At 50.7% G+C, this 141,266-nt stretch overlaps 6 protein-coding genes across 6 annotated transcripts in view; 4 read left to right on the forward strand and 2 right to left on the reverse strand.

Annotated features, from left to right (window-relative positions):
• Positions 1–600, forward strand: part of BCL6 (BCL6 transcription repressor) — a 17,689-nt gene extending 17,089 nt beyond the window's left edge. The window contains exon 10 of the mRNA XM_065639997.1: positions 374–600. Within this exon, the coding sequence (XP_065496069.1) occupies positions 374–517 (144 nt within the window). The 3' untranslated portion in view covers positions 518–600. The remainder of the gene's footprint in view (positions 1–373) is intronic.
• A 9,224-nt stretch (positions 601–9,824) lies between these two features.
• Positions 9,825–11,167, forward strand: SST (somatostatin). Its single transcript, XM_065640511.1, has 2 exons — positions 9,825–9,962; positions 10,955–11,167. Exons 1-2 carry the CDS (start codon positions 9,825–9,827, stop codon positions 11,165–11,167), a joined length of 351 nt encoding a protein of 116 aa, XP_065496583.1.
• Positions 11,168–17,358: 6,191 nt separating this feature from the next.
• On the forward strand, positions 17,359–21,554 carry LOC135991744 (cytoskeleton-associated protein 5-like). The gene is made up of 2 exons (XM_065640558.1): positions 17,359–21,085; positions 21,502–21,554. The coding sequence occupies exons 1-2, from the start codon at positions 17,359–17,361 to the stop codon at positions 21,552–21,554; spliced, it is 3,780 nt and encodes a 1,259-aa protein (XP_065496630.1).
• A 5,761-nt stretch (positions 21,555–27,315) lies between these two features.
• LOC135991745 (mannan-binding lectin serine protease 1-like) lies at positions 27,316–119,124 on the forward strand. Its single transcript, XM_065640559.1, is given in 13 exon segments — positions 27,316–27,452; positions 96,449–96,620; positions 96,623–96,759; positions 98,724–98,949; positions 106,200–106,377; positions 106,636–106,767; positions 107,260–107,456; positions 107,761–107,908; positions 108,417–108,535; positions 109,382–109,460; positions 113,976–114,113; positions 115,181–115,255; positions 118,229–119,124. Coding segments are annotated over 13 exon segments (2,634 nt in total).
• A 5,147-nt stretch (positions 119,125–124,271) lies between these two features.
• Positions 124,272–126,075, reverse strand: LOC135991746 (receptor-transporting protein 3-like). Its single transcript, XM_065640560.1, has 2 exons — positions 125,930–126,075; positions 124,272–124,833 (listed from the first exon to the last, which is right to left on the reverse strand). The coding sequence occupies exons 1-2, from the start codon at positions 126,073–126,075 to the stop codon at positions 124,272–124,274; spliced, it is 708 nt and encodes a 235-aa protein (XP_065496632.1).
• An 8,713-nt stretch (positions 126,076–134,788) lies between these two features.
• Positions 134,789–140,580, reverse strand: PDCD1 (programmed cell death 1). The gene is made up of 5 exons (XM_065640462.1): positions 140,472–140,580; positions 137,907–138,239; positions 136,755–136,910; positions 136,210–136,244; positions 134,789–135,408 (listed from the first exon to the last, which is right to left on the reverse strand). Exons 1-5 carry the CDS (start codon positions 140,578–140,580, stop codon positions 135,190–135,192), a joined length of 852 nt encoding a protein of 283 aa, XP_065496534.1. The 3' UTR covers positions 134,789–135,189.
• Between the last annotated feature and the right edge of the window lie 686 nt (positions 140,581–141,266).

The following is a 141,266-nucleotide window of genomic DNA, read 5'->3' on the forward strand; positions in this document are numbered from 1 at the left end:
TCTAGATAAGGAGCTTGGCATAGATCCATCAGAGCCAAGGTCCCCTCCTAAGGGACCTCACCTTTTGTGCATCCCACAAACCAAAATGTGCTGCTGAGAGCCTGGGATGGGGTTCCTGACCCCAGGAGAGATGCCCATGCTGTGGGGACAGCAACAGGACATGGAAACAAGGTTTAGGGGCTCAAAGAAGGGCAGCTCAGGACCCCTGGGTGTTGCTTCAGCTTCCCCACCGCGTCCTCACCATCCTCCATCTACCAGCAAAACGGGTGCAGCATCCTGGGGTTGCTGGATGTGGGGACCTCTGCCGCGAAGGGACGGACGTGTTCTCTCGCGTTGTGTTTAACACCCTCGGCTTTTGCCTCTCGCCCCGCAGTGTGAGAAGTGCAACCTGCATTTCCGCCACAAGAGCCAGCTGCGGCTTCACCTGCGGCAGAAGCACGGGGCCATCACCAACACCAAGGTGCAGTACCGCATCTCCGCGAGCGAGGTGCCTCCGGAGCTCCCCAAGGCCTGCTGAGCGCAGAGGGTTTCCCAGGAGGAGGTCAGCTTGGGAGAGGGAGCAGCTGTCCAAAGGATACTTGCAACACTTTAAAAGAAAAAGTGGGGGGGGGGGGAAGAAAAAAAAGAAAGAAAAAAATTCATCACATGATGGAGTGCCTCTAAACCCATAGTGCAGATAGGTGGAAAAACATTACAAATTAAAAAAAAAAAAATTACAAATACACGGGTTTTATTTTTCCCAGTTATGTGAAATGAAAAGAAAAAGACAATTATTCAGATCTTACTGTATATAAAACATAAAAATAGTCATTTTAAATGTCTGTGCAGTGGAGTGTTGATAAACTCTGGAGTCTGACCTTCACAGCCTTTGCCGTTCAAAGATGAGGAATGTAATGTTGATTTATGGGAACAGATTTTTTTCTTTTGTATGCAAAATGTGTGTTCTTTTAAAGAGAAAGTATGCTATTAAAGAGAGGGCTTTAACTTTTTTAACCAAAGGTGAAGGAATCTATGGCAGAGTTGTAAATATATATAGATATAAATATATAAATATATATATAAAATAAATATATATAGACCTTTAAAAAAAAGCTATATTAAAAATATATAAAATGCATTAAAGGCTCAGTTGGACTCTGCAGGCAGAAGCCACTCTGAGAATCTTTATTATGATAGAGCACTTAACAAGATATTTTAAAGTATTGCATCTGTACAAGTAAGAAAATATTTTGTCTAAATGCATCAGTGTATTTGTATTTTTTTGCAAGTGAAGGTTTACAATTTACAAAAAAGTGTGTATTAAACCAACAAAGCTGCAGAAGGAATTTAAAATAATAATAAAGTGTAATTTTTTTTTTGTTCTAGTTCTCAGTCTGTATATATGTAAAATGTGGTTTCGCACGGTGCCTTTCTTTTCAATGGAAGTTTTCAATGTATGGACTATATTGAGCTCAGTTTCTTCAAGGTACAGCCTGATGTTGCAAAAGGAGTTTTGGTGGAACTCTATTGGGAAATGTTTTATTTTTGTTTTTGGTTGGTTTTTGGTTCTTTGCGTTTTGTTTTTATTTTTTTTTGGTCTTATTTTACATGCTTGTGTTATAAACAATCTCGGGAGACAGGGTTTGGGCTGTGTCTAAACTGCATTAATGCGTTCTGTAAAATATAGCTGTACAAATAAAAGAATAAAACGAAGAAAAGTGAAGTATGATGGAGTGAGGGGTGTGTTCTTGCCTGTCCTTCTCCTTAAGCACCTTGAAGGCCAGTCAGTGCCCGGGGAAGGAGCTGAGCATCCCCAGCCCCGGCACAGCTCCGGGTTTGGTGCATCCCTTGCCCTGCGTGGCAGGCAGGTCTGGCTGATGCGGCCTTTTCCAGGGTTGAGTGGAGATTGTCTCTGGGATGAGGTCAGAGCAAGACTCGGGCTTGCTGCTCTGCATCCTGGCAGGGACTGTCCCACTGTGTCACCTCCTCAGTGCTGTCTGCATTTGCATCAAGTAGCTGGAAGAAATAGGGCAGAGCCTGGGAGAGACCTTTTGCTGACCAGCCCAGGGCTGGTTCCAGATGGCTGGGTAGTTATTTATATTTCCTGGAAACCGATGCCATTGCCAGACTTGCTCAGGGAAGAAGGCTGCCTGCTGCTCCTGTTGCTTTCCAGCGCCTGGGGCAGGGAGGGAAGAGCTGCTGCTTCAGCTGCCTTGTGCAATGGTTCAGTGCAGCCGGGTCTGTAACCCCCTCCAGGAACTCCCTGGCCAATATAATCTCTGGGCTTCCAGCCATTGCGCTCTGGCTGCCAGCCACAGCAGAGAAAGCCCAGCTTGAGGGAATCCCCCTGCTCCCCCCCAGCTGGGAGAGGAGATGCTTTGGTCCATTTGGATGGCTGTGCAGAGGTGGGGGGGTGAAACCATGGAGTGACAAGGCCCTCGGACAGTGAGGATGCCTGGGGTGCATTCAAGTGCCTTGTGCTCTTCTGCAAGCAACCCAGCAGCTCTTCGGTGGTGAGGACTCACTAGTTGCAGAAAATCAAGGAGCGTCATGCTAAAAGCTTCTCTGAGTTACACTGACAGGACTGGCTGCAACCAGTGCTGCTGCATGAGCCAGGGCAGGGTCTGAGCTGCACGGGGCTTGTTTCATTTTTAGTTTAGTTAATTCATAGATAATTTTGGAGCAGGGCTTGTTGGGGGGCATGATTCACAATGGGGGGACTTGCAAACACCAGCTGGGAGGGAAGAGCCTGGCCATTTGCAGCGTCAGGAGAGGCTGCAGTAAGGGGGAGCTGCAGGTGAAGAGAGGATGGGCTTTTCAACACGCCATGGGACGGACATGAGACAACCAAGGCAGCCCTGCATGGGAGGGAAATGCCAAGAAGGTGGGGAGCCAATTTGCAGTGCTGCTTTGCAGGACCCCCAGCTCCTCTGGCTTATCTCCCAGCAGACCAGATCTGGTGGCATGTGAAGAAGGCCCCCCCAAAAACGAGGGCTGAGCACTGAGCTGGAACCAGCCTCTCCCCCCTCCTGCTGTGGGATTTGGCCAGGCAGGACGGTAGTGCAGGCTTTTTGGGGCATAAAGTCCTCACAGCCACAAAAACCTCGCTCTGTGTGCCTCCTCCTGGGGCAGGAGCCTATTTCTTACCCCAGAGGCTGGGAGCACCCCGCTGACTGTTTGGCAGGGCTGAATCGAGCACAAATCCACACCAGCTTACTTGTGGTAGGCACAGGGCGGTGGAAAAATTACAATGAATGGGGCATTGCCTGAATATTTGGAATAGAAAAAAACTTGCTTTCCTACCTTGTTCCCTCCCTTCCCCACAGCACCTCTCCCAGGTAGGTTTTTGAAGTTTTGTAGAGCTGGTTGTCCTCATGACAGGCTTTTGACACACATCCTGTCCTCATTTGACACACATACTTATGTTTCTCCCCTCTCTGTCCGGACCTGCCTGTCTTTGAGCTCTGTACCTCTCTGATTACTGCAGTTGTCGCTTTTGGAAGTGGCTGGTTGGGCTGACAGCCCCGCTTGCCCCGGATGACCAGGCTGTGTAACCACAACCTCTATTTCCCATTGACTTACTCAGCTGCAGTTGCAAAATAAACACTGTATTTTCCTGGATCATGGCTGCATTTCCTTCTCCTGACAGATTGATTTTTTTTAATATATATATATATATATTTTTAAACCAATGATGTCACGGATTTCCAGGCAGCTCAGCTGGACCAATAGCTATTGTTCCCTTACAATTGGCAGGGCAGAGGTCTGCAGGCATCTGGCACTGCCAGCCCATGCCAGCAAGCTTTGCTCAGCATGGACGGTGTTTGCAGAGGTGAGGGAGCAGTGGCACGCAGGGCTGCCCCACGTTTTGTGGCTGCAGAGCCCACAAACATTGAACTGGTCAGACCTGCCTCGATCAGTACCACTGGGTTATTTGCCGTTTGAAAACCCAGGATTCAGGTACAGGGTCTGACTCTTGCCAAGCCTCAGAAGAAAGGACAATACAAAACTGATAAACTGCCTGGTTTCCAGGAAACTTCCCAGAATGCTTTTGAGCAGCCCCTTTGGTACCCATCTCCCCCTCCTCCCACATAAAGACCTGCCTAAGAGATGGAGACGTGGTCCAGTTTTCCTTTTCTTCAGATTTCTTCTGCACTGAAAAACAAACAAACAACAAACAAAAAAAAAACCCCAAACTCGCCACACTGCAAACTGCTTCCCATTTTACTTTTCCTCACAGACTTCAGGAAGGCCCAGCAGATAAATGCGGATTCAAATTACCTGGGGCTGAGCAGGGCTCGGGCTTGCCCACAGTGGTGCTGTGAACCGCTGCGACCCAGCCCTTGCTGCGCTCAGCAATTTACTCTCTGGTCCTCGGGCCGGCCCGGTTTTGATGCTGAAAAACCTGTGCTGAGTGTAAACGACACTAAAACGTGGACGGCTTGAATGCAAGAACCAAGGCTGTGACTTTCCAAAATGCGGAAGATCCAGCGGCGCCTGGCTGGACTCAACGACACCAGCGGTGCTTTCCCTTGCGCACCCCGCTGCCCCCGCCCGGCACGGCGGGCCCCGGCCCCGCTCCGCTGTATTCTGCCGGCTCCCCACGAGAGGGCAGGCGAAGACAAAGTTTAAGCGAGGAGTCCCTGAGCAAAGACGTCCGTCCAAAAAAAAAAAAAAAAAAAAATTGAAGCCCGACAGATGACATCCGTTGCTGCCGGGGAAAATCTTACAGCCCCGGGTGGGTGGGAGGTTTGCAGGCAGAAAGCAGGTGCTCGCCTGCCGCTCATCCCCCGCAGGTGTGGATCTGCTGTGGGGAATGACCAGCTGCAGCCCAAGCTGGCCGGGAGAGCTGCTGTGAACCCGTGGGCAGGATCCCGCGTCCCTGGGACACGCGCTGTCTAGTTGTGGGTTGGACCCAAGTGCCCATGGCCACCTGGAGCCTCCTGGCTTGACCTGAGGAGCTGTGGAGCTGGTGTTTGTAGAGGAGACTTATACAGAGAGAAAGCAGAGCTCTGAATTATTTCATGTGCTCACCTATCTGTATCCATCATCTCTTGCCTTACACTAGTAAATCCTCACAGCACAGGCCAGCATCTGTTTGTATAGTCCCTAACACAGCCCCATCCGTGGCTCCCAGTAGTAACTGCAGTAGTACAGGTAAACACCTTGGTGCTGCTCTTAGCTCATCCTGTTCACCTTTGCTTCTGCACAGGTTTGTGCTGATCTTTCCCTTGTCTGACTTCAAGGGGGCTGCCCTCAGCCCTACAGATGCCATGGCAGCATCCTAGGAGGCTGAGACTGGGAATCAATCTCAGGTAGCAGCAAGAGAAGTCCTGAACGCAGCTCGGGTTCTTAGATGGAGACATTGCAAAAATAAGATAGCAGGATCCCTCCTCTCTGAACCTCCGCATCCTGCCTTCTCTCTCTCTTTGCTACCTGGAGCAGAAATCCTAGAGGCCTGTAATTAATGAAGAGTCCAAATATTTTGGATTTGTGCCTAAGTTTACTACAGAAACAGAGTTTTGTCCAGAAACCTTGCAGAGCTATTGCAAGTCAATGTACGGTCCCAACACCACTACTCTCTACATGGCCCATCCCAGGGACACATGGTACCATTCAGCAGGAGTTTTCTTCCCTTATTGAGCTCTTCGTTTTCATTATCACTAAGGCACGAACAACTGCTCTCCCTCCACTCACCTGTGTCTCCTGGGGCAGCATCACCCCTCTACAAGCAGGAACCTGCTCTATTAGGTTTTTAGAAAACTGCAAGAGCTGCAGGGCTGTGGCAGCTTCCTCACTGCCCCGCAACACCGGCTGCGTGTCCAGAGCCAGGATGAGGAATTTCATGACCCCAGCTCCCAGATCACAGCTCAGCCCTACCAGGTTGAGTACTAGAATGTAAGAAAAAGGGGTTTTCACTGCTGGCAAGGTAGTGATAAATGACAAAACTGTTCTGCTCATCAAAGCAGAGCTGAGAGAGTCTGGAGAGCTTTTTGTAGGTGATAGCCAAGGAGGTGAGGTGTAATGAGAGCTGATCTTGCGGCTGTAGTGACAGCAGAGGGCACGCTTTGCTGGTACAACGCTGAGCGTGCAGCCTGTGCACACAGTTCTGGGCATTGCTGGGCTGCTCTGGATCTGTGGAGCAAGTGGGGATAAGGAAGCAGTCACAGGAATTCAGTGCAATTCAATCATCTGCAAAGCCACATGCCCTGCAGTGCTGCAGCAGAAAGAAAGGAATAGAGTCGCCTTCACCGCAGATGATGGATTTATCTGGTTGGGGAATGAGTGTTAAAAATTCAGACCACACTGACTATATAGAGGAGCTGCAGAAGGGGGAACTGGTAAATCAATCTGCAACTTATTCGTCGCTCCATGCCTGTGCCAGAGTCGTAAGTACATCTGGAGGTCGGCCCTTACCCCTTCCCAGGAGTCCTCAGTAGGAGACAGTCTAAAGATAATCAGAGCAGAAGGACTCCCTCCCTTTCTCCACTCCCTCATTGCTGGTGCCTTAAGCTCAGCACAAGGTAATTTTCTGACAAAGCACATGTTTGCATCTTGGTTTAAATGCTGTTTTTCCTCTAGATTTTCCTTTAAATGAAACGTCAAAACTTTTCAGATGGAGAATATCAGAGTGATTCTCCCAAATACTAGCTGAGATCACAAAGAACTTTGGTCCATTCAACATTTTATCTACCAACAAGGCTCAGATTTGATGGGAACTCAGTTTCTCTCCTTTAAACAGGCTGAGATGTTTCTAGAGGAACATTTCCACTGAAACTCTGTCTCTTGTCCTGCCTCCAACAGCCTCACAACCTCAGCCCAAGAGAGAAAAAGCAGTCAAGGTGGATGTCAGAGCTTTCCTGAGGCTGCTCTGGCTCAGGAGCCAAATCATCTCCTGATGGGGAGCAGGACAAGAAAGCGGAAAGCATGCACACCCTTGTTTTCCTCAGGTGTCTGAAATTCAGTGGGACAAATCCAATACATTTACCTGCAGTAATATTTTTCCTGTTGCTAGAGGACACCAGTGTAATTCCTCCAGCCTGCCCTGCACTACCAGATGGCCAGATGGCGTGGGTAGATGTTAAAATGAAAAAACAAAGGGTGGGTGAAGAAAGGGGCTAGAAAGGAACAGCTCTGGGCTGAAAGTCTTTAGTAAGGCTGGACTCATGCACACAGAGGTGCTGCAGGTGGCTGGAGAAGAGTGGGGTGCTGAGCAGTCTGGGTTTGGGCAGGACATCATGAATGGCCTCTCAAAACCCCTTAAGGACTCCAGTCTGATATCTTCCCCCATTTATACCAGCATGACCATACCACCTTCCTAAAACCAGCCCCGCTGGCCTGCCCAGAACCCAGCCATCTCAGACTGAGCGCTTGCACCTCTGCAAAATCCTGTAAAGTGTGTATGCGTCCTGCTGGCCCAACACAAAGTCAGCAGGAAACAAGAAAAATGGGGAACTCATCAAGGAAGTTGTTCGTGCACCGTGTCAACCACTACAGCTCCCATATCCATGTTGATGTACACATGGGTCCTAATGGTGCCGAAACGTAGAAGTTTTTCCATCCCATGCTACACTCCAACGCTCTAGCCCATTACTATAGCCTGTGAAATACAGACACTGAACTGATGCCTGGGGCACACCAGTGCAGATCCATAGCTGTGGCAGCTCAAGGGGCTGGTAGCCATTCCTCCCCACCCAGGAGTGATGGGGGTTCCCAGTGTCCCCTTCCCTTTGGGGTGACAAGCTGAATGGCAAAAGGGAGCCAAGCTGGACAGTTGCCTGCTGTGTGAAGTGACAGGGGACATTAGGTAACAGCTTCCAGTAGCCACAGGGGAGCCTGAAATAACCCTGTGCTGCCTCCCATTTCCTTCTCTGTTGCTCCTTGACACAGCACCCAAGCAGGCTGCTCTGCCCTGGGCTGTGGGAGCTCAGACAAGCTGTTGGGGTGTTGGGGACGTTTGCAAAGCTGGTCACAGCTGGCACAGCAGCGTGGCATAGCTGGGTGGTGCTGTGCTAAGGATAAGAATCTGGGGACTACAAAAGCAGTCTGTTCCCAATGCAAGAAAACTGGGAGAACTCAGCTTGCTGCTACTGGCACAGTTGGTAGAAGTTGGGAAATTACTGTTGCTGGGAGAAACCGTCCCTAGGGAATCTCTTTTGAAGGCAGGTAAGAGAGCCAGGATAGCTTTGATGCCCTGGTGTCTGCTGCCTTGGCCATTTGGCATGCCCAGGACTGGCTCTGCTTCTCTGACCAGGTGAGAGACATGCTGGTCCAGCTGCTAGCACAGTGTTCGAGAAAGAAGCTCTGGGACTTTTTACTCTTTTTGAGTCCAAATTTCTCCTGTTGGCCTTGGCAGGAGGCTGCGTCCTGTGCCTGAAACAAGGCAATGTGTCTTAACTAGAGTAAGGGCTGACTCTCTACCAGGTTCCACAGAGCAACACCAGTGCTAGAAGACAGACAGGGTCCTGGGAGTGCAGGGCTTGGCCTCATTCAGGTCAGGCAGCTGGGGAAAGGCTGGCTGTAAAAACAGCGCAAGTCAACTCAACCCATAGGGTCTCCTGGGCTACAAAAGAAGGCTTCTTCTCTTATGGATGTCATTCGTTTTGTGCCATTATTTGGGGAGAATGCAGGGGATGAAGGCTATGGCTGGCTGCAGATGTCTGCACAAAGGAAGAGATGCTCCATGCAGGTAGGGCAGTCCCAGTTCAGCCCTGAAGTCTTCCTGGTCTTGAACCAGTGACCGGCACCAATTCCTCTTGCTGGGCTGTAAAGCAGAGCAGAAACACCTTGGTTCACGGTCCTTGCATCCAGGTCAGCCTCAGCAAACCCAGCCAGCAGTCCCAGGGTTGAAGCAGGTGTAGGCACATTAATTCAACATGAAATAAAGTCCCCTTTTGGAAATTTCTGGAGATGTTTGTGCAATACTTGGGTCCTCCTTGTCCCCACAAGCCCTTGACTTTCCACAGGTGGAAACTGAGTGGGAAGAAAGCTCCTGATAACCCTTTTCTGGGAGGTAGCAGAGCCCCTTTCTTGTGCGCCCTCCACTGTTCCTGCCAGCTGGCACACAGCTGAAGAGCCCTGTCCTCTGGGGGAACAGGGGCTTGCCCAGTGTGGTCCCGACAGCCACGGGCTGCCAGTGGAGCTGCCCTGATGGAGTGGAAGGAGCTGCTCAGGGACATGGCGGGGAAAGGTCCAGGCAAGGACCGATGCCCGAGAGCCCCACAGAGGCCACTGAAGGCAGAAAGGACCCCCGGGTGCAGCTCAGCATCCCCCACTCCCTGCTGGCACCGGATGCAAATCCAGCCTTAGGGGCACCCTTTCCAGCTCCCCAGACCCTGCAGCCGGTTCTTAACCGATGGGGCGGGAAGCTGTGCTAGGGCGAGGGGCTTCAGCACCGGTGTTGTGGAGGGGCTTAGGCCTCTGGCATGGGGGTCAGATCGCGGGCTGGCTGGTGCACAGCCAGGACTCCCCACCGCTGTGCCGGGGAGCTTGTGGCTGGGGAGGAGGGAGTAGACATGCAGGGTCGGGGGCTCCGGAGGGGTGGTGATTTGGGCAGAAAAAGCGCCGGGGGGCAGCCGGAGGAGGTTGCTCGGGGGGCACTGCGGACGCTTGGCCAGCCCCGAGCTGAGCGGAGCATCCCCGGTCCCGGCCCCCTCGCTCGGTCCCGGGCAGGGACCCACCCCCGGCGGCGTGGGGCGAGGGGGGCGCCCCCGCCTTGACGTCAGGAGAAGGGTTTATAAAGGCGACGGGAGGCGAGGAGATCCCCAACGCCGGAGCCGAGCCGCAGCGGAGCCGCCAGCGCCGACCCGCCGCCGCTGCCTCTCCGCGCCCGACCCGCCGGCGAGATGCTGTCGTGCCGCCTCCAGTGCGCCCTGGCCCTGATCTCCATCGCCCTGGCCCTCGGCACCGTCTCGGCCGCCCCGTCGGACCCGCGGCTCCGGCAGTTCCTGCAGAAGTCCTTGGCTGCTGCCGCCGGGAAGCAGGTGAGAGCCCCGCGACGGGGCGGCCACCGCTCGGGCACCCCGACGGCCCTGCTGCAGACCCCCACTTCTCTCCTGCAGTCCCACACTTCTCCTCCAGAGATCCCCCCTGATTCCCCGTTGCAGACCCTCCGTTTCCCTAGCAGAGCCCTTGGCACCTCCATTGCATGCCCCCAGCTTCACTGCTGCAGAGCCCTCCAGTTCCCCACTGGACACCCCAGGGCCCTCAGTGTAGTTTCTCACCAGACCTTTGCTCTGTCCCCATTTCAGACCCCCAGTTGCTTGGTGCAGACCCCAGTTCCCTGACAGATGCTGTAGTTCCCTGACAGATGCCATAGTTCCCTGCGGAAGCTGAGCCAGTGACAGGCTAGGCAGCTGGGGGTGGGAAGGGGAGACACCCCCCAGCCCAGCCCAGCTGGGTGCTGATGGAGAATTAGGAGCAGCTGCTGCTGGGGCAGAGCCCCTGGTGAAGCTCTTCAGGGTTTCTCCAGGGTGCAGAACCAAGGCAGCTGCCCTGATGCAGCAGGAGGTTGTCCTTATCTGTGCAAGGGGCCAGCCAAGGCTCGGAGGAAAAATAATTCCCAGTGAGAGGGTGACCCAAATCAGCCTCCCCTGAAAGCTCCCCCAAAGACCTTTCCCATGTCACTTTAGCCACAGCCTCGTAGCATCCTTGCTGAGTCCGGTACAGTGTGCTGGAGCAGTGGGAGGGGAAGGTAATGTGGTGCTTAGATGGGTTCATTCCCTGTCGTGGACAGGACGGTGGTCACTTCTCCACACCAGGTAGATGTCAGCCCTCTTCTGCTCTGCTTTTTTTTGTAGGCACAGCTGCTGCGTAGCAGCTGTCAGGCTGGGCTCTTTGGAAAACCAGGGTTCCCTTTCTCCTCCAGAGTCCTGCATGTCTCTAATCTGCACACAAAGGTGTCTTAGATGGACAGAGTGGTGAGTCCCCAAAAGCCAAGGAGTAATTGTTGTCTCTTTCTCTCTTTTCCCCCAAGGAGCTGGCCAAGTACTTTTTGGCAGAACTGCTCTCAGAGCCAAGCCAGACAGAAAATGAAGCCCTGGAGTCTGAGGACTTGTCCCGAGGGGCTGAGCAGGATGAAGTGAGACTGGAGCTGGAGCGCTCGGCTAACTCAAACCCCGCTCTGGCACCCCGGGAACGCAAAGCGGGCTGCAAGAACTTCTTCTGGAAAACTTTCACATCCTGTTAGCTTTTGAAACCCACCTCTTCTCCCCATCCATCCCTGCCTTCTTCCTAGCCCCAGCCCTGAGCAGAACCTTCACCATAAAAGGCGAAGACTGTAAATACACAATCCACGGTTATGGTGAAATTAAACAAGGAAAAATTGAGTTTGATTTCCAGTTGTTTTAATAAAACTTTCTGTTCCAATTGTACATGATTCGCTTGAGTTGTGATTTCTGACTAGTCCTTTAATGACATGCACTCTGCAGCTCTTTCAGATGTACTATTTTTAATTCTTTGTTGCAATAAAGTTTATGTTTCAAACGGTGATGTAGAGACTTGGTGGTCAATGAGAAAACCTAAGTCACCTCTCAGGCTGCTTGTTTTCAAAATGCTGCCCATCTTGGGGCAGCAGCAGCAAACAGCATCCACACATATGCACACACATACATTATCTGTTAAAGCGATTTCTTTTTGTTGTTTGTTTGCTGTGGTCTTTCTAAGGGACCCAGAGACACAGTGGTATTTTGAACGTCAAATCACTGTAATTGTGACTGAGTCAAATCCACAGCACCGGCACTTCAATCAGTCTAGAGGATTTACACCCATCACCAGAAGCATCACTATAAATCACAGGTGTGTATTCCAGGTGATGGGGGTTAGGAAAGTAGTTCACAGTACAAATTTACTCCACACATACCTTATTCTGTTCTCAGCCACAAAGACTAAAAGGTTTTCTTACCTGGTATATTTTACTCCTTACAATATCCCTGATAAACACTGCTTCTGAGATTCCTTCGTAAAGTTTTCCTTTGTTCTGCTGCACGGGAGGAGGTTTTGCATCCCTGTAAAACTAAGATGTTAACCCTATGCCACCATTTCTTCGTCATCTAAAGGAACTGGTTACTGCAGCTTTTTTACCCACTGCATCATCGTTAAAGACAATATTAAAAGGTTCAGTGTGGCAGGAGAGAGCATCAGGAAAAAGACAGGTTTCTCTCAATGGAAGATAAATTCTTTGTGCTTTTGCAGAGCCTCTTCACTTTCTGGCCATGCTGGTTTGTGATGTGCAACCGTGGGTGAGTTGGAGCCACAGAATACACATCCTGCAAGGGGGACAGATATCACTTCTATGAGAAAGTCACCATTCAGGATTAAAGGTAACAAACATTTCGTAACCATCGTATGTGAAGGAAAGGTGGAAAATGGGAGATCTTAGAGATGTTCACGGCTGAAGGGCTGAGCACGACGCTGGTGGAGGTGGATTCCCCATCTGAGGGCATGTTAAGTCGCTTCTGATCTGTGCTTAGCGTAGCTCTCTGTGGGGGTTGTTGCTTTTATTCTTGGTCTGCGCCTCCTTTCCCTGTGGGCAGGAATCTCCTTAGATTTGAGTTGGAGGCAGGTTAATCCTTTGTCCTTGGGAACTATAGCAGTGAAACGTGAAATCCCAGCCCTGCCATGCTCACTCACCACAGGGCTGGGCCACTCCACCACCGACCGGCAAGAGGCCAAGGCAGCGGGGGACGTGTGGGGTGGGGAGCCGCTGGCATCGCCCCCCCCCGAGCCCAGCGGCAGGACTGGATGCTGCTCTCCCTTCCTGGAGCAGGGCAGCTGCGGCTGCTGCCGGTGCTGCAGGCAGGTTAAGGGCTGCCTGCTCCCTGCCTGGCTGCTGGGAAGCTGAATCCTGCACCCACTGGAGAAGACTTGCCGTGATGTGATCTTGAGTCTCACCAGCTCCTGGGAGCCTCCTCTCCTCCTCCCTCATATGAGGAGTAGGTTTTGCAGTACGGTGGGGTTGAGGGCTCCGTCCTCTTTACTGGAGCTGGGTGTGTTGCAGAATGGGCAGGGAATGGTGATCCCCGCAGTGTTTCAGGGGGGCAGGGGGAGAGCACTGGCAGGGAACTCTTTTTCACCCCCTGGATTTCTGTGGCTGGTACAGCTGTGGAGAGTGCAGGATTAACTCACCTTTGGGAGAGGGGCAGGGCTGGCATCGTTGGGGGCAAAGCCTCCAAAAAGACATTTGAGAAGCACAGGTAATGTAGATCGTTTCTCAGCCCTAAAAGCAGACAGGGTGAGAAGATTATCCCATTTGAAAGAGTGGAGGCAGACTCTCTAAGGAGACAACAATAGTCCTAGCTCATGTCTGATACCTTTTTTGCTGTGCATCATCAAGGGAGCAGATTTTCGGGGATTCAGTAAAGCAGACACCTCCCCATCCCTGGCTGCTCACTCCTGTCTTGACTGAGGTTCCACTTAGCTTTCAAAAAGCAGCTAATTCTTCAGTGCTGAGACAGCTTCAAGACAGCGACTACAGGAACAGAAAGGGGGTGGAAGTGCCAGGGGCTTGAATATTCTTATGCACTGAGTCCATATTTCATGGGATATAAATAGACCACTCCTCGCCTGAGGTTTTTCTTCATGGTCCCTATGTTCAGCCAGTGCTTCTGAAGGGAGTTTAATCCTGGCAATTGCTGGAGTGAAAGTCATTGCAAATAAGGATGTGGATGATCCTCAAGCACAAGCAGGAATTAAAGACAGTGATTCACATGTTACACCAGCCTGTTTCAGCAATACGGCTGGCGTCACATCACGGCAGCTTCTGCGAAGCTAAATGAAGATATGCTGGTGGAATCACGTGCGAATGTCCTCAGTTCAGAGGCAGAAAGACAAACCCTCTCCTTCCATCAACTCGGGAGCTCCTGGGGTTTGGGGAAGCGGCTCCCAGGGTATTAAATATGGTATCACCATGTGTAATTACACTGCAGCAGCTCCAGCAATCCCAGGTGCTGGGAGTCGTACAAACAGAACGCAAAAGACAGTCTTGGCCTGCTGAGGTAAAAAGACTAGAAAGACAAAGGAAGATTTATTGTTTCTCTTTGATAGGTGGGAAAAATGGGATAAAGAGATTAAATGACTGTGTTTAATCCCTGGCCACACAGCCACGAAACAGTGTTCCAGGCTGGGAAGACTCTTGCTGGGCAAGGCTGAGTGTGGGATGAGCACATAGATATGGTCATCTCCCATGGGCCAGAGCTGCCAAAGGGGAGAGCAGTTTTTGTGAGAGGTTTTTCAAGTGATGTTCTCTGGAGTTCAATGGAGCAGCAGCCTCAGCACGGGCCAGAGGGAGGTGAGGGGCTGTGATGATCCGTATGTGGCTGATTCATCTCCCCTTTTGCACTCGGTGTCACGGGCAGACCCAGAGCAATCCCCATTCCAGCAGGTATCTTCAACCCGATGATTCATCTGAGTGAGGCAGTGCAGGGAAATGTCCATGGGGAACCAAATAAAAGGGCTCAAAATTGCTGTCTGAAAAGTTACTTTTAACGAAAATGAGAAAAGCTTGTATGAGGCCTGGAAACACACATCCCTCGATGGGAAGTCAGTGAGGAGCTGCTCAGCCATCCCCAGCAGCAAACTCTCTGACTAACGATGCCAGGGGGTCATTCACTCTAGGAAGCAGGTCAGGGTCTTTTTAAAGTGCATTCCAAATTGGTAAAAAAGGCAAGTCTTCCTTGGCCTGAAAGGCTCATTGGTGACAGATAGATTGAAACGATCCTAGCTGTGGTGCAGAGCGAATACTTGTGGGATCCAGATTTCACAACCTGTGTCCACTCTGGCACCAGATCGCTCCTTTTGGTTCTGCAGAAAAGACCAAGAACGCGGACCCATGAGCACAGCTACCCTTCACTCAGAACAGCCTGTAAGATGCTCTGTGCTGCTTTTGCATTTGTGCTCTGCCTGTGTACCTCCGAGCAAGCGTTACACTGTCACTCTGATCTGCAGCCACAAGGAGCATCTCAGATTCCCAGACCTCTGCTCTCCCCACAGGAATCTTCTTCCCTTTCATCCTGCCCAACTCCAGCACCTCTGGGGAGCACCAGAACACGCCCCAGCCCCCTTATGGGTCAGCACCGGGTTTTGAGAAGAAGTACTTGCTGTTGCGAGTCCTAGTTCTCTGAATGCGAAGCAGCAGGATGTTTATAGACCAAGGTGAGAAAAGCTATACCTGGGCAATAAAAGTTATTATGATAAAGGAACAAACTGTACTCCCTGCTTTCTGAACACCTTCTGACTCTTTGACAGCTTCTCACCAGAACAGTGCAATAAAACTCACTTACACTCTGCATTTTCTTTTCCTTTGTTTTATTAGGGAATTATTTGTTACTTTTTGTCAGCACCTAATTGCACTTCTGAGAACAGCCATTTGGCCAGATACTGTGAATACTTCAGAAGACTTTTTGGATCCCAGTCTTAGGAGATTTACCCCATAAACAACTTGTAGAACACAAACAAAAAATAACAAGGTCACAAAAGAACTACCAAGTTCAGTTTTTCTCAAATGTATAGTACAAATGCCAGTTTGTCCCATGAACTAAAATTTCTACCATCATCTGAAAAAGAAACCCACCTGGTCATTCAATTAACAAAATTAATTTAATGAAGGTCCCCAGTGTTTCAAATCAAGAGATTCCCTGAGAAAGCATAAAATGATGCACTCAAATCCAGACTTTGTTCATCACCTGAGTTGGCTGCTGGACCAGAGGGAGAGTGGCCTGGTCCTGCACACAATACCAGAGCATCCCTCACAATGCTCTCCACTGCATTCCCCTCCCGCACAGCTGGCTCTTGCAACCACAGCCCGCCATGCTCCGTGGTGGGAGGGAGGAAGCTCTCCTTGCGTCCAGCCCTGGCAAAGCATCCCCAGGAGGTGAGCCTAGAGACGGTCCCAGGTCCTCTCTTGCTTTTCCCTCAATCATTGTTAGGAGAGTCCCCCAGGCATGGAGCAGAAGCTGGTGAATCTCCCAAAGACCAGCAATAAACCCAGCACTGCTGTGTCCTGAGGTAGAGTGTTTGCTCCCTTACATAGCTCTGTGTTCTGCCTTCAAGGAAAATCTCTCCTTCTGCTCAGGACTGAGATTTAAGGAAGGAAAAGATTCCTCCTGGTGACTGGCTGCCACATCTTCAAGGCTCTTTTGTAAAACTTTGGTGCTGCCTCTTTTCTTCCCTATATTACTTCTTGTGTTTGTCAAGGTTTGTGGTTCTTCCCAGAGGCTGCTCTGCTCCCCATGCCAGCCCCTTCCCCAAAGGGTGCAATGTGGGGAGACATCGCTGAGCAGAAGCCAAGGAATGGGGTGCACTGCAGCCAGCAGAGAGAGCCAAAGAGCACAGATTGTCCTATTTATGGTCTACATCTGCAAGACCAGATGCTTAGGATGGCTGCCTTCTGTGCCAGGGGCTGTCCAAGCTCACTAGAGGGAGATGGGCTGGAGACAAGGGTCCCGCAAAGGGGCTTTCCATGGAGCGGCACTTGCAGAGGCCAGAGCTGTGTGAGGATGCAGGCAATGCTGCTGCGACGACGATTTTTCCCCCAAACTATGTGCCTGCTTTTCATTTCTAAGGGGCATTTCTCGTGTCAGTGTTGCCAAGTTTTAATGGATTGGAAGAAAGATAAATAACATGAAAGTAAGTCAACTAGTGTTAAACGCAGTGGAGTTTGTTCTAATGGCAACCTGTAAGAAATCGCTTTCATGCAAATCTTCTTCCCTTAGAATGTTTTTGTTGTTGTTTTTCAGCATCCAAAACAATTCCTTATTCACTCAGCCATTCTGAAACTTCACAGCTTAAGCAGCATTGGCAAAGGCAGAGGGAGGAAAGGTTACATCCAGTTAAAGGCTCAGGGGACCAGATGGCCCGTGGTGGTGGCACTTTGGCACAATGTGTGGCAGTCACCGTTTCCCAGACGTGAGAGCTCCAGGCTGCAGGAGACTGTATCTTCCATAGCTTGAATAAACAGCCCCCAGAGGCAATGGGGGCTGGAGGTTATGTTACCTGTACTGATGTCTTCTCCTCCCAATTGCAAGAAGTGGTCCTGGACCTGGGGGTCTCAGACCTTGCTGTGCGAAGAATGGTAGCTTCTTGTGGCAATAAGACACCACCACACCGGTGTGGATCCCCACGGGCTGTCCCCCCAGCACAGTTGGGATCACACCAACCTCACAATGGCTGGTGCTCTCCAGGGCTGTTCCGTGGGTTCCATGCACTCTACCAAGGGGGACTCAAAGCTGCTACCCTAACATCTCCATTCCCCTTGATACGACCTAGTAGCAGGAACACCCAGTAATACTTTCTCGCTCCTGATCTGAGGTCCTTGGAAGGAAACCCCATCATCCTTGAAAGGACAGAGGCCAACAGCAAACAGGAAAATTGGTCTCAAGTAACATGTTTGAACCAGAGCTCTCAGCAGAAGAGTGTAGGAAAAAGGCATTGGCTGTTCTCCCTGAAACCTGCATACAGAATTTGGAAAGCAACGACTGGAAAGAGAGGCTTTCCAGTATGGATACCCTTCAGAAAACTGTTGGGGAGATGAAGAAAAGTGAAATACCATGCCAAGCCCTGGTGAGACTGCTGTCACAAAGACACAAGGAAACAAAGCTCCAGGTGATGCAGAAGAAACTTCACACCATCACCTTGCTAGCCCAGAAAGGGAACTTCTCCAGAACATCTGCCCAAATTGTCCTGGAAAGTGTGGTAGAAATGGTGGGAGATGTGTTATGCAGCAACAATGCTCAAGGAGCCCTGACAGCTATAGCGGAGGCATGTTCATTGCCTTGGACTGCAAAGATAGCCATGTTGTTGGCCTTCTCACAGAATAACTGCAGGATCCATTCCAAGATCTTGGACTGGCTGTCAAATGCAATTTTGGAGTTTGGCTTTGCAGGGATGCAGGCCAAGGCACTGGTCAATACCCTGAAGATCGCTCTTGCTTCTGTTCACTCAGGTGTGCAGAGATCAGCCATCACTTTGCTGGGGGTTATTTACCTGTACATGGGAGACTCATTGAGAGCACTGATTGAGAGTGAAGAGCTGCCGCTTCTTCCCCAGATAGATGCTGAGCTGGAGAAGTTGCATGGACAGGTCCCACCAATTCCCAGTCGTGCCAAGCCCAAGCCACACCTAGATGACAGGGCCCAGGAGGAGCCAGGGGATCACAGAAGGACTGAAGCCATAGACATTGGTGACAGGATCACACCAGAGCTGGTGTCAAAGCTGCAGGAGAAGAACTGGACCATCCAGAGGGAGGGCCTGGAGGAGGTTGCAGGCATCCTTCAGGATGCCAGACTGATCCAGCCAAACATAGGAGAGCTCCCAAGAGCCCTGAGGGCTTGTCTCTGCAACCCAAACCCCACCCTGGTACAGATGGCTCTGAGGGTTCTCCAGCAACTGTCCACAGCCATGGGTTCAAACATCAAACAGCATATGAAGGACTTGGGCTTTCCCCTCATTGCTCTGTTTAGGGAAAGCAAGAGCAACACAAGAGCTGCTGCCCTGGCCGCTGTGAATGCCTGGGCTGCACAGATCAACATATTGGAGTGGCTGGAAGGGCAAGACATTTCAGAAGGTCCAGGTGAAGGAGTGCCTTCACAGAAGCAAGTGCTGGTGCAGTGGTTGGCTGAACAGCTGCCAACCCTCAAGTCAGCTCCCTTGGACCTGCTTCGGTGTGTGCCTCACCTCTACTCTTCCCTGCAGGACAGCAACAGGGACGTGCGGACAGCCTCACAGGCAGCCCTGCCTTTCTTCATAATGCACCTTGGCTTTGAGAAGATGATTGAGGCCACCAGTCAGCTGAAGGCAGCTGCAAAGGACCATGTACTTGCGATACTAGAGAATGCCAATGACAGTCCATCAGCCCAGTCCACTGCTTCTGCTAGGTCACTTTGCAGACATCCTAGAGTCACCACCACAACTGCTTTCCCCTCTGTTCTAACCACACCACCTGTAGCAACAGCCTTGTCTTCACATGCATCAGCTAAAGGGCCAGCACACAAAACCAGAGGAGAGGGTAAGGAGGGTCCCAAGGCACCCAAGTCAAGAGAAACAATACTGATGGACACAGGTGCAGCCAAGGGAAAAGCACAAATGAATTTGACTCTGAAGGATGGGGTCAGCAAACTGGGACCTATCTTCATCATTGTTCCCAAGGGGAAAGAGCAGAGAATGAGGGACGAGAAAGGCAGCAAGGTGCTGCAGTGGAACTTCACTGCTCCCAGTGACAGGTATGTCAAGCAGCTGAAAGCTCAGATGAGCGGCTGTGTGTCCAGCAGTTTCCAGGCAGAAATGTTCCACTCCAGCTTCACACACCACATCAAAGCCTTGGCCATCATGGCCAAGCACTTAGAGACAGAGAAGGAAGGAGTTATCAGCTGCCTGGACCTGATCCTGAAGTGGCTCACCCTGCGTTTCTTTGACACCAACACATGGGTACTTATCAAGAGCCTAGATTACCTCAATCTGCTGCTAACCTTGCTGATCCAAGAAAAGTACCAGCTGATGGACAATGAGGCATTTTCCTTACTCCCATACCTGGTCCTGAAGATGGGGGAGCCAAGGCAAACTGTTCTTAAATTGCTGCATGCCACCCTGAAGAGGATTTGCCTGGTGTACCCAGCTAGGAAGGTGTTTGGCTTCCTCATGGAAGGTATCAAGTCCAATAACACTAAGCAGCAGGAAGGCTGCCTGGTGGAGATGGGTTATCTCCTTGAAACGTACGGCCTGGGAGTATGTGGGCCAAGCCCTAGCAAAGCCTTGAAGAGGATAGCTGCCTTCCTTGGAGACCAAGACAGTGCTATTCATCATGCTGCTCTAAACATTATGGTCACAGCTTGCAAAACTCATGGGGAAGCCCTGTTCAAAATGGTTGGGCATCTTCCTGAAGAACATATGAGGATGCTGGGAGAAATTGCTAAACAGCAGCCTGGTAGGTCAAGAATTTCTTCAGCAAAGCATTATAGTGAGAAAACTCAGCATGGTTCAAATGCAAGATCTGAAGTCACCTGTCAGCATGCAGGAGATGCACCCTCTAAGCTAGATTCCACCAGCTCTGAAGGAGGGAATTTCAACACAGTGAGTGTGGCTCCTCAAACATTGCCTCCACCTGTAGGTGAGCAAGCGAGCAGGCTGGTCTCCAGAAAATACAATCTGTTTAGACTGAAGGATATCATTCAGTTGGAAACGATCCCTGAATTCCAAACCCTACCTATCTCCATAGACACTGATGACACATGTCATAACATCACCTCCACCATTAATTCCCTTATTTGTCGCATTAGCAGTGGCGATACTGACACCAGCGTCCAGGCAATGAAAGAAACTGAGGAGATCCTGAGACAGAAGAACAAAGTAGGAGCCATGTCTGGGCACATTAATGAGTTCCTTGTAGCCAGCTTTCAATCACTCAAGTTTATCAACCAGCAAAAGGAAGCAGATAAGAAATGGCAGAAGGAACAACTCATTCTGCGATGCAAATGCGTTATCCAGGTCTGTAACTGTGTCTTCCAGGAGATAAAACTGGCTCAGGAGGTCTCAGTGGAAGTGCTTAAGGCTATAATGCACAACCTCTTTACCTTAATGCTAGACTTCCTGGATGGAGACCTAGAGGAAGATCAGAAGCTCATACAGTCCATTAATGTCCTCACAAAGAGGGTGTTGGAAAAATCTGACCAGACAAGGATTTTTCGTGCCTTGCTGAAACTGCTCCAAGACAGCCTGCTGGGTGAGGGCAGCCCAGACAAGTTTTCTGACCTGCTGGCCAAGTGCCTGTGGAGGGCCACATGGCTTCTCCCAGCCACCATCAGCACCATCAACCTGGATGAAATCCTGCTGGATGCCCACATGCTCATGAAGGCTCTCTCAAAGGAAAAACTGAAGCAGAGCACAAACAAACACACACTGTGGCCACTGAAAACTCTGCTGCATAACCTGTGCAAGCTGAAAGGAGCAAGGATCCTGGACCATCTCACTCTGATTGAGGATGCAGCTGGCTCTGAGGTGGAAGTTTACCTCCGAAAGACAGTCAGTCCTACTGCCAAGCATGGAGCAAAGGAAACCACTGTAGGAGCAGGGGAGGAGGATCCCTGGGCAGCTTGCAGGCTTGCAAAGGACAAAGCAGGTGATGTTTTAGAGAGCATCTTCTAGAAGATTTGTGGGAGGGTCTAGGGGAGTTAAATTAATGTAAGAAAAAATGGCCCAGGGGAAAGTTGGAGTCTTTTCTAGAAAACCTCTGCCTCCTCTTGCAGAGCTATGTGAAGCAAAGCCTGGCCATCATCTGCACAGAACAGGACACCAGAGAGCATCTTCCTCCTCCTTTGGGGACGTAACATGAGGGGAAGCATCTCCCTTTAGATCAACAGGGATCCCTGGAGGGACTATAAAGGGGAAGGCTGTCACACCATCCCACCACCTGGAAAACCTGCCATTCACCCGCGGCAGCAACACTGCCTTGAGAGCGAGACAGCCCATGGCAGGTTCCCTGCGAGTCAGCTCCCCTCGAAGGGCACTAAAGTCATGCTTCTCCCTCCTTTCCAGGGCTGTACAACAGTAATGTCCCTGGGGGCATGGAGAACCACGACCAAAGATAGCATCGGGACCTCACAACTAGCCAGCCCTCCTTCACACATGCATCAAGGGGCAGATGGGTGAACCACGAACCAATAAAAAAAGAACTCCAGCATGAATATTGGGTGAGTTACCTGTGTGCGGGAGCCCAGGGGTGCAACCTCTAGGAAGTAGCCCCAGTTTCTGGTTGATGTCTCTGTTGCTGTTGTTCAGAAGAGCGAAGAGTGGGGTTGGTAGTGCTGGGGCACAGGTACTCAGCTAGGGAGAATTAAAAGAGGGCATGTACCTACGGAGATGTCACTCCAGCTCAGGCTGGGCTCCGCGGGTGAGCATGTGGAGGCTGATCCCTTCCCCAAGGGGTGTGGGTAAATAGAAAGAAGAGTGAAGTGCTGCTCTTTCCAAAGCCGAAGAGGAGATAGGTCTTAAGACCAGGAGAGACGCAACCCAGACAAAGTGAAGAGGGTCTCCCAGGTTTCCTGGGTGCTGCAAGGAACAGCTATAAGGTTTGCTTGTTTCCAGAGCTCAGAGTCTTCATGTTTCCATGTCACAGGACAACTTTTTAGCCTTTAAAAAAATAAAGTGAGTGAGACCAAAGCCTTGGGACAAAACCGAACTGGGAATACACAAATCTGGCCAGAGCACAGGGCAGCAAGCCATTGGGGTGCTGACCCTGCCCAGAGGACTTCCACAGGAGTCCTTCCAACTCAGGATTTTCTAGCAGTCAAAACATTCACAGTCAGTGAAGCTTCAGATCAACAGTGCCCTTGTTCCTAGCTGGGAGCTGCCTGAAGAGATCGGGGCTTTCAAGCAGCATTTCTGCCTTTCTGCACTATGGCCACCAGTTGCACAATGAGCCTACCAAAGGCACAGGTTGCAATAGGAAATTCATCAGGTAAAGCGATTCATACAAGTTTCTGTTTTGTCTCAGGTAAAATCAGTAAGACACAGACTTTCTAACCTGCTTCCACGTGTCAAACTGAAAGAGTTCAAGAAAGCAGACTTGCTATGGGACAACTGCAGAATGCCAGTGCCTGATCCCAGCCCATCCCTTCCAGGGTGCCCAAGGAGCACTCTGCTATTCTCATGTAAAACCACCTTGATTTGTGTTTAACACCCCTCTTGCCTGTAAGTTCCCGAAGGCAGGACTCCTCTAGCTTTGTGTCATGTGTAACTGTAAGCACTTCAAGGATGCTCTCTAAATTACAAGGCCTGTTTACTAAGACACAATTCAGCCAATTACAAAATGCTGTTAAGCATTTGTACTCAGACAGAGCAAGCCAGCCGCCTGGTGAACATGGCAAATCTATATTTTTAATTAAAATACAGAAAAAAGAATACACAGCCTGAATACTGGCCAATAAGAAAAATACACCCCAGAGATCTCAAAGTGTAATTACCCTTTCTGAATGGCCAAAATGACTTGTTTGCTGCAGACTATAACTCTCTCTAATGCCGCTACAAAGTCATGGCCACCCCTTCACCTATCCCATTCATCCAGTGCTGTACCTGCCCAGGGGCTGTGCCAGTATCTATGAAATCAGGCTGTGATACATCCATATCTACTTTCTGCTTTATTTTCTGGCTGGTTAGCTGAAGGATTCCAAATAAGAACGTGACTGAAGCCTCTACAGTTTTTATTCTTTGATTCCTTCCTGTTCTGTCCTTGGGATGCCCTCTCTTTTTGTGCTAACGGACATAAACTTCTTTAAGGCCGGAGTGGAGCTGTGTAGCTCACATGCAACGCAAAATGGTGCCCTTTATGTGGCTTTCCAAAAGTAAATTCATACCCATGTTGAGCTGTGAGGTCAGGCGACTGGACATGCTGTTCCAGGTTTCCTTCAGTGCTGTGCTCCCTTTTTGCTGGTAATCAGTGCCCCACAAGCAGCTGTTTTTATAGCTTCGTCTCCACTAGCTCCTGGAAATGCTTTGTATGGATGCATGAGCATCATTCCAGCACAGTTACCAGGGGGTGCTGTCTAGCTACTGCCCTGCCACTCAGGCCACACTGAAACTGGCCCAGGAATAGTGTTTCCCTTGCAAAAGCCTCTCTGGCAACATGTTATCATCAAGCTGTCCTCCCGATCCCTGCTGCAGCTGTGGTGCTGCATCTGGCACACCGCTGGAGGAAAAGCCATTACCCAGCAGACAGCACCGATGTGCTGAGGCCATACACTATGTTGTAGCCAGGGGACACAGGCAGACTCCTCTTCTACAATGCTGAAGACCTGATTCATTCCTTAAGGTTTCCAGAGACTGTATAAAACGAGGCAAAGTGAAATGTTTGGGAGGCTGGCAGTACTTGCCAGCCAGGCAGACTATTCATCACATTCTGATGTGTCAGCAGTCAGAAACCTGCTGTAGTGGGTGCAGCATGAATTCAAAAAAGAGAAGGTCCCTGCCCTGCAGATATTACATGCGATAGGAGATAAGTGCATCAGCAGAGATGCCCTGGAGTCCCGCAGCAGCAAGCAGCCTCTTGAATACTCCCAGTGTGTTCTCACGTGTGCCCCTCAGCACAGCACCTGAAAAGCAATCGGGAGTGCCCTGAATATCAGGATGATGATCTACAAGTTATTCTTCCTTGCACCTCCTTGTTGCTGGCAGAGAACACCTTGCCATGGAGTATCACGGTCCAGCATGAGTCTAACTGCTTATTCTGGGTTTTACCCAACAGTCACATTCGGGTGGTGCTATGAGAGAAAGCAAGGCTTAGAAATACGCTTTGCACTCAGATCTGGACAGTGGAGGCTTCTGTCCTGAAAGAGCTATTTCCAACATGGGTAACCCAGCCTGCCAGGAAATCATGCCTTCTGCCAGGGAAATTTTACATTTTTAGAGTCCCTCAGAAACAGGGGAGTGAGTTCCTGCCTGTGAAACAATGGTTAAGGAATGGACCCTAAGACACAGGATGAAACCTCAGGGTCCTGGGCTGCTCCTGCCAGCACCACATCCTGAGGTTTGCTGGAGAGCAATTCAATTTTCCCCCATCACGGACAGACAGTCCTCCAGGCTGTTCATCCTCCCCCACAGCTCTGGGGAAGAGCAAAGAGCAAAAGAGCACCTGGGTCGGGAGGCGAAGAAGGAGAGATGCAAAGAGCTCATAAGGGAGAGCTGACCTCATACCTTTTGCTCTTTCCTGGTTTGTCTCTCTTCCATTTGCTGGAATCATGACCAAACTGCGTGCTCAGGAGATAGCAGGGTCAGGGAGATCAATGAATTATAAATAAATACAGTAAAAACAAATCAATCAGAGGGATAAAAACATTCGACAGAGCCACGCTAATTAAAAATGTAATAATCCAGATAGCGGACATTTATTTAAAATTCTGCAACTACAGCTTTTAATCATCTAGGTTTAAATTAACAGCAGCAGTGAAGTGGCTGTGCAAATGCTTTTTCTGTAATGAACTGATATTAGAAAGCCAGCTCGGTGATCTCTCCCTGCCTCTCTCAGGCTAATTCTCACTCCTCTCGTTGTAAAATAACCTTTTGGTGTCATTTTCTTGTAGAATCTTGAAGCTGAAGACACAATATTGGAGCTAAATTAAATCCCCTTCACATATTTCTCTTCTTTCAAGCTGTAAAAATTGCTGGTATCAGTCATTCAGTCTAGTGCTGACGCAACCACACTTGAGGAGAACATCTGGGGGCCCCAAGAGTCATTATAGGGAAAATAAAATCTTATGTTACAATCAGTCAGCAATTAAAAGGCAGGATGCAGGAGGGTCAATCCTGCAAGCTGCTGAGCAGGCTTGGTGAGGAAATCAAATGGCAGACTTGTGATTGTCTGGGGCTCTTTTCATCTTCACTGGGTCAACTGAGAGGAGGCAAGAAAATTTCTAAGTCTGTTGCTGCCCAGCACGAATGGTCTTGGAAGTAGCTCGTGTTAATTTGGGTCGGTGCCGATCCAGAGGTCTCAGGTTTAGTACCTGCTCACCACCAGCTAACCTGGTTTGCAGGGCTGCAGGCAAATCTTGCCTTGTCTTGGCAGGTCCCAGCCAGGCTCGACATTCGAACAGACATGGTGTGGCTGAAGGCAGCGCTCAGCTTGCCACATGAAGCCCCCATGGTTAGAGTGGGCTTGACACAGGCACAGGAAAATCAGAGATGTGAAATCTCTCTGCACCTGGCATGGTTCTGATTTAGCAAAGTGATGGGTCTTATCTGCCCTGGGCAATTGTCACGATTTTTCTCCCACATATGTATCTACAGCTGCCCTGTAAAAGCATCTTTCCTACAGAACAGCCCAGTGTCTACCAGCCAAGATGTTGACAGGCATGCAATGCAGTGATGGAAGTGAGCAGATTTACAGACACCTGGCAAGTAAAACTGTTGAAGGCAAAGCCTTCCAGTCGCTTCTGTCCCGAGTGGGTTTGGACCAGCAGCCAATTCTCCATGGGCTGCAAAATCTCTCCAGGTCTGCAGCGCTGCCAGCCAGCACACCCAGGTCTGCTCTACCCTGCCTTTGCTCTGTCCCCTTGTCATGCTCTGCACAGGGAGCATCACAGCAGGGCAGAAACAGCCCCAAAAGTTCCTGAGCTCAAGACTCAGCTTCCAGCAATGCCCAGCATGTCTGTCCCACAGCTCATGCAGGTGACACTGCGGTGGTGGTCCTGCTCACAGCATTGGGATGCTCTATGCCTCAGCTGGATTGCAAGGAAAGGGACAAGAAGAAAAAAATATGGGGCAAAAATCATTTCAGACGTGTGAAAGATTACTGTGTGGGAAATAAACAACACAGGGAGAACATGAATGTGACTGTGTGTGCATGCCTACACGTGGGCTTCTGCATGTCTAAGTCACAGCTCCTTCCGGACCTGCTCACCCACTCCTGTTTTTTGGCCACTGTCACCAAACACAATTACCTACCTGCAGCCATAGTCCTCAGCACACGATTAAGGAGACCTTTGGAAAGAGAATTTCATCTCTCTAATTAGCACCAAACCCTCCTCTTTTTCCTGTTTACCCAAAGAGTGTGTAAATATACAGCGAGAGAGCAACTGAGAGTCACGCCGTCCTCACTGCCGCAATGGGCAAAGTAATTACCTGGCCTGCACATTAAGATTAATAAATATTAACTTTACTTGTGTTTTTACTGTCCACCTAAGATGGAAACAATGAGCTTTACTACTTAATCAAATTAGAGCGATAAAATTATTTCCCTTTTAGAAGGTCCATTTCTGTTTTGCTGGCAATTAATGTTGATGACTTGAGTCCCATCTTTAAAACATTTTGAAATATGGAAAATGGCAGAAGTGCCACAGTGCATTAATGGAGCCATAATACACATCAGGTAATAAAGCATGAAGAGCCTGTTTACTTTGAATACTCTAATTATTTGAGAGCTTTTTAAAAAAAGAACAAATGCAACATGTGAAAACTTCCATTTCATTTAAATATTTTTTTAAAAAACAAACAGAAAAAAAAAAAAGAACATTAAAAAAACCCCACCCTTTTTGAAGTGTTAGGGTTTTGAAATCCCCTGCAGCCAGGCCAGGTTCCAGGCAGACACTGAGGAGCAAATTTTTCTTTTTGTTTTTCTCTAGCTATTCTCTCTGTAGGGTGTGCAGGGCAGGGGCTTCAACTGCACCCTGGATTCTCATATAGCTGCCCCTGTACCATCCGTAAATGCCTCAAGGAATAAATGTGCCATCGCGTAGGAGACACTCCCCTCACTGGGCTGCAGGGGACAGAGTCACTGTCACTCCACCATTCAGCTACAGCCACAGAGAAGACAAAATTACATGGAAAAAGACTGAATGGCTGATACCGGAGAGAGGAAACATGGCCAAATACTTGCAGTCCACCTCCATGCGGCTCAGTAATGCGAGCGGGTTGGCTAGGACCAACCTCTTCCTTACTGCACCTATGCTGCTGTTTGTGTCCAAACACAGCTTCCCTGACCTGTTGCCTGCAGCTTAGTGAGTTCTCCTCCCTGGCCTGGGACATCTTAGCCTGTCCCAGCCCAAAACACACAGGTTAGCTTGCGCACTCTCACCCTGGTTTGATCAGGTAGCACCAAACAGCTGGTTGACGTGGGATTAGCTCAAGACCTTTGCAGCTGCACAAAGAACAAGGAGGTGCAGTATCTGACCCCAGATCTGATGGCCTGGTTTTTCTAAAGCACGGCTGTTCTCCCTGTTGCAGAGCATGGATTGCTTCACCAGTCAAGTGTATTTGCAAGGCTACACAAGCCAAGATAAATTTGCCCCCGAAGTAATAACTTTTCAATTACCTTCATTATTCCTTGCTCCATACAAGAACAGCACAACACCTCTTGAGGGAGCAGCGGAGTATTTTTCTCCAGGGTGCACATTTATTATTTTAAGAATCATTTAATTTTCCATCTGAACAAAAGGGGCGAATGTAGGTCCTGAATGGCTCCAGGGCCCCATTCAATACCTTGCCGCATTATCCATCATGACAATTACACATGGTAATTAATCTCTGAGAAACTTCAATACACGGATCTGAGAGCATTTGAGGTACCTGGCTCACGACTCTAGGAGCCCATGGAAAGAAGGCATCACGACTGGGAAGCATGCCACTATGCCAAAGAAACTCAGACAAAGTCTTTCGTACTGGAACTTTCAGCATACCGGTAACCTGCAGCCTGGCTTTCCAATGCCTCTCCCAAGCTCTGCTCCATCCCTGCAAGTCCCATTGCTAGGGCCAATGGGATTTACAGCATTTACGCAGTGATGCTCTGCACAACAGGTTCCCTATCGGGTCAGGCTGAAGGTGCTGCCAGTGTGAGAAATGTGACTAAATGCCACCACAGCAAATAGACCAGTAGATAAACAATTTACTCTCCAGGGTCTGCAGAGCAGGACTATCTCTCCATCAAAGTGACCTGCAGGGCTTGAACCAAAACCCACGGAGGGAGGAGGAGAAAGGTTTAATTACAGTTTCCATACCTAGAGGAAATACCAAGACAGCTCTGATCTTGTAGCTGAGGTCCTTCCCCGCCTCCAGCTGCTCTCTGCCACCCTTATTTGCCTTCCAGCATCCATTTAGAAAAGGCTGTCTGGTCTAGAGGTACTACCGTGGGATGCGAGTTTGTCTTTGCCACAGATCTAGCCAGGACTAGCTCTCCAGGATATTTCCAGACGATACCTACATGGCTGTGTGCTGGTCTGTAAAGCAATTCAGGGATCAAGCTGGGCACTGCAGGAGTGCACATGGCTGCAGGGCGCTCTTGTTCAAGAGCTCTCCCCACTGACAGGAGTGGGTGGACTCCTGTCACCTCCTCAGAAGCACAAGAAACAGCCTCAGATGAAGTAACAGCACTGTCACCAGGCTCAGAAAATAATGAGAACCTTAGCTTGCTTCGAAGCGTTTCAGTAACAGGTACTTGTCTCATGCTGAGAGGCCACTTCACACAACTGCATCCTTGCGCAAGCACAAGTGCTGGTGCCCAAGGACAGGCACCCTGGAGAGATTCCCCTCCGTGTTGCTAACACATCTATCAGCACTCAGCAGCGATGACAGCAGACAGTAACCCGGCACACAAGTGACATTCTGACCCTGTGCTCACACCTCTAGGGAACATTCCACCTCCAGCCCCCTGAGCCCATCACACAGACTGGCTGTGGGTCACCTGCCACCAGACACAAGAGCTGGCTGTTTCACTGGAAAGTTAAAGGTTAGCGGAACAGAGCAGTGTTTTTCACTGGATGACACTTGCCTCCTTACAGCTATTTCTTATCCTGTCCCCAGCACACTCCAGGCAGGTCACTGGAACCAGCATCCTTGCAGACCCCAAGGAAGGGATGGCTTGAGTCCTTAGAAAAGAGAAAGGTGAAAGTCAGTCCCTGGGATTTTATTTCTCTGAGTCTCTAGAAGATTAAAGGCAGTAGAAAGTCTGCTTGCATGATGGTCTTTGGTCAGGGGAAGCCAAGCAACAGAGAAGCAGGGGATTTTGGTAAATTCTTAGGCAAGCCCCAAACAGAGAAGCAGAGCTCCCTTTACCTTCATTTGTTCCTCAGTGCTGCAACTGTTCTAAAGCAGTTTCCTGCCTACAAGGACATGTCCAGGTATCAACCTGTGTCTGGCTCTCATGGTTTTTGCAAGGAGAAGCAGGCAGCAAGGTGAGTTGAAAGGGTAGAATTGACAAGCAGGGCAGCACAATGCATTGGTGAGTTCTCTACAGAGCTCACGGGAGGTAATCTGTAAGTCTGGCTAATCAGAAAATCATCACAGTCAGCTGTGGAGGTAAAGGGCTGCTCCTGAATTATCACTGCTCAGAGATCCATTACTAACAGGGGAGCAGAGAAAAGATATCTCAAGCATTTGCATTCCCTGCTATTTTCCTCTCTTTTTCTCTATTCAACTGATAAACAATTTATTTATTTACAATTCCCCAAATTATCACAAGCCTGGAAATACCGAGCTGTTGTCTCGTTTAGCAAACAGTCCCCCAGGGTGCCAAAAAGCATATGGGTCACTCAGCTCAGCAGAGAAGCATGACAATGTTCAGACGCTATCCCAGTATCCTCCTCCATCAAATTGTCCAAGGAATACGTCTTTTCCACAGTCCACCCCAGAGGCATGCTGTTTTTGCTGATAGTACATGCAGCTGTGGGGACCAGGAGAAATCCCTCTATCTCCTTGCTGCTGCTCACTGCCCTGCATGACATTTTATTTGTGTAATGTGCATGTTTTCTGCCTAAGACGCGGTCTCCCATCCTCTGAAAGTGTCAAGTGCCACCCAACTGGTCACCATTGAGTCTCTTGTATGCCCAGTTCCTCGCACTTCGGTGCTCTGTGCACTGAAACATTTGGCTGGAGTATTTTAAGGCCAGCGGTTTGCTATTCGACACAAACCAGGATGCCATATTCAGGTGAACATTTCCCAAGCTCTGATTAGGTTTGCAAGAGGACTCACATCCTCCTCTAAGCATCCTGGTGCACTCCTGCTGCACAAAATACATAGAGGGCTCAGTGAGGCAATGTCTGGACCTGGGCTCCTTTGCCAGCAAGATCCCTTAGAGTGGCCAGAAGAGCCTCTTTGCTGCTCTGCTTAAACCTTTGCAAGCAGCTAAATCAGCCTGTGTGCAAATACAAAATATGTGGTGTGTGTAGCTCTTTCATCTCTGCCTTCGTCTGCCTCTTGAAAAACAAAGCACTTAACTCTAATTGTGTAGACTGACTGTCAGCTAAGGATATGACAGCAGTGTGAGTTGCAGAGCAAGGAGCTTAGCAGATTTTTTAAAGCAGCATGGAGTGGGCTTTTTCCTGGAAGACCAGAGCACATCAGCACTGCCAGACCCATGAAACAAGGAGAACTGCTATCTTTTGGTAGCACCGTCAGACCAAGGAGCTGTGTAGAGATACTGATCTCACTGGGTCTTGCACAGATCAAGAAGCGATATAACAAACTTTCTTCCCGCGTAGTATTTAGAAGAGGCTCTGTGTTTCCTCTTGCTGGTGATTGGGGAATAGCTGCTATCAGATATCTGACACCATACAGGGGATCCAGAAATAACAAGAGAATAACATTGCTAATTAGCCTCATGGAGTAGTTTAACCAGCTCCCTCCGGAATACCTTCGTTGAACAGGGTTAGATTTCTTCCCTTCCCCCATTACTGATCCTCACATTTAATTACACTGGAAACCTGGCTGCGCCCAGCTCGGATGGAGTGTTTTACTGCTTATATGGTCTTTGCAGATAAGAGACGCTGCTGCTGTTGCACAAGTGGAGAAATGGTTTGTGGGGTTTTATATCTCCTTTGGGAGGCTGCAGCTCCAGCCACCTCAAGCAGTAAGACCAAGGCAGAGGTAGAAATCTATGAGTGGAAGCAATAATTCTCACTTTTTGTATAGGAGAAACATCACTGTCATTGTCTCAGTCCTTTCACCTAATTGGAGAGGCTAAAAATGGTAAATTGTCGGGTGAATGGTCCATGTGGGAGAGGGGAGATAGCATCGGTTCCAACTGATCTCACAAGTATAGTGACCTTCCTGAAGAGCTTACTCAAAGGGCGATGTCAGGCAGCGTCTGGAGAAAACAGGATGGACATCCCTTCCAGACAAGGCTATTCAAGGCAATGAAATTGATATGGTTAACAGCCAAGGTGAAACTGCAGTATGCAAATTCTTCCATCCCATGAACTGATCAGAACATTTTCAAGAAACACACAATTGGGTCCCTCCAGAAAGGGAGTGATCACCCCATGGATAAGAGAAGACACTGGACTGGAAACCCAGCGTTTATTCCAATATTTTTTTGTACCAGCCACTGATAAGACCTTTAAAATGGGAGCAGCATTACACTTGTTTCCCCAAAACACCATGACTATTTAGATTATAAATTCTTTAATATCAAGGCCTTGACATCATCTTCCCTCCCATGCTGTCACCGTTTGTCAATCCACTGTTTCATACACTGTGTCCACCCACAGCAAGGGACTGTGCCTGCCCTGAGACAAGACTAGCAGAGGGCTCAGCAGCATCCTAGAGCTCTTTATGATACAGTTGGACTTGGTTTCCATGTTAAACTAGCAAGAATTACATTTGAATCACATAATCGTACAAAATTTTCATCTTAGGAAAAGTCATTTTCTTCTGACAGGCTGAATCCCTCCCCTGCATCTCTTCTTAAACTAACACGGAGCTTTTCAGACAAAGATTTCAGACTAATTGTGCACAGCAGCAGGTTAATATGATCAAAGGAGCTAATAGGCTTTCATGTATACTTACATGGTATAAGACTCACAAATTCAAAGGCTGGATCAAGAGATTTGCGATAAGTTGCATGAGGATTATTTGTCTGCCTGTTGTGCAGTGGAGAACTTGCCTCTGCTCTGTTGCAGAAGTCAATGGAGTATTTGCCCAGGCTGGGGAATTGAAGCTTTCTCAATAACACCATACAGCTTTCGCCTTCTTCTATAAGCACAGGAAAACCGCAGTAGCTGGCATGAATCTAACCAAGTTCCTTGTACAAAAGGAACTGTGAGCCAGGCTTTGCAAAGCTGGGAAGATGCTCAGGGGCAGAGACTTTCTGCTGAGCAAGGGGCACCACGGCAGAAACAACAGGAGGAATGAGCAGAGGCTGGGAAGGAAACTACATATCAGGGCATGGGTTTTTTGGGGGGAAGATCAAGCAAACTTTGCCTAGCAAAAGCAAAGCCATCTTCATTGTTGGCTGTTTGAAATGAGTGAGCCCAAGGCAGAGGAAAACGTGCTGCTGGAGAGATGATGCTTTAAGCAGGGTCCAGGCAAAGCTTAACAGGTCTACTCTATTTACCTTGTGGAAAAATTGAGTGATGTGAGCATGGGACAATGAGAGAAGCCCATAAAAGGTAAGTGAGGCTTTTTTTGTAAAAGAGATACATCCACATTTCCAGTCTAAATCAAGAAGGTGAGGGATGTGAACCCAGGTTTCCTGTGTTCCTTGTGTCAGTCCGTCAGTAGAAGAACGAGGTGGAAACTCCATGGTTTTTTTCCTAAAAATTCCACAAATCCTTCTCTTTCTTTCCAGTTCCGAAGTAGAAAATCCAAAAATCTTTAAACTTTCCCAATGTTATTGCCTTGTAAAAACTATTTTAATTTAAATACTTTGTTTTAGTGAATTCAAGCTTCATTTTTATTTGACCTTTAAAGTTATATGAGAGATATATATCTCTCTCTCTTATAAAGTGTGGGTTTGTTTTCAAATCAGAAAAAAAATGGAAATTGACCAATGCCAGCATACGAATACAGGATAATTTGAGCCTCTTTTTCCTAGGCGATACTGTGCTGAAATTGATATGTTTTGAAAAAGAATTCCACTTGAAGGAAAAAAGCCTTTTCTCTTCCAAAACTCTAAAGTATTTCTGGCTTCTCTATTAGAGGTACAGCTGATTATCATCTCCCTTCTGCTGGTACAAATCGGTTGAATCCAGTGGAGCCCACAGCTGCAGCTGGGGTGTGACAGGCTGAGACCAGGAGCTGTGCCATACCGCGATCCTGGTGCAGCAAAAGGGGGATGATGGTGTTGAGGAGGCGGTAGAGTGTTGTAGTGTGGCTTTGTCATCTCCCTTTGTGTCCCCTGTGTCTCAGTTTTTGACCTGTTACTGTGAGAGAAAAGAAGGAAAAAAAAGGACATGGGGAGAATAATACATCGAGTGTTGCTACTGTGACCTTCTGGATCTGCAAAGCTTTGCAAAGCTCTGCAGGATCTCCCCAGGAAACATGACGCTTAACAAAGCGCTTTGCATGGCCTTTTTATTTCACTAGTAGATTTTTCACTTGGCTCAAAAGAGAAATATGGTCTGAGAATTGTTATCTGCTTAGAAAACAGAGAGGGGAAGAAAAGCGAGAAGCAGGGGAAAATCTGCCTTTCTGATACCCACGCTGCATGGACCAAAGTGCTGCACAGTCCATCCCCAAGCCTTCCCAACATCCCACATGGACAGATGATGTTAGGCAATGTACTCCTCTCCTTCCAACATAATTATCATTTCTGCACAGAAACACACAGCCTTTGGACATGAAAGCCCATTTCCTGGAAACATCAAACATGCAGATCCTGTCTGGGTAAAGAGAGAGAAGGGACATGTCCTGGGAGGTAGAGAAGACACCAAAGCTTGTGGGATGGGAGCCTTGGTGTCAAGCAGTGCCTAAAATATCTCCTTTGCATCATACTGGCTTTTAATAGTCACCAACCATGGAGGAACTGATTGAGCCCAGCAAGGGTCCAGCAAAATAGATAATTTCTCCCAGGCATCTAAAATTCATGAACACGGTGGTGGTCCCATCACACCATTGCTATGTGTTTGACGGCCCAGAGTCTCCCATGAAGGGTGAAAATATCAGGGGTAATATTTTTTTCCTCTGAGCAGAATACATTTGAGTTGTTAACGCATGGCTCACACTTCAGGCAGATCCTCACCAAAGGGCCAAGAGCTCGTCTAAGACCGCGTGTTGTAAATTAACTCTTAATGTGATGAATGCATTAAAGGACTGCTAGGCCTGAAGGATGTGCTCAGAAACCCAAAGTTCTGATTAAGGTCTTGATTCATAAAAGCTTTACGCACCACTTACGCAGGTTTCTTTATTGGAAATGTTACTTGGAAAGAGCTCTTGAGTGGCTTCTTCCCAGATAAATGGGGTTAGGAGTCTGGACACGCAGGCTCATACGTGTGCTTGCAAATATATATACTCCCAGAGGCAAGGAGATGGGGTGGACACGTGCAGAGTCTCCACACACTTGTTACACACTTCTGCCACACATGTCTGGTGTGTCCTGAGCCACCCATGCAGGAGTACAGAGGCTGAGCCCTGTGGAACAGGCAGTGGTCCTCCTCCATCCTCAGGCCCGTGCATTTCTGAGGCTGTAAGCCTTGGTCCTGCTCAGGAGTTTTTCTGTGCATGGCTACTGCAGTCTGCAAACAGGCCAGGGACTCCCCAGCCATAGGGCTGCCCTCTTTGCAGGGACTTTGGGACACAGCAGCCCCCTCGATGATCAAGGGTTTGGGCAGCATCTCCAGCTCGGACAGGGAAACTCGAGTGGGACCAACCAGGAGATGCTGAGCCAGGATGAGGGCTGGTGGAGAAGACCCAGACAAATAATGAAAAACTTCATTTTTCATTATTACTTTATAGATTTTTATTAGTTTCGTTTAGTTAATATTTTTTTAGTAACACTTTAGTGCCAGTGTTAGCTTAACAGTTGGACTCAATGATCTTGAGGGTCTCTTCCAGCTGAAATCATTCTATGATTCTATAAAACTCTTCCAAAAGGAAAGGCTCTGGGAAGTGACCCATGCTGGCTGAGGCAGGGTGCTGTGGATGGGATGAGCAAATGAAACCCTTTTCTTGTGCCTCACCTGTACAATCTTGGGGGCTTCACCTTTGCAAAGAGGTTCAGGGATTTTACATTGTAGAAACTGGAGCATGCCAGGCTGGCTTTTATCTCAGGGAAAGAGAGGCTGGGGGCCAGATGCACTGAATGGGAGGGGATGGTACCTGGACCACAGGACACAAGCAGCGTGTGTCCCCAAGGTGCTTTGACCAGGGCTGTGTCCCTGCAACCAGAGGTAATGAAGCAGCCTGCCAGCTCTGCTACCTGGGCTCCAGCTCAGGGGAAAATATGTCCCTTGAGGAATCAAGTTGTTTAATTTCCGTGTTGGCTGCGTGAAAGGGGCTATATGCCATTTTCTGTATCTTGCAGATCTATGGAGAAGAGCAGTCAGAAAATTGCTGGAAGATAAAAAATAATTCATATTAAACATGTCATTCCATGGGGATCCGGATGAATCAGGTTTTAAGTGACACCCCACGCTGATCATGACAAACATCCCACTTGCAAAGCAGCCCCAGGAATTTTACAGCCTTTACTTGAATAGCTTACACGGAGAAACAAGGAGAGTCTGCTGAGCGCTGAGCAGCAGGGTAGTGCTGTGCTCCGTGCTGTTTCTACCTTGTGCCATAGGTTGAAGGACAGCTACAATAACGCTGGCTCTTGCACAAACAGCCACACCGACCTCGCTGACTCCGTCAGCCTCTGCAATCTGCAGGCAGCGTGTTTTGGAAATGTGCTACCTCTGTGCAGAAGCCTGCCGCCTTGTATCTGGTTTAAATTGGTACCCTGCTAGGTTAACTGAGTGCTGTGGGATATGGTGAACAAGTCTGCAGTACCTTACCTGAAACCTTCATGATTTCATCGGTCCCAAGCCTTCTCTTCTCCTTGCTAAAGAGTCACAGCTCTTTTATTCTCTCCTCATAAGGCTGCTCTCTCACTCCCTGCATCACTCCAGTCTTCCCTGTAGCCTCTCTAACCCTCTTCATGCTACATTAGTGTGGAGACCAGGGCTGTCCACAGAGCTCAAGTGCATCCCCAAACCTACATCAGGACTTGGGACTGAGAGTCCCCCTGCACAGCTCTCCTGACAGCTTCTTTAAACCCAGGGCATTATCATCAGTTCAGGCAAGAGCAATCAGTCTAGTCTACTCCTTCAAGCCTCTGGAATTACCTTATATTTTATACCCAAATTCCCCCAGTGCAGCACAAATTCAACCTGCTTCCATGTGCCAAAACGGAGGATGCTGCAGAATCAGTCCTCTGTGTTTCACCTGACATGCCTGCATGGGTGCAAGGCCTGAAGCTCTTCTCATCAAAGTTTATCGATGACATTTGTCTTGGTTTTAATTATAACGTACTTCTGTGAGTCTGCTATTAGCAGGACAGAATAAAGGCCCATTCAATCCAAGCAGTCTGCCTGATCCCAGAGATGTTTAATCAGGCATTAGCAACTGCACCTGAAATCATCATATTAGCTATATGGCAATACCCCTCCTCTCATGATGCTGCAATAATGAGCCCCTGTTCAACAGGATCGGGCTTTATTTGAAGGGTGTAAGGAAAAAGACTGATTCCTCTGGGTTTAGTCTCAGCATTTGTTGTTTCCAGCATCTGCTTTGACCCTGCAGCCAATGCCTGTTCCAGAGCCCCGGCACGGGGACGGGCAGTTGTAGGTGGCTCACGTGTCACATCCATTGCAGTCCTGTCTGCTCCTCAGTATCTGTAAATGAAAATAGAGAAAAGAGGATAAAATAAAGTCAGGGGGTGGCGAATCAAACAAGAACTGTGATTGCTCGCTTATGGCATGCATGGGTGTCTCATTTCCAAACGTTCTTGCAGAAAAGTTGCTCAGCAGACAAATTCAGGGAAACTATGTGCTGAGAGTGAAGCACTGGCTGCACTATGTAACTCCATGTGTCAGGAATGACACCACATGGCTCTGCTACACCTTAGCACCTTGTTAGGTCTGGCCAAGGCAGCTCCCAAGTCTCTGAGCAGCCAAGGGAGCAGGAATGGGCCGGCAGAGAGTTTTGCCCAGGTAATGAGTGATCCCCACGTCTTTGCACCGTGCAGCCAGGGCTCCAGGTACCTTGTCTTTGCTCTCCTCTCTGAGTACAGCTCACAGTCAAGCTGGAAAAATAGGAAGCTGAATAGCGGCAAAATCAAAACAACGAATTAGTTTCCCAGCTGTCTTTGAAATGAAAAAAAACCCAATTCAGTCTGGGAAATTTTAAGCGAACCTCAGAATTTGGAAGAAGGAGGCTTGCGTTTGCTATCCGAATGCACAAGGTGAGCAGGGCAACCTGGAGGGCTTCTCCTGGGAGCTTGTTTAAAAAGCTACTTCTTTTTCTCCTTCTTTTTTTCTTTTTTTTTTCTGGTGGCATAAAGCTGCAGTTTAATCACTGTTTGCTGAGGAAGAGCCACAGGAAGCTCTGCTCCCAGGAGCAACAACCAGAGACATTCAATTTTGAAGCTGCCAGTCAACAAAAGGGCATGAAGTTATTAGCTCTGAAGACTCCATTACCTGCCAGTTTGGACCCCAGATACCATCCTTCATAGATTTTTCTGGGGATTCCCATTTTGAGTAGGGTCAGAAGCCAGCTTACTGCTAGGTGGTTGCCAAAACGTCTCCAGAGGTGCAGTGAACATATCTTAATGTTTAGATGTAGTGTATTTTGTTAAAAACCACCACGTTAATAGAATAACTATGCCCAAATATGTTTCCATACAGATATGCAAGTGCTTTTAATGCAAGTAGATGAAAAGCACAATGATGGGAAATTCTGTGGGCAGATGAGGCTGTTTTACTTCCCCTGTGGTCCCCAGCCATCCCCAGGGCATGTCCCCATTCAGCTGGGGGATTCTCTCTCAATTCTCTCCTGCAGGAGCAGGACAGGCAGTGCCTCATCGGAACGGCAGGAACAGTCTGTTTTGAGCACCAAGAAGAAAATAAATAAGGGTTTGCTGCTTAATCCCTGCTCCAGCCAGGACTATTTCAGATTTGGCAGTTTAAGCTGCAGGAGGATTTATCTATCAAAGAACAACTTTGAACACCTTAAAGAAACGCAGGCAGAGGCCACTAAATTATGGTGTCAGGCAGAGGGGACTCAGCAGACACCGTGGTGAGGAGTGAGAGAGGGATCAGTCCCTGTCCGTCTGTCTGCCTGCAAAAGTAAGTGGATTAAATGAGGAAAGTGAGCAAAATCCTCTAGACTGGCAAAGGTTTAAACTGAGTAGATTCAGTACACACCCCAATCTCAGTGGTTAATAGACTGGGGAGCCTTTTCAGTACATTCCTCTTGGAGTATTTGCTATCATTTTTATCTTGAGTAATCAGAGGCTCCCTGGTCTCCAACCCTCCCCTTCACAGTGCAGCATCAATAGGAGTTCCTGAGCTGCAGCAGCTCCTTAAAGCACAGCCTCCCAGCCAATGTACAGGGCTATAATTTTACAATTTGCCTGTGGGTAATGGAGTAAATAGAATGGAGTTCATATAGTCAGAATTTAAAATGAAAAATATCTGTATTTATGGGCAGAAAATAACGTGCTCACAGATATCCTCCACCATGAAGCTCTTCGTATCAAAGCTAGATGATGCTAAGCAGCTGGATGCAAAGATGCAAAATCTGCTGTATTTAACAAGCAGTGGTGGCATCTGGACAAGATCAGAGAGGAGGGTAAGGATCACAGGGAATCACAGAAGCACCAAGACAGGTCCACCCACACTGGACTTCAAATGGGTTAAATTCACAGGGGGTCCTCCCCCAGCTTTGCGAGAAGCTGGGGAGGAGGAATGACATCTCCAGGGAGCAAGTTGGAGATGGCGCCAAGCCTGAAGTCCCCCCTGTGCTCTGACAGACCCCCCTTTCTCTTTCCAGTGCCCATGGAGAGGATTGGGGTCCAGGCAGCCAGCACAGCTGGCCAAGGACAGGGCATCTGGGTGCAGAGCAGCCTCAAACCAGCACCATGAAGCTCAGCACAGGGCACTACCTGCTCCTTTCTGGCCCCTGTGCTCTGGGCAGAGCCCCACAAAAGCTTCTTTTGGGTCCTGGGAGAAACCTCTGACAGCATTGCCAAGCATTACATAGCATCAGAGAGCCATAATTTAGCCTTGCTGACACATTAGACCAAGTTGCTATGCAATATATCTCAACTAATCCGTTCCTTTATAGGTCTGTTAAGATAGAAATCTCCAAAATGAAGAGAAAGCTGCCAGAAAGCTTTTGAATTGACAGTGGGTTGCTCGACTGTTTTAACACACTATCATCCTAAATTGCCTGCTGCTCAGCGCTTACACCGACTGCCCTAATGGCACTTCTGTACCACGCAGAACTGGAGGATGCATCTTCCTGCATTTATGAGAAATGAGGACATTATGTGAAGGGAGAATAAAACAACTCCGAGATCAGTTGTTAGGGCCAGGGATGTTTTATCGGCTGGTCCATGGGAGAAAGTTTGGAAGAGCAGCAGGGAAGCCCCCAGGGGCTGAGCAGCCAGACAGATGGTCATTGCTGAAGGCCAAAATAGAGCTCTCAGTCATGAATTCATGGAGCAGATAAAACACCACCAGTGGCAGAAGGCTCAGTTCATGGGTTTTGGCCATGATTTGGAAGGACCACACAAGCACAGTTTGTAACTGCCACTCAGTGTCTGAGTTTCGAGGCTAATTTGCTTTTAGGTTTTCCAGCAGAGGGAAGAAGATGTTCCTCATCCCTGCACAGGGTCTGTCCAATATTCCTGCTATGGTCACAGTTCCCTAAAACCAACCTGAGCACTGCCTTAAGCAGAGAGCAAAAGAACATTGCTGAGACCTGGAGATGTAGTATCCTTCAGGAACCTCCTTCAAGCCAGTCTTTTTTGAGACATTATTAGAAGGAGACAAGTTGGAGCCTGGCTTCTGAAAGCCTGTTTGCAGCCAGAGATATAACCAAAGCAGCTGAGTCAGAGAATCGCTGTCTTGGGGAGGGGGCTTTGTCCATAACTTGCAGAAAAGAAATGGGAAAAGTCTTGTTTTGAAATACCTCACTGCTGAAGGAGGCAGTGAGGAAGAGAAAACCACCCTCACGCAATGTGTTAGGGAGCAACAGGGCTTCATTCAGCCTGGGAAGGAGTGTGGGTCTGCTTGGAGCACAACCGGAGTGACCCTGCACCTTTCTGCAAAGGACCAGCTTTTCACTCTTCCATACCTGTCTGCCCCAAACAGTCCCAGGCACAGTTTAGGGGGAAGTAAGCAATTTCCAGCATGTTCCTTTTGCAGCATGAACAGAGAAACACAAAGGGTGCTGCCAGACACTGCAGATGTTGGAAACAAACCTCCGCAGAGAGCATGATGCTTGGTGGACAGCTCGGGACAGGTATCCTCTGAAAGCAGATCACTGTGGTGGGATGAGCATAATTTGGTCTGCAGATGTGCCCCCTCCAGGTCTCATTCAGGCTGCATGGCTGTGACCCGCTTCCCTGCTGGGCTTGGCCAGACCATGCAGAAGGTTAAACCTGGGCTCTGGGTGGAAGAGTGTTACTCCCGTCTTGCTGTACCAAAGGTCTCATATCACAACTGCAGCGGGGAAGGAGTGAGGGTCCAAGACAACACAATTTGGAAGAAGGCAGCTCAAGTCTTGGTCTATATTGCACCACGTTGTTTGATCTGCCGGGCTACAAAGGCGACTCACATCCTGGCTGTGGGTTGCCAAATGTTTGTGTTTCCTACAGCCCTCAGCCTTCTTCAAATTATTATCTCATTTGAGCCAGAACATATTTTACCTTGAGGATGTATGGGAAGTCTGCAGTAGATACAGTATCCTATACCTCCTGCAAGATCACTCCTTCCATTGGAGGGAACAATCTTGTTCACAACCCCCCAACTTACCCAGATCAATAATTTTTAAGGCTCCAGTGCCTGGTTGAAGCATGGGGCCTGGGGACAGCAGCAGAGACAATTCCAACTCACAAAATGTTTCATTAAACCGATACGGCAGAAGGATCGTGTCTCACGCTGCCAGAATCCCTCGGCATCCTCTCACGGGCGCTGCACAGCGCCCAGCCCCGTGTGCCGCTGCACAGAACGGATGCATTATGTCATTTCAGAGGTTGTTTTAGTGAAGAGGAAACAAGAGTGTCACATTAGCAGCAAAGGCGGGTCAGCAGTGTAATAATTGAGTACAAGATCTATCCTGTGGGGCGGGGTAATAGAATAACAAGCAATCAACCGCAGTACAGGAAGAATAAATTAAGCAGAGTGTGTCTGTTTTCATCCAGGCACAATTAACATCGTTAGTCCTGAGAGATGATCTAGCTTTCTGGGGATAACTCTGAGACAGGTAACTCTGCCTGCACCCGGGAAAGGGGCTCCAGCCCCCACTCAGCCCCCAGCATTTGCAGGTTCCTGCACAGACATCGTCGTGTCCCCCGGGACAGGCAGCAGGGCTGCGCCTTCCCTCTGAAAATCCCTCCGTGCCCGACCAGAGCGACTCGGCAGAGTTTTGGTTGAGTCCCTCATTGTGGCAGCTCTCAGGGGGGTTAGGTGACCTTCGGGCAATGCACAGCTGTGAGTGGCCATCAGCTGGTAAAAGACCATCGGTGAGACAGGCAAAGCTACGGCCGAAAGGCTCTGGGTCTGACAACCCAAGGTATCTGGAGCTCAGAGTTTTACCCCCAACTTAAAAGCGAATATATTGTTCACATGGTGAAACAGCCTGTTTACAGTCTCTTCACTCTTAGCTAAACTGTCGAATTGCCTCTTGCCTGCAAGTGATATTTGTCACCTTATAAATTAATCACTTTCAGGCTGTTCCTCAGCTAAAGCTGTTAAGATCCGGAGAGTCTGGGACAGTTTAATCTAGAGTAAACAACTCTGCAGGAGCTCTTCTTATTTCTGCCTTGGTTTCTTTCTTTCCGCTATCACAAAAAAAAAAAAAAAAAAAAAAAAAAAGGTTGTATTAATACTTTCCTGATGTTTCATCTCAGGAGCAAAACTTCAAAGTGATTTCATGGTCTAGCTCACTCCTGAAAAGAAATAAATCACAAAGTCAAAGAGGCTGGTAGCGGAGCCGTTGTGGGGATTGTTAAAAAAGCTGTTTTCAGCCTTTTCCATTTTCCAGGGAGCTCTCCCAAAGACTGCCCAAGGGAGTTATTTATTCTGTGTTGCTCCAGGGAAGACACAGCCAAAGAGCCCAGGCTTGTTCCTACCTCACTGATTAATGTGAGGAAAGAGGAAAAAAGGTTGCAACCCAGTGCACACAGCACAGGGCACCTCATGGGCACAAGAGATGGGACAGTGGGGCTGGGACATTGCTGACCATGGACAACAGTGGAGCTCGTAACAGCAGCACAAGCATCATCCTAGCACCACATCTCCACCCTGTAAAATAAAGACAAAGGATCTGATTTTTTAAATTACTTCCATCTCTCACAAAGGAAGATGCCCTGAGCAGGATGGCTGAATAAACATTTGCACCACACGACTTGTCAAAAGGAGCCTGGCTCTGTCAGGCTGCAATTTGGAGAGTGGGGTGTAGGAGGCAGCCCCAGCCCCTTGCTGGTCACAGGAGGTCTCATAAGTAGGATGCTCTGGAAAGGACCAAAGGTTGCTTTTTTTTGTTGTGAGCCAAAACCACCTAAGGGGTGGGTTAAGGGAAAGCTTTACGGTAATAGTTCAACTAATGCATGAGCAATAGCAGGGCTGAGGCAGAAGCTGTACTGATTAGTGTATTGTCAGTGCTGAGGCCTCCCACACAGACAGCTCTGTCTGCCTTCCCTTCCTTCGCAAACTCAAAGATGCTACATTCATTAGCGTGCTTCTGTGCTCGGTGCTCTCCATCCCTCACCCAGTGTCCTCTACCTGTTTATTCAAGCTTAATGCCAAGGCAAATAATCCACCTACGAGGCACTTTTTCACACTCCCGGCGAGAAGCTTTGTGCTCCGGGTTAAAAGCAGCAGCTCCCATCACTGCTTCATCTTCAGGAAGGCTGGGAATGGCAGAGTCAGAGCTGGATGCCATGTGTGTCCTGCACCCAAAGCTGAGTGACTTCACATGCTTCAAAGAACACCACTGCCACCTCTATACAATGCTGGGATGCCTCAAGGGAAACTTTCCTCCCATCTTTTAGCTGACTGGCTTTGAAAAGGGTGACTCTGGGGCCTCTGTCCTGCTAGAGTTTGGACTAAACAAGGATTTTGAGCTGAAAGCATACAGTTTTGTCCCATTGCTAAATGAAGAAATACTAACACTTTTATAAAGGGGCCATATAACAGACTTCCCCTCTCTGCCCTGCACAGCCTGAGGAATGTTATGTGCTGCATAAATGCAGCGGTGACTGCTCGAAAGAGCTCCTGTCCCAGCAGAAAAAGAGGAGAGGGGACAGAGGGGCCACGGCATGCAGGGTGACCTGGGCTAGAAGTGGCAGGGAGGTCCCTGTACTTCTGACCCTGCCATATACCCAAAGAGTACCCAAGAGAAAGGGGATGCCCTCCGATCCATGCTACCCTCATAAGAAACTGAAGAAGACCAAGTCTTAGAGAATCTAAGGCCATTTCTGGCCAAATCTGTGGGAATTTATCATTCCTTGAGCCATGATGTCTTGCCTCAGGTGCCACAGAAAGCCTAAGGCAGAGGGGAGCACCAAAGCCCAACCTCGGGCATTGTCACCAGCATCTCCCGTGCCTTCAGTTTGTGTCTCCTCTGGGGTGTTTGTGTGCAGGAGCCAGAACTTCTCCTCTTGCAACCGGCTGCTTGGGACATACAGTGGCATTTATTTGCATCCATCCTGCTGGAGGGCGGTAGTTTGCAGAAAGCCAGGGCTGGGGAAGCTTTCCGGTGCAAACACACCTTGTGATGGGCAGTGATTGCTCCTTCCCAAGCCAGAATCCTCTGGAAGAGCTTTCCTAAGGGCTGACACTGCAGACAGGTACAGGCTGGCAGCGTTGCAGACCCGCCTGGCTCACCCCAGGAAAGGGGAGGACTGAATGGAAGTGGTGCCTGAAGAGAGGCAGAGCTGCGCTTGACGCTTTTGATGATGATGGTGGCCTGTGAAATAAGGCTTAATCAGCGCTGCTCCAAATGCAGCTGCAGGGTGTATGGTGAGGGGCATTACTGGTGCCCAGAAGATTTCACTGAGTCTGTAAAGCTCCCTGTCCCCCCAAACCCCCTTTTATTCACCTCCACCCTTCTTTTACTCAAGAAACATCTGGAAAGCACAAAATTATCAGTCTCCCTGCAGTCACTGCCCCCCACAGCCATCTCCCACCTGGGACTGGTGAGAATGCGGCGGCTGATGTGTCATTTCATGGAAAATCCTGAAAAACAACCGCATCTGGAGTTCTGAGATGGATTTGGGTCAGTCCCGGGGAGATTTTTACTGAGGGAGTTTCAGAGTCCCCTGCATCGCTCCTCATTAACGGAGGCTCCACCAAGTCCCTGACGGAGCAGCAGGCTCTGGGAGGGAGCCGAGCGGGGGGAGCCGCCTTCCTCTAGCCAACCCAACGGCTTTGGTACAGTCAGGGCAGCATCATGATTTGGGAAGCCACACACTCAGAGGATGCCCCGGCTTTGTTTCAGCATCCCAGGCTCCTAGAGAATAGCTGCCATAGCGTGCCGACAGTTAAACAGTAGCCGGGCTCATTTCCTCGCTCTGCTGTGTCTTTATGTTAGGGAGCGCGGGATGCACAGCATGTGCGGGGGATCTGGGGGTGGGAGCCCCTCGGAAATGAACCATGTTCTCCTCTGATTGCCACCTTCAGCAAGAAAATTGTCCTTTCAGTTCCAATTAAAAAAAAAAAAAAAAGAAAGAAAGAAAAAAGAAAAAAAAAGTAAAAGATCCTTATGTGTACGTGCATAGATATAGAAAGCAATTGCAGCCCCCACAGAGTGAAAGGAATAAATAAAGGAGTGGGAGAATGATTCAGTAGCAAAGGCTGGTTATGTGAGTGCCCATTAGCAAAACTTAGAGGGGAACGGGACTAATGACATTGGAATAATAAAGTCATTAGAGTGAATAGCCAGAGACGGTGCTTACACTTGTAAGTGCTGCCGAGCCATTGAGTAGATTAAGTTCACCTTAGTGACCACGGCTGCCTCTTCAAAAGTAATTATTGACAGATCTGTGAACTGTTTGCTTTGCATTTAGTGATCAATTAGAATGCAAACACTCCCGTCTTCCTAGTCAGGCCTGTGGGATGTTTCTGTAGTTAATTATTTAAATGCTTAGGTGACAGGATAATGGATTTCAGGAATTTTGTTGTATTTAAAGCCTGGCTGTGCCCTGTGATGTGGAAACAATCTGACTCTCATTTTAAAATTTCCATCGCAGCAAGAATTTGCTCAGTTAGAGAGGGGAAATATCTGCAGATGCGTCATTAAGAGCATGCAATAAAACGGAGCATTAACGCAGTGCTCGGAGCTGGGAACGCGTTGGATGGGGAGGGCTGGTTTGCAAGGGAGGGAGAATGGGGATGCCAGGAAAGCCGGGAACCTTTTGACTAAATGCAGCAGTTAGTAGGGATGTTGGGAAAACACTCACGGTAAAAGACCGGGATGTGGTGGTTATAAGAAAAGGACCCTGAGCAGGGTCAAATACAAGCATTAAGGTTAAATGCACAAAATCTTAACTCTGTCATTTCTTCCTGCTTTGAGCATGCCCAGTGTTTGTCCCTGAAAAAAAAGCATGGCATGCATTGGGGGACAGCAGGAGCTGTGATGTTTTGCTGCTACTCCAGCAGTAAACACTGTGGGCGACAGCAGCCAAGACCATCTTTTTAGTCCAGGAATGAAGCTGCCCTGAGCAGCTTGCCCATACCCTGCAACCAGACCCAGAACCCCTCTCAGAGCTGCTGTCTTGTCTGGCAGAATCTCAGCTTTAAAACAAAAACTCAGCCCCTTCATTTCTGGTTGCAAAGGAGAAGTCACCAATGCAGCCCAGCAGCACTCAGTGCAAAGATGAGGGTGCACTGGGAGCCTTGACCAGTGACTTGCAGGTGGCTTGGTCAAGCCCGGTCCCCTGAGAGATAACTCCTGCCAGCGTGACTGACTGCAGGCATCTCTTTGTTCCTTAGGAAAGAAGGTGCTGCCCTCCTGGGGAATGATGTCTCATGACACCAGGTTGGATGGAGAGCTGCCACTGTCAGAGGAGGAGCCGAGCCTAAAATGTCTGTCATGGAGAAATCTCAGAGAGGAGCTGAAATGGTCCAGGTGATGCTGAGCCACCCCTGCAGCCCACATGCTTGGCCATTCCCCCATCTCCCCAGCCAGGTGGAGCTGGTACCTGTGCAGAGACACCTGTGGGTCTGTCCTGCTGGAAAGGATGTCCAGAAAGTCCTGCTTGGTGCTGACATGTTAGCTCTGGCCCTTGCTAATGATCTCTGCAGCCCACACTCTCCTCCTCCTCTGTGGAGGGGAGTGGGTTTGTCACCCAGCTGCTAGCAGAGTCCTGCCATCACCTGACCCTGCACACCCTTGCAAATACCCGCATTCAGACGGTGCTGTGGCTGGCAAGGGTTCCCCTGTGCCAAATGATGTGGCACCATGGGGTCACTTTGGCCCATGGGCCACTAAGCCAGTGTCTCCTTGGACTAATCCCTTCACCCCCTCTGAGCTGCAGGTCAGCCAGCTCCTGCTGCAAGCCATGCTGTGCCCCTCATCCCGACGAAGGGACCTGGTCGGGGAAGGACCAGCTCTCCCCGGCATCCATGCCATCACAAGATGGGGCCATCCAGCCCCACACCACAGCCCTCATCAGCCGCATCCCCGCCTGAGTCTCCCAGGCAGCCACAAAACTCCTCTCCCCCACAACCAAGATGGATTAACATAGCAAATCACAACCAAGCAAAAAAAACTCCGTATCCCATTATCCATCTCCTAAACCACCCTGTCCTCCAACATAGCATTCTTCACAGAGCAAAACAGCGTTGATTCCAGTGCCAGTTTTCCAAACCTGTTATTTATTTAGCATGAAAAGGGTAGTTTACACGCTTCTTCCCTCTCTGCTTATCAGTCAAGGGATGTTTACATTGTGAAAGGCATCTGTTAAGACAACAGCATCTTTCTCCATAATAATTTATTGCCCTCAAAAAAAGAGTGGGGCAGTTTAATATCTTGTTAACGAGTCTGTCAAGCAGATTGTGATGGCTGGGGAAAGAATACAAAATAAAAAATGGAGCTTATATCAAAATCAATGGAAGTTTAACTACTTTATAAAATGGCATTTTTCCCATTGGGTGTTGATTAAGCTGTCAGACTTAATATGCCTGTCCCAGAAAAAAAAATATATCTTCAATAAATAAATGGCCTAGATAAATACATTAATAACTGGTATGTACTGAAGGGTCCTCTGCTGATATTTGTTATCTTTTTTTTCTCCTCTCTCAAGTTTACATAACTGTCTGAGAGCTAAAAAGCATTTAATTCTCTCCTAGCATAGGGCTATTAAGTAGGATTTACTGTAGAAAGTGCTTTCTGACATGTGGCTAATAAAGTCTGTGTATGTCTTGGCTCTGCAATAGGCTCTTGAACTTCAGCTGCATTTCCACACTGCTGAGGACTCAGCAACACAGTCTGCTCTCTCCTGCCTCCGCTACCTACCAGTTCCACGCTAACTTGGCAAATTTGAGGGGCTCCTAATTACTTTTTCCTCCCCATTCACAACTCCTTATCACTGCCTTTGGAGGGGACATGGGACCAGTGTTCCCAGTCCAGCAGGCAGCTCATGTGCTGGCTGCCAGGAAAAGTCTCATGGAGCATCTTGGACACCTTTGGCACCTCCTGGGCCTGGGTAACACTTCCCATGCTTTTCTAGCAGACCAGAGCTCTGCCCATGCTTCAAACTCCCACGGTCATAGCAAAGCCAGGGCCGAGAGAAAGAAGTCATCAGGATGGTTAAAATGAATCATGCAAAGGCTCTGTCCTGATTTTTTATCCCATGACTTGGCCTTCTCTCATTTTCCTGCAAAAAGACTCAATGGGAAGGGGAACTCTGGGCACAGAGGTGTAACACCAAACCAAGGGCTTCACCTGCTCTGGGTTCAAGCAGCAACAGATATCCCTGAAGCGGCTGGGAATCACCTTGGGGAGATAACAAAGAGTGAACCCTTAGTCTTGCAGGCTCTGTGCCCATGCCAGCAAATAGCTGCCAATGCATCAGTCTCAGGGCACAGCCTGCTCACCCTTGGGGGTTATTTGGGTCCCTGCCCACCCCTTCTGGATGTCTGGGACAGGATGTCCCCCGAACATGTGGACCTGTGATGTTCACTACCAAGAGACAGGAAAGGAAGTTTTTCCAGCTGCTGTGTAATACAAACAAGCTACTAACTGTGTAATTGCCTGCTGGAGTTACGTGCTGCCAAAAGCACTGGATCTGCTAAGCCCTCTCTCCCAGGACCCCAGATTTTTGGGAAAGAATCTGCACGGACTCTTCCTACAAAAGGCAGGTAGCATCATGGCCTGCTCTCTTGCAGCAGTTTTCTCAGCGAATAATTTTCTCCCCTTCTGGATGAAGTGAATGTCTTTGTTAATTCTTCTATCTGAGTCACGTGCAATGTCCCCCTGAGGCCTATCAGCCACCTCCCGGGGTGACAAGGCTGGCTGGGGCTCGTGCATCCTGCTGTCACGCACAGCAAGCCAAGGCATCCCATCCGGGGATGCTCGTTAACACCTGGCAGTTCCCATCAGAGCAGCGATGACTGTAAGTCAAAGCAAAAATAGAAAGTCCCGTGGAGCAGGGAGCATCTCTCTGCAGCAGCGCTGATTAGTTCCTTGGGACGAGCGGCATGCCGTGGGGCATTCGGGGGTCCCATGTCACAGGGCTCTGAGAGGCGGCAGCCCCTCCAATGGGGCTGAGCTGCCATTGATACAACTAAGTAGAATTACTTAAATATTCAGAGTCTCCTTCCCCTGTGGTATTTACTTGGAACTTACATTTCCACAAATACTTTGATTTCACCACATTTCCTTTCATTCTTCCCGCAGGGAAGGGTCACCAGGGAAGGTTTCTTCTTCTTTGCTTTCCAGCAAAGCTCCAAATCCTCCTGTTTCCATGTGGAGTGTTTCTTTTTTCTCTTTCCTCTCTCCACTTTCCTTCAGAGAAAGCAAAGAGGCAAGAGAGGAGAGATGAAGGAGAGCCTCTAAAAATACCAAAGTCCTCCCCCCACCTCCAAAAATGCCACATAAAAGCCTTCCAGCGTTCTCAAGCATTCCAGGCTGACGGAAGGGCGGGTCTTTGCAAAACCTCCAGAGCTAAATCCATTGCTCGAAAACACTCACAAAACCCCTTTCCTATTTTATGCCAGACACCCCAGTGTGGCCGCTCTCCTCCAAATGGGTTCCTCCCTTCCCCACGCTCTCTGTAGTCTCCCACCTTTGCCAGCAGGCAGCATTTGCAGGCAGCCGAGCTCCCGCACGCCGCCGGACTCGCTGGCATGGCATACTGGCTGCCGAGCCAGCTGGCCACGACACGGGTAAGCTCGTGCCGCTCGGGCAGCTGCCGGTTTTTTGGCTACCAAGCTGGCCAGACAGCAGGAGCTGCCTCTGCGGCTGGCAGCCCTGGTGCTGCAGGCAGCCTGTCTGCCAGATGCTGCGTAGAGCTGCGCTACAGTAATAGCCATAATTAATAACAATAACATGCCTGCAAACCATGATGACAGCAGGCACTAATCTTTCATAATACTTTTAAGACAGGAAGAGGACAATCCTGCCATACAAGTCCTGCTCTATATCAGGTTGGAGTCAATACTTAGAGGAGGCAGAAAACCTCTTAAATGCCATGCAAATTTATTTTCCATTGAGCAAGGGTCTATCAAAACCTTCTGTCCTTATATTGTCACTGAATTTACTTTGTTGCAGTCTATGCCTATAGCATCAGACCACAGACTCGGTCCTCACAGACAGAAAAAAATAATAATGCTATATGGTTACAGCTGCCCCACCAAGGTGGAAAGCAAAGAGGACTTACTGCTGCACTGAGCACGGGGACTTTTAGTGCTGCTGCTCCTTCTTAAGTAAGGTGTTTGATGTGGCTTGATGGAAATCAGCTGGGAGGGGGCTGGCAATGGTGCTACCTGTGTCTGTGTTGGTGAGGCAGCAGCAGGGCATCAGTTCTCAGGAGCACAGCATCTCTCTGGAAACTGGGACTCGGTTTCCCCAGCACTGGTGTGTGTCAGGGCAGAGGGCAGGAGCCGGCACACCTGCCCCTCTGCACCCCACAGCCTTGCTCTCACACCTCCCCATGCCATCTCATTTATTTCAGGCTCATTTGTAAACTGTCATTCAATGTAACGTCTGTGTTTGGTGTGTTTCATTCCCTGCCCACAAGAAGGGTAGAGCACAGGCTGCTTTGCTAACCTCCCATCTCGCCCCTGCCTCCCCTGGCTCTTCCCTCCAGCACCAGCCCCGTTTAAACCAGTTTTGACCCCACTGTGAGCAAGAAGCCACTTGCCCCACAATATAGCTGATGGGGCAGAGACTCTTGTAGAAAGTGACCACCTTGGGAAATACAGACCAAGAAACCACCACTCCCTGTCTCTGGCTCTCTGGAAACAGCTTTGGAGGGGCTTTTTTTGAGGGAAGACTCCTCACGTCTGCTTTTGCTAACCACGCTCCACCCCAGGGGCAGAGAGGAGACCACACTATTCATGCTCTAACTCAATGCCTTCTGCCTCAGTTTCCCCATCTGTGACATGGAGGCTGGATACTTACCTGCTGGTCCCTGAGGACAAATTGGGAGGTTTTCAAAGTTGTAGACACCCAGTGGGTACCTAAAAACTGTGGTAAGCATTTATGAAGTGAGTGCAGCTCCAGGGGCAGAGGTGTTTCAACACAGGCATCACAGAAACAACAGATGCTATTAAAAACCTGCAGCTGCATTGTTTTCTGAACCCTGCAAGGAGCGATTACAGAAGGTCCCCATGAGATGTCAGAGCTGATGAGCCCCTTCGCCCTGCCATGTCTCAAGCTACGGGACTTTCTCCCACAACAGCCATGGTAGTTCAGTAACTGGGTGGGCTTTGCCACAGTGGAAACATCTTCCAATTACACTAATGAGGTTTGCGAGTTCCCCAGAGGGGTCTGGAGATGAGACACATCACTTGAAGAGGATTTTAATTGGCCTGGGAGGCTGAGGGCTACCAGAGGTGCACACCAGCCAGGGGAGGCTCTCTGGGGTCCTGTTCCTGTCTCAGTACTGAGGACAGGCAGGAGGCTTTGCACATCGACTGCTGTCATGGCTGGGATGGACGTGGGGTGACCTCAATGAGGAGACAGAGCAGTTTGCAGCAGCATGTCCAGCCACATCGCCAGGACTGTCAGATGAGGCTGGCTGTGAGCTGGGATCTCCATCGCACTGAGGACTGGTGGTCTCCGTTCTCCCATGTGGCAAAGCATCCAAGTTGAGCGCCCGTGGATAATGGAGACTTGCTCTTCAGAGTCCTCTCAGCATGCTTGCTCCCAGGCAAGCTGCCAGGACAGCCTGGGCAGCTTGAGCTGCTGCCACTCGTAGAAGGGAAAATCCAGTGATTTATCCTGCAAACTCCTTCCAGCTTGTGTCACTGGTGAGAGCTGCTGAGAGCTGCGCTCTAGCAGGGGCAGGGCTGAGGTCCCAGGTGCAGGTGATGGAGCAAAGCCTTGATCACGCAAGGCTGGGGCTGCCCCAGGAGCTCTCTAATCCCTTGAGAAGGAGAAGGGGGGCTTTGCAGAAGTGATAGTATGGTAGTGACACGGAGGAGAGGTCTCTCTCACGGGCACCTGCAAAAGCCTCCCTGGCACTTTCTGCAAGGGAGGGATGCACACTCATCGCCCTGGGCTGGTGTCTCTGAACGGGTGTAGATTCCCATCCTCCTCCTTGGCTGTGAGCCACAAATCAGCTGTCCCAGCTTCTTTCTCCCATCGCCTGCCTCTCAGCCTATTTCTTCTTCCCACACAAGAGCCCTTGGGGACGGGGACAGCATCGTTCCCCATCCAGCGAAGGGACCAGCAAGATGTCTGTCTGCCTCCTGCCGAGCTGTCCTGGGAGACAAGAGGAGGGGCAAGATGAGAAGGGAGCAGGACATGTGAGACGTGCAGAGGTAGAGGATCAACGCAGGATGTGATAGCCTGCTCAGAGGCTGTTAGATATAATCCAAGGTAACTCTTTTGTGTTTGCTTTATCAGAAAGGAGACTTTGGGAGGAGCAATGCAAAATTTGATGAAGAAAAGATGTCTTGTCTTGACAAGCACCACGAGGTCCCATTCTGGGAGCTCTCGCTGCATCACCAACCTCAGCACACCTACGATCTGGGTTTTGGAGCCTGAGAGACCCTCATTCCCCTGCAAGGACATCACAGGCATGATGTAGAGTTCCCAGAGAGGCCATGTCCATATTTCACTGCAGGGCTGGACAAGCCCAGCCTGCTGCCCAGGTTCTCCTGGAAAGGACCTTGTAGAAGCACCGAGCCCTGCACACATTCCCTTGGGTCCCTTTGGCAGCCACTGAGTCTGAGTTGCAGAGCCTGAAGTACTGCAAGGAGAAGTGGTAACAAAAACTAGAGGAAAAAATAGACTGTAAAAGGTTTTTGATGAATGTGCATTTAATGAGAGCTTCATGGCAGTGTGAGCTGTGTACCAGCTCAGGGGGGAAAAGCGCAAATCTCTACTGCCTGGGCCAAAGGACCAGCTCAAATCACTGCACAGCAGTTGCTCACTCAGCAGCTGATGACATGATTCAGGCCTAGGATGGGACAAAGATGTGCTTTTTTGTAGAGATTATGGTAGTGGGCATGTCCGAGTGCTGGTGCTTGTGTGAACGAAATCACCCAATGCAGCTCCAGAAGGGCAGAGATAAATATGAGAGTGAATGGGTGAGTTGATGTGTTCGTGCAAACATAGCGTTTGTAAATCAGTGCACAGATAGCTGAGGGGTTCAGTGTGGATGGATGGATGGATGGATGGATGGATGGGTGGATTCACCAAAAAGTAAAATAAGCCAAATCCTCAGAAACAAGATATTTGAAAACTCTTGGTAATGCCTGCTCTGAACTCACTGTGATTGTCTGCTTTGTTGGTGTCAAATTCAGAGAAATAGGAAAAGCTTTTACAAATCTCCTTCATCATACCAAAGGGGTAAACAAACGGGATCACCTGCTCCTCTAACTTGGGGTGAATTTGTCCATCGGGTAGTTGGAAATCTGAAAGCAATGGGAGCTTTAGAAAGAAATGCCATTATCTATCAGCTTTGCATTTGTGTTCTGTGTTAATCCTTTTTGTTTCAACTCAGAGAAAAGCAGTCCTTCATTCTTGGAGGATTTTTTATATGAGACTGATATTTTATAACACTGCAGAAAGTGAGAAATCTGGAGGGGAGGATGAATATTATTCTTCCTGCTGGGAAAATTATTAATAGAGCTGGGCGAATTGTTCCCCTTATCTTTATTTCAGGTACAGAACTACTGCATGATGCACCAAGCTTAGTGGTGTGATCCCCAACCACATCTGCAAGACTAACACAAGCTTTCTCCAAAAGTGCTGTAGGCAAGATCAGAAAAGCTTAACTATATGATGTATATGTATAAATGTGTAAATGTATAAAATTGTCCATACTGAAAGTGTAGGTAGAATTTACTCATTCCCTCCAAGTAGAAGCACTGAAAGAAACACAAAGCATGACAACCTCATCATCATAATTAACAACAGTTTAAAGGAAATAAATTCAGTTTGGTTTCTTTGGGGTTTTGTTCTTGCTTTCAAAAGTAACTACTCGCTGTCTTAAGAAAAGCCTACAGATGAGGCAGGGACAGAAACTGCTTATTCAGAATGCTTCTTATTATGGAAATGTTTGACTGCCCTTGTGGGATTATTTCAGAGGAATTAGGCACACAAGACTGGAAAGGAAGAAAAGGGTCTTCAAGCCACATCCCTGGCAATCGTAGCCCCAAGGCAGCCACATGATGAAGAAGAGACCCCAGAGCATCTTGTCCACACCCCAATACAACATCCCAATATTCCCTGTGATATTGGAGCTGTGTCCAAAAAAACCCCCAAAAATATCCGATGGCACAGGGACAGGAGAAAAGAGGTAGCAAATATGTCACCAAATTTCTGAAATCATAGTGGGTTTGCTTGGGGAATCTCAGAGGTGACTGTCTCAGGAGATGGGACGCTGGAGCTCTGTGCCCCCGGGTGTCACAGCCCACAGGATGTCACTCATCTGCTCTGTGCTGAGCCCACTGGTATTTGACTGGACTTGTGCTGGAGCAGGACCTGCAGCCTGGGTCAGACAGCGCTGGGAGCTGGAGAGGGCACCACACTCCTCAACTGCCTGTTCCAGGTAGAAGCCAGTTCATTTAAAATGTGACTTATTGAATGATCTGCCTTCAGCCCCCAGCTGCTTGATCCTCGGTTGCTTTTCTCCAAAGCCTCCCAGCACTTAGTTCTTCTCCCCTTTGCCCTGCCATCAGCTCACCCCCCAGGCTGCCAGGCAATGAGATGTGCAGAGGTCTTGCTGAAATATGGCTTTTGCCATCTGTGTCATCCACACAACAGATGGACACACTAAATAGAGGTCCTGAGCAAAGACCCATTTGTGCCCTGGATTTTGATGAGCTGTCGATCAAACCCATTAGCAGGGCCACAAGCAAATTAAGTTGTTGCTAAGCCAACATGCTGATGAGAGTGGCACAAGAGCTGTGGACCCATCGCTTCCTTTGGCAAGGGCAACAATTTATAGAGTCAGACTGACTGCAACAGCTGCCAGGAGGTGGGTCAGAGTATGGCCCATGGTGGCTCCATCCATAGGGAAAAAGGGGCTTCACCCTGCAGCTGCCAGGTCTCCTGGCTCTCTCTCCTAGTTCTTTCCTTCATATGTCCCTTCCCACTCCAACAGCAAGAGTAGCCCAACTCCAGGTTCTCATCAAGAGCCATGATTTGGTCTCAGCCTACAAAAGCAAGGTCTGAAAGTTCAGGAGGAACTCAATTATTAGACACTACAGCTTCAATGATGAAGATCCAGGGCATCAATGACAGGGATTGCTTGAATGTCAATCCCTCCTATAATAGCATGGCCCCAGCTCTGGAACTGTGTCACAGACATATAAATACGACTGTGTGACCCAAACTCCTGACTACAGGAAGAGTCAGCAAACGCTGCAAGAACCTGCTGTAAAACCCCCAGCCCACAGAACTGGGAGGTTTCATCAAGGGAACACGGCCCTTCCACTCAGCCTTTGTGCAAGGAGCCTGACTCATGAGTGATCTCATCCACCATGCCTTTCATCAGCCCCACCTCATCTGCTGTTCCTGCAGCCTGGAACATCCCTCTTGAGTTGTTCCCCCTACACAGCCCCCTGCATTTCTCTCCTGCAGTCGTGCCCCAGCTGGAAACATGCGTTTTTCTACTCTTGACTCAACAGAGCCAGTAGCAGTGTGGAGGGGGCAAATGAGCTCCCGTTCTGCCTTGCACATTAGCAACAAAACATGACTGACTGCGTCCTGATTGCAAACATTTTATTCTTGGTGACAGCATGGTAGAGGCACAAAGGATACAGCTGGATTTGCAGAGCCCAAGATGAGCTCTGCAGAACTGATAATTAGAAGAAATCATCTTTCTGACTTGTGAGCTGAGCACATTTGAACTGAAATCAGTGAGGAGGAATAAATATGAAAACCAATTATGTCATTTGAACCAAGTCACTACCCTGATTATAATCACCTCCCTGTATGGTCATAAAAAAGGTGAAAAAATGCCCATGTCAAATTATTAAGCGAATTAGGGTGACCAGACTGCACTTAATGACTCTGTCGCTAGTAGAATTTAAGTGAAGTTGTCTGATGGGATTCTGAACTCAGACGTGCACTGAGAGGGATAATTGGAGCAGCAAGATGAGGATTTATGGTACCGTTGTGGTAGAGGACTCAGCGTAGGTTGTACAGCACTGTATGTTACAGCGGGAAATCTTACTGCTGGCGGTGGGGGAGTAACAGCGGTGAAGCCTCGGTATGTTCTGCAGGGCACTGTCCTGCCAGAATGTTTTGCTGTGCTGAAATGCCAGCTTACACAACCTGATGGTCCAGCACCACTCATGGCATCCCACCAACAGCTTCTGAGTTGCAGCAAATGGAAAAAGTGAGGACTTTGCTCAGAAAGACAGTGAGAAGTGAGGCAAACACTGCATGAAACAAGCAGTTGCGATCTTCTCATCAACGTAGCAAAGATCCAGCAGGGTCAAAGACCCACAGGCACAATCTCTAAAAGAAGAGATGACCCCAGAGAATGTATCCCAAACCCACCTATCACCAGTCTACGGCTGGTTCTGCAAGATGCTGAGCATCCACAAAGAGGTACCCAGTTTCCTTCCTAGAAACACATTCGGATTTCTTCTCTGTCTGATCTAAATTCACCGAGATTAAGTCAAGAATATGCTTACACTGTCACTGTGCTCCAGGCAAAGGACCAACCCTGCCAGCAGCCTGCAGTCATTGCACCAAGCTCCAGTACCCATCTCATCATCATAACCCTCTGGAAAAACCTGAGATGAGACAAAAAGCTTAAGAGCTTTTTGCTGGCTTTTAGGATCTTGCTGAGCAGTGTTTACACACTTACATCCACTAAGCTTCAGCAGCTTTGCTACCTCTCAGTGGAGATGTTTTAAAAAATACATTTTTGATCCTTTGTTAACTATCCACTGGAGGTCTCATGGAATCTAAATTAAATACCATTAGGAGACCTTTAATCTGCAGTGTTTCCAGTAAAACCAGATGGTCTCTCTTGAGCACACAGGCTCATTCACTGAAGACTCTCCCGGCACACTTCTCCTCGACGCTGGTGCTCAGAAAGCGAGCCAGGTGCTCAGCAGGCTCGAACTGGCTGGGTTCCCCACTATCAGAGGGGAAAAGCCAGTCTGTGCCAGCCAAGGGGCTGAACCAGGATTTGCTCACAGGAAGGAAATCAAGGAATTTGGGCACCTCTTCCCAGCAGAGCGCCAGGATCATCTAAGGACTCACATTGGTGTCGGCTGCCCACAAAATGATTTGGAAAGGCACAAATACTTATGTCTGTCAAAGTGTTTAATCTCCCTGGCTTAAGCTGCCCATTCAAATTTGAAGCCTAACTAGATTTTCTCCAGACTGCTTGTAACTTTGCCTTATACTTTTATTAAGATGAGGAGGATCGTTTGAAGCTTTTGTTCTTTAGAAATCCCCTTGTGCAAAGGCAAGGTGGCACTTTAGATGAAATCTTCATCCTGGGCTTCTCAAATGAGAGATGCAGTCAGTTCTCACAAAGGATTTCATGACATCGCGTGTTGAAAACTGGTGTCAGCTTGTTTGGGGGATCTATGATGTTCTAGTTGTCATGAGTGCTGCTTTTCTTCCTTTAAGCCTTAAGAAGCTGTGGCTCTTCAGCCCTGCAGGAGGCAGAAATCCTAATTGTTGGTGTTAGAAGCATAAAAATATGCAAACTTTCACTTCAAATGGAGGACAGGAAGAGTTCCCTCTAACTGCTTACAAACCTTGGTGCCTTTGAAATCTTTTGTTTAGCTGCATCACTCACTCTTATTTTAGCTTGTTTTAATGACTGGCAATTGACACCAGTTAGCTAAAACACGCATAAATCTTAGTCTTAAATCCCTGCAAGCTAAACACCCCTGGGGAAGGAGTGCACCAGGTGTCCCCTAGGATGAATATCTGAGGGAGGTCTGAAGTATATTGAGCCATGCTTAGTCCCTGGGTCTTACAGGGTTCATGCATGCAATTTCAGGATCTAGTGAAAGAAAAGGATTTGTACCTGCAAAAGTGTCAACTACAGAATTGCAGGTTCAGATTAGGTGAGCAGGACATCTCCAGAGCAACAATCAGACCCAGGAGCAAAGCCTAAAGCAGAGCAGGTACTGTGGTGAGTCACTTCCTTGCTCAGTTTTTCCCAAGCATTGCTCAGAAGAGGAGAAAATGCCCCTTTTGTTGGTGGGATACCCGCCTGGGAGCTGTGCCAGTTCTGCTGTGGCCTTGGGAAGGTTTCTTAGCATTGGTGAGTGCCTGAAGTATTTAAATACCTTAGTGAAGTTGTGTCTTCATTTCCCTGGGCTTCCAGCCTCTGTCTTTTGTATGGTCTTTTCAGACTGTAAATGTTTTAGAGCAAGAAGTCTCTTTTATTATGTACAGCACCTAGCACCACGGAGCCCATTTGATAATGTTATTAAAAGCCCTGCTGCATACCACCAAGGGCAAAGGTGGATGCTGAATCAAAGAAGTTCTCATTAGCAAGCCAGGCAGGGATGCTAGAGGAACTGCCACACTTGGTGACGTGCTGCGTATGCACCCAAGAAGTCACGAGCTCCTTTCAAAGCCGCCTGAGGTTCCCCTGTGATCTCCTTGCAGGATGCTGACAGGGCCAGCAGGAAAGCGATGTCTGACAGGCACAGCCTTTGATTGCTATTGTAACATGGAGAATATTGGCAGAACTGGTCACTGGATCCATCCCTCAGTGCCCGTCCATGCCTGTATAACTCAGTATTTTCATGTTAGTGTGGCAGAGCCACTCCTCCTAGGTAATCTTGCTGGCAAGTTGCCGTGACTTTGGCTTAGTCTTTGGGAAGTTGTTCCGGGGACTGGAAAGTGGAACATCCCGTAAGCAATTAGCAGGAGGAACACGTGCATTGCAGATGGTTAATCTGCCTGCTTTCATGTGAACAAAAGAGAAGTCCCTTGAATGAAAGGAAACGGGTAACTTTAATGCAAGCTACAGTAAATGCAAATTAACTCCACAAATAAAGAACCTTTTCTTCTTGGAGCCAAGAAAACATTTCTCAAAGTCTGTATTTTAGACATACAATAATCTCTTTTATACCTCAGAAAGCCGTCCCTGCCGTGAGCAGTCTGATATCTTCCTTGTAGACTGTAATCAGTCCATCACCAGCACTCAAGGATGAATATTAATGTTTGATTGTTCTCTTTCTGTTCCAGCACGTCCAGTTGCAGGGCTGGAACCAAACCGACTTTCCCCACAGTCTGCAACCTGCCCAGCCTTAGGTTTAGGCTGGAACCCAGGAAGGTGCCTCACACCAAGCACTAGGGCATCCAAAGATCTTCATGTGGAGCCACTGCCCTCCTCAGCACTAGGGTGTATCGGATTTTTAATCCACTGCTCCACAGTGCTGCAAAGACACTGCATCTTGCTCCAGGGAGCTCATCCCTTGCTAGGGATGCTGGAGCTGACTGGGGCTGTGTGCCCCTTCAAGGACACCTGTCCTTCCCCAGCTGCTCCAGGATAGTCTGAGGGCCAGCCAGAGGCAACAGCTTTAATCTGATGGGAGGATACAGATGAGACAAAATCTTTGGGGCATTTCTTCACGCAAGGGAGCCCATGCTAGTTAAGAGAACTAGTGCTGCCCTCCTGCATCCCAGCAGTTTTGAGGCAGAAAGGTGCCTCAATTGAACACTCTTGGGCTCAGATCAAATTTTCCTGAGCAGGGCAAAAGGTGAGGGGGCCAGCAGCCCGCAGGTGCTGAGTGAGACAGGTCTGTGCTTATGGAGCAGCTGGAGTCACTGTTAATGGCCTGGCTGCTGCAGGAGGAGAGAGTGGAGCCAGACGGAGATGACGGGCTGGGCCAGGCAGCCAAAGAGTCTGGGGAAGCGTTGCCTGAAGATAAATATGACCAAGCATTCCGGGTGACATCTCAACGTCAAAACTACCCAGCAGAATCTCCCGAAGGAGTAACCCCAGTCCCCCTTGGCAGCCATTGGGGCAGGTCTCACCAGCATCTCCAGCCTCAGGACTCCTGGTCCCACCTCCAATCCAGTGCAAATCAGACATCAGCCACTTCAGACAGCACACGGGAAGGTATGCAACACCGGTCTCCAGCAAAGGCTCAGATGGTCCCAGTGCTGGCTCTTTCCACCTGAAGTTCATGAAAGTGACATGAAATCCAAAGCAGTGTCAGGCTTCTCAGCTCATTCCAGCATGACAGATTTGTAAGTTAGTGAAGCTGACGGCATTTGAGAGGATTTGGTTGCAGATGGATCAAAGAAAATCCATCCCAGGAGAGAGCGTTTGCAATGAGAAACGGAGTCTGTGTGTGAGACAAGGGGGAGGGAGCACAGTGCGGGTAGAGGAAAGGACACAAAGCAGAAGATGATTTTAATTTCCTCCTCCTTCAGGCTCTTTATTAACACCCTGCCACATCCTCTCCCTGGCTGCTACAGCGGTGTTAGGGGCCAGGCTAAATGTGATGGCAGGTGGGTACAAATCAGAGGCAAGTGACACTAAGGCATCTATACATCCCACATCTCCCACCACAGCCCTGAGAGCAGAGCAGGGCTCGCGAGGACATGCTGAAGATGGGGAGGGAATAGAGGAAAGCTGACAGCTCCTGCTTTTTCTGACTGACCCGGGTCACTCGCTGCAAGCACAACCCTGGGAGGTGCTAATAGGAGAAGGCGCAATGTCCTGGTCAATCCACATCTGCTCGGGTCTGTACATCACCTGCTGCCAACACGGCCATGCCAGTCAAGCAGCTGCTTGCCTGCAAAGTGGCACTTCTGGCCTGATCCTTTACTGGGACAAGCAAGGAGGGACGAGAAGGCCTACAGCAGCTGGGCCTGGTACTGGGGCTTAAGCCTGTGCTGGGGCTTAAGTCCATCCTGGGGCTTAAGTCCATCCTGGGGCTGGAGAAAAGGGGATCTCGTGGTACAGAAAAAAGCAACGAGTTTCAGCTCTCAGGTGTGGAGCTTCTGCCACGATGCTGCCAGAGCTCCTGCTTCTCCTTTGGCTTTCTAAACAGACGTGGTTCATAGGGACCTGCTGAATGTGGGAGCACCACGCTGTCCAGGGGGCTGCCAGCCCCCACGCCTGAAGCTTTTAAACCCGCAGACCATTTCCAGGCCATGATTTTCAGAGAGACAGAGATCCTAGGGAGATGAAGTCCCCACAAATGTTGTGAGCTGGATGACTAAACAGAGGGAAGCGGCATCTGGAGCTCAACCCCTTGGTAGGCAACAGAGAATGCACACACTTATGTACACAGACACAGAGCCAAGCTCGGAAGGAAGCACCTTGGGCAGATTTCACACTTTTCTGGATGCTAGACAGTGTTATCGTGAGAGACAGAAGCACAGGAGAGATGGCTCTGTGGCTTGGTACAGCCTCAGAGACAGCTCTAAGTCATTTCCAAAACCAGGATTCAAGTAAACATGTGAAATAAAGTCAGGACTGAGGGAGATGATGAGGAGACGGGGCAATTCCTGACTCTCCTTGAGGTGCCTCGGCGGGTGGGCATCCAAGCGAGTGCCTGGAAGCCTCCGCTCCGTCAGGGGCACGGGAAGTTGCAGCAACACCAGCGAGACAGACCCTGGAGTATTAGCGTTAATAGCCATCTCAACCAAATTAATTCAAATTGCGTTCAGTCAATCATTAAAGCGTTGTTGGTGGCAGCGCTTCCCCATCCGCTCACATTTTCGTGAAGCAATTAAAGCCATTAGAATGTAAACCAGCTTTTCTGGTTTGGAAAGGAAAGAAAGCAGGAAGGAAAAAGGGAAGCTGAATAACGGCTTAGCTAATTCAGCTAATACTCCCATTATTTCCATATATACTAATTAGTTCCAATTCTCCAGTCATTTCCATACCGATGCACAGGCAGGAATCCTCTGCAGAGGTGCCTACACCTCTGTGCAGCGACACCCCCTGACCCCAGCTCAGCATCCGTCTCGGGGGGATGCAGGCAGGGGGGTTCTCAGCCCGCCAACCCTCACCGCCCACGGGCTGACATCCCTGGACGTGAATCTGTTCTCTCCCCCATCACGAATGTGTGGGAAGAGGGGAAAGAACAAACAGGTTTTGTGCTCCAAGGAAAGAAAACCCTCCATGAACCCCTAAATGAATGGTGATAAGCAGGAGATTTGAAGTAACCACGCTGTCCTGGGAAGTTGTTTCATGTCTGAGAACACTCTCCCCACAACATTCAGCTGTAACATGGGTCCCCTCAAGGGATGGAGCTACTAGTGCATGGTCTTTATTTATTGGGCCACCGAAGGGAAGCAGCATTGCTACTGGCAGATGACCAAAGCTGGTATTTAAGGCTTCATTCTCCGACTGGTGCTGGCTCACATGCCGGAGGGCAGGCATGGCTTGGGGCCAGCAGGACCTGCGGTGAGGATGTTTTTGTGACAAGTCCAGTGGTTAGAGAGAAATGGGATGGGAAGTGCAGAGGTGAGAGAGAAAAGGATGCATAGCAAGGTCTTCATCCTCACCGTCCCTGCTGAACCACCCCTGCGAGATGGCAGGTTCTCTGGTCACAGTGAGGACCTGGGCAGTACAAGCCATACACCTGCCCACAAGCAGCCAGGTCATGCTGTGCTGAAGCCTGAAGAGCAGAGCTGGCCCCATGTGCTCTTTGTGCAGGCTTGAGCCATGCAGAAAGCCCTGTGATGGATGAAAGGTGCAGGATATAGTTGTGCAAACACCTGGGGAGATGTTCATTGTGGAGGTGCTCTCCCCATCTCTGTCTCTCTGCAGTCTGGCCCTCTTCAGTTCACCTCTGCTCCATGTAATGTGGAGGTGTGGGTTATCTGACATTTATTTTCAAGGCAGAGCACCACAGAGAAGTTCAAGGGCATCTGAGCAGCACGTTGTGTCTGCCAATAACAGCAATAACTCCCTCCCTGGAAGGACCTTGAAGGAGACCAAAGGGGAAGTAATTCTGGATGTGACAGCTATCTGAGGACACTCCTGGGCTCAGCCCATGGTTTATTGGGTCATCTCTCATCCTGGCTGACTTAACACTTCAGAGCTAAAAGCCTGGCAGCGTCATGCAGCCTACAGGACCCAGAGTGGCATAACTATTTGGGCTTGTGACCTCTCACACCAGCAGGCTGGAGCATGAGGTTGAGAGCTGAACTTTCCCACAGGGTCAGTCCATCTGAAGGATGATGTGCCCACAGCCAAGCTGGGCTAGAGGACTTTTGAGCACTCCTGACTTAAGCTCAGCCAGCTGACTTAGCATGAGAGTGGTCTAGAAGCACTCAAATGGACCATCCCATGTGCCCAGCACTGAGACACAGCAATGGGTGGCCATGGACAGATGCTGGGACTGTTTGCATGCTGGTCAGTGACAGAATATAGACTAAAAAAGATACCCCTTTTTCAGAGGGCTTTTAGCTCAATCCAAATAATTTTCTGAGGCTGGTTTAGTGGAAATGCCCCCAAACACCTGCACCAGCATGATGGAAGAGCAGCAATCGCAGGCTGGAGATGCCAAGTACCCCTGTAGAGTGTTTGCAGCCAGATGCATGACAAGGTGGCAGAGCACCCTGTACCACTGCTGTCACAGCTTTCACAGCAAGGCCCAGCCCAGGCCCCAAGGAAGACAGGATGGATGTCAAGTCTAGAGCATCCTTTACACAGCCCTAGGATACCATTTTATCAGCAAGCTTGGGCAGCAAACTAAAAATCTATTCAAGAAGCTAAGGAGCAAATTTACCTCTAGGGTTACTGATCTCTGATGCAAATTAGAGGGTTTTCCCCAAGAAGTAAGTATTGATTCCAGGGAGAGCCATTCCAGGGGGTACCCATAGGGCTATCTTCAAATTGGGGTCCCTGCCAGCAGCTGCTCTTGCACACACTCTGCAGAGATCTTGGAGTAAGAAGCACTGGGAAGCAGCAGGAGGGGGACAGAGCTGCATTTAACTGGTAGATCTTTGTAGCGGGGCTGCACTCAAGGCTGCGAAATCCCCCAGTACAATCTCGCTCACAAAGCAATCCTCTGAGAGTGAGGAGGATGGCACAAAGCATCAATCACCCCGGGCATTCATCCCACCTGGGCCTCTCAGCACAAAGTTGGGAGCAACGCTTTCAATCAGGCAACATTAAAAATAAGAGAGATTCACTTTTCTATCGGCATCAGCAAAAAAGGAAGAAGAAGAAGATGCCAATTGAGCCCAAGGGACTAAATAGCGCCTTTCACTCCGTTTTCTATAGGCCCCCAAAACTATGGGAGAAAATTGAAATCTGTCTCTTTCTGTCTCCTTTTTTTTTTTTTTTTTAATAATTCCTGGTATGCAAGGCCTTGCGCTGGGGCTGGTATTGTGGGTGATGAATCCTGAGTCAGGCAGCAGGGAGGTTTATGTCCTATCAGCGTGTGCTTGCCACGGTTTGGGGTAATGCGCCTGCCGGCTTGTCAGGTGCTGATGGGGAGCAGGAGGGGTGGGGGGCTGAATGCATTTTTGATTGCTATAATTGCCACAGATTGGATGCTTGAGAGGAGCTAATTAACAAGGAGGCTATGGGCAGATTATACTTGCAGAACAGAATCCCATGCAGATCCTTCCCCTTTGTGCCACATGTATGAGATCATTGGTAGGTGATTATGGCTGTGAATGCGGTGCTAATTTACTTTGCACGTCTGACGAAAATCCTGTACATAATAAACCGCGGAGGCAACTCAAAGTGGCCCAGTTCAGAGTGGAAGGACAGCCTTGCTGCTAAAGCACTGAACCCAGAGCTAAGCTCTGAGGCCTCCTACTTTCCCTGTGTAACCATAGCTGAGTGACAGCTCTTCCTGCTGCCTCAGTTTCCTTCCCTACCAAAGGGAGAAGGCAAGCTCATAGCTATGGATGTTTGCAAGGCGCTGTGCACCCTTTCAGCAAGGATGCTGTAAAGGAAAGAAGGGGAGTATCATCATACCACAGGAGCAGATCAGACAGTGCAGCAAAAATAGCAGCCAGAAAGCTGTGCACTTGGAAAAAATACACGTCTTTGTGAGCACTCTCGCTCTCAGAATAAATTAGTGTAAATAGAAGCCCCAGATGTTCCTGCAGCCTCAGGATTAGGGGGAACAGGCAGGCAGGATTAGATCTCCATCCTGCTCCGGCTGCTCCAATGTTGTCTCACCAACATACCTCCTACATCCTCTTAGGTTTACCTGGGGCACTAAGCGGCAGAGGAACAAATGTTTCTCCTTAAATGTAGCCCTTATCCAACTGGAGATGCTTGGGCTGGGCTTTAACCTAGGCTCTGATCTCAGGGCAAGGCCACACTTGTTTTTCTCTCTGGCTGCTGGGCATTCTTGGTGACCAAAAATGAGGAGCTGCCTCACAGCTGCTGTGCCAACGTGGAGCTGGAACACCACTGGCCAGGCAGGTAAACTGGTCAGGGAGACCAAGCATCTGCCCATCCATTCATCCATGTCCACCCATCTCCATCCATCCATCCACTCATCCATCCCTCCCTCCATCCCTGAGGGTTTCAGGAACAGGTTAGACCACGCAATACCCTTTCTTGATATGGACGGCTTGAGATGGGTTTGCCCAGGGTCCATTCACTGCTGTTTGTGCTGGTGGGATTTAGGCTGCTCAAGCCTGAAGGACTTTGGCTTTTCCAAGCAAGGCAGAAGTTTTCCAGCATGAATGCTTTGCTGGGAGTCAAGCAGCTTAAGTACTGGTAGACTCTTTTAGAAAGTTGCAGGATTCCTCACAAATAAATCACATCTCTCCATTCAGAAATGGAAGTGACATTTGCGGGTTCAATCAGACCTTTTATAGTATTGGGTCATTTTCTCTCCAAATGTTTCCTGCACTTTTCAATGGAATTTTTCTTTGTGTGTGTTCCTTTTTTTTTTTTTTCCATTAAAGTCAGCATCTTCAGAGGAAAAGAAACAAAGCAATTTTCCAAGGTTTTTTTCTTTAACTAAAATCGGCATTTGGACTCCAAATTATATACCGGGATTTGATCTGTGGAAGGAAAAGGTCTATTTTACTACAGTAATTTTTTGATTAAGGTTACTGTTTCAACAATAATGGCTCCCTGTTGCTAATGAGATGAAAATATCACTGGAGGATCTCCTAATAAGAATACACTGTTTCATAATATTTCCTTAAGTTTAATTAGTTTTGTGCTTATTTATTATGCTTGGTGTGATAGTTCTTAGAAGTAAAAACTCCACAGCCAGCTTTTTTCTGCTATCAAGAAGTACTCACCTAAAATTTAAGTTAAAATCAGTCAAGCCCAGAGGCATAAAGAGATCTGTCTTCAGGTTTAAAAACAGGAACCATTTCAACAACAGGAAAGGGGTTTCTTCTAGAAAAAAAGCAAGAGGTGTTAAAATGGATTTCCACTTCTGTCATGACCGAATTTAAGGAGAACAATCCATGAATGAGGAAGGATTGTTCTGCTGAGGGAAAAGGTTGCTGCCAATTAGCAATCTGGGCTGCTGGAGTCCAGGGAGATAAACTGGAGAGGAAATATTTCATTTTTTGAGAGTCAGGATTGACTGTCTGCAAATGCTTTTAGATAAGATAACAATTGAACGTGGCCTCTGCGCAACTCTCCTTTCTTCCTACAGGGACAAGGGCAAAGCATCCATGGACTGTCTCTTTGCAGAAAGGAAAAGTAGCCTAAGACATTAAATAATACAGAGAAAAGACAGGGCTGGCAGTCCAGCTGAAAACCTGTTCTTGGAAAGAACTGGGGATTCAGCTTTGAATAAAACCCCCCTAACTGGTGGGGTCAAGGCTTGGTGTGCTGTGGGGGAACAGACATGCCCATCACCGAGTGCCTGGATCCTTCATGAAGGGAGGATGGCTCTACCCAGCACCCTGCTCCCCACCATACCCCAGCTCATCGCCACAGAAACCACTCGTGACACTTCGGCCCAGGTCCCAGCTTTGATGCTGGCCATTTTCTGGCCACGTCCCACCCCATGTTTTGCTGTGGACCCATGTGCACTGGAAACTCAGCGTGCCTCCCTTGAAACCTGGGGTGATTGCAGGTTTCTAACCTGGGCAGCCTCTTCTCTGCTTGGGATAGAGCCAAGAGACGGGGAATCTCTTGTGATGGGTTGTGTGTAGACAGGTTTTGGCATGGGTACAGGTTTTCCCAATACTATAATATGCATGAAACTCTACCAGCAAGTTGACATTTTAAGCAATGTCCCCATCACGCTGAAGTTTCTCATTTTGAACAAACCCTCCATTCTCTTTTTCCTCTCCTTAGCAAAATGTTTTCTGTCCCTCCAGGTCAAACTCTGGAAATTTCCCTTTGGAAAGTTGTAGAGTGGACAGGGTGGAAAGCAAGGACCAAACCCAAAAGTGTGGAGTCACCTCCAAAGGCAACATGATGCAAGTTCAGTGGGAGGGTGTGGGTGGGAAGAGAGGAGAAGGACCTGTAAGAGGATGTCATAAGGGGGTTGGCCTGTTTTTAATCATTCACACTGAAACACTGGCATGTTTTGCCCTAATTTCTAGGCAAAATATGTATCTCTGGTACTGAGGAGAGACAGGTTGTCACAGATGTGGAACAAGCAGGGTAGAGATACTGGCAGTGCACGTTGCTAAAGGAGCCACATTAGCATATTGGCATTTGGACTGGCGCCTTATCTCAGGCTGCCTTCTGAATTAAAAGCAATTGCAGGTACTCTCCTTGTCCTGTTTGCTACTTTATTATTAGGATTGATTTTTGTCCTGTTGAGCTCTGCCTTCCCCCACCGAGCGGACAGAGAGGCCAAGTCCTTACCCTGGGGAGAGGAGGGGGCGGCTGTGGAGGCACGACCTTGTCTCCCAAAAGCACCGGCGAGGAAGGAGATGCGGGGCCGGCTGATAAGGGATGGGAAGGGAGCAGAAGAAAGGCCTGATGACGAACCTGGCCCAGACAATGAAGCGCTATCCAGGCACGCAGGCTGGCAGACGTGGGACTGCACAGCCCAGATAACGATGCACCACCGGCGTGCGCAGCCCGCGGCCACCTCCCACGCAGCGTCAGGATGCTGCCGTCCCCTCCATCGCGTCCCAGTATCCCCATTCCCAGCCATGGCTGCAGGAGAATGCCAAAATATTGCTGCAGCTCTGGGTCCCTTTCTCCAGCCCCCGCTGTGATGTGCACACAATATTTCTCCCTGCCAACAGCCCTCCCCATGCCAGCTCTGGGATCCTGCTTCTACAAAGGGCTCTCGGTCCTCTCATCTCTAAAAAAAGAAGAGTCCCATTAAATACTGTAAAGCAATAATTGGCCAATGGGTAAAGTGGATGCGTTTCTTTATGAATGCAATGATCATTAATGAAACTTTAGGGTCCCTGTTGGGACCATGGAGCAGAATAATTGACCTCTTGTTAGTCATTTTCTCCCTGGTTTCGAGGACTCTGCACCAGAAATGATCCAACTTCATTTAAAGAAAATTAGATTAAAAACAGATTAAAGTAAAAGCACCTCATACTCCTGTTCTGATTTAACTGTAATGAAAAACAGACCACAAAGTAACTTTATAATGGGAGGAAGCTCATTTAAATATTCCCCTCCCAACTGAAAGAGATTTAAGAATTAAATGAATGAGGAGATTTTCCTTTTAATGAGATTAGCCTTTTATAATTGCTCATTATGGACCACCTCAAGAAATCTGGGAGAACAAAGTTATACAACACACCTGGAAAACATTGCATTAGAAACCAGCAAACCCTGCCCCTTCACCATCATTTCCAAAAAGTGAAATTCAAACTAGTTTCTACTTACAAATCACTCATCTAAAGTGGCTGCAATTCCTCCAGATCCTCTCTGCAATTATACGGCTTTGTAAAGAAAGCAAAACAGAGGCTTGAGATTTGCAAACCTTAATGCATTTGCTAAAAATTCTCCCCTTTCCCCATGGAAACACAAATTTTATTTTTGAGTGTCAGCTGTCTGGCAAGGCCATGTGATTTGATTTCATCTTTCCAAATTTCTGTCCTACCAAAAATAAAGACTAGACAGAGCTGTCCCTTCTGAGTTTGAAATGCCAGCTCGCTTCAGAAGCAGAACGGTGAGGTTAGACTGGAAGTTTTGTGTCTGAACTTGAAGCATTTCACTCCAAAGTCCCAGCTTTGGGATGTATAATAATACTACAGTAAGGACCGATACACATGTATTGTTTCATCCCTCTCTGATTGTGATTTATCTCTAGTGTCAGGCTCTTTTGGATGAGCTGAAACTAATAATCAGAGCAGTTGCTTTCCTCGTTCCAGCTGATGAGAGCAGGCAGTAAATGAGATCAATAGCACTGTTTGTCAGCAAGTGTTTCTCCACATGCTGTATATTCACAATGATCGTTTTGCTCCTTTTCTTTATCTCTTCACCTGCAGTGGTTGCTCTGGACCAGTGTGCAGGCATCCCTCAGCCCTGTGCTGCGGGACGGATCTTGCACCTCTCACATTAGGATCCCTAGATCCCTTTCCCAGCCATTCTCTTGGCATACACAAAAACTACTGAATACTGGGAGAGACTCCGCTCCCTGAAATTTGGCTGCCTTGAAATTGCACACATCGTCTGAGCTGTCCTGTACTCTCTGCGGTCAGCGGGGAGAGGGGCATTTCCAGAGGATGCTCTGCTCCACTCCAGGAAGGGGTTTTAAGGCAGGTGGGACGATGGGTGTGCCTGGAGGCCACTTTCTCCTGCCACCTCCTGCAGAACCAGCTCAGATCAGACTCCTCACTGTCTGGGGACTCCTCCCAAGCAGGATCCGCCGGGTTCTCATGAGGCACAGCCCAGTGCAACCATGCTGAATACTGGAAAGCCCCGCTGGCTGTGACACAGAGGGTCAGGCTGGGTGACCACAGCCATGTCCCCAGGCAGCTGGTGCTCACAGGGAATGACCCCAGCAGGTCACCAGGGACATCTGTCGCTCAGCACAAGGTAGTGGTCAACGTGTCAGCAGCTGCTTACCCAGCTGCTAGAGCTGCTCAGCCCTTTTCCATCAAACCATTTGGCTTTGAAGAGAATTTTTTCGTCAAGTTTCATTTTGTTATCAGAAGTCAAGTCCATTTCTACAGCTGTTAAGACTGGTTTATTTTGATTGATACATCCTTTCTGTGTTTGCAAAGGCGAATGGAGCTGGTTTCCCAGCATCTCTGCTACCCACTGCCTGCATTCCCTTGTAAATCTGCTGGTACCAGAGCCAGGGCAGAAAGTGAAAAGTGCCATTAATGAATCCAGCATTTTATCTCTATCCACCCATTTTATCTCTATCCACCCACTGTCTGATGCTGTGTGCTCCCCCTTGAGCTCACCAGGGCTTGGGAGATACTCCTAATGCATCAGATAAGAGGAACTGAGCTTAACTATTCTTGGCCTTGGATGCATACAAATAGGCTTTATGTTAATATTTGCAAATAGCTTCTCAGAGGAGAAATATCTCCTGAGCTTCCCATCTTCGAGCTGGGCAAAGTTTTTTTCAGTGAATCGAGAGAGCTGTTTTTGCTGAAAACCAGACTTTCAGGAGGGCTGGAGCTATTTGAGAATTCAGGTCAAATGCAGCAAGGAGTTTTGGTGGAGACGACAGGAGGGCGTTTTGAGAGAGAATGTCAAAACATTTTCTCTCCTTTTCCCTGTTACAAAGTAATTTTTTTTTCTTCAAAAATTGCCCTAATTTTCTGGAGTCACTAACACAAAACAGAGATAAACAAACTCATCTGCACAAGATTGCGTGGAAGATGGGGGCTGACTGGAAACCACATTTTCCTATCTTTGTTTTCATCTGGGGAGCACAGAGGGCTCAGGGAGAGAGGACTGCTCTCACAAAGAGGAAAAAAATCTCCTTTTTTAGCTCACCCAAATCATTCTCCACAGCCAGATACTGACCTTACCACTCCGTTAGTGAATCAGCTCCTCTCCTGGAGCAGATATGGTGGAGTAGCTGGGACAATGCCCTACCAAAGATTCCTATTGCTGGAACCCTGGGTGTCCATACAATGAAGTTTGGACGCTCTGGATCATCAGATCTTCAGGAAAAGAGGAAGAATTGCCATTTTGTTGCTGGGGTGGCAGTGCTCTACCCCTCGCCATCCCTGCTGAGCTGGCTGCCCGGGGAGCTATGCCTCCCCTGTCCCTGTCCCCGCAGCACAGCGAGGGAGAGGATTTCATTCCTCCCATGCTGTCACCTCGGCACCATCTACCCCTGATAGAGACTTGGAAATTAAAATAATAAACAAAGCAAGCAACACCGCGTGAGGAGGCTAATGTACCATAATGCTCTGACACACAGGCAGCCGCTGCCTCACGCTGAGCAGAGGGGACACATTTGAAAAATGTATCTTCCTCTGACAGCAGTTATTTCAACATTATCTTTCTTTTTTTACTTCAAATAAGGCATTTACTTTCCCCCAGTGTGGCAGATGCACTCGACTCCCCCAGCCAAACTAGCAGCGACACCCAGCTCATAATCTCCTTACAGAGAAGAGCAGAGGGTGGTGGCAAAAGGCAGAGCAATTACACTTTTTAACACAGTCAAGGTTGGTAGGATTTAAATCATGGGAAAACAAACAGAATTTAACTGCCTGGATGAAATCACGTTCATGCGGTGGGTATTTACGGCAATCGCCACTAACAGGAAGAGATCAGGTATTCCTGGGAGCCTGAGTGCCAGCTGGGGAGCCAGGGCTGGTTCTGCCCATCAGTGTCTGCTCTTTAAAGCAAGGCTGCGTGTATGTGCATACACATCGCTGTGTGTGCCCAGGAGCGTGTGGTTGTGCTTGGGCCATGTATTTGGTGGCTATCTTGGAAAGACCTTTGCTGGGCAACCTTGATCTCACACCTTAATCCCACCTTCCATCTCAGATCTGAGGAAGCTCGTTTTACTGGAACCGGCTGAGAGTGACTGCAAGATTAACTCCAAATATCAATGTGGGTGCATCTCGAATGTCTTCTCCATCAGAGACGTGTACTGGTTTTCCAGCTAAGGATAAGTCTAAATAGGAACTGTAACATATGTGGAGAAGATTCTGGGATTTGAATGGCAGTTTATCTCTGATCTCAGAGAAAGATTTTTGTCCAGTTGGCATATGCAAACACTGACCAGTGTGTGCTATGTGTTGTGCAGTCAGAGAACTTCCCCTTTAGCAACCTCCCCGTGAGCCAGAGCACCCCTCGACATGTCTGTGTCTGCACCCTCGGCCTGTCAAGATGCACCTTACCCTTTCCCTGCAAGGCAGATTTGCTAAGGGACACCTAAGTGAACCGATTTCTGGAAGGAGGCAGCCTGGACACCTTTCCATGTGGTTTGTATAGAGTGGGTATGGCAGGAACCAGGGACACAGCAGCCTCTAAACACCAACTGCTGGTGTTTTACTTCCCCAAGCATCTACCCTGAGCCTGAGAAGAGTCCTAATGGGTCAGTTTCCCAGCAAAGCCATCTCATGTCCGCTCCGGGAACATAAACCCCATACAACCAGAACCACTGAACTGTTTCAAAGGATAAAATCCACTTAGAAATCCCGCTTTTCCAATTTCCAAGCAAACATGCCCATGTTAATAAAGGAAAGTGCACTCACCCGGAACAGGTGAGCAGGGGAAAGGGTTTTAATGAACTGAACGGGGGGCAGATTGACTTGCAAGTAGAAGAGCTCTGGCTGGGTCCCCTGGGCTTGGGCAGGGGCACGGTTTAGAGACCTGTTTTAATCAAATTGCTCTTAAAAAGCAGAAAGGGAAAAGCTTTCTGAGAAGTCTGACCCTTGGGCATCTCAAAGATGAGGGTGCAAACTGTATGATATGCTGGTTCAGAGGAAAGAAAAGGAAGTGGAAACAGACTGTCTCATTCGAGGAGTGGAAAGTAAAGAAGGGAAGAGGACAGAGAGATCATCTACTGTCTGGTGGAGTTGGATTCAAACCCATCTCAAGGCATGATGGCTCCAAATGGGAACCGTAAGTCAAGCCCAGTGGGAGCAGCTTTCGGTTGGACCTCAGCATCCCCTCATCCCTGCTGTGATCATACTCTGTGCTTGGGTTTATTTGTGTTAGAGGCTCTGCAGGGAAGGAAGAACATGAGAACTCACTGCACCTGAGAAGCCAGACAAAATAACTAGCAACAATATCAGTGAAAATAAACTAAACATGCACAAAGAGAATGCGAAACCTCTGCCTTCTGGACAATGCTCTGCAGTGAAGATGTTGGAGTGGGACACTGATGTAAAACTATGTCACAATGTGAATATTGAAATTCCAGAGGCACCAAGCACATCTGCACAGATGGGAAAATTAGAGTTACCGCGCTTGGGTAGTATGACAAGTAATTTTTTTGCACCCCGAAAAACAACTCAATTGTGGGAGGAATGTGTCAGTTGCTATTTTGTAACTTAATGAAATAAATCAACCAGATGGAAAGAAGAGATGAAGATGAGCCCACGCAGTCCCGTGGGAACACAAAGGCCACGTGAAGCCAGCTGCCAGGAAGCCGAGATCTTGTCTGGATGACTTGGGATGACTCTTGGGGTGATGACAACAAATTCCCCAAGTGAGGAAGCATCTTTGAACTTTCGCCAGCCTCTGGGGCTGTGGTTTCAGGAACCCATGGCCACTGAACTACAAAAAGGCAACTTCTTGATCAGTTGAGCAGCAATTCTGGGGGACTCTGGATGGAGTCCTGCTCCTCCTGACCTACTGAAATGCTCTTGTGTCTCTTAAAAGAACACAACAAGCAAAACCTTAAAACCTAGGGGGCTGATCTGCAGGATGAACAGAGTGTCAGAAAGAAGGGTCAGAGCCATGCAGAAAGGCTGGAAGAAACGTCATGGCTTAACCCTGCAGATGAGGAGACACTTCTGGCACTCACCTGAGTCCAAGCAGACTGAGTAAACCTGGAGCAGAAGAGTCAGAGCAAGGTTTGGCAAACCTGGTGCTGCTCCCTTGTCATGTAAAGGAGGCAGAAAATGTATAATAGCTAAATAAGGAGCATCTTCCCACAGCAGAAGCCCAAGACAACACATCTTTTGGCGAAGGACATGTAACATTGACTGCCTAAAATAACCCCAAAAGGCCCACAGCACCCAGCTCTCCAGAGAGGAGGTTTTACAGCAGAAAATTGATTTCCAGAGGCTCCCTCATTAACTTTCATGGCACTCACAGTGTGGTTTTAGAACAAGCAGAATTATTAATGTTCGAACTTACCCAAGCACTGTCGGGAACACAAGGCCCTCAGAGACTCAAAGTGGGGCTGACAAATTGGGGAAGAAAAAGCCAGAATTGAGCGGGTGCATCCTTCACGGCTCAGCCCTGGATACAGGCAGAGGGAAAAAAGGAGAAACCTTGGAGAAAAGGTCCCGTGTCTCCTTGATGGCTGTGCTGTTCGTAAGGGAAAAAATAGCATAGATATTTAGCTTTTAAAAGGGGAGAAAGATTGTCTAATTACACTAGTTTGGGGCTGCCCTGCTTCTGAGCCACCCTGGGCTTCCAGGGAGTGGGACAGCAGGCAATTAGGAAGGGCTAAATATTCACCATGGGTAGAGTTCACCATTGGCTGGCACCGCTGCTCTTGCCCTTGAAATCACATTTGAGCTTTGGTGACATCTCAGCTAATTAACGAGAAAACCAGCCTAAGTCTCCCAGATTGAAGTATTACTTCTGGTCAGACATAAACCAGTATCCCAAAACTATCATGAATTTTCTCCTGGGTAACAAAGGAGAGGGAATATAAACCTGATAGCTGCAAAGGCATCTCTGCCTAGCTCCCCTCTATCCGTTTTTGCCCAAACAGCCTCATTCCCCAGCATCTTGGTGCTTCGGGGCTGCCCCACAGCCTGCTCGGAGCTATCCCTAATGCCAGCCACTTCTTTGCATCTCCAAACACAAGCTCCAGCCACAGCGAGCTGGAAGATTTTGCTGTGCCAGGGGATATTCGTTGGCTGGCATCGCATCGCCTGTGATCTCGCCCCGCTGGAGCAAGAGAAAATAAGTACCATTTATTAACATGCCAATCGTTCTTTACACTGGCTGATTAAAAAATAATTACCCGCAGCCATTATTGAGCACTCTTGCAAATGAGCTGTGGGAAGCTGTGACCGTGCGCTTAGCACACAGTGTGTCTTGCTTGTTTCAATATTATTTTAATTAAGTATCTGGGTAAAAGGCCTTTCTAATGTAACTTTCTTTTCATAAGCAGAGAGCAGGGCTCTGCACTCAGCTGAGCGGTGCTAGGCTGATATAACCCAGCATTGCTCTGGCTGCTTCCAGCGTGGTGGCACAGCAGGACCCACTGGTTATTCAAATTTAAGAGGACTAATCTTCAGCAGACATACGAGGGGAAGAGAGCTCATCTGTACCCGAGGGACACGGCCACAGCAGATAGCTAGAAGGCATTGCTGCCCTCAGACCGATTAGCTGGTGCCGCCTGGTTTGGGCTGGGATGTAGACAGGGTGTAGGTGGTAGCCAAGGACATCCCTTGTGGCTGGGATGCCCCTTTCTGCATCCCAGCCAGGGCTGTATTTAGCAGAGCACATGGTCACCATCCTTTATTTTGGGGGGTTTTTGCCTTTTCACGTGTGCTTACGTTCTCTCATTTAAGCTGCAGCATTGGTTTCAATTATCTCTTGTTTGCAAGCAAATTAACTCGGCAAACACATTTCAGATCCTCAGCCAGTGTAAAACCAACATTGCACAGGAGAAATCAAATTACCGCACAGATTCAAGCAGCACAAAACAGCCCCAGAGGTTCCTCTTGATCTCTCCTCTCTCTCTTATCAGTCAAAATTCCCTCTCCGATTATTTCTATCAGGATAAAAAGAAGCCCCTGAGTAGCTGGACTCTGAAGTCCCCGTCAGACCTGGCAACAAGGAGTTGCATCCACGCTGGGGTTTGATCCTGAGCCCTGGGCTGGATCCCTGCCTCAGGCTCTGTTTTGGGCATGCAAAATCTGGGGACAAATAAGATTATTTGACACAAGAGGAATTTTTTTCACAATGACAACTATCAGCCATTGGAATAATCTCCACAGGGAAGTGGGAAGTCCTCAACATTGGACACTTTGAAGATTCAGCTGGACATGGTGCTGAGCCATCTTATCTAGACTGTGCTTTTGCCAAGAAAGGTCAGACCAGATGATCCATGAGGTCTCTTCCAACCTGGAATTCAATGATTCTATGAAAATGACAAGACAGGTGCAGCCGTAACAGGCCATCATCAGACAAGGAGCTTGCAGCAGGGTGGATGAATGATCTCTGTTTCTTTGGCAGAGTCAGACCGGCCATGCTGCGCTCCCAGAGCAACACAGAAATGACATAGCTTTTTGATCAAATGGACATTTATTAATACGTTTCCCCAGATGATTCCTCTTTGTGAGCTGAGAAAGACTAATCCCAATAGACTCTCCAGAAACTTGAAACTCTGAGCTTCAGACTTTGAATAGACAAAAATAAACAAAAATTAGAGGGGTTTTCCCTTGCTTCAACAAAAACATATGTTCTCATTGGACTTTTCTTGATGGAAAGAAATAACGCATTTCCCCAACAGCTCTGGTTACCGCAGATGACTTCATTTCCCATCTCAGATGCTGCCACGACAGAAACTTAAAAAGCAGGATTGATTAGACCAGATTAGGTTAGAGAGGGAGCCTGGTAATGAAAAGCTGCTGCCACTTTCTCTGCGCCAGGTCGGGGCCATTAGCGACCTCCTTCCCTCTCACCCGGGGATGCTGCCCCCTTGTTGAATTCTGCTCTAATTCTTCCTGCAGCCTGAGTTTTCAAGCACATTTTGCCCTGTGTGTGCTTCCCCCGCTGGAGGTGGAAAAACAGGAAGGAATTGCTGTGTACATAGTTTGGCAACACACTTCGGGATCCCCTGTGATAAAGCCTGCTGGATCAGTGCACTTTACTATTATAAGGCTGCTAATGATTATCCTATTCTCCCCTGAAAGCCAGGGTAGCAATTTCCAAAGCCTTTTTTTTTTTCTTTTTTTTCAATGCCATAACACTTCTTCGTAGCTTTCCCCAGGTAACTGCTGTTTCCAGTGTAGTTTCACACTAGGTCACCCAGATAACCTGGAAAGAGTCATTTGCCAGCCCCTTCTATCTTCAACATAAAATTACTATATCTTATTTGCTACCACATTAAGCTGGCTGAGAAGGGAGCAGGGCTGTGAACACAGTGCAGTTTGCTCTAACAGTCTTTTTTTTTATTTCCTTGGATAATCTCATGGTCCATTAGTTTCCTGTAGCTGCTCCCCACAAACACACACACACACACACATCACCAGGGTGTATGAGCTTCCCTCCCACCAGCACAAGCGCTGGGCAGACTACACATATAGCAGTCACGGTTGCTCTGGAGGTGCAGGAAAAGCAGCTCACCCGTGTCCAGGACAGTGCAGAGCAGGATCCCCAGGGATGCTGATGTACGCAACAGTTGGTACACACTAAATGCAGGCGTGCAAGTGCTGAGTTGAACCGGTGGGTGAGGACTGACCCAAATTGCCAATTCCCTGGCACAGCGCGGTTTGCATCACACCCATCTGGCAGAGCCACTGCAGAGAAAATACAGCGGGGAGAGCACAGCACAGGGGGTTTCCCCACCAGCCAGCCCTGCAGTTACAGCAGGAGCTGGAGCATCCATCCCATCGCACGCCCCAGGCAAAGCAACCTCTGCGCTGCCCCAGCTCACAGGAGCTCACCCCGAGCAGACGGTCACGGTGCCTGCAGCATCCTACCCTTGCAAAGACAGCAGCTGAAGCCTCCTATGAGACCCCTGCAATGAAGATGCAATCTGTCCCTTACTTTTAAATAACCTGGAGGTGGGGAGAAATCTGCACATAAGCAATTTGCAACTTCATTAGACTGGTCAGTTCTGAAACTTGCAGAACTGAGGAATCACTTCCCAACAGCAAAGGTTACGTCCAGAAGCTGCAACCCTGAATTTGCAGGGAGAGACTGTCCTGTCCCTCACAGAGAGGCTGGGGGCAGCGGGACAGGCAGCCCCTCCAGACAGACATGGTGTGGGTGGAGGGGACTGATAAGACTGATGTCTCTCCAAAATGACAGCTTTTGCTTGGAGTTTGCTTTCTCTCTCTGATAATTGAACTTTGAATAAAAAGAGACAGAGCAGAATGTGAATCCTGCCTGGAAAGGTAAAAAAAAAAAAAAAAAACAACCACCCTAACAAAAAGCCAACAAAACAAAGGAGGGGGGGAGATTTGGTGGATCTAAACCACAAAGCAATGTTATTCATGGGCATTATTGATTAAGATTTCCTCACCAACACATACGTAAATACTTATCTCTCAAATGAATAAGAGGCTCTGTAATGCTGGAGGGAAGAAGGAAAAAGATTGTTGAAAATGTGAGGGTCAGAGAAGCATCCGGCTGTAACAGATGCATTGAGAAGATAAACAAAGACATCTTTGTCAACACATCGGTCTGCCGAAGACCAAGTGTGATAGAAGGCAGCGATTTTCAGGCACTAGGAGCAATGCTTGGACTTTGATAACAATGAAACAGAGATTATGGAGCAGCTCCTCACCTGGGCTAATTCAGTGCCAGAGCCCAAATCACAGGGCAGCTACGCCGGTTTCCATTGCTCAAGGATCCTGCTCACCCTGGACAAAGCAGCCTATTAGCAGAAGGGCAGAAGCAGAGATTTATGCTAACCTCTGTAGGACAGAGAGAAAAGGAAAGAGAAACAGTGAGTGGGATCAAAGGAGAAATAGAGGAGAAATGGGGGCTCTGACCCGTGAGCACCACCAAACCCGACTGATCCCCTGGGTACCACCCCATCCCCAGCACTGCCTTGTCTGCAATGGAGCACATGGGTCCTTGCCTGCAAACAGCTCCTGCTGGGGCTGGCTGGGACAGCCAAAAAGGGGCCAGACCCAACAAGACCAAACCTGGCTCATAAGCCAAACTCAGCGTCTCACGTAGCATCACACAAAGCAGGTTTGGCAAGCGGAGCTGGGACCCCCACATACCCCAACAGGAAGCGAGCAGACAGGCAGGTTTGGTGCTGAGCATTTAGTGATATCAGCCCAGAAGCACTTGAGCCATCTGAAGGCTGTGAGGGACCATCAGAATAATCTGTTCTGGCATCCAGCATCCCCATGGGATCAGCTCATGCATCCTGCCTGCAACTTACGTCTCCATCACCATGACTTTCAGGGCAGCAGGTCTGTATTCAACCTGCTCAGGTCTTACTCTTCTACATCTACATCTCTACATCTGCCACCGTGTAGGGAACAAATGCTGGGTACTACACAGGCAGGATTCCCATTGAATAGGACATTGCAGCTGGTGCGCAGACTGTGGTCGCCCAGCAAGGAGTTAAGAAGAGGCCAAGCTCCCCCAGCACAGGGGGCTCAGCAAATGCCAGCGTGGTTGGTGGGCTCACAGAGGTATGTGAGAGCAGGATTGAGGGTGCATGTGCACCAGGAGACAATAGGCTTCCCCCAAAGAAGCTCTGCTGCTTCAGGACAGTTATCAGCTACCAGGTCTGCCTAGCTGTACCCAGAATCAGGCCCCTGCAAGGTCTCCCAGCAGGTGTGTGAGTTTTGCAGATATTCCGCACACGCACACACAGGGTTTGCTCCTGTGCCCTCGTGTGGCAGCAGCCAGAGCGAGGTGCTGAGCTCTGCCTGTGTTAACGTCCCCCTGACCCTGAGCTGCAGAATACCTTCCCATCGGCCAGGCCAGCCATTCCCAGGCAGCTCCTCCTGCCTCAGTTTCTCTGACTATGAGCAGCCACACAAGCTGAGGGCCCAGGCTTGCTGCAACACCTGCTCAATCCATTCACAGAAGAAAGGAGGGGGAAAAAAAAAAATATTTCGGGGCTTTTTCTACCACCTTCTCTTAACGCCTAGAACACATGCAGCAAAGCTGCTGCTAGCCCTAACAAGCCAGGACTCAGGAGCTGGAGCAGGGCAGCCTCTAGTGGCTGCAAGCCAGGAAATACCGGTCCCCAAAACCGTGTTCAGGCGATGTTTGCTCTCCAAAGTAGCCAGCCTGAATAAGCCACAGCCTGTGCTACTACAATGCCCCACAGCCCATAAATACTAGTCCTTGGACTCCCCTTCCCTGGTTTACATCTTTGCCTCCCAGCTGCCTCACCCGTCTCTCGCACGCTGCTTCCATTTGCTCCTCCAAAAGCCTCTGACCCTGCAGCCACAGGTACCAAGAGACGTGTCACACATCTCATGTGTGTGCCACATGAGACATCCACAAGGCTCATTAGCATCACTGCAAGTAGCTCCAGTCCCAGAGCAGGTTTGACCAGGCAGGTGATTGTGGTCAGCAATCTAGATCTGCAGCAGTCTCTAATCACTTGAGCTGACTATTGACAGCCAATCCATCCAAATTCACTCATGCCCCATCTGGAGAATGCCCTTTCTGCTGCAGGCTGCTCTGGCCCTGGGGGATGCACAGTGGCCTCCGTTGCATGGGGAAGAAGGTTCCCCAGGCCTGTCCTGGGGAGGGATGGTCAGGAATGGAAAGACCAGCCCTACTCTCAACATTGCATCTATGCCAGAACCACCAACACCTCCCTTGCTGTCTTAACCCCCCCCTCTCTGCCAACAAAACCTTGTCTTCCAGGTCGAAGGCTTGTGCTCTGCAACCATCCCACAGCTCCGTTGCAGGCCTTCAGCTTCCCCTCACACAGGACATAAAAAAAGAATAGAATAAGCCAAATGAGACAAAAATCCTCCCTGCTCCCTCCAAGAGCCATTTGGCTTCACCTCAGCACATCCCCGGCTCCCTGCCTCATCCCAGTTTTACTGGTGGGTCAGAGCTCTCCAGCTAATGGTTGAGCATCAGAGTGGGGATGAGATAAGAAAGGCAACCAGAGATGGGGCTGTTTGTAGGACGTATCAGAAGACAGACACATACATCAACTGGGTAGCGAATAAAGCACAAGAGGAGCTCTTTACATACCACTGCGGGATGGTCACTTGCCGTGAGTTGGAAAGAATGTTCTCCTGCACCACGTTTCAGGGTGATGACCAGTAATACAGCACGGCATCAGCACAACGGGCTGGCTAACCACTGGCTGCTGATTCATCAGTTATGCAAGCAATTTAAACACAATTTATGTCAATAATTCAGGCAGCAGATCTACTTTTAGAACATACATCAACCTGCCCCACTACATTTTTGGTGGAGAGCTCAAGCGGTGGTGTAAGATTCAGGAGTAGGGCAAGGGTACATTCAAAAGTAGAAACAAGGAAAATGCTCTAGGACTGGAAATATGGCAGATATATCCTGTTAATGAATGCAAGAAGTCTTCCCCACCTTTGGCTTTGACCATTTCACTAGGAGGGGCAGTCTCCCAGCTAAGCAGCACTGGCCCACAGGCAGCCATGCAGAACATCAGAGACTTTCCTGCTGCTCTAACATCACATGCAAAGTCCACAGCTGCAGCAGGGCCAGGCTGTACAGCTCTCAAGACACTAAATATTTAGGCTATGGGATGAACAGTTCCCAGCCTACACATTTTTATACATATTGTCATTCCCTAACTACAGGGGAGACCCTAATCTTGCAGAGGAGGAAAGCACATGGTGTCCTTGTTAGGAACAGAAGTCAGTCAAGTTCAGGTTCGAAATAGTGAGAAGAGAGTGAAGGTGATTATCAGTTGGGATTGGATCGTTATGGGGCTGAAAGCATCTTCTGTTAAAGGATTAGAGTCTAGACAGGCTGGTCTGCATCTGAATCAGTCAAAAACTGCCAGGGAACACAGACAAATCAGAGAAACCTTTGCTTCTTCCTGCTGACTACCACTTGTTCTTTTTGACTGTTTCTCCCTCTTGTCTAGACAAAACAGAAGCTGGGATGATCCCGAAAACTTTGTGGAATTATTTCTTAAAACCCCAGATCCTTCTCTTTGCTATTCTATAAATTCTGTTTTCTGAAATCCTTTATAGTCTCAAAGGTATGACACTTCAGAGTGACAGATTATAGCCACCCTCCTCAGAAAATGCATCATAGGCAAGATAACGCAGGACAATGGCCAAACAAGCCACTGAACAAGCTGACAAGGTTATAGGGGAGGAGATAAGAGGAGGACAGGGACAAAATACCACTTTTTATCCTCTGCATTCACCGAGACATTTGTCCCTTCTTCACTGAAGCAGACCTTCTCTGACCAGCAGCATCTGGACCAAATGACCTGAATCCACCTCCCCTGGATGGTGTTGATTAGAAAGGCAGCTCAGCAGAGCAGAAGGCTGTTTTCAGCCAGACCTCCACATTCTGCCACCAGGAACATTCAACATTGCCTGTGCTGGCTCTTCGACACCGAGGCAATGACAAAATTAATGGCTGTGCTTCTGAAAGGGATTTAAATGTTCATAATGAAGACACAGCTCCGCAAGGCACATTAGCAGTCATTCAGGGTTTCATTCGCGACAGATGACAAAATTGTGCGTGTAACACAAGGGTCCTCTTCTGATGGGGACCCATCTATTCAGAGTGGGATGGAGGCACAAGAGAGCCTGGGCTAATCTTACTTCAGTTGTACCAAACTGATCTGTCTCCCCTTTGACCCTTTTCCCCAAGCCATAGCAGGTCCAGTATTTGGTTTCTCAGGAGCATGAAAAGGTTTTGTGTTGGACCCACATCTTCCCTGATGTTGCACAGCTTTGTCCAAGTCACCACAGATTACCTGGTCCATCCCCAAAATTCAACCTCCTGCTGAGGCTGTGTGTTCAGCTGTTTGAAAGTACAGAAGAATTTCTCTTGATCGAAACAGGAAAGGGGCCAATGCAGTTTTGTTTTCATCAGAGAGGCTGCCAAAGCTGTTCAGAGGAGGAGCAGAAGCTGCATCCAACTCACCCCATTTGTCTGACAATAGCGTGGGGCAGAATAAAAATCAGAAAACTGGTGGCCATAGGGTTTGCCAGCTCCCACAACAGATCCCCCTGCCAACAGTGCCAACTCAGAGAGACAAATCACCTGTGCACCCCATTCCCCACTTCCCAGTAAGCTCAGCCTGCAGAGATGCTGCAGATAAATGAGCTTCCCAAGACGCTGGTTCTGTTATGATCAGTTCATTTATCCAGCACTTACATGTCTCCAGACATTGAGATAGAGCATATTTGGCTCTGTGTTCATTATCTGTGGTGCATTGTGGGCAGAGGCATTCAACAACAAGACCTCCTGGCCCAAATCAGATGAAGTATGCCTTCTGAGTCTTCCTTGCTTGCTTTCTGGTTGCTGAACTTACTGGAGTCAATCTCTGGCCACAATTTTCAGGCTGTTTTCCATTATTATGAAGCATAAAACATCCTTTTCTTTACTAAAAGCTTACAGTCGCAAGAATCCATCTGAATCCAGAATCCAAAGCTTTAGAACAAACACCCATTCTTGCAAACATCACAATAAAATTATGTGAGCCAGCAATGCTCGAAATAACACCCAATTTATCTTCCTATTTCCCCTGTATGATTATGTCTTTCATTTCAGTGGGGTAGAGAGCCTTGAAAACAAATGAGTCAGTTTGATTTTTGTTTCAAGGAGAAGTTCATTTCCTGGCTCCATTGCTCGCTCATAAGATTTTCCTAACAATCTGCATGTCTTCTGAAAAACTGAAAGACTCTTGAATCTTTGGACTTTGTGGGCAGGGAGGGCAAGTACTCAGCACCCTCCTGCCACCCTCCAATTTCACAGTGGCATTCTGGTGCCAGGACACAACCACAGAGCATTATTTACCCCCTTGAAATGAAAGAGGACAGATCCTTTCACCCCATCCTGAGGAATAACCTTGCATCCTTGGAAGGCAAGCCGCTTGACATGCTTTGCAGTGTGACTCCACCAGGTGATGGAGCAGTCCAGGGATTGTTGAACATTTCCCTTCCACAGGCTTTTGGTTATTTCTCTCCATCCCCTAGGTCTGTCCTGCAGACAGGAGGCCATTCACCGTTGCCAGGAGGTTAATCATATCTCAGAGAGCATCCCCAAAATTTCTACTCAGCATCACTCTCCATGTCTGTGGGAGCAGCCCTGCATCACTCCAGCCAAGGAGGCACTTGAAAATTTCAGTCTCTCCACCAGCTTTTCCCAAACCCTCAGCACTTCATCTCACCCATGCAGCAGCTACCACGCTCTCACATCTTCTCCAGTCTTGCGAGGAGATATGGCCAATTTAGCAGTATAATGAATGTACGTACATAAAAGTTCTGATTCAAACACTTTCATTAGATTTAGTCACTGGCTCCCAATACAAAATGATGGTGACACCAATTCCTCCTCAACTCGAGTGACTAATTGTGACACAGAAGCAATTAGGCTTGGTTAAATGATCCATGTCCCTTCAAAATAATGGTCTGTCAAACTGCATTCGCCCAAAATAATCCAGGATTGACTTGACAATCAAAATATCTGTTTCTTCAAAATTAATAAAAACCCAGAGCTCCTTGTTTCTCCATGGTGCAGCTGCAAAATGAAAGGGCTGCCTCACTGCGCATGGGGGAGGATGGGCCACCCGAGGGAGGTGGCAGCAGACATTAAAAGGCAAGATGCTGTTAGAGGCAACAGCTATCACAAACTATTTGCTACAGGCAGGATACAGCCAGAATAGAGCTGGATATACAGCTCTGGCCTTTTGCAAACTTTCCTCCAAAATCTCCAGCACAGGCAGTATCTGCAATGCTGGAAGATGGGACAGGCAGGGGTCTCCGGTCATCTGCACCAGGCTGTTACTGCAGGTCTCCTCATCAGGGGCCCCAAGCCACCAACATGATCTTTGCTGGTTGCACCCCAAGGGCAATTCTCTGTCTCTGCGAGCTTCCTTCTAAAGACACCCTGCAAACAAGTGTCAGTGGTCCATGAGGTGATCCTGCAAAACCCAGAGCCACATGGGTCCTGGGAAGTGGATGGATGGGCCACCTCATGGAAACACGTTGCAGAAAACACAGTGCTCACAGGGATTGCATGACACTGTCTGCCTGGGGGACAGGGACACTCAGGAGATGGGAGCCGAGTTTCTGCAGGGCTCAGACAGCAGATCCCAGAGCACCCTGCACTTCCCCATCCAATATCCTAACCCAGAGTTAATGAGGACCACCCCTTGAGGTTGTTACCTAGTTACCTGCCTCCACAAGGAGTTTCTGCTAATTAAGCACAGTGGGTTAATTGGAAGAACCCACACAGGCCTCCCTAAGGAGCAAGTCCCAGGAATGTGCCCCCACACACATCCCTGCTGCCCCACCCCACCCTCTGCAACCCCCAGAGGGTTTGTTAGGGTTTGTTAGCTCTTGCTGCACACCCACTACAGTGGGGGGCACCCGCCTCTGTGGGACCCCAGCAAAGGACACCCTGGCAGCTTAGCTAATTTCTACATCACCCCCAAATTGTGCCAATGCAATTTCCATCTTCTCTGCACAGCTCACTGCACCAAGCTCTGAAAAAGGAATTACAAAGCAATTACCCACATTAATGGAAGTAAATACTCCATCTGCACTCCTGAGGGCCAGTAGCAGAAGATGCTACAGTGCCATCTAAGCACAGCTTGTGACCTGCCTGCATCTACATCCCACTGCTTCATGTTTGTTCTTCCAAAGGCAGAGTCCACCAAGGTGGCTTTTCAGGGACCTTCCCCAGTGGATTCTCACGTCTGATGCTGGTGAGTCCTCTCCTTGGAGACACCAATTTGGGTCTTTTTCCTCCTTCTTTCATTGAACTGAAGAGGAACTTAACATATTTGAGACTCTGTCCCATATGACAGCTTTGGCTGAAATAGAGCGATCGGTTCAAGGTGCCTGGGGTGAGAGATGGGGAGCCAAGCTCCTCATCTCATTCCTGGGACATGAAGCTGGAAAATGAGATATTTCACATCCAAAGCAGATTACCACTTGGGAAACAAGAAGTGGCACTGCCTCCTCCCAAAACACTGGGCCATTCTATGCAATTTCCTCCTCCGTGCAGCTGCTTAAATCAGTGTAGATGAAAGGCAAGGCTCCGGGGGAGACTGAGCGTGGTGTTTGCATGCTAGATGAGCTCTTGCCAGCAGCAGAAAAATGGAGAAGGGATCCCTGAAGCTTATATGATGTGCATGTGACAGAAGGGAGTCAGAGCTGATGATGCTGTAGGTCTCTAACCCCTGTGCTCCACAGTGAACTCAGCTGCCCAGTCAGTAACGGACAGAAATAGCAACTTACTACTGGGAGAGATTTTTCACCAAACTGTCATTTCATCTGTGACTGTCTGGGCTGATCTGCAAAAGACTGTAAAATACCTCCAAAGAGATGTGGGAATAGAAGCACAGACGTCCACTGTAAAACTAAAACTCATTGATCTTTTAGAGATAGTGGTTTATCCACATTAGTGGTCATAGCATGTTATAATCTCCTTCCCCACAGCATCCCCTCCATGTTGCAAGGAAATTAATTACTTGTATCCTTCATTTTCCAATGGAGACAACAGGACTAGCACTTCTGCTCTGGCTAAGCCCCTCTGCTCCATGGGTACCAATGGCTTCAGCTCTCACACTAAGTGGATCACCATGCCCACCGAAACTCAAGGCAGTTGCTTTCAATCTATTCCTAACTTCAAGGCTTCCTACTTGACACAGTGACTCAGACAAGTCTCCTAGCCCTGGGTCTCCAGCCCCTGACACCCTGGGCCTCCCACATGCTCCCAGACTCCAGCAAGAAGAACCACAGCTCCAGGCATAGCTGGAGGTGGGCAGGAAGGTGTTAAGTCTGGAACTGCACTAGCTCTCCCCATCCTGCAGTGGGGACTTCATCCTTTATTTATGGGCCAGCCTCCTCAGATAGGAGACATTTAAATTTTTCAGCAAGGTCTATGTCCCAACACCCAAGGCAGTTTAAATTTTCACGCATTTCATCATGTGCAGACATCAGCACAGGCATCAGCAGGAGGATAGTAATTACAGCAGGAAAAGGATTAAGAAAGAGTCAGTTCAGCAATGATTATCCCCTATGTAAAATAGAATGATGTATATTTTACAAGATTAAAATGATCTGCTTGTTGCACCACTCAGCCCTACTCGTACATGACAGAACAGAGACATTAAAAGAGCATCATTAAGAAAACAACCACTAAATGTGAGAAAGCCCCATGTGGCACTCAGCTGCTTTTGAGAACGATGTGACCAAAAATGTCTGATCACTCATCAAAAGGTAGCTCAAGAACAGAAAGTTGTTTGGCAAAGGAGTATCCGAGCAGAGTTTTTACGTGGGATGTTTCCATGTGGGGTGGTGACATCTAATTCTTAAAGCATTCAGTTTTCAGAGACTTGTGAAAAGCCAGGTCTGAGACAGAAGGAGAGTCATTACAGTCCACAGGAAGCACCCAGCCTTGCTGCCTCCTGTCACCAGCCACACCAACAGAAGCAGAAGCCACCACTGCTCCAGCTATCACAAGAAATCCTGATAGGGAAGAGCTTATCTCCTCACCAGACTGAGTTTGATCATCCGGCATGCTCAGAGAGATTGGTTTTATCTGTCAGAGAAAGTTCAGGCTCCCAGCAGAAGCTCCTGGGCAATTTGCACAGCTCAATATAAAAATTTCCTCATGGATAATGTTAGGCGAGAGGAGAAGCAATGCTGTCCGAGTACTAAAAATGAGAGCTGGTCTCTGCCTTGCCATCAAGGCATCACTCCATGATCATTTTGCCAGATTTGATTTAAATGGCCAATTACTGCTGCAGAAGAACAGACTCTTGGAGCTGCACAAGGGCAGGAAGACTGTGTCCCATCAAAAGGGAGGACAGGCAGTGCAAGTGGTCACATCCCTCCTCGTTGCTGGGGAAACTGAGGCACAGAGAGACAGTGTCTTGTTTATGGTCACACAGGGAGGCTGCTGAAAAGGTCGAAACAGAAATCCCATCTCACAACCCCCAACCTAGGAAACCCAACTTCTTCGCCTTCCTTTCCAAGCCACCTATCCCCATTCCCTGGAGCTGTGCATCTGCCTCCTTCCCACCCCTCGAGGCCACTGCCCCATGTCAGAGGGCTGCAAACAGTTATCAGATTTTATGGACTTGAATTCCCTAACAGCACAGCAAACAGGTAGCTCAGCCCAGGGCAGTCCTGCACAGAAGTCCCTGCTTTTACGCCACCACAGCAGAGGGAAAGGGGCTGCTCCTGGGATCCCCCCACCTTGGCACTTCTGGAAGGGGAGGTAAAAAGTTTGTTTTTCTTTAATATACTGGAAGCTCTCTAATTGCACTAGACTGTTTCCCGTAGAAGGGTGTAATTAAAAGTGAATGGCACCAAGTCCTTTATCATCATGAATATTAAAGAAAGATAAACACTACATCAATATTCATTTAAGTAGAAACAGAAAATGAAAAGCAGGACTTGATCCTGGCTGGCATTTCAGCATTTTATAAATGAAATTACGCAGACGGGGGGAAAAAAAAAAGCCACAAAAGAATAATGACCTTGGCACAAAGCAGCTGGGACAGGCTGGAATCAGCAGCCACCCCATGCCATGTCCTTCCTCATTACCTTGTCTTCAAAGTTAGTTGCTTCAGAGGACAGTACAGGACATTCCCAGTTTGACAGTTCCAGCAACAAGTGGCCCAGCAGCTGGGAGTCAGCTCACCTTCGCTCGCAGCACTGATGCATAAGTGTTTGGTGAAGTGACTCCACAGAGGTACAGTTCAAACTGGATGATCTTATCGATAACACCAATAGTCCATCGTGCTCCAATGTTGCTGTGGGGCAACCACAAGCCTGCTCAGTGAGCCAACCCTTACAGTCCTGTGATGCATTTAACAATTTCCTGCTTGGAAATGGATCTAAGTCACATTTTCTGTCCACCTTCTCCCCCTCCATCCCTGGTTTCACCTTTCACTTCTCTTTTCCAGCACCCCCCCAGCATTGGTGAGACATGAAGCATCACTCACCACCAGCAGCTGCTGCAAGCAATAGGGCTGGATGGTCCTTCAGTCTCTTGTTGAGGCTGCTGGAGTTTCATCAGGGACCTGTTTGTGTGGGTTTGGTGTCTATCACTGTTTATAGCATCGTAGCACACAGCAGCTTTACCCACCTACACTAGCTATAGATACAGTTCATCCCCTGCACATCACACCCTCCAGCCTTCAGTCATCACAGACCAGCTTTCCCCAGGGAGCCCAGACTAAGACCTGAGCAAAGATTTGTGTGTCCCAGCTCAGCTCCCACAAGCACTACAAAGATACCATTAAGGAGAAAATGGACATAGCTGGCTTGTAAGAAAGACCTCTATGGCATGAGAAGCCTACATCCTTCTCCTGCAGGAGGTCTCAGGTGTCCCCACCCACACCACCAGGCTTTCCCTAAGGACCAGGCACAGCACACCTCACCTAGACTGCATCCCTCAGCTTTCTGAGCAGCCACTCGTGCTCCTGTGTGCCCTGAGCCAATAAAAGCAGCAGAGGAAGCACAGAAGGATCATGGAGGAAAAAGTCCTCCCAAGGCTTAGCGTAACAACACAACCCCCTGCTGCTCTGTACCTATTTATGCAGTTTCCAGGCTCACTCTAACTGGTTCCCAGGCAAACCCAGTGCACCTGAGTCAGACCAGCGAGCAGTATTAACCCCCGGGTTCCGGCCAACCTCAGCACTGGGCTCTGCAATGGGAATGCAGTCCTGAGCCTTGCCTAAGGCTCCAGAGCTTCATCTGTGCTGTAAAACTGATGTTTAAATTTCTTCTACCTGTAAGCAAGGACACTGGCATGTCTGGGTCACTGCCTGATGGTATCTCAGACAGGTGCTGGCTTCAGACTTCTCCCTTCAGCGTTGTGCTTCGTTTCTGCACTGGCACCTGTACTCTGCCCCAGAAGTGGACACATCCTGACAGAGAGTGAAATCACCTGTGTGCAAATCATTTTGTGATGCTAGAAGCATTTGGTATCAATTTTTATGCCCAAATACGCCCCCAAAGAGCTCGCTCAAGAATGAATAATGCAGAAATTGCTCTCCTCAAATACAGCCCAGGGCATCATCTCTCTCTGCCTGCTGCACCCCTCAGGACTAACAATCTTCTGCTTCTTCCAAACTTACAGCTACTCATCAGCTGAGTTTCTGTGTCTTGGAGGGGTTGGTTGGGGCATGAGTAAGAGCCAAAACGTGACTTGAATGACATTGTAAACGTGGTTGTGCGTAAAAGCACAAGCTACAGCAGATTTTGAAGATAACTAATGGCCCATTGCTGGGTCTCATAAATGCACTCCTGTCTCCAGCTATGTGATCTATAAGCTATGTTCACCATCCAGCCTACAGAACATGTTATGCATTGCCTGCCATTCGCAGGGTCTCTGCACACCTCCTAACGACAGGCAGAGGATGATTAACAGGTTGCTAATGAGGGCAAAGCTGGTGTTTGTCGATAATACTCCACAGCGAGACCCACGCAGCCCACATGAAGAATGACTGCTCCCGGGCTGGGTTGGAGTAATGCACAGAGGCAAACAGCCTGCAGTCCTGTGCCCCCATCCCTCCGCCGAATCCTCCTCTACACAGTGCATTCCCACAAATTTTCAGTCCTCGTATTGCCACTCCAAGGGATGGTCAGCGGAAGGGAAGCTCGGGGGCCCTTCAGCTGGCCACATTAAAGGCAGCAGCTCTGGGAAGCATATTTATCAGTTAGCAGGGCAATGACTTCAACATTTGTATTGCCATGATGACTAATGGCTCGGCCCTTCCAGCGCCAGAGCATCTTGCCTTGACAGTCATCCTCACCATGAGAAAGTGATACCGAGGGAAAATGAGGTAGGCGACATGGGGCCGATGTCACACGGTGTGTGAAGTGTGGCTTTTCAGGCACAGCACATGTGCAGCTGTGGCTGCAGGGGCCGGGGGGAGTCTACTGGCCCCAAGGGAAAATGGGCCTCCCTCTCCTCTGGTGGCAGGAAGTTCTTGGTTCCCCAGGCCATTGCTTTTCCGGCTTCCCAAGAGGAGAAAGAAGCTGCGTTTAGAGCAGAGAATTACACATACAGAACAGGGGCTGCAGACCCAAATGCTGGGAGCTGGGAGCTACAGGAATCACAGTGAACCCTGGGCACGTGAGCAGGGGCTGGTGCTCACATCAATGACTCACGTCATGGTTCGACACCCACCTGCTTCAGCCAGGTCAAGATTCTGGAAAGGAAAAAAGAGAAGGAAATGATGCTCTGAGGTTTTTCTGGGTCTTTCTTTTTTTTTTTTTTTTTTCCCAGGCAAGCAGGGTCCTGCAAACAAACTGTTGATTGAGCTTAGCCAGCTCACGTTATCTGTGCTCGGGAGCACGGCACAGCATGCAGTCCTCTCCAACGCCACGGATTTGCTATCATCCCCTACCACCCGCGTAATCACTTCAGTCACGCCACGCTCTGCCCCCGCCGCAATTTCATGGCCTCTCGGCTGGGGAGAAATCACAATGGTTTGGGCTTGTCTGAAAGCATTACAACTCTGCACTGCCTTTTAAAATGACACCGGTTTGCATGGAGAGGGATTTGCCACAGTGAGACCCTCAGAGGGTCCAGAGCTCCCCAGTGACCTGCTTTGCACTGAGAAAATGGCTTGGACAAGCAAAGGGTGCTGGGTCTGGGCACTTGGGGACATAAAACAGACCCCTTCCCATATCAAGACCTTCCCTGGACTGGGGAAAGCATGGACCTGTGAGGCAGAACCGTAGCCTTCAAAGCCTGTCCCTGCCCCAGCTTTCCTCTGGCCTGCTCAAAAAAAAGTTTCAGAGGTTTTTTTCTCTCAAAGGTATGCAAGGGATGCTGTGCTGCCTGCCTCTGTGGGTACCAAGTGTCTAAAATCTTTACAAGTCTTGTGCCTGTCCTTCAACAGTGGCATAGACACAGTCAAGCCTGTATCCCATGATGGTGGATGGTGCTTCGGTACCTCAAAAGCATTTAGGCACTTTTCTCCCAGTGAAATACAAAGGGGAGCAATACCAAAATACCCATCAAAGTCAAGGCCAGCACACACGGTTAAACACCAGCACAAAGTCACAGCTCTGAAAGCTGCCAGGAGCCAGTGATGGGATCCAGCAGTAGAAGATACATTTGACCAAGCCAATATAGGACACAACTTTTGGTTTATCTGGTTTTGTTTCAGCGTTATGTGCAATTTTTCCTCTGTGTACATTTTTGGGCTCTCCTGAGCATCTCCCTGTATCAGTAGAGGAGGGAATGCAGGTTGCTGAAACAATCCCAGTCATCTCATACCAGTTGTGAACATGCTCTAATAGTCAGGGTGCATCCCATGACCTGTCTCACGGTGTGCATGGGGGCAGAGGATGGGGCCGAAAAGGGGAAAAGGAGGGCTCAATATTTCCATTCACAGCTTTATGGATTTGATTTTCTCTTGCAGCCAAATGAAGCATTGATTTATTGCAAATAGCCACTGGGCTGTGCTGATAGCACACCAGATTTTTTTTACGTACCTTCTAGTGGATGCTGTGTGCTACCTCAGCAAGTCACCTCTGCAAAGGGCTGTGGCATGAACCTTACGCAGGGCGACTGCCAGAGGAGGGACAGCACGGTCCAGGGACAGGGAGAAAAAGCTGGGTGCAACCCAGCTGTCCCAAAAAGCCATCCCACCTCTCCAATTTCTCCTTATCCAGCCCACAGGGCAGAATTCCCCCTGGGAACTGCCTGCAAGGAGCAGTTTTCAAAGCTCCCGGAGCCCAGCGGTCCCCGAGCTGCCCCGGCGTGCCCAGGACCCCCATGTCGCAGCGCGTCGGGCCGCTGTCCCCGCCACCCTCCCCAAGCAGAGATTCAAGTGCCACCTAGTGGCACGCGGGCCCCGTGGGACACACGGCCACCCCCCGGGCAGCCTTTCACCTCTGGGATCGCTGCCTCCACACTGTAATCCCCTCTTCTCAACAGAGCCTCTCTCTGCCATCACACTCCTTTTCACACCTCCTTTCTCCATATGCCTCCTTCTTCCCATTGTCATATACCCTCTTTTTCCCATGCCCATACATCCTCCCTCTCCATCCCTCCATGTGGGGCCACCTCTGCCTGGGACCGTCACAAAGCACCATGCAGCAGCCACCAAGGAGAGGGGAGAGCAAAGCCTCAGATGGACTTGTCTCACCCCAAGCTCACAAAGCAGGGAGATGGCTTTGCAAAGGGACTACCTGCCCTGTTCAGACTCCTGAGTGACTCTGTTGTCACCTCTGTGCTCTGTCCGGCAGTGACATCCCCATGGTGGGTCTTGCTGCCTCCAAAGCCTGGGGCTGCAAAGAGAACCAACAGCAGGGTGCTGTGGGCCTCACCAGCAGCACCCCAAGGACGGCTTTGATGGGACCTCGTCAGTGGTAAGAGCCACGAGGGGGCTCTAGGAACCCATCTGAGCTAGAGTAGAGATGCCAGGAGCAGAGCTTGCATCTCCCAGAGGATGGAGGAGAGATGCTAGGAGCAGAGCTCATATCTCCTGGAGGATGGGGTTCCCTCCAACATCCAGGGTAGAGGAGAGCAGGAGAGATGTCACAGCTCTGTTGAGGAGCAGGATCTGCCAGAACTTTGGTCCCTGTCACATACACCATGACAAGGAGCAGCACACGTGTCACAATGTACCCAATATGGGGTCTGAGAGGGGCTGTGGTGTGAGCTGTTCCGGCCCGACGAAGGGGCAGCAGGGCCACAAGCTCTTGCAGGATCCTGGTGTTCGGTGTATGAACATTTACACCAGCTGTGGGTTCATCCCACAGTCTTATTCCTGCAGATCCACATTTATCCCTCGCAGTTGTTTTGTCCCTGTCCAACTCCACTGAGTGTAGGGGTAACACTGCTGAGCTCACTCCTTGGTGAGCATCATGGATGTGCAGAAATAACTCCAGGGATGACCTCTTCAAATATGGGAGACATTGGTGAGAAAGCAGGTCCAAGTCTGTCTGCTGATCTGTCACAGTCTAACTCCACTGTCCCATCAGCACTTGGGAAAGAAAACACTCCGGGTTAAGGACTCACCATGCCCACTCTTACTGCGTGGTGAGACCTCAGATAACATTTTTGCAAGTCCCCCAGTAAGGTGGGAACAAGACCCAACATCCCTGGCATCCCTGAGGTAGTTATCTGTTGGCTGAATGTTTTAGGTAAAGAGCAGATAACAGTGTACATGAGACAAGGTGACCCTTGCCTGGCACCCTGCCTGGCCAGCACCACATCCTCCTCTCAGTGACCTGTTTTTCCCTTTCCTCACACTTCACACAGCCATGTGAGCGGCCAGGCCTGACCATGGTGGACCCTCCTCTCAGACAGGTGGAAATAACTCTGGAGAAGGCCTTGCAGCCAGAGCAATTACCCAGGACATCTAATTAAGGCTCCAAGAGGACTGTTTTGGAGACCTGAGCCACTTAGGAGGGGGCTGGAACACTGCAGGTGTTGGGGCTGGGGTTTGGAGCAGGAGGGAACGGGGATGCATGAGGCTGAAGTTAGCTTTAGACACTTGGGAACAGCAGAAGTGAGGTTGTGGCCATTCAGCCACTGTCACTCAACTTTCTTTAGGAGCCCATGCTGTCTGAGGCCAGATTTGGCCAGAAAAAACCTGATCCCTGGGCTGGTCAACATGAGCCTGCAGAGACCTGTGATTCTACACACCAAGCGGTTTGGGAGGCTAGTGGATGGGGACAAGCACTGGGGCAAGGAAATCCCCCAGGATCTGGCAGTCTGGCAGGGAAATCAGCTCAGAAGAGGGCTTCTGATGGGATCTGCAGTTACATACTTCTTGGGCATCCTCTGCCGCCTTCCAGAGCACGCAGGGTCAGCATGGACACTTTAAGCCCATGCTACACCCAGCAACATGATCCAAAAACATGCAGAGCTTCTGCTGCCACTTCATGTGTCCCAGTCCAGCCTCACAGTGTATACAGAGACTTTGACCCTCAGTGATCTGGCTTGAAAGAGGCAGCGGCAGGCAAAGAAAATGGCACTTCAGAATTAAAGTTGCCCCTGAATTAGAGGAACTGTTCCAAAAAGCTATAGAAGGCCGTTGTGATGGAAAAATGAGGGTATGAAGGACCCACCCTGCAGAACAGGCAGGGAAAAAATAGATCACAATGTATTCAGGGCTCAGACAAGACCACACTTGCTTGCAAAAAATAAAGCTTTGCATTTGACACATTGCTTACATATTAATTAGTTTGATCAGCTTGCCTGGGTGTGTTAGCATGAGTGAGAGCTCATGTCTGTACAGTGATGAGCTGTTAAAACTTCCCCAATAGAGCTACAAATAATGGCAGACTGAGATCTTCCCTTTGCCCACAGCCTTTCTGCTGTTCTTCTAGCACTTTTCCACTCATATTATTCTATTTTACTTCACTGTGTCTCCTAGGTACTATTTCTTCCCAAGTGCAGAACCAGAGATCCATGGGAGCAAGAGAAGCGGCTTCTGCACGGGAAGCCAAATAACTGTCACCCCCCAGAGCACAAAGACAATAAATGGAAAAGGAGGAAAACTCTATTTTCTTCACTAAATCCCCTTCCTTCCCAGCTTCTCCAGGATGGCTGGAGGGGCAGCAGCCGCTGCAGAGGCTGGAATTAACATCGTCCCTTTAACGGCAGTGCCGCAGCCTGACTTCAGCGAACTGGGGAGGGCTGGGAGCTGCTGCTCCAGGAGTGATGCCAACACATCCCTGTTTCCCTGCTTCTTCCCTGCTCTTGTTTGTGTGTGCCTTTTAACGTGCCACATATGTATCCGTGCCTGCCAGTGGGTGTCTGCAGGGTTTACATTAACCAGCTCAAGCTGAGGTTGGTAAACAGCTATTAAAGTTTTGCTCTTCCTGTCTCCAAGGGTGTCAGTTCTGGACAAGGGAGTCATTTGCATCATTTGACTTCCTACAGGCTATTCCCTTGTTTGTAGCTCAAATGGATCTTCCCATTTAGCTATGCAGACAACAGGGGTTTGGGTTGGTCTGTGCCTGGCACAGGGAGGGGAAATGAATTTCCTGTGGCTTAGTGGGGAGTGTTCATATTTATACCTTTTTCCTCGACATGAAGGAGTCAGGCTCGAAACCTGTAACTCTAGTGTTTAAAGTCCTCACTCTCAAGCAGAGTCCAAATCTACAGCTCCTCATGTCCTGGGACAAGCTGCTGAACCCGGCAACTTCTCACCTTTGCAGGAGGCTGCAAACTAGGTTCTGATTCTATCCATATTGTCACAACTCCAAAGTTTCTTGGAAACCAGATTCCCGTCCCAAACGCTGCACGGCACCAAGCGGAGAAGCCAAAAGCAAGTCCTGAGCACCGATCCCAGCTGCCGCACCACCACTAAAGCTACTTATCCCCGCACGGTTTTCTTTTTTCACACGTTCTTGCCTTCTGTTTTTGCTGGAGCCTCCGACCCTATTGAGAGGCAAATTTCAGCCATCTGGCAAAGCAGGCTGTAGGGAAAGAAAAAAAAAAAAAAAGAGAGAGGGAAAGAAAGAAAAAAACACAATGTGCATGGGCACACACGCGCACACACTCACACACACACAAAACTCTGGAGATTAGGGAAGACAAAAACTTCGCTGAACGGCGCGGGTTTCGCTGGGGCGCACGGGCAGCCCCGCGGCGGGAGAGGCGGGAGCGGCGGGCGGCGGGGAGGACGGTTCCAATGCGGGCAGGTCTGCCTGCCTGCCCGCCTGCCTGCGGGGATGTGGGGAACGGCTGCAGGCAGGGGAAGGCGTGACCTGCATGGAAAATGCCAGACAACTCCAGACGCACACACACATAGGCGCGCACACGCTCACAAATCTCCGGACGGAGATAAGGCGGACAGCGGAGCGTTTGGAAGGAGGCAAAGCCCTCCCCCGCAAAGCAACCGGCGATCCTCCCCGCCAAAGCCACCGGCAAACCCTCCCGGCTGCAAAATGAGGTGAGTACCCCCGCGACAGGGTGACCCCGGGGTTCCACATGCCGTGGTCGGGGGGCACGGCCGGGCAGGGGGGCCGTCCCGCTGGGGAGGGTTCCCTCTGATGACCGTGGCTTCAGTTTCCCCATCTGTGAGCAAACGAGAGGCTGCTCATGCCTGGGCTTCGTGCTGCAGCCCAGCTTGTGCGCTGGCATCCCAGCGGAGCTGAAGGGAGCTTGGGGTGACGGGCACGCGGCGGTGATGGGCACGCAGCCGGGGGTACCGCTCTGCCATGGCCCATGGGCGAAAAGGTGCGAGAGAGGCTGGATGTGCTGCACGGGCTTCAGGTTTCTGTGCACGCCGCAGTCGTTTATCACTTTTAGTGAGGTTAAGACTTTCCTGGCATGGGAAAGAAGTTTGATGTTGTTTTGCCTCCCTTGTTTAAAGGGAAAGCAGAGAGTTGCACCGGCAAATGGCCCAGTTCAAGTCGAGAAGGTGATGCCCATTTACACCAGCTGAGCATCCAGCCCCCATGCATGTACCCTGACCAGAGGAGAAACAGATTTTCCCTTCACACATTTTTGTGGTTTCAGACAAGCTGTCAGAAAAAGGCATGTTCAACCTCACGCTGCTTGAAAGAAAAATCGATCCAAATTTCTCAGCTCCCATTAACTTTGCTTTGTAATGAAGAGCTGGGAAAAGTGATGGCACTACACAAATGAGTCTCAGAAATCTACTGCCCTGGTTTTGAAAGAACACAGACAGGTTAAAAATAATCCACTTATATAGCTTCAATTTCCTCACTAGCATACCTAAATCGAGCCCTGATTTTGAGACCAAGTGTACGTGTACATGTGAGTAATTCCAGCTCCTGTAATACACACCTACAAGCCTTTGCCAGGCCTTAGTACCTATTTTAGAAAGTGGAAATTTTATTTGCTAATGGTTCTAATTTCCTGCATGTTTCTTTTACTTTGTGCACTCCACTGGGTGTAAAGAGCCTGAGGTCTGCTCTTCTTTCTGGGTCCCATGCAATGGCACAGGCTTTTGTGTTTGCACCTCCAGCACAGGCAGTGTTCTCCCCTTGCACAAAGAAATACTTGGTTTATGCTCCTTTTCATGCTCAAATGGAGCTCAAGGCTGGTGCGAGGTCAGCTGAACTGCCACTGATTTACCTGTCCTCTGCCCTTCTCTGGAACAAAAAAGTTCCTAACATGTTGGGACCAGCTCTTTAGGCTGAGGTTTTTTAAAAACTGACTTCGATGACAAAAGATCTCTAAGGATCTCAAACTCTGTGCTTCTGTGAGTGGTGCCCTAAGAACTGAAGAGAAGAAGAAGAAAGGAAAAGGAGAAGAGAAACAGAAAATAGTGGAGAGTAACATGCTGGATTACACTGCTGGGGCCCCAGTCCATCCTTGCCCAGCTGCAAAGATGTGTGCTGTTTATTGAGAGTCAACGATCCCAATTTGGCAGGATGAGGCTAAGCAGCAATAACAACAACGATACTTAGCAGTTATTGCCATGATGCTTTCATTAAACCCATTTAGAAAGCGTCATTATTTTATTAAGCATCCTTATGTTTATTCTTCCATTAAATGAAGAGTTGCCCATCAGAGCCTCATTAGTTAAAGGACACGTTGCCAGCGGCTGCTGCTCCCAGAAGCATGAGAAACACCGAGCTCCTGACGGTGCCCAGAGCTGTCTGGGAGCTGTGGAGGTGGCTTCGCATCGCACGTGACACCTGCATCACCCACCTTTCAAAGGGACTTTCCCCTTCTGGGAGACACGTGCAGCTCCTGCCCTCACCTTCATCTCCCTGTGGCTTGGCGGAGGGTTTACTTATGGTGACACGGTGATGTATCAGCTCTCCCAGACATTTCAAGTGTCTGACCTTATATAATACAACCCACTTGGGAAAACAGACTGAGCACTCAATAGCTTTTGGCATTGCCAGAGTTTCATTTCATCTCCCCATGTGTGTTTTCCAGGTACCCCCTGACCTGGTCCGTTTGTGCCTTGCTGCTCTGCGTGGCAGATGCCATCGAGCTGACAGACATGTTTGGGGAGATCCAGTCTCCCAACTTCCCTGACTCATATCCCAGCGACTCAGAAGTGACGTGGAACATCTCCGTGCCTGATGGATTTAAAATCAAGCTGTACTTCATGCATTTTGACTTGGAGTCATCCTACCTCTGTGAATACGACTATGTGAAGGTGAGCTGTGGTATCACGGGGCAGATGGTGGGGTAGACAGCAGACCTGTTGGGCCAGCAAAGAGAGAGTAGTGCTGGAAAAGCTAGGAACAAACTGGTTTTCCCCATTTATTTGGCACAGGAGTTGTCGATCCAGTGCACAACCAGGAGAGCACAGGCAAGCTGACAACATCCATTGGACTAACAGTGAGTGGGACACCAGATTCAGAGCTGAGCCACAGAGGACCAGATTTCTGAAAGTATTTGGGCACCTATTTCTCATTGAACCCAATGGGATTTACACCCTCACGGGCTGATGAAACCCCTGTGGCAAAGCCCCTAGCCTGTGGCACACCAATGCTAGCCACGGGTAAGGAAGACCCCTGAGCCCTGGCTATGAGTGCATCTTACAGCCAGCCTGGATCCCTGTCCATGGCTTTGCAGGCTCTGAGGACATCCCGTCCAGCCCCAAGGGAAGCAGAAGGGAAAGTTAGACCCGAGCTTGAGGCTGCAAGCTGGGCTCTGCAGGCAGAGCCCCCCACAAGCCGCAGGGGGCAGACCCAAATACTCACTTTGGTTCCATGCAAACCCATGTCACAGCTCAGATCCAGATTTCAGGGCCATTGCTGGCAAATCTCTGCAGCACAAACTATGGTGGTTTCCAGGGAGCCGTCATGGACAAAACCACAAAAGATTCCAGCCTGCTCCATTGCTGGGCAGTAACCCATCAGAAACCAGGGTGGGCCACACATGGCAGTGCCACAGAGCATCCTCGCCCCTTGCACCACAGCTCTCTCCAAGCAGGACTCTCCTTCATGTCCAGGACAAGCTGGGTTCTCCATATCTTTGAACTTGGTCAGCTTTAGTGCTTTCTAGCAGACCAGCAGTAGCAAGCAGGTGCTTTCTACTTTTGCCTGGCTGAACATGCCTTATCCCATCACCCGGTGCGACTTCCACAGAGGCAGGTGGAGGTTGCACCCAGGTTTTGAAGTGCAGAGCTCAGCCCTGCTGCTAGTTGTCAGCTAATTGAAATTATTATTTTATTCTTGCCCTAAGAAAACAAAGGAAACATTTGTGTTTTTCTCCTCTAGGATCTGTTCGCTGCTTTAATTTCCCCTTTGTGCTGGCACTCATTCCGCTACTAACAGCTCTCATTGAGGTTTGATTAGTTCTTTCTGCTTCTGCTGGATTTTCTCCAAGCACAAGGGCCAGGGACATATATAGAGATATATTGCTTTAAAAACCCAATAAGCTCAAGGAGCAGATTTCCTGGAAACTTTCCCCATTCCAAGCTTTACCCCTCCTCCCACCCTTCACCCCCTGCTCTTTTTTTTCCTTTTTCATAAGGCTCCCTGTTATTTGGCCGTGGTGCCAACTTGGCATCACAGCTCTCCCTGCCGCTGGATTTCCATAAGAAGGTGGTATTTTTCACAGGGATTTAGATCTCAGCTGTATAAATTTGCTTGGGGCTGTAACTCAGCTTGCAGAGCCTCTACCACAGAATTACATTTTTAAAGTGCTGAAAACGGATGGATTATGGCCGATTCATAGGCTACTCCACTGGCTAGGGGGTGCAATCTTTATGCTGCTAAACCACCAGCTTAACAAACATTAAGGAGAGCAGCAAATGACTCCATGGCTGTTTGCCTTCTTGGGTCTGTGTGTCCAGCCCCTGTCTGCATCAGCTCGAGATGTAAAAACAGCATCAGCCTGCTCTTTGACAGAGGCCAACAGTGCCTGGCTACAGAATATAATTATAGACCCAACGCTTACAGGTGCTTCTCTGTAATACTCTGCCAGTGCCAGTGAAGGTGCTCGGAAAGCCACAGGTGGTATCTCTGTGTTCGATGGCACTCGATAGATTCCCCCTCCATGGACTTGTATCATTGCTTTCTGAACTCGCGAGTGACTTTAATCTCTGCAGCATCCTGTGGCAGAGAGTTGCACAGGTTAAATATATAATTATATGTATATGTGAAGAAATACCTTCTTGTTTGTTCTGACCAGGGATTTGACCATGGCTCCCCATCAGGGTCTTCATCATCTTGGCTGCAATAAGAAGGAGGTCAAAGTGGGGGCTGAACAGCCCCAATGTGAGGTGGGAACCCAGCTCAGGACAGGCAGAAAGCCACCATGCCCTGGCCTTTGCTTTCCTTACCTCTTTGGCTGCCCATGTGCCCAAGATCTCAAGCAGCACAGAAAGTCATCCTGCATGCCAAGCTCAGAGCGAGCCGAGCTGTAAACCCACGCAGATCTCTGCCTTCGGGGTGGTCTTCAGAAGGGAACAGTTTCCAGAGCTCTGAAACAATGGCTAATTAAAACAATAGCTGTTTATTTATATATATACACATATATGCGTGCATGTGTGTATATATATAAAAAGAACATGGCTCCTAACACAATGCTCAGAGGCCAGGAGGATTGTTTGTGCAAATGGGGATGGCAGAGAGAAGGAGTGGTACTTTGGTAAGGAAGTGAGCCAGGAGGAACAGCCACCCCCAAAATACTCACCCAAAGAACATCAGCCTCACACAGGTAGGGAACACCAGCCTCTTGGACCTCAGTACATCGGAGACAACCTCTCCCCGGGTTTTGGATGGTGACCTAGGTCAGGTCCAGGCGAATGAGAAAGGAGCAGCCATCCACATTGGATTTTCAGCTCCTGCCCTCCACTCTGCTTCTCGGCAGGTTCTGCCCAGCTCATCGCTGTCCCCAGGGAGCTGTTTTGGAGGTTCTTCATTTGTGGGAGGCCTCACCGTGGTTTGTCCAGCTGCTTTCTGGTGTCACCCAGCACTGAACGCTCTTGGACATGTGTCTTCAGCACTGGCCTGGGGCATCCTGAAAGCCACGGGCATGACTGGGAAATTGGGTTAAGTGACTTGACTAGTGTCACTGAGTTGTGCTGTGGCAGAGGCAGGGAAATGGGAGATGAAATCCCAGTGGAGGCCCAGAGATAGGAAATGAAATCCCAACTTCAAGGGGCCTTCATGAGTAAGTTCCCAAGCTTATTAGGCAGATCTGAGCCTGGGCTCCAGCCCATGAGATTTTGCACATAACTCAGTCAAGCCCTGAAATGAAATCAAGCCCTGAGTGCATGGCAGCCAACTTGGGACCAGCTTCTTGATTGCAGTGAATTTTCCCCCCACCCGCTCATGGCAAGTCCTTGTGGGCTCACAGTCCTTTTGGGGTTACATGTCTTCAGCTCACAACCTACCACTGAGTTCTGATTCAGGATGGCACGTGCTTGAGATCCGGCAGGTTTCAGCACATGCCACAGGATTTTCCCTTTCCTCCTTCAAAGCCTGGGGGCTGTTTGTGATGGGTGTCTCCAACTGTGCAGGAGGGCAGAGGGGTCCGTGACACTTTGTGGGTCTGGTAGGTCCCATCTTCCCTGACACAAGCCAAGTCTCCTTTGGATGCATCTCTTTATGTTGTGTTCAGACTCCCGCCCATGCGTGGCACTTGGGACGCTTTTCTGCAGCTGCTGTTCACACCCGTGTCCCCAGGGAGGCTCTGTGCTATCGGATGGTCATGCACCCAGGCAGGACTCCTGCTAACCCCATGCGCGAGCGCCCAGAAATAGGGCACAGCAACCTGTGGGACGGGACAATCTCCAGACACCAAGCCAAGTCCACAGGAGGGGAAACCAGCCATCGTCCCCTTTCACCTACGGCACAGTTGCCATGTATGTTCCCGTGGAAATTCAGGTGCACATCTGCACAGGAAAGGACCGTTAACATATATCAAGGAGAAGATGTGTGCACATCAGGGAGAGGATGTGTGCGTGTTGGGGAGAGGATCTCCAGGACACCTAGATGCAGGTTTCTGCTCCCATCTGGGGCTGTCCCATCCCTGCCTTGTTTCCAACAGTCGGCAGCAGCAGCAGCAGCAGCAGTTTTGCAAAAACCCTCTTCATCTAGGTGTTGCCTTCTTGTGTGCACGCTAACTTCAAGGTCAGGGCCTGTTTGATGCCTTTCCCTGTCTCTGAGCATCTCCTCCCCATGTCATGTTCCCAGTGTCTTCAGCCCAGCGCTTCGATTTCTCTGCCTAATGAGCCATTTATATATATTACAAGGAGCGTGTTTGGCCTTCATCAGTCCAATTAGTGCATTCCTGGAGGGCTGGAGAGGGGGACTGGCGGCTGCGTTTCCGTATCGCCGGCTGCCTGCCCCCCTCCAGCAGCAGACACTGAACTGTCGAGCCAAATTCTCCATGGTGTTTGTGGTGTTTGATTAACCCATCCGCTGCAGGAGGCATCTCTGGAGCATCGCTGCTCCAGCATTCCCAGCAATGCATGCCCTGGTGCAGCATTTCTTTGCTGCCAAGCCAGGGCACCCAAGCTCCTGCCTCTTGTCCCAAAGGGGGAAATCAATATGGGGCAGAGGAGGATGACACAGCTTGGGTCACTCCTTCTCTTAGCCACAGTCTAAGCCAAAATGCAGGGGGAACAGAGCCACAGCCAGGGAGAGACCTCATCTGCCCCCATCTAGAGAGGCAGAAACCTTGACAAGGGAGTGAGAAGGCAAGCAGAAACAGGGGAGACGGTGGGAGGCGGTGGCAAGGGTAAATTTAAGACATAAGAGTGTCGCTATATTTTATTTTTCAAAGGAGGATTCTTTCAGCGTATTTTTATAGGGAATTTCTCTGCGGCAATTGATATTTCCCTCAGGGACACATCTTCTCTAGTGAAAACGTCGACATCGTGACCCGAGAGGGAGAAACTCCAAACAAACAACCAGGATTTAATTACCAGCCTGCTCGCTGGATGTAAATGATCTATGAAAAAGTATACAGTCCTCAGCAGAAGCAGCAAATATTAACCAGGGATGATGACCTCTCTGTTTAGTTTACTGCTGGAGGGCTGTCTCTGCTCCCTGTGGCTCGGGGCATGGGACCCGTCACAGATAAGGGGCCGTGGATACCTTTGGTGAGGAGAGCGAGGGTCTCTTGGGCCTCATCCTGCCACTCCAGGGCTGTATCTCGCGATGCTGGGGGTGATGTTGGGGCTGGCCCCATGGTGGGAGCATCCTCAGGACAAGACGCGGGGCACCAGTGAGGTTTTCTCATGCATGGGTGATGCTGTGCTGCAGGTCCTGCACGGGCTGGGGCTGGAAAGGAGGGACGGGAGCTCACACGGTGGCTCATGCGTCCCTGCAGACGTGACAGTCACCAGCCCCGCACAGAGGAGCTGGCTGGAAATTGCTCCTTCCCACAGGTTTCCTTCAGAAAAAGCAGTTTCTGCAGAAAAGGCTGCGTGCCACACGCTTGCGCAGCCAAGACTGTGTCGGGGCTGAAATGCCATCTTCCTTTGCTTTCAGTGATGGTGCTCCCATTTTTCAGTCTGAAACGCTGTTTCATTTCAAAACAATCTTCTTTCAGATTTAAAAGAGATTCTAAAGCACCGCAGTATATTTCAAAGGGATTGAAACCAGATGAATCCCAAATTACTTGTTTTCCTTTTTTTTTCAGAATGCTGTTTCACAAAAAAAAGAAAAAAAAATTCAATTGAGTTGTTGTCTCAATGCAGGGCGCGTGTTTTTTCTCCAAATTCTCAAAATTTATCATCGGAAAGTCTCTCTCTTTTCTGGCCAGCTCCAGCTGGTATGAGAGGATGGAAAATATCTGGAGGCAATGTCAAGGCATGCTGAGTTGCCATTTCCATGTTGGCTTTCCCTGGTGTGAGCGAGTTTCCGCCTGCTTGTTCAGCCCTGGGAAATTTCCCTTTCAGCGAGAGACCCTCCCCAGCCAGCACATCCTGAGGGTCTGCAGGAGATGGGGATGCAGCCGGAGGAGGGTCCCACCTTGCCAAGGCCACTCAAGCTGGGGACAGCATTGCAACACCTCCAGGACCCTGTGGGTCCCCAAGCAGGCGGCTGTTTTCCCCAGGCACAAGGTGGGGGTGCCGCACGCTTCATCACGGCCTCAATAGTGTCAGCTTGGCATGAGTGGCGACAGGCTGGCATAGTGGTGTTCATCATTGCATTCCTCAGCTGAGGAGTTATTCATATTCAAATTTCCTGGGGGAAAACAGGCAGGGTGCTGGGAATGAGCTGGGAGAGGTTGTGGTAGAGACACAGGCTGGGGATGGGATGTGCAGAAGAAGAAGATGGGGTCAATGCTGAAATAGTCCTGGGGAAAATGGTGAAGAAAAAGGGAGGGAGGGAGTTTCCATGGATTTTCCACAGGCGTTACAGTGCTTGAAGGCACAGGCACAGCCGTGCTTTACAGGGATGTACATAAAGCCTGGTGAGCACACTGAGATTATGTCAGGGCATGCTGGCCTGTTAGTCCCCGCTCTGTAGCCCTCTGGGCTCAGGGTTCTGAGTCCAAACCATGCCTGGCACTGCAGATCTGGAGCCCGGCAGGGATTCTGGATGGCAGGGACAGGACCGAGCTTGTCCAAGCCAGCTCAGGGGACAGAAACATCATCCAAATTACAGCTACTGCTTCGAGCTGATGTAAAACGGATGGCCAGGGGCTTCTTTGGGGTCCCAGTGCCCTTCCAGCAGCACAGCACTCACACAGATGCTGCTGCCCGGCTCAGTGTTTGGGCCGAGGGAGGAGGTGAGGGGGAGCATCTCAGGTACCAACAGCTCTGAGTGGAAACAACACGACCTGAGGCTGATTTTCACATCCTGTCATCTGCATGCCACCTGCCCACGTCCTCACCCCAACTCCCAAACAGGCTTTCTCCCTGCATCCTTTCCTTACACCTGCCAGCTCCTCCCGACACGCAGGATGCTGCCTGCTCTCTCAGCATCTGCTTCGGGCGTGACCCCGGCCAGAGTGGGCAGACTAGGGTCCCTGTGTTCGTTTTGCAGAAACCATTTAATTGCTTTACTGCATTAACATCATCTCAGAGAGCTGGAGCAGCAGGAGTCAGACTTGCCAAGCTCTGAGCATCTCTGGGGTCACGCTTGGCTGCAGGAGGTAAGGTGAATGCAGCAGGAATGGCTGGAAATTGCTGTTTCGAAGATGCCCTGGGAAGGGCCACGGCAGTGCAGGGCCAAGCAGGATGGGGCATCCAGAGAGGCAAAGCTGCATCCTTAGGCTGTGGCCACCAAAGGCTGCTGGATGGGCAGCATGTCCCACGGTGACACTGCTGAGCCCTGGCAGGGACAGGCTGGGCAAGCAGAGGCGGAGATATGAGCTCTCAGGTGTAGATCAAGATTCCAAAACCCAGCCTGGCATCCCCCAGGAAAGCACCATGGGCTCTCTGGGCTTGCAGACATCCAAGCCCTGCAAGTGCTCACCCATTCTTTCTGCTCACAGATTGAAGCTGAGGACCAGGAGCTGGCAACCTTCTGCGGCAGGGAGACAACGGACACAGAGCAGGCACCCGGCCAGCAAGTCATCCTGTCCCCGGGGCCCTACATGGGGCTCACGTTCAGGTCTGACTTCTCCAATGAGGAACGCTTCACCGGCTTCGATGCCCATTACACCGCTGTGGGTAAGCAGTGGTTAAGCCTGCAGGACCGAGTTGCTAGGGCAGCATAAGAAATTTGCGAGGACGACATCCCAGGCCAGCCTTGGGGACCATAGCAAAAGTCCTTGTGTGCAGCCCGTGGGCTGTGTGGGACTCACTGGGTGCTTGTGTGACCCACCACATGGGACAATTAGTTTCTCAGTGCTGTGGCAGATGTCCCCACGAGGAGTGAGGTGTGGAGGGCTCCAGGGTGACCTCCCTTCCTTGTTATCTCCATCCTAGATGTGGACGAGTGCCTGGAGAAAAACGACGAGGAGCTGGCTTGTGACCACTACTGCCACAACTACATCGGCGGGTACTACTGCTCCTGCAGGTTTGGCTACATCCTCCACTCCGACAACAGGACCTGCAAAGGTACCGCCCAGGCACAGCTCAGACATGGGGACAGTCACACACAGGGGCCCCTGGGCAGGCAACAGACCTACCAAATGCAGGCAAAAGTGCTCTTTCTTGCTGCCAGGAGGGATGAGGTCCTTCTTTCCCTACAAACCAATAGCCTGGGACTGGAGAGTGCCCAAGGCCTGCGGTCCTCTTGCATGGGAAGGAGATGTGGTTTCTGCATGGGCTGTGCTCCTCAGCTGAGCCCTACAGACCTCCTCAAGTCAGAGAAGTTAAAAGATTTGGTCTCTACTCTGAATCCGCGTCATGTAGATTAGCTGGGATTAGCTCCCAGCCCAGGACCTCTGTGCCGCAGGAGGTTGGCTGTGTGAGGTTCTCCTTGCAGGGACCCATATTCAGAGTCCATGGACCCACCCAGCAGACCCCGCTCCACTGGGAGGGCTCCTGAGCATGGTGAGGCTGGGATGCAGCTGGCGGGGTGCTGAGCGAGCCCTGGCTGTGTTGCAGTGGAGTGCAGCGACAATCTCTACACCCAGAGGAGTGGGGTGGTCACCAGCGCCGACTTCCCCAGCCCCTACCCCAAGAGCTCGGACTGCCTGTACCGCATTGAGCTGGAGGAGGGTTTCTTCATCACTCTGAGCTTTGAGGACAGCTTTGACGTGGAAGACCACCCTGAAGTGACCTGTCCTTATGACTACATCAAGGTGAGCTGGGCTCTGCACACTCCTCCTGTCCCACTCTCCTGTTGTTTCCCTGGTGCCCTGGTGGTGGAACCAAAATTCCTGGGTCTAAATGGGGGTGATGAAGCCAGCAGGAGCCCTGTGCTCTATTGAACCCACGTCTCTTACCACACCTGATTTTGACCCTCTCAGCCAATGGTGACCCTCTTTCAGTTCATATCCCCCCAACACATGGTGTTTAATCCCCACTGCAGTGAAGTGTCCCCATCCATCAGCCTCAGGGATCAAAGATCCCCCTCAAGCCATCCACTGTTCTTTCCCTTTGCAGATCAAAGCTGGCCACAGGGAGTTTGGCCCATTCTGTGGAGAGAAGTCCCCAGGGCGCATTGAAACCCAAACCAACAGCGTGCAGATCCTCTTCCACAGTGACAACTCTGGAGAGAACAGGGGCTGGAAGCTGTCGTACACAGCAATTGGTAACTCCTGCTGCTTTCTTCTGTTTGCTGGTCTTGGGCAATGGGAAGGGCTTTAATAAACTCTGCAGGTGGAGACCATGGTTTTGGTGGTCCCTGACCCTGTCTCCAAAAAGTGTCTGTCACAGAAATCACAAGAGAGGAATAAAATAACATGGAGCCCTCCCTTCAAAGGGTGCTTCTTTTTTCCTGTGCCAGATGGGCCCTGAAACAAGACCGCATTGCAAAGCAATGCAGTTTTGGGCAGGATAATTGCAAAACCTCCTGTTATTAGCTCCCAGCCTTGTAATGCCCAAAGCCAGGAGCAGCCCAGGACTGGGGAAAAGACCTGGATCCTCCTTTCCTTCTAGGAGAAGAGCCTGGCTGAGCCGTATTAGTGTCGGTTAATAGCAAGAGCAGGGCAGGGATGCTCAGACCCTACTACAGGGGCTGGGTGGCAGAGCTGCGACTCTCCATTTCCTCCGTTTATTCAGATTAGTTTTGTTTTTCTTCGTTTGCCCTTTATTCAAAGGAAACCCGTGTCCACTGGTGCAGCCACCAATCAATGGGAAAATTGAGCCTTCCCAAGCCAAGTACACCTTCAAAGACCAGGTCGTCATCAGCTGCAACACTGGATACAAAGTGCTGAAGGTACGGGGTGACAGCGTGGAGCTGGGTACCTGGGTAGGAAATTGGGAATCCTCCCTCCGGGGACTGCTGCATCTCTGGGAGTGTGAATGCAACCCACACACCATCCTTACCCCCTCCCCAAAGGCAAGGACAAAGCCTCCTCTGAGAGCCACCAGCTTTCTTTCCCAAACATGCAGAGGAAGAGAGGAGATGGCACTTTCCCACGCCACCCTCTCAGCATCCCTCTGTAGCTGGTGAGCTCAGAGGGTGCCAGATCTGACACCTCTACCAGAGAAAAAGTCAGCGAAAGCCCCGGGGGAGCTGCCAGGGCTCTGCCTGCTCCTCACCTCGACGGTGCTGGCTCAGCTCCCCAGGCAGAGCCCACCCTCCACAAACCGGGAGGTCCCCCAGGACTTTGGGACAGCTTTGGAGAGTCAAGGGGGCCGGGATTTCGGCAGGCACTCTCCGGGAAACAGCTGAGAACCACAGGGATTGTGGGTGACTCACGTGGTGGCTGTTGTCCCTCCAAAGCAGTAGCCCACTTGGACATCTGACATGGAGCTGGATATTTCTCCAGTGTCTCACCAGCCTCATACTTCATGCAGAGCTGCCTCCTTACCCAGCACCTAGAACAGGAATTAACTTCTCCATTTGTTTTGCATTCAATATGTCACTGAGTTGCTGGCAACAAGAAAACTCTTCAATTTTTTCATTATGATTTTATTGCATGTTTTAACTAGAGAAGTCCTCTTCCAGGGGGGTCTGGCTATTTCTTACTAAATCACCAAGAAATTGACTTCCTATGGCTGGATGAATTTCCTTGCTTTGTACATTGATGGTACTTTTTTGCTGACATCTTCTGCACAGGATAACCTGGAAAGTGACTCCTTCCAGATTGAGTGTCTAAAGGATGGGACATGGAGTAACAAAATCCCTATCTGCAAAAGTAAGGACGCCCTTCCCCACTCTGCCAATGTCCTTTTCCTTCTGAAATTGTTTCATGCTAAGGGGAGCTGCTCTGCCAGAGTGGAGTTCTTTACTCAGAGACGCAAACCCAGCCAGAGAGGCTACGTAACTCTGCAAAGCTCTTTTGGCTCGTTCTTGTATAACATAACGGGGCTTGCTCCAAATGCCACAAGCAGGATGTTGGTGCTTTTATTTAGATTACTCATATAACTTGATTTGCGAGCCGCTTTGCTGTCTCCCTGTCAAAGAGCAACCCTGGCTCTTGAGAGCTGGCTCTGCTGGGTAAATCTGGGACAATTTGGGACAATCTGGTTCCTAGTCCAAATTTCCTTCCTAATGGAGGCTACTAAGACGCAGGGCATTAGAGAAGTCCCAGGTACTAGCCTAAACTGGGCACTGCTCAACTAAGTGAAAGGGGAAAGAAAAGTCGCCCGAATATTTACAAACCTCAAAACAGGAGAAAAGGGGAAAAGAAAGGAGATGCCATTTGGAAGGATGGGTGACGATTTTCATCATCTCTTCTTTCATCTAACCCAGCTCCTCTCTCAGTTCAGATTTGGGAGGTGTACCTGATAACACCTTTTCACTTTTCCCCCAAACACCCTCAGCCCTCGGGGAGACTCTCACTGCTGCTCACTCTCCTGTAAGGCTGCACAGAGAGGAGAAAAGCAGCAAACATGCTCCAAGAAGGTCCCAAGATCTTCCAGAAGAGGCAGGACAAGATACTCTCAGGGGATGTTGGGATGCAGGCTCTCCCCATGTGGGCAGATCCTTTTTATTTTAATGATACTGTGCGTCTTACCCTAGGATAGTATTTCTGGAGTTTTAATTCATGTTTTCTCACTCAAAAGGGAAAACGGGAGGCTCTCAGACCTGCTAAATAGATTCATAGCTGAAAAGGCTCCTTAGAAGGTTTGGGGTCAGTGATGCCTCTGCCCTGCCAAGGAACTCCCCATTGCTACCACTCTCACTACCACAGTCTCCCATTGACTTTATCCAGCTTGAGCAGAGGTCAGATAAATACTGGTGTTGCCTAATAAAAAAAGAACAAAAATCTAGGTAAATATTTCTAACCTCAAAAATTAGTATTTTTTGGAGAAAACTGAAACGATTACCTGCATTATTCCAGCCAGACTGGAACTGGTCCCTTCTTGTGTGATATGACTCACTGCACTAAATTTCTAAGACTGTTTTTGGAAAGCCAAGAAGCCCCTAAATGGGCAACTCAGGCCTGCAAACTGCAATGCCTCCCACCTCCCCGGGCTGTCGGGGAGAGGCAGGGCACGAGCAAAAACAGTTTTAGAAAGCAATGCAGAAAATAGAAAACTTCTCAGCCAAGGTGGATAAAATCCAGATCCGTGGCCTGGCGAGGCTAAACACAACGCTGTGACAGCTTCTCCCAGCCGCTGTCCCCGGGTCGCCCCGGCTGAGCAGAGCGAGCGGGTCCCCGGCTTGGCCGTGGCTCCGCAAGCATCCGCGGCACCCTGGCACGGCTCGCCGGGGGCTCATTAACGATTTCTGGTGGTTTGGGGGTTGGGTTTCCTGCATGCCTCTCTCTGCTCGTCTACTAATTGGGCTTTCTCTCTCTGCTTTCCTCCTTCCCTTCTGCTTTCGGTGCAGATAGAGCCGACAACCAGACAGAGGGAAGAGCCGGCTCGGAGCGAGTGGCCGCGTGAGGCTGGCGCCGGCCGCACCGCCCCGACGGGCAGCCTGTCTCGATTCCCCTCTCTGATCTGTCCGGTACCCAGGGCAGGTCCCCTTTGCCCCTGGCCCGGCTGCCAAATCCATCTCCGTGGCTTGTCTAACTGGCATGGCACTCTTAACCCCTCCGCGCCTGGTGCTTTCTTAACTCCGTCTCGAGAAGGGGGAAGGAAATTTGGAGTCAAGCCCCCTTAACCTGCTGCTGTGCCACCTCAGGGGGAAGGTGCCTGCCTGGTCCTGACACCGCTGCCCCGGGACCGCGTGCTGCCGCCAGCTCCCAGCACGTCCTCCGCATCCCTCCCTCTCCGCTCAGATGCCTCAGCCCAGCTCAGCTCCCCCGGACCGGCAGAGGTTGCGCAAGGGGCGCATGGCTGCCTGGTTCTTTGTTTGTTTGTTTGGATTCAGCCTCCCGCTGCCCTTCCTCCCTGGCCCAGTGTCACAAATAAGAAACACTCCTTCCTCTCCTCTCTCTGAGCATCTTGGCACCTTTCAGATCCTCCAGGCAAGGAGGCCTGGAGGATGGGTTGGCATCACCTGCCCTTTCCTACAGGCACCAAGCCCTGGCACCGGTACAGGGGGATGGATGCTCCTCTGCCTCCCCTACACTCCTCCCTGTTGGCCCCGCAGAGCTGAGGTCAGGCTGGTCTCAGGCTGGTTGCAGCTGAAGGGGTCAGGGCCCAGTGTCTGTCCCCCTTCATGTTCCCAAGAACCCCAGGTATACACCCCAGGCTCCCTGAGGCATTGGGAGCTTCACTGGGAAGATGCTGGGATGTGGATCAAAGGCTGGGAGAGGAGGAGGAGGTCCGTGTTGGAGAGCTTGGTCCGGCTCTGGTCCTACAAAGATGGAGATGCTAAATGGCCTCTTTCCTGAGGGAGAAGTCTGGAAAGGCTCATGGCACAGATTGTCTCCCCTGACCCTTTCAGCAGAACCCAGGACACTGGTGAGGCAGCACCTCTGTGCAAAAGCCCATTCTCCAGGCGTCAAGCCTGCCCTAAGGCTGCGGGTCATACCTGGAGGGGACAGGCTGTGCAGACCTGTGGGTGCTGCCCTTCAGCCATAAACAACCCAGAGCAGCTGTGCAAGCAAGACTGGTCCCCCAACATCCATTCCCTCCTTCCTGCAAGCTCCAGGATCCCCCAGTGCCTTATCAAAGTCCCACGGTTACTGGCACTGTGGCACAGAAGCACTGTGTGGCCAAGCACCATGGGAAGAGACCAGGAAAGCTCAGACCAGCCAGGGGCTGGTGAAAGGGATCTGTGTCCCCTTCTCTGTCCCTCTGCAAGGCACAGCTACCCAGAGCCCACACCCAACCTGGCTACACCCATACATCCATCCCATCACCTACTGTCCCTACAGGAGGATGGAGGGGGCCATGGTGAACGCCGAGCCGCAGCATTTTGCCATAAACCAGGCTTTTTTCACCTAAGCAGTTGGGCAGCCCTGAGCATTGTACACATCCCTGGTGCTAGCTACTTCTTCTAGTGAATTCTCTGTTCCTTAGCCTGGATCATTGCATGAGGAGTTAGAGCTCCTGCCCTCACCCCCCTTCCCATCCTGGAGCACATGGAGAGCCATGTCATCCCTGATCCACAGGACCTGCTTTGTGCAAAGTCACCTGTACCCTACTCAGCCCCTCATCTTAAATGTGGCAGAGCCCAGTTCCACAGCACTGCATGTCCCGGACAGGATCAGACAGTTCCTGCCCTGCCCTGGGGCAGGTCCTCCAGGTTGGGGCAGGGGGAGGTTGCACAGCATCACCCAAGTGTGCTGTGAACTGCTCACGTGTCAGGGAGCTGCAGCTCCCATGGGTGACTCCTGGCTTGGGCAGATGATGCACCTTGCAGCCTGGGGTCCTTCCTGGGGCGAGTGGCACAATCCAGGGATGATCTGGGGAGAAGAGGCTGGGCAGGGTACTGTGAGGGATCTGGGGCAGAAAGGCGACCATGGACAGGCCATGGGGAAGGGCAGTGGCACTCTGGAAATCCTCCTTCCACTAGATCCTGAGCCCACACCAGGGATGGGGGAAGCCAAAAGCCAGACCTGCCCGTGTCCTGGGGAGCTGGTGGGGTCTCAGCCACATCTGCTGGCCTTACCCCTGCTTGGAGACCAGCCAAGTCACATTCTCAAAGTCCTTCATATCCTGCGGTCGCAGGGCAGCCAGGCCCTAGGCTTGTAGAGCCTGAACTGTAAACACTTATCAGAACGGTTTGGTGAGCAAGCAGGAGGGACGGGGCGGTGCTCTCAGCAAAGCCTTGTGCACAGAGGATCTCCCCCAATGCACGGGGTAGGTTAGTGAATCCCCGCCTGCTTTTTCCTAAGGGGTGCAGAGACATACTCTGAGAGCATCTCCCAATAGCTCTCACCTGCCAGTGCAGGTTTCTTCCCCTCTCAAAAGTATAGCGGAGAGATCTTGCACTACTGAAGGGCTCAGGCGGGGCTCCCAGCACGGGGGTCTCCAGCAGCGTGAGTGGTGTTGGCCATACAGCCTGTGAGTGCGCCGTGCCACTGGTGTTCAGCAGTGCCGGACACATGCCATGTCTTTGCAGGGTGGCCATGGTGGGTTTTCACAGGGCCAGGCTGCCCTGCCTGGGGACAGCCCCCTGCTGCCATCTGAGGCCATGCCAGGCTGTTGCCCCTGCACTGCCCTGGAGAAAAGGGATACAGGAATATACGGGCCATCGCTCTAGCCCATGGGACCATCATCACACGCCAAAGCCCAGCATACCTTGCGTGCTGGCTGGCTAGATACCCCAAGAAACAGAGCTCAACCCACACTTCTGTGTTGGCTTTCAGTTGCTGACTGCAAAGAGCCGCCGGAGCTGGAGCACGGCTTTGTCACCTTCTCCTCCAGGAACAACCTCACCACCTACCGAGCAGCCATCCAGTACCACTGCCAGCACCCCTACTACCACATGGCCCCCAACAGCACCGGTGAGCAGTGGGGCTGGGCTGCGTCCCCACGGCACGGTGCGGGTGGGAGTCTGGTCATGCATGTGTGTGTTTGCAAGTGGGGAGGAGCTTGGGATGGTCACTCTGGGATGCTCTGCAAGCAACAGGCTGTGGATGTAGCCTACACACATCATACCCCATGTCGGCGCTGCCTGGATTGTCAGACTGGCCACATCCTGCTCCGCAGCGAGGTAGGATGGAGTTAGCACTGCCCGGTGCTTTGCCTGTGTGTTTCACAGCCTCAGCAGAGCAGTGTGGTGGTTCTTCTGTGCTCTGCCTTCCCACCCTGCCACCTACTCCCTGTAGCATATGAATTTTTCTGTGTCTCTGTGAAAGGAGCTGCTGCTGGAGAGAGCACCAGGTCCAGCAGCCACAGAAGGGGCTCCACAAGGCTCCCCATCCCAGTACACAGAAGTGCCACGTAGCTGAAGCTGAAGAGCTAGCAGTGGGATCATGGCAGACTGAGTTTCCCCCTTATCTCCCTGGTCCGTAACCAGAGACACCACAAGGTGCTTTGCCAAGCACCACAGGTCTCTGCACCCTTTGGACCCAGCTCTGGGCAGCAGAAGGGGTGTGCATACATCCCAGCCCTTCTCCCTCCTTCTCCCTCAGCAAGAAAAGCCAAAGGATTTCCTCACATTCCTGTCTCCCAGCTCATATCCCCCTGGACACTTGCTGGCCCCTTGCATCTGTTCCCAGCATCCCACATGCATTAGCGGAATGAGCACTGGCAGCATTAATGGGACAGCAGCTGCCAGCCAAGGCTGATGGCGCAGCACAGCCCTCCAGACAACTCAAGGCAATGACACCAAGAATGGTGGCACGTCCCCTGCATGGAGGCAGGGCTGGAGGACGCCCCACGTCCCCTGCATGGAGGCAGGGCTGGAGGACGCCCCAGGGAACAGAGCACAGGGAACATAAAAGAGAGGTCACCTCCTGCTCTGGAAAAGGGTTCAAAGGGTCCTGACAGCTGGACAACATCTTCTCGCTGCAAAAGACACCCCCTCATGCCCAGGTCACAGCCCAGCTAATACTTTGCTCTCTTCCAGCCACCTACACATGCGACGCATCGGGGGTCTGGAGGAGTGAGGAGCTGGGGACCAAGCTGCCATCCTGCCGACCAGGTACTAATGCTGGGGCGTCCGGGTCCTGCAGCAAGGGGTGCGGAGCAGGAACGTGCAGGAGGAGATGCCTCCCTGCCTGACCTGACCTGCCACTTCCCTAGGCAGGGACCTGTTCCCTGGTGACAATGCCATACGCCTTGGCTACACGTATCCAACTGGCTGGGAGGGTGGTGGGGACAGAGACCTCCTGCTATCCCAGCTGGCCCACACGGTCAGGGCGCAGGGGTGGCACTGGACAGCAATGATGAGGGCATGTCTTCCTAGCAGTATCGGGCAGCCACCCCGGCTGTCAGGGTTCCCTGAGCTCCCTGCTGTCACAGACAAGGAAACCTGCAGCCCCAGGGCAGAGCCCACTGGTCATGTTCAGCCCCCACCATCACCAGAGATGGCTCCAGCCAAGGGCAGAGCAATACCTGCCCAGGGCTGCTGGCTGTCAGCTCCCATTAGCAGCGTGTCCACATGCAGGAGCAATTAGCACCTCTTCAAGCCCTGCAGAAAAACCCAGCCACTTCGCAGGGAAGGAAAAGTCCCAAGCCTTTGAGCAGTGGCAGAAATGTTTGCAGCCAGCAAGTTTCCAGGCCAGGCGCCCATTCGGGATTAAACAAAAGTCCCTGAGACGTTGGCTGACCACAGGCAAGCCTGGAGCCGGGTCTGGCTGCCAGGCGGGGGGGCTGGAGGCAGCCCTGGTGCGGGCTGTGGTCAGATGTGCAGGGACAGCTCTCTGGAGAGGCGCGGGGATCCAGCTGCCATGCAGCAGCTGCAGCTGCAACCACCCCGGGGTGCAGGAGCTGGCTCAGCCCCATGGATATCTGCTCTTCATCCATGCTGAACGACTGCAAGACCAGAGAAGGGACCCCCTGAGATCCCCTGCATCCCACGGAGCTCTGAGACCAGGGCTGTGGCTGCTCTTGTTGCAGCGGCTGCTCCCTGCATCTCTCCTTGATGTTTCATCCTGAACTAATTTGAGCTGGGAGCATATGGGGACATCTTTTGGGGCCATAGCTGCTTTATGGGCCATTTCCAGGCCTCCTGATTAGTGACAGAAGTCAGAAAGTTCTTCAGGAAAATGGAAAATCCCAGAGAGAGGGTGACGCTCTCCTGAGATTGGGATCTGCCGGCAGCAGCTGGCCAGCTGCTCTTCAGATCCTTCCCCCGTGTCTCACGCCACCTCCCTATCAATAGAAACTCCTCTTCCAGGCCACTCCATGCCTGCCTCTGCCATTAGTGGGAGCATTTGCAGCCTGATCAGCATTTTTGATATGTAATTTAATAGAATAAATATTTGGCTGGATGCGCTTCCTCTAAAACCATCTCCCTGGAACAGCCGTCAGCTTCGGTGCAGCAGACCAGCTGGGCTGGGACGCAGGAATTATTTGCCTGAGCACATTTTCTATTCCTTGCAGCAGTGGGAAAGGCAGGGGAGCGGAGCACAGGCAGAGACACTCACCATGCTCCCTCCCTGCCGGAGTCGCAGTTTTCCTGGCAGCAGACTCCAGCCGCAAGAAATACACATGAGCAGCTCCTGGTGCTCCTGCCCTGGTTCAAGGCTGACTCAGCCCCCATCCCATCCCCCTGGAGGGCAAGACCCTCTTTCTGTGAGGCTTTGAATCTTCCCCTCGCAGCACAGGGGGCATCAGGGCAGAATCCTGGCACTTTCCATGGGGGTGTGGGTTCCCCTTGCAAACTTGGAGAGATGAGACCAGCACATGAGCTGCTGCGATCTGAGACTCTTCCAGCTGTAGAAGTACAAGCCCAAATAAATTGCCACTACCTCCCAGCAACATCAGCACCCCCAGGAACCTGGGGGTGCCCCTCCACAGTGCTGCCACAGGCATGAACCAACCCCACCACCAACAACTGTGTCCCAAGGAATTAGGTTCCATGAGGACAGGATGGTCCCTGCCCGCTCTGTCCAACCCTCTCAGGGCCACCTTGAGCCTGTCAAGTCTCTCCTCTTCCTCACGCCATGTCACAGCGCCTGGATAAAGCTCCTGGAGGCAAACCAGGCAGCACGTCAGGGCTCTTCAGACATTAATTCTGGGCCTGTTGAGAAGCCGAGCAGAGAGATGATGGTTTGGCTGCCAGAATTGTGATGCGGACTTGAGATGCAGGAGTAAAGCCCATGGTGCTAGGCAACATCCCACAGCCGAGACTTCTCCAGCCACAGCTCATCCGGGAGGGCAAATGCCATGACTGTGAGACCACAGACCTCGTGACAGGTCTCAGAGCGAGGGGCGAGGCTGGGCTGATGTCAGGCTCCAGTCCTCCCACCGGTGTTCCCTTGGGTTTCTCGGCATACCGAGCAGGAGCCAGGCAAGTGTTTAGATGGTCTGGGAAGGGCTGAACGAGCTCACGGGACATGGTGAGGCTGCAGGATTACTCATTTGGCCTTTCTGCTTCTGGAGTGGTGTGGATCCAGCCAAATCACCCCAGAAACTGAGCTGCAAAGTGACGAACTGCAAAGTGCAGGCTGGCCCTCAAGCCATCTCCTTGTCCCATCTATCAGCTCAACTGTACAACAACCCTTTAAGTCACAGACCTGTTTTACTGCAATCCAGGTTTGACAGAAATCATAGCATCTGCCAGGTCTTTGAGACAGCAGAAGGATCCCTCCGGTTGCCCTTCGCTAAAGAATCTGGTAGCACCATGGTCCCGATCTAGAGTACAGATCACATAGATGTGAACCAACACTAAAGTCTGATACTACTTAGAGTACTTCAGATCCCACCTTGGATCACAGGTTTTGCTGAATCCATGCCTCGTTTCAATGTCAGGAGATCTGGTACACCTTTGGGGTAGTTAACCCTAGATGAAAACCTCCACAGCCCCATACCATGCTGTACACAATTCTCAGACACAGTGAGTGTTTCATCTGAAGATAACCAGCAATGTGGCATAATCTACAGGGATGTCTCTTTTCATTTGTCTGCTAGATAAGTGCTGGGAGTAACTGTCCATCCTTTTTGTCCCCAGTGTGCGGCCGACCGGCTCGTCCTCTGCCTGGGATCATCAAGCGCATCATTGGTGGGCGAAATGCAGAGCCTGGCTTCTTCCCCTGGCAGGCCCTGATTGTGGTGGAGGACATGTCCCGGGTGCCCAACGACAAATGGTTTGGCAGCGGAGCCCTGCTCTCGGACTCTTGGGTGCTGACAGCCGCCCACGTGCTCCGCTCCCAGCGGCGAGACAAGACTGTCATCCCTGTCTCCAAGGAGCATGTCACCGTCTACCTGGCCCTTCATGATGTGAGGAACAAGATGGAGGCTGTCAACCGTACAGTGGAGAGGATCATCCTCCACGAGGAGTTTGACATCCAGAATTACAACCATGACATCGCTCTGGTCAAGCTGAAGGAGAAGGTGACCATGGGGAACTACGTCATGCCTGTCTGCCTGCCCCAGTTTGAGCACGAGCTGGAGGGGCCTCACCCCAACACGCTGGGGCTGGTGGCTGGCTGGGGTATCTCCAACCCCAACATCACGGTGGATGAGATCATCAGCTCGGGCATGAGGACACTGTCCGACATCCTGCAGTACGTCAAACTGCCGGTGGTGCTGCACGCGGAGTGCAAGACCAGCTACGAGTCGCGGTCAGGGAACTACAGCGTGACCGAGAACATGTTCTGTGCCGGCTACTACGAAGGTGGGAAGGACACTTGCCTGGGAGACAGCGGGGGAGCCTTTGTCATCCAGGACCCGGGAACCCAGAGGTGGGTGGCCCAAGGGCTGGTCTCATGGGGTGGCCCGGAGGAGTGTGGCAGCAAGCAGGTGTACGGTGTGTACACCAAAGTCTCTAACTACGTGGACTGGGTGGAGAAGAAAACAGGCTCCTCCGAGAGGTGGACATTTCTCGACCCGGAGCTGCCGATATGAGTGACTAAGCAGCCAGCTGCCGCAGATCCCTTTCTTCTCGTTGTTGTTTAATGTGCTCCAGACTCTGGTCTTTCGCAAGCAGTAGCCACGATGCTCAGCGCACGCCAGGCCTTTGCCAACCCTCTGCATCATTTGTTTCGCTCGGTCCCGCATCCCTTCGCTTGCGCACTTAGGAAATGCTTGCTGGGGAGCTGAGGGAAGGGAGCCAAGGGCGAGATCTCAGCTGGTGTCCTCAGCTTGTGGTGTCCTCAGCTTGTGCTGCCCATCTCCAAACTTCACCCGACCTCCCTCCAAGCCAGGACAAAGGCACAGCGATGGAGCAGCACTTCCCTGTCACCAGAGCTTTGGGCCGTGCACAGAGAATTGTCCCCACCCCTGGGGATCTCCGGCCAGATCTTCCCGTCGGACAACACAACTGCAGGAGCTACAGACAATGCAGGAAACCCAGCTGGGCAGGCCTGGACCTCGCAGGTCCTCCATGCTGTGGAACATCTCTTCTGTGCAAGGAGCAGTGAGAGATCCCTGGGGGGTTGCTTTTATTTTTATTTGCAAACAAATGTCCCCACCTGATGGCATCTCAGGTGATGTCCACCTGGCCCCAAGGATTGTGAGAATGCATCCACATTAGCCTTAAACTTCAGCCATGTCTGGAAAGCTAATGACTGCCAAGATGGCACCAACCCAAATGGGCTATCCTTACCCCACCATGTGGGATGAGTGCCCCATAGAGGACACAAGGACAGGGAGAGGGGTTTGGACTCACTGTCACCCTCAGTTCCAGCCACCAAAACTCCTCTGACCCTCCATTACTTCAAGTGCTCTCCAGTCCTCCCCTCAGACTAGCTCTTGGAGTGGTTTCCAGCCACAACAGACCTCCCAAGTGAAGTTTTCCAACACATGAGACAGCATGACATCTGCTGTACCTAAGTGATACTTATTTTCAGCAGAATCATGTCAGATAAAATGCTCCTCCTTGGGGTTTCACCTCTTCTTTAGGGGTCTGGGTAGTCCTGCATGGCAGTGCATTAATTCTTGCAAGAACCTAGTCTCTTTTAACTGCTTTGAAGGTCAAAGATTTGGCTGATTTAGAGGTTACTGATGGTGTCCAGTGTTTGTTCATGGCTCTGCTGGCCTGTTGCAGGTGTCCAAGTCACTCTAGACTGACTGCAACACACCAGAAGTATTAATATCTCCCCAGCCTCCCTCCATGGCCTGTGCAGACAAGTAAGCCCCACCAAAGAGCAAGGTCAGGTGAGCTTACCTTCCTTCAGCAGGGACTTCATCTCCTTCACTTGCTAGCAAAGCCCTCCTATAGCTGTAAACAACATGTAAAAATTGCCTGCTGTCCTCTCTGCATGCCTGTCCTCCTCCTCCTCCTTTGGTCTTGCCATGCAAGGAAGGAGTCAGCAGTGAATGAGCCACTCTGCCATTTTGCTGTCGTCCAAAAAGCCATTTGCATGTAGAGGAGCAGAAGGCCTAAGGAAGGTGGAACTTGCAGACACGCTAAGAACTGTACTCTTGGCTATGTCATGTCATGTAACTACAAGGTATTTATATATATATATATGTATCTCTTTTTTGATACGGCATTCTGTAAAATATCCAATATCACGTAAGGATGGTTCTGTGTTATATTCCTCCTGAGAACAAAGTAAAACTTTGATATGTACTGAATTTGTGCCCTGAGGCTTTTATTCCAAGAAGAACATGGTCAAGGCTGTTTGCCAGTCTCTGCCACACACGCTCCCAGGGGGATTCTCACACTGTCCCTCACCCTGACGGCTTCTCATCCGTGGCCTGTGCAGCTTCATGGACTGAGACAGACCCCACCAGCCATGAATACAAATTGCAAAGAACGGCAACAGATCAGATCCTGCCCTTTAATTTTTTATAGCCTTAGCACACCACTGAAAATGGGGGCGATGGCAGGAGGAGAGTGCAGCAACCTGTACACTGAGAATAGCAAGTAAATGTGGGTTCAACTGACATGCCGAAAAAATAACAGGTATGTGACTTCTGCTTTAAAAAGGGTGAAAAACCAGCCCCTCCCCACTAGCTGTTGTACTGAGGGAGTGCATCTTCGCACACAGCTCTGCCGGGCATCTCTGCTCTGCATCACAGGCTGTGAAAACCCAGCCTTTGGAGAGAGCTTAAAATCATGGGCACTGTTTCCTACCATGTGCCTGGATCCAGGGCTGAGAGCTGGGTTATCGATCCCTATTTTTCTATGGCACAGAACTGAAATAACAGCACCAGGCTCCTCTGAGTTGACAATGGGGAGAAGGGCAGCAGGTCTGGCTCGCTCATTCATGAGTCTGCTAACATGTCCAGAGACATCAGAGGGATGACGGGGATGAGAGAGAAAAAGCAAAACTGAGGCATGGTCCCCTGAGCATTAAACCATCATCTGTAGGATCTGAGCCTAGACAGCTCCAGGGCAGGTTAAAAAATATTGCTGCTTTGTAATAGATAAGTCATAAATACAGACTCTCTTCTGCCTCCCGTCAATAGCTCTGCTGAGAAATCCCCAACACAACCCAGCGCTCGTCCCCCGCTCACCATGCTGCTGTGCTGCTGAGTGCCAACCCCTCCTGCCTGTGGCCACTGCGGCTGCTGCAGGCAGGGCTGGCAATGAACAGGAGAGGAGAAAAGTGAGAGCGACAACAACTGGCTTTGCATTTGCTGGCACCTCGCGACCTGCCGGAGTGGTGAGAGCTTCTCTCCAGGGAGACAGGCGCAGAGACAGCAATTTATCAGTCTGGCTGTGGTGAAAGGCCAGCAAAATGTCCCTGGGTGAGGTTTGCTCATCCATGGCTGTGTGTTAGGGCCAGGCGTGAGTTGTGAGTCAGCTGTGGCAGCATCCAGCCCCGGACAGGCCAGGGGGACAGCTGAGACCTGGCCAGCACCCATGGGGAGAGAGAGCATCCTTCATCCCTCAGCTGCCTTCCCCAGGATGGGCTCACTGTCCCCATACCAGCAGGGGGTTGGCCACCTCTCACCATCCTTGACAGCTGAGCTAAGCCATGGAGGCTTACTCCGGGCTCCAAAATTACCAAAAGCCAGGAAGAGCAGCACTTGGAGGGCAGTTTGCTAAGAAACAAGTGGGAGATGGACACAACTGCACATCAGAGCGGGTCGTCCTGGAAGGAGCCCAAAAATGAGGCTGTGGCTGAGAAAACCCCATATGCATGAGTGTCTCCAAGTAATGGGTAATGGATGAAGGGGCTGCGTGGTAGAGAGGGCAGAGGAGCTCCAGACATGCATGCACAGGAGACAGGCAGGTAAGCAGCAACATCAGGGAGAGAACCGTGGAAAAAGCAGTGTATGCACATGAGGCCATTGGTAGGGAAGCACCAGGTGTGTGCAGAGGGCATTGCAAGGGAGCAGGGGTTGGCTCTGCCCTTGTAAAAGAGCAGAGACCCAAGTAAGAAAATATGGACCCCTGGCAGGGATGTGGTCACCACTGGGATTGGCTTCCCAGGCAGAGGCGAGGGAGCTCCTTCTCAGCAGCTGGGTTGGTTGGGGAGGCTGCAGACAGCCAGATATGATGACTGGGACTGGGAAAACCTCAGCATGGAAAGAAGAAGGCTACGGGCAATGGTAGTAAGAAACTTGGCCATGTCTCTGTTTTATGACATAATGCCAGCAGGGAGAGGGCGAGCAGCTCCCAGAATAGGGAGAGCTGTGCAGGAGGGAGTGGAGTTGGTCCAGGCTGAAGGGTCAGCCTCCTCCTCCCCAGCAGAACCTCAGCTCGTGCAGCTGAGCAAGGAGAATCCTCCTCCAGAAGGACAGGTCCATTCAGATACAAGACCCTTTGGGTCCCAAGCGCTCCCTCAGTCACTGTTTGCCAGCCAAAAACACTCGGCACATCACTGATATTCACCTCAAGGGGGACCAGTCATGCTGGCTCTCCTTCCTGGGGAAGTCCCTGCTGGTGGCACCATGCTGGTCCCCAGCCCTGCTGCTGTGACATCACCGTCCTCCAGGCAGAGATGGGGGCCAGGAAGAGTTTGAGAACCCACAATTTGCATTGTGTGTGCATTTCCAGTGCTCCAAGACTGAGAAATCACAGCAAGAGATCAGTTCATCCACAGACCAGGACCATATCCACGTAGGGTATGGTTTGGGGGACCATGGCACAGGGAAACAGCTGGGTACAAGGATTCAGGGAGAGGACATTCCCCATCTGGGGAGGGCTCGCTCTTCCCAGTGCTGTCGGGTCAGTGGTTCCAGTGCTCCCCAGTGCAGTGCCTAAGATCTCACAGCTCCATCTGCTGGCTCCGTGGCCAGGGCTGCAGAGGCTGCAGTGGAGGGAAGGTGCTGGCAAAGAGGGAGAGTTGATGAGATAAGCTGGACAGATCACTTGAAAAACAAAACCCACATGGCCCCTGGATCACACAGGGTTTTCTTGTTATTTTGGGTTTTTTTAACCAATTGCCTTCAGGTTGCATATATGGAGATATGGGAGAATGTTACGCGAGCAAAAAAAAAGCAAACCCACAGTGAGGAGTGTAAAAGGCCCTGGAGGACGCAGCAGGGCGGAGATCACCTGAGCACCTCTGCAGCCGGGGCTTGATGCTGTGCAAGCTGCACCAGCTCACAGTGTGTGGTGCCAGTGTCCACTGGCATCTGCTCCCTGTAACTTTGCTGCAAACCTCCAGCTCTAGGTGCCCTTCAGCTGCCTTGGGTGCCCAGTTCCACCAAGGCCAAAGGCAGGAGAGGATCGGGATGTGTTTCCCCAAAAGCTGAGCCCAGCTGGTGGATAAAGGCAGCCCCCAGCTTCCCTCTGAGCTGCTCACACATACTTAGAAGAGGCTTTGGAGAAATTAAAAAGCACAAATGCAGGGGGCTGAGGAGAAAGGGCTGGTTTTATTCTTGCAAGTACAGTCCAGTCATTGCATGGGGTAGCTGAGGCTCGTCCTCATGCAGAATATGTCCTGTAAGAAGCTGTCAGACCCACCAGGCTCCCCAAGGCTCTGGGACAAGGTGCCTGGCTGAGGCACCCCGATGTGTCCCCGACCCCTCTTGAGCTGGGGAGGCCTCGCCATGCCACGAGCAAGGGCTAACCTTGGGCACCCAATTTTCCAGGCACTGCATCAGCCTCCCCCACCATCACCCCTGTTCCTCTTTGTGAGCCACAGCTCCCACTACAGTATGGCGAAATAAAGCAGGAAAAAGAGTACTACTGCCAAAATACAGATCAAAGAGATGCCGATCCAGCAGCAGCGTTTCCAGGGGAAGCTGTTATTGATGGTTGAGGAGTGGTGGGTTGGAGTTGCATAGGGCCTCATGTTCTGGTGTTTTGGGGTGCGATGGGTGCTGGTCTTGTCCATACCTTTCAAGGGCTTCCAGGCATTTGACACCGTGGCCAGCTTTGCCTTGCTGCAAACGCCGAGCTGGCAGCCCTCGCAGCGGGCACTGTCGTGCGGCCCCGCCACCGGTGCGTCCACCACAACTTCCAGGAGGTCAGAGGGCTGGACGTGCGCACCATAGCAGTACTTGAGGATCTTCAGCACCAGGTTGTGCAGGAGTCTCTCCATGGTGTCCAGGCTGAATTCGGGCTCCTCCAGTTGCGGGTCGGGGCAGCGCCTGCACACCTGGCGAAAGACTCGCATGCACACCATGCCCCAGCCCCGGCGCCGATGCATGTGGAACAGGACATGCACTTTGGCTGAAGACCACTTGTGAAAGCACTGGGAGCACTGAAACCTGCCAGGGCAAGAGGGGACCAGCTCATCCCAGGCTCCCTGCATTGAGCCAGCAGCTTCCCGTGCAGTCAGTGGGGATCAGGGCAGACAGGGCTGGTGGATTAACTTCCCTCATGCAAGCATTATGCCAAACTGTCCTCCTTGTAATAGCATGATGCCAGTCTGAGTAGTTCAACACAGATGTGAGCTAAGAGCGGGCAGCAGCATTAAAGATTTTAGGAGCCAGGCTGCTCGCTGGGACCCCCCTGGTCCCCTCTCCTAACCCATCCCAACCCCGCTGCCAGGAGCAAGGGTCCTTGGGGAGAGAAGCATCAGGCACCAGGTCTATTTGGGGTTCCATCCCCTCACCCATGCCAGCTCATCACAGCTCAGTGGAAGCCAACATCAAGCCTAGGTCCGGGGAAGTCAAAAGAAAAAGAAGAAAAAAAGAAGGAAGGTGTGGGTGGAGGCTGCAGGGCAGGTGAGATGTTCTGAAGAGTCGAAAGGTGTGTAACCCACAGCTGTTCATCTTGCACAATCTGTGAGGAGCTAAGGTCTGCATTTGCTGCCACCTGGGCAAGGTCTCTGGTCAATGCTCAGGATCCTACTCAGGGTGGAAGCAGTTGGGATGGGACCTCTCATCGGCAATGCAGAGCCACAGCTTCTCTCTGCTCCAGGACCCCGTAGCCTGGTGCAGATGCAGGGACTGCTCAGGCATCATCCTGTGTCCTAGAAGACAGTTGGCTGTCCTTCTCCTCATCCTCTGGGCGCAAACCCAGCAGATTTGCCTCTAGTGTGGTGTTACTACCTCTCCTCACTGGAAGAGCTCTTTGACGCCAACATGGAGAAACTCTGGGCAAACATCAGCAGCCCTTTGGCCCTGTGGAGCTGCCGCACTCCCCTCCCCTCCAATTGCTGTGATTTTTTTCTAGTTTGGCAATAACCCACCAAGCTCGGAACAAAATTGGAAAACCCTCCCAGCGTCACCTGCCTCCAAACTGCCCCTTTTATGTCAAAAGATGTTTCCTACAAGCAAACTTTGAGAAAGACAAAGGCCTGCATGGCAATCCATCAGCCCCAGCCCTGCTCCCACGGGGACCCATCCGGCAGTCCCCTACCTCCCAAGCGCATGGTGCTGCACAAACTCCTTCCAGCCAGGCTTGAGGACATGCACCTGCAGGGTATCATCCTCCTGAAGCATCCACGGCTCTGTTAAGTCCATGTCAGCAATCTTCTTTGCAAAAATGTCCTGCCAGGTCCTCATGGTCCCACCTGGAGCTGGAGAAGAGGTGGTCACCGTGGTCAAACTTGCAGCTTCTGGGTGCCAATATGTGTGTGCAACTTTCTTTTCCCCAAACTTTTCCTCTTTGCACAATGTCTTTATGCTTGGGGAGGGGAACCTTTGCTCCCGCGTGAGCAGCACCGCCCCATCCTTATCCCTATGTCAACAGGCTCTGCTGACGCTGCACCAGGGACTGGCCAGGTGAAAAGTCCCCCAAAGCAAGGACAAGGTGGGTATCCCCAAGCCCCACACGTGTACCCCCAACCCTGCTGAAGCCATGCTCTCATGATGCTGCTCTATCCATAGGCAAAGAGGTTGGAAAAGCAACCAAACCCCCTGCCAAGATGTCTGTGCCCATCACTGTCACAGCAGCGGGGGTGAAACAGCAGAGATCGTACCCAGTGTAGAAATAACGGAAGCGAAACCCACCAAAAACACAGGACTCAGCAGCTGATAAAGCCCCAGGTAGCCTTATCTCTCTCTCAATAGCTGCCACCAAGCACGGGCTGTTTTTAGCAACTTTCAGCGAACTCGAGCAGAAAAAGGCCTGATGTGAAACTTCAGGGTGGAAAGTTGGGGACGATGGCACCACACGTAAAACCGAAAGAGCTGAGGTGTGCTCTGTGCTGAGAGCACCCAGGGAAGGTATAAACAGCAGGGCCGGGGCTGCCTGCAGCCCTCTGTCCCCCAGCTCACCCCTCTCCAGGGACAGGTCCCTTAGGACATCCCATAGAGAACAATGCAGGACAGGGAGTAGGTGAGTTAAGATGCCAAATGATAACTGGTCTTAAGTTAGAGGAAGATCTGCAGCTCGACAAAGTAAGCTCAGCTTGCCCTGGAAATAAAACCATCTCACTTAGCGTGAAACTTTCAGAGGAGACCGTCCCACATACAGAGAGGGCACAAAATGCTCCCGAATGCCTGGCCTTGGAGGAAATGTGCTGGGTGGCTGCTGAGGATGAAGCCACCATGGAAAGTTACGGCAGCTCCTTGTGTCGAGTGCCTGGAGCTGCACTCAGGTTCCCAGAAGCAGGAGGGTTTAATGCAAAGACTATAGGATGTTAAAGCCTGCAGTAGGACAGACCTCTGTTAAAAAAAAAAAATCTAGGAATTTGGCTTAAAGTACCTCACATTGGTTTCAAATGAAGTATGTCCCCATGGTATCTCGTCTGGCTTGACACCCCAGTAGCCCAGGTGCCCCAGACAGCAGTTTCAGCAGCTGGTCCTGCCCCGGTGTCAGCTGGAACAGCAGGATTGCTGGTGATATAGGTGATGGCACTTGTGGCCTCACAAGAGGGGCACGGCAGCTGCCAGCAGTAGGTGGCAGCAGCTGTGAGGTCTGAAGAGTCACCAGCACATCAGGCTCATCCTCCAGATCCCAAGTGGAAGACAGACAACATAGATAAGTCCCAGTAACAACAGGCTGGCAGGGAGCCTCTGATCTTTGCTGCTGGAAGGGAAAAGCCAGCAAATCATTTGTATCAAGAGCCCTCCAGGACCTTCACAACATGCGCTGCCCTTCCTGTGAGAGCAGAGGGATGTGACAATGTCTCTGGGCAGACCCCATCATCAGCTTCAAGGTTCTTTCCTGCTTTGAGGTCCTTTCACCCTGAATTAAGTCTTGAGGCTGCAATCTGAAGCAGGACTAGAAGGAAGGAAAGGTGGTTTCCTGAAAACACAGAAGCCAAGCAAAGGTCTTCAGGATCCTTATGGAGAGCTAGCAAAGTCCTAACCTGTGGAGAGGACCTGAGTCACTGTCTGCCCAATAGCCTTGCCATGGGGACATGGGGTCCCACCTGGACTGGAGCAGCGCCCTACAAGCAGGACGGTGAAGGAGAGATCATCCCACCAGTGTTTCCAATGCTCACAGGTGCAGACCAGCGGACATCCCTGGCTCTGCACTGGTGCATGGGGAGGAAGAGACAGAGCAGCAGATCTCCCTTACCCTCTCCCACCCCCCACTCCTTTCCCAGAGCACAGGGCCCCCATTCCTATAGGTTCACTATAGAAGATCCCTTCATGCACCTCACCACAGAGGAGTCTTCAAGGCAGCAAATCTCGTGCAGAAAGCTGGAACGGTGCAGTGCTTGACATCGCTGTGCCACAGCATGGTGTGATGAGCCATCCACAGCAGGGTGACATCCCCTTGGGCCCCTCTGTGTTAGGAGCTGAGATTTGCCTGGGGGTGATTGAATACAGGAAAAACCTAAAGGTTTTGACATCTCCTCTTTGAGGGCAGCTGTGCCTGTGGCAATTTGAGCTATTTTGAGGAGGAGGAGGAGCCCCTCAGGGAGGCAGCCCTCTCTCCTGGCACTCTCATATTCACCCAAACAAACCAATTGCTTCATCTGGGGGATCTGTGGTTTCAGCCCAGCCCTTCCTCCCCGAGGCTGCTGCTGCAGGGCAGAGGGATGCTCCCGCCCAGGGCAGACACTGCTCCCCATGCTGCCTGTCCTGGGGGCCATGTGGCTCGCTGGGGGTCTGGTGGCACCCCTGGCATGGGAAAAGGCCCCTGCCTCCAACACCCAGCTGTGATGGAAACCAGCCTCCCATTACATCACGGCAACACAACTCAAATCACGACTCACGATGCGCCGAGCCCTCAGAGTCATCTCTGAGAAGGAGCCCGGCGCTGGTCCCTCTATTAAAGCCTTTGACTTGCTTTTACTAAAGGGACTTTCCCGGAACCACCCACAGAACTGAAACTGCTTTGACGTCCTGTTCCACTTCATGCACACCTCCCGGCGCTGCCCGAACACCTTGCTGCTTGCCGGCACCCGTCTGGAAACAAAAGCTGCTCCTGCAGTTCCCTGCACAGCCCAGCCTCAGCAGGGACCCGGGACGAGCCCCGTCCTAGTCCCAGCACGACCCTGCTGGGTTGGCCAGACCTGTCGGGGCCAGACCCTGTCAATCATCTCCATCCTGGCACACTGGTCATGGCTCCTCCACGGGATGCGTGAAGGAGGCGAACACAAGGTGCAGCCCAGGCGGTAATTTCCCTGCTGCTTTCGCACAGCCTGAAATTATTTTTTGCTTCAGCTCCCACCCCCAGGTGAGCCGCCCAGGCAAGAGGAGGAAGGTTTCCCGAGGTTCCTTATCCTCCTCTCCGTTTCCCACTGTGTGTCAGCCTCCCCGTCCCCTACCCCTCCAGCACAGGGACAAAGCGCCCACACTGTCCTGCTTGGCCCATGTGTATCCCATCCCTGCTGGGACATCCATCCCTTCCCTTTGGGGTCACCCCATACCCAGGTGGCTCCATCCTGCCAGCAGTCCCCAGGAGGGGCAGAAAGGGACATCCAGCCCTGGTCCCCAGGCAGGACTGCAGAGCAGGACATCCCCTCAGCAGCTGGGATGCTGTGTCTGTGCGCACAGCAAGGCTTGCAAGACAGATGGACTGTCATCTGAGCAACAGGGCATAACCCTAAACACTTCTCTGTCTTTCACTGCTTCTTCATACCAGGGCTCTTTTCCCCCACCCTGAAGATTTCTCATCTTTTCTTGCATTAAACATGCTCAAGTCTTTTCCATCAGTAATCCTTTCAGGGCATTCTTGCTCTTTTCTCCAGGTTATCAGGGTGAATTTGATTTCTAACCCTCCTCCAGACAGCCCCGACACGCACCCTCAACAGCATATTGCCTTCATTTGAGCCATGCTCCCCCAGAAAACCTCTGTTTAATGCCATCACAAGCTATTGATAACTGCTGATAGGACATAGCTTCTTGGGCAGCCATTCACCCATAGTGGCAGAATTTCCCATTTCCATTTTCCACTGCTTATGAGAATGTCACGTAAGGCAGGACAAAGATAGCATCGCTCCTGCTTTCCCTGCAGTACCCAGTCCGTCACCCTAATGAAAAGAAAATTAGGTGGTTTGACATAACGTGTTCCTGGTAAATCTGTGTTCTCAGACTCAGTGCTGCCCTCTCAGTGTTTACTGTTTGGTGGCCTTACTAATTTGTTCCAGCGGTTTTCTGGGTACGGAGGCAAGCTGACTCATCTAGAGTTTCCTGGATCCTCTTTTTCCCCCTTCCTTGAAGCAGATGGTGAATCGGGCATCTGTATCCTCCTGGGACATGGTGAAACCCACCACCTCTAGAGACAAGTGACAACTAACATTCTGTGATTCTGTGATTCTGTGACTGTAGGATCCCTTCCAGGCTGGACTGTCTTCATAATCGAGCCCTTAGAGGGTCCACCTGTCCCAAGGTGGATTTGAGGTAAATGGGACCCTCTGGAAATGGACATATGCCCAGGCTGGATTGTAGAGAGGGAACATTGCCCCAGTGTCCCCTGGACTTTTGGGATGGAGAGGGATGCTAAGCAACAGGGAGAAATTGAAGGAAGGAGGTGGCTGTGAAGATGTGAGCATGTAACCCCCCATGGGTTTGGGCTCCGGTTCATCTGGTGGGCCTTGTGATGGTTCCTCCAGGGGTAAGGAGAGAGCTCAGTCCTTTCTGACTAGGCTCTGTCCTGGTGCCATGGGTGGTGAGTTTGCTCTTGGGAGCTCATGCCTGGCTGGGGGGCACAGGCTGCCTTGCTTGCCCTCCAAGCCCCCATGCCCCAGGATCCAGCCTGCCAGCATCCTCCTCGAGCAGCACATCCTGCCAAAGTGAGGAAGAGAGAGAAGGAGAAACCCTGGAGCCGACTCAAAGCAAAACTAGAGAAAGCGACATGAGGGCGGCAGGAGGAAACGCAAATGTTCTGAAAACCTATGGCGGGTTCGGCAACAGGCAGGGCGAGGCTTTCGGTGGGACAGGACGGAGGAGATGCTGTGGGCCTGGACCCCTCAGGACACATCAGGGCTGTGCAACAACGAGTCAAGGCCAAGGCAAGGCTTCCACACCAGACTGGTCCCACCCGCAGATCACTCCATTAACTTGGTGGCCAAATAACCCACAGATTTGCTGCAGCACCTGCAGCCCAATCTCTCTCAAACCAACACACAGCTCTGAGACCTCACAGTGACCAAGACAGTGGTCACTTGTAGATGACCTTGCTGCCACACGACCTGGCCACCCCTTCTCCCCTCCAGCATCTGCAATGTCTCGTTCTGCAGGAATGTTGCTTTGCTTCTCCATGGCATGGCTCACCTCAAAGACAGTGCCACCAGCAGCAGGAGAGGACTTCATCTCCGTATTCACCTGCCTGCCCAGTTTTCTTGAGACCCACTTTAGGGTTAAGGTTTCTTTAAGGGATGCTTGCTCACACAGTCTTCCCAATCACCTTTAATCAAGGCTGGAGTATATAAGGAGCCAGGCTAGCTCTTAAGCACCTGTACAGGGTGGGTTTTCTTGTCAAAGGCATATATCCAACTTCCTGCAGATGCTGACAGGGATCAGTCCCAGCTCTCTGAGGTCTCCCAATGGGTTCTGGCCATTCTCCATCAGCAACACACCAGTGTGGGTCTGGAGAGGAGCTCTGCTTTCCAGAGCTCCCAGCTGCATGCGGTCCCAAAGAGCTGACACAGCATTTTGGCACCATCGGTGGTGGCAGCTGTTACTCAGGGCAACGCTGGGTGTCTGTGGTCAGAAGCGATTGCTGTAACTGCCAGACCAGAGTGTGCAGGAAATGCAGCAGCTTTGGTGACCACAGCCGCCCTCTCACCTGCACCCAGGACCGGGTGTTTGGGGAGCTGCAGCACATGGATGGAGGATCTAGGGGGCTGTGTGTCTGCAGAGGTGTTCACATATTTGGCACACAGTAGCTGTGCAAATCTGGGGGTATGCACACAAATTTGCATGGGGAGTTGTGTGCACATTTGCGTGTTCATGAGCATTTGTGTGGGCTTGCACCCAGTGTGCACAGCCAGGCTGGGCATGCTTGTTCTGGGGTGATACAGAGTAGGGGGGAAATTGGAACCTTCCTGGTTTGGCTGCTATGCACTTGTGAGCACAAAGCACAGGGGAAGTGGCTGTCAGGAGCATTCTCCTTCATTTGCATCAACAATGCTGGTAGGAATGAGATGGGCAGACCCAAATCTACGCCCTGTCCCCTCTGGCCTTTCAGGAGTTGTTCCCAGTGATGGTACATCCTGAGAGCACAGAAGAGTTGGGTCCAGGTGCTATTTAATTTTACAGGGTCTTGTTCTTCTCCCACTTGCACTGCTGTGAGCCTCAGTTTTCCCAAAATGGGATGCTGAGGACCAGACCGAGGTCCTGCTTTTATGCTGTCAGTGGCCAGTGACTCTGAGGCACAGGGATTAGCCCCAGTGGCTGTGATGCTGCAGGTAGCGAGGTTTAAAATCAGAGCCAGGTGGCAGGGTCTGCCTAACCGCTCTGCAACACACCTCCTCTCCATGGCCTAAACCAAAGACCACTAAAACCCTTCCACCCACATCCCTACAGTCAGCAAAGCAGCTGCGGCAGGAAGGATGTACCCCAAAACCATACCAAGCCCATCGCAGCCCAGTCTCTCCTCTGTGGAAAGACTCGAGGGTGTCAGCTCTGCCCCCCAGAAAGCCTGATGCAAACCTTAGCATCATAGGTGGAAATGGATTTGTCTGAGCTCCTGCTGAATTCAGAGTGGAGAAAAGGGACATAAACCTGACAGCTGGTGCAAATAAAGGACAGCCAGCTGGTATGGGTGCAGTGGCGGGCAAAAGCAGAGGGGCTGTGATAATGGAGTGAGGGGCAGGGGAAGGAGGGATGTGGGATGGTGGAGCTGGGAAAGCCAGAACTGGGGACTTCTCAGCACGGGAGGTAAAACAGCTTCCTCCAGATCTCACGCAGTGGCTCCAGGAAGACTGAACTGCTATCAGCACACTGGAGGGAAGGTCAAAACCGTGGGTGGCTTCTCTTCTAGCTTGCACAGAAAGACAAGAGCGGCTCCTGCACACAAATGTGCCTGGCTCCCCATCCCTGAGCGGGATGCTGGAGTGTGGGGGCTGACACCCATCTCAGGGCACTGCTTGGTTTGGGGATGCTCAGCTGGGAGCTTGAAACCTGCATCCCATCCCGAGCTCATCCCAGCCTTGCTCCTGCTCTGGCCAGCGCAGCCAGTGCTGTGTCCAGCACAGGGGAGTGTAGCTTGGGTCTCTGCCAGTGCTGGGCACCCTGTCCTCCAAACAGGGATGGGAGATGGTGTCTGGCAACTTGGAGGATCCCCACCACTCACCCCACACATCCCCAGGTCTTGCTCCCTGCCAGGGCAGGATTGCAGCCAGGCTGCTGGGGGACCAGAGAGGCTCAGGCACTGCTGCAGGCACCGCTGCTGCATCACAAATGGCAGCAGGAGATGCTTTTGCTACACCTCCGACCCCAGCGGATGGCTTGGGAGCCTCCAGCCAGCTGCAGAACACCATCCACCAAGAGGGGAAGGGACCCAGCGCCAACCATTCCTAGAGGAGCCACGGATGCAGCCAGGGCGGTGCAGGAAGGGCTGAAGACCCAATGCCTCTGCTGCCCGAAAGGCAGGATGGAAAATATGAAGCAGGGCCCACCCTCTCACCGATATCGTATCTGACGGGAAAGCCAAAAGCAAAACTGCTGACTGAGCTCCCGCTTCTCGCCCGCTGCGGCTGCCTCCTGCTTTGGCTTTCCGGGCAAGCTGAGCCCAGCCGGCCACCGCAGGGCTCTGCTGGAGCTGCCGGGGCAAGGAGCAGGGCTGCTGCTTGCAAAAGTGGATGCTGTGGGAGTTGCAGCACTGCCCGTGGTGGCTACTGGGGACTGAAGGGGGCCACAGCATCCACTGTCCTGGTCTGAGAGAGGGTGAAAGCCATCCCAGGTGGATGCACATCCCATCTGGTCGCCTCTGGAGGCTTCTCAGAGAAAGGACTTTACAGCCCCACAGGGGACAAACTGCAGTGCCTGGCATGCCTCACCCCTTCCTCCAGCAATTGGGTTGGCTCTCACAAGGCTACACTGGTTTTACTGGGGGTAAGGGAAAAAGAAACCTGCTGACGGTACCACCAAAGCGTGATATGCAAGTGACTCTTCTTGGTTTCCGCTGGGTTTCGTGGTCTCCTGCCAGGTCTCTGCTGACTCCAAAGCCACTCCTTACTGGGGTTTCTCCCCTCTCAAGCAGTTGTTGCATCTTTCCGTTCTGGTTTCTGGCAGGTGGCGTGGCCTCAGCCTCACTTTCAAGAGGGAAAAATGGAAGTTTGGAGCCAGAAAGCTGTACTGAGCACCACGCCGTGACCTGTGCTCTCTGGCTGATGGCAGCCAGGTCCCCGGCACGGCAGGGACGCTCATCCCCGGCTGGGTGAGCATCCTGAGACCAGCCTGGTAAGGGGGGGCTTGGTTTGCAGCTGCACCCGGGGGCCAGCCTAGAGAGGGGCAAGAGGAAAAAGAGCGGTGGCTTCTCTAAATTATTAAGAACAGCTTCGTGGAAGAGCGGCTTGCATATCGCACAGAGCGGCCCAGGAACCACAACAGAAGCTGCCGCCTCCCGGCTCTCGCCTGCGCTGCCAAGAGCCGTTATTTGCCTGCCCACGCATTCGCCATCACGAGTCAACAAACTCCCCAGACATGAAACCCTTTATTCACCTCCAGGGCCAGATCCATCTCCCACCTGTTGAGGGAGGAGTGCGGGGGTAGATTACCCCTCTTGTAGAAAAGGAAAGTGCCTGGAGAGAGGAAGAAAAGTAGCTGCCTGCTTCCCAGGGGTTTCTTTAAATAGGGGGCCACAAGACAGTCTCTGCCCCGGGCAGGGAGAAGCCCTCAGCCCCAGGCTCCCCCACAAGCAACGTCTCCCAGGATCTGCTCCAGCTCTGTCCTCCAGCTTTTCCTCTCACAGTTGTGCTTTGCTGTTTGAGTCAGACCCAGGCGAGGGAAGCAGCGTGGCCACTCCAGGGAGCCCCAGGTGAAGGCAGAAAATCGAGACATCATGTAAATCACCTTGGGCACAGTCCTGTCGGCATTGCTGCTCTGCCCCAGCCCAGCATGTGGAGCCCAGCAGGAACCTTCCTCATCCCGTGGTACCCACCCCACGGCCACGATCCTGCCGTGGCCAGGACTGTCCGCTACCAGCTCCAGCAGCAGTGCCTCCATTGCTCCGGTCCTTGCAGGCTGGATTTTTCCAAACTGCAAACTGGGGTGGGAGTGAGGGGTCAGGGCAGCCTGTCCCTACCAAACCCCAGCGAGGAGCGACCCCGGCCCTCAGCAGGGCTGTGACTGCAGCTGCCGAGTCCTCTCATTCTGGTGCTTCTTCCCCCGCTCTGGTGTGATGGGTTTCTCCTCTGGAAAGATGATGGTGGCGTATTCAGTCTGGTCAACCAGCCGGGTCTCAGGCAGCACCTGAGTGCACTGATCCCGCTGAAACTCCAGCACGCCGTAGTCCAAAGTGGGCACAGGCACCACGGGAGGCTTCTCTTCCTTCTGCAAGGAAACCGTGTCAGGATGATTCATCATCCAGAGGTATCCACCATCCCCAGCACAAGCCTCCTTTTTACAGCAAGTGCCAAAACCAGCTCCGAAGCATCCCAGGAGAGTGAAGGTAATACAAGGCAGAAAGATGCACAGACCTGGGACAGCATTTGCCCAGAGAAACCAGACCATGAGCCTTGGGGTCACTGCTGAGACCATGGGGGTCTCAGCTCTCTGCCTCTGCAGGCAGGGGGGCTCGCTGCCTGCCTGGCCATTAAAGGCAGGGTCATGCTAGGACCCCTTTTCCCACATCTCCACCAGGCTCTGAGCTGGCACAGCGTGCACGACAAGAGCCCAGGACTGAGTTCGCTCAGTGTGGAGAGGGGAGAGCAAGGGGGCAACCTCCTCGCTAACTTCAGCTACCTAATGGTGTTGAAGAGAAGACATAGCCAGACTCCTGGCAGTGCTCAGCAAAAGGAAGAGAGCAAGAGAAATTTTAGCTTAGTATACTGAGGGGGGGAACATTTTGTCCCATTTTCTACAGCAACACAAACCACTTTCAAAGATAACCCCGCTTTGAGCAAGGGTTGGACTACAGGGGTCTCATGCTATCTCAGGCAGTTTTTTGATTGCAATGGGGCTTTGAGACAGGTGCAAAAAAGCAGTTGTAGCTGTGCAGAAAAGATTGAGCAGCATCAGAGAAGACAGGAGAAGCGAGAAGCCTGTGAAAGCTGATAAAGGGAGGCTCCACACCCCAGCGATGCTGCAACGCTCCCTTGCAGCAGGGCAGAGCGTCAGAGACGGAAAACTCACCGCTAGCATGTTTTCACTTGGTGGTTTCTGCACATCTGCAAAGTAACACATTTGGTTAGAAGATACTTCTGTGCCAAGACAGTGCAAGCATCTGGGGCTGGGGCCGACCGAGCCTGCACATCCTAGGAGAGCCCTGGACACCACAAACATTGCACCACACTTCGTGCTTCTCCACTCAGGGTCTAACACCATGAGCATTACAAGGACAAGTGAGATACACAGTCGAGGGCTTAATCGGGATTAGTGGGGTTCAACATCTTGGGGGTCCCCTCTGGGAGAGCTCCTTGGTTCCCCGTGATGTTAAGATACCACGCTAACAAGCGGTTCAGAGCCACGGCACGTGGCCTGGGGGGTCTGCAAAGGGCGAGCATGGCCCTAAGCATCCTTCTCCCCTAGGCATAGAGATACCTGTCCCATGGAGACATGTCACAGTTAAGTTTAGCAGGTTGAACCTGCCCATGTACCCCAGGGAGCTGCAGGCATGTGGCTGCCCCTGGGTTCAAGCAGGATTTGTTGGATAAGCATCACCCCGTGGGGGATCATACCTCCTCTCCTGTATGTGACGGTGAGGTAGCCAAAGATCAGCAGCACAACCGCCCCAGCTAGCAGCAGAATGCCCAGGAGTAGGGCCTTGAAGTGATCTGGGGGATTACCTTCCTCCACCTCGGTCTCATCGGTGGCGTTTGTCTTCTCAGGGGCTGCTGTAATAGCCATCCAAAAAAGAGGGAACAAAATCAGCAGATCAGGAGTGTAAAATGGCTTCTATAGTCCCTGGGAAAGTCACCAGGAGAACATAGGGGCTGTCCAGAAAGGGCTCAGTCCCTGGCAGGCTGTCACAGCCCCACCATCCCTCCAGGAGCCCTGAATTTGGGCTGACTTGGGCAATGTTTTGGCCATGTCCCATTCCTTCCCATTGCAGGTGGTGAGGATGATGCCACGCTGCTGAGAGCTGGGGTGCAGGGGGCCAGGGAACTGCATGACCCCATGCCCAGCAGAGCCCCATGAAGGACACGGCTTCCCCAACTTTCTTAGCTGCTTCTGCATCCTGGGGCCAGCGCGGATTCAGCTCATGTTGTGAAGAGATGTTGTGAAAGACAGTTAACTTTTCCAGTGTTTTTTCTTTTTGTAAAAGGCCATCTTCAGCCCCCCAAAGCCTCCATGCTGCCAAGCAAGAGCATGGCATATCTTCCTGCGAGATCTCAGTCTCCCACACCATGGGGCTATCAGACCCTCCCAGCGCATGGTTTACAAGAACAGTATCTACACCAACACCAGCTGTTCAAGGGCTCTGAGCCCTGGTTGTCACCTCAAACACAAGCCCTGTTTCCTGATAAAGGAGCTGTTCAGGGGTGCAGGCAGCTCCCTACGCTGGTCTCCTGCCTCTATCCATGGGAAAGGACTCACTCCTCCCCGCAGCATCACTGGGGATGCAGCCCCAGCAGGATGGAGACCTCCTGCCTCAGGGCCAGATCTAGCACAGTGCAGATGTGTGAGGACAGCCTGTGTCCCTGGGCATCAACCAGGCATGCAGAGGAGAGGGGAAAGGGCAGAGCTGTGCTCTCCTGACCCACATCAGGTCCCCACCCAGCGGGCTACCACCTGCCTTGTGCCCTGGGGCTGCAGTGTGCCTGGGGGAGCCATAGCACCACAGGACAACACCAACAATCTGTCCTCATCAGGGCAGCCCCCAGGCTGACCTGTGACCACCAGACGGGACCGGTTGCTCTCCATCACTTTATCTGGTTCAAAGAAGGCAATCAGCCCACAGTAGTAGGAGCCTGAGTCATTCTGGTGAAGGTTCAGGATCTCGATCTTGAAGGCAGGAGTGTGGTTGGTAGTCAGATACTTCTCCGTCACCATCGGGGGGTTGTTCCGGCTGATCTCTGCAATTTTTTGAGCTTGGCTGTGGTTGGTCTCTTTGTACCAATTGAGGCTGTACTCTGAGCCAGAGTCGCTCTCCATGGAGATGTTGCAGAAGAAGGTGGCTGAGCTGCCTGCAGGGAGAGTTAACATGGCTGGGAAGAGGGTCACTGTTGGAGAGAGAGGAAACAAGGAACAGATACAGTTACAGTGGGCACAGGTCTCAGAAACAGCCATATCCCCCATGCAAGAACCAGGAATGCAAAGAGTGTGAGAGCCCATTATCGCCCCTGCCGGTGGCCCATCCCATGGAGGAGTGATGGGCTCCTACATGCCAAACCCAGAGGCTCCATGAATTCCTCAGCTGTTTCACTCTCTTCTCCTGAAGGCCCCTAAGGCTATTTACAAAACACATGCCAGCAAGTGCTTGCGAGCCCAGCCCCGTGCCATCACCAGCACCCGGCTCACTGCAGCCAGGTGACACAGGCAGCTGGATGCTTGGCCAGTCCACAGCATCACCCCGATCGTGGGGAGGTACCCCAGACCTCAGGAGGTACTCAGGAGGTTCCTCCCCTCCTGAGTGTCCCCAGGGGTAGTAACTGTACCGTGAAGTGGTTTCAGTAGAGCAAATTGTGCTCTGGGCTACCTAAAATTAACCCAGAACACCTGTACCGGGGAAAACAAACTTAGGGAGTTGTACTATTTTTAAATCTGTGCTGTATTTTAGTGTCTGAGCCATCTTTCCTCTAGCTGATGTTATGTCTGGAAGTGAGCAGAGGGACCGAGCCCCGGGCCGGGGCAGTGCCCCGCAGTGCAGCCCATCCTGCCGGGGGCTCCGGCTCTACCCCTGCTCCGTGCTGGGAGCACAGAGCAGGCAGGGGCTGCCCGGGCCACCGTATTTGCCACCTCCAGCCTGGGATCAGGGCAGAGCGACCTGGAGCTTATGATGCCACCCTTTTCCAGCTGCTTGTCCCCTCCTTACATGTATGTGGGCAGCCTGGCACCCACCCTGGGGGGTCTTGGCCGGGCTTGCCGTGCTGTTCCCAGCACAGAGGGCAGTCAGCCACAGCCGCAGACCCCCAGCCCTTAGCACCAGCCCTGCTGATTCGCCACATTTCCCTGCCCGTGATCCCCGTGGGTTCATTCCCCTTGGCAGCAGGGATGCTGCATATCTGGGCCAGGCTCCCAACATCTCAGCTCAGCCAGCCCCATCCAGAAGGACAAGGCGGCTACTGCATTAACTTTTGTTCAGAGCAATAAAAGGCACGAAAAAGCATTTCTCACACTAGTTATCTGACCGAGCGTTTCAAACTGCCAATGCTTTGAAACATGCCTGCCGTTAAGAAATTAATCTTCCCTTTTCAGAAATCACCACTGATGGCAGCCCTAGGGCTTGTGGACAGAGTTAGAAAGTCCCTCTCATCTCTTCAGCACTGGCCTGAGACCGTAGGACCATCACCTCAACATCATGAGCCAGAAAAAGAACTGAAACTATTCTTCGAATAGACACAGGATTAGATGAAAAACTGGGCTGAGAAATGACAGATGAAACCAAACAGGAGAAGGCAGGGAGGCAAGTGCCTCAGCTCCCACAGGCAGCGCTGGCCGCAGCAGTGCCCAAATCGAGAGATGTAATTTTTGCAGTGTTCTGCATTATTTGTGTTTAACAGGAAACATTCAGCAGGCTTGGGGCTCTGCTTCCTACCCAATGCCACTGTCAGCAATGAATTAAGTGCTCAGAGGAATTCTGAAAGCAGAAGTCGAGTTTACATGCTTCCCTGCATCTTCTCAGCACCAGAGGGAACATCTGCTCCAAGGGATGCCCAGCCCTGCGACCACCCTTGGGGCAGAAAACACCTGCAACCACCAAGGAAAGAGCTGGGCTGTGAGGAAGGGGTGATAGAGCTTCGTCAGGGCTCTTGCTTGCTCTGTCTGGACTCACCCCTTCCCCTCCATCTCCCCGTCTTCCCCAGATTTCACCTTGAACAAAACTGCACACGGGACCCTGGCTCCCTCAGGGTCAAGCCCAAACCAGGAGGCGCAGCCCAAGGGTGCAGCCCGAAGCCACGAGAGCCAGAGCAGAAACCCCCCAGACCTTGTATGGCACTGGCAAACCCAGGCTTTCAACCAGATTCTCAACACCAAACCCCAAACACAGCCAGTGTGCCCACAACACAGCTCCAGTGCTGGTACTGCGGGCTGGGGACTTGTCCCCTTCTCCATTCTTTAACCCCATTTCTACCTCAAGCATCCCCATTTCCCTTGCTTCAGCGGTGCGTACCCAAAAGCTTTGGGTTTTCTTGCTTGCTTGATGCTGGAGCTATTTTTAACTACAAAGCTCCCAGCCCTTAGACATTTTCCACCAGCTGAGAACGACACGGGCACCGCGCTCCGGTACCTACCCCGGCGGCAGCCGGCCAGCATGGGGCCGCAGCAGAGCAGGATGGCACAGAGGCTGGTCAGGGCCCCCTCCACGCTGCCCCACACCGTCTTCGAGGCACCCAGAGCCATGGTGAGTTTGTCAGGCAGGTGTGCCGTGCCGTGCTGTGCCACCCCCGGCTCTCTCTGTGCTTCCTTCCCTGCAGCGGTAGCTCGTTCTCCGGCATGCGCGGCAGCGGCTGGGGTGGAAATGAAACGTGCCCATCTCTGCCCCAGAGGGAAACCCGGGCTGCCTCCCGCCCCCGGCTTCCTCCCCGCGGAGGCAGGGACCAGCTGAGCTGAGCCTGGCCCCTTCCCCTCCCCACACACTCCCACGCGAGGCACTCGGCTACCAAGCAGAAAGCATGGGCACCTCTGAGCCCCCACCCTTTTTGGGGAAAGCTCCCAGGGATGGAGCGTGCAGGGACAACAGGGGTCACGTCTTCAACTCCAAGCCTGGGCCATAAGTAAAAGGGCTGTCTTGGGTTCCCAGGCACCCTTGGGTGCTCCCATTGGGTGCCCATGGCAGTGGGGTGTTGGGGGACACGTGGCACCAGGCAGGGTCTGAGCAGCCATGGGGCACCTGTTGGAAGGCTGCTCCCACCGGGAAGGGATGGGAGAGGAGGGACAGGAAGAAAGAGAATGGAGAATGGAGGAGACAGAAGGAAAAGGAGGAGAAAGAGAAGATGAAGGAAGGAGAAGGAGGAGAAGGAGAAGGAGAAGGAGAAGATGGGGAAGACGGAGAAGGAGAAGGAGAAGAAGGAGAAGGAGAAGGAAAT

The sequence above is a fragment of the Caloenas nicobarica genome, chromosome 8 (assembly GCF_036013445.1).
Source record: "Caloenas nicobarica isolate bCalNic1 chromosome 8, bCalNic1.hap1, whole genome shotgun sequence".
In the NCBI taxonomy this organism is placed as follows: Eukaryota; Metazoa; Chordata; class Aves; order Columbiformes; family Columbidae; genus Caloenas; species Caloenas nicobarica.

Excerpts from the sequence above, each read along its gene's own strand:
- SST (XM_065640511.1), top strand. The coding sequence starts at position 9,825 with ATGCTGTCGTGCCGCCTCCAGTGCGCCCTGGCCCTGATCTCCATCGCC. Across the intron at positions 9,963-10,954 it reads CTGCTGCCGCCGGGAAGCAG|GAGCTGGCCAAGTACTTTTT; the intron begins GTGAGAGCCCCG and ends TTTTCCCCCAAG.
- LOC135991744 (XM_065640558.1), top strand. The coding sequence starts at position 17,359 with ATGTTTGAACCAGAGCTCTCAGCAGAAGAGTGTAGGAAAAAGGCATTG. Across the intron at positions 21,086-21,501 it reads GCTTGCAAAGGACAAAGCAG|GGCTGTACAACAGTAATGTC; the intron begins GTGATGTTTTAG and ends CCTCCTTTCCAG.
- PDCD1 (XM_065640462.1), bottom strand. The coding sequence starts at position 140,580 with ATGGCTCTGGGTGCCTCGAAGACGGTGTGGGGCAGCGTGGAGGGGGCC. Across the intron at positions 138,240-140,471 it reads GCTGGCCGGCTGCCGCCGGG|TGACCCTCTTCCCAGCCATG; the intron begins GTAGGTACCGGA and ends TCTCTCCAACAG. Across the intron at positions 136,911-137,906 it reads GTCCCGTCTGGTGGTCACAG|CAGCCCCTGAGAAGACAAAC; the intron begins GTCAGCCTGGGG and ends TGGCTATTACAG.
- LOC135991746 (XM_065640560.1), bottom strand. The coding sequence starts at position 126,075 with ATGAGGACCTGGCAGGACATTTTTGCAAAGAAGATTGCTGACATGGAC. Across the intron at positions 124,834-125,929 it reads CAGCACCATGCGCTTGGGAG|GTTTCAGTGCTCCCAGTGCT; the intron begins GTAGGGGACTGC and ends TTGCCCTGGCAG.